General features: G+C 39.8%; 2 protein-coding genes and 1 long non-coding RNA gene across 8 annotated transcripts; 2 read left to right on the top strand and 1 right to left on the bottom strand.

Moving 5' to 3' along the window:
* Positions 1–15,657: 15,657 nt before the first annotated feature.
* On the bottom strand, positions 15,658–121,130 carry LOC132105561 (forkhead box protein P2-like). Of its 6 annotated transcripts, XM_059510766.1 has the most exons (19): positions 120,773–121,130; positions 112,745–112,809; positions 112,242–112,306; positions 74,129–74,306; positions 56,144–56,233; positions 47,447–47,584; positions 45,552–45,641; positions 43,136–43,316; positions 42,222–42,435; positions 40,560–40,664; positions 36,098–36,185; positions 31,617–31,700; positions 28,453–28,663; positions 27,891–27,967; positions 27,660–27,761; positions 25,653–25,774; positions 25,500–25,569; positions 24,629–24,840; positions 15,658–18,940 (listed from the first exon to the last, which is right to left on the bottom strand). In XM_059510766.1, the coding sequence occupies exons 4-19, from the start codon at positions 74,294–74,296 to the stop codon at positions 18,796–18,798; spliced, it is 2,097 nt and encodes a 698-aa protein (XP_059366749.1). In that variant the 5' UTR covers positions 74,297–74,306; positions 112,242–112,306; positions 112,745–112,809; positions 120,773–121,130; the 3' UTR covers positions 15,658–18,795. The 6 variants fall into 6 exon arrangements, with proteins under 6 accessions (XP_059366749.1, XP_059366752.1, XP_059366751.1 ...); XM_059510769.1 differs by lacking the exon at positions 74,129–74,306 and having other exon boundaries at positions 120,773–121,125; XM_059510768.1 differs by lacking the exons at positions 112,242–112,306; positions 112,745–112,809; positions 120,773–121,130 and adding an exon at positions 82,511–82,611.
* Positions 82,024–84,484, top strand: LOC132105562 (uncharacterized). The gene is made up of 4 exons (XR_009423960.1): positions 82,024–82,363; positions 83,047–83,123; positions 83,274–83,431; positions 84,047–84,484. It is a non-coding gene; the product is annotated as an uncharacterized LOC132105562 (long non-coding RNA).
* Positions 121,131–123,727: 2,597 nt separating the features above from the next.
* Positions 123,728–127,776, top strand: ppp1r3aa (protein phosphatase 1, regulatory subunit 3Aa). Its single transcript, XM_059510764.1, has 4 exons — positions 123,728–124,532; positions 125,369–125,421; positions 125,502–125,602; positions 125,863–127,776. The coding sequence occupies exons 1-4, from the start codon at positions 123,775–123,777 to the stop codon at positions 127,597–127,599; spliced, it is 2,649 nt and encodes an 882-aa protein (XP_059366747.1). The 5' UTR covers positions 123,728–123,774; the 3' UTR covers positions 127,600–127,776.
* The last annotated feature ends 7,296 nt before the right edge of the window (positions 127,777–135,072 follow it).

Below are 135,072 nucleotides of genomic sequence, written 5' to 3'. Positions count from 1 at the left end.
TTCATGCATTCCCTGGGAATCGAACCCATAACGTTGGTGTTAATAGTATAATGTGCTATTGCTTGAGCTACAGGACCCCTACTTCAAAAAAAATAAAAATAAAAATACACCTTCTCAAGCATGACACTGCGTTCTAAAAAACAATTGGTGCCTAAAATAAGTTTAACTTAAAAAAAAAAAAAAAATTCTAGTAGACCATCCTTTGTTTTTCATTCCACTTTCTTTGCATTCACCTTATACTTTTGTTACCTCTACCAACAAAAATATTTCCAAACAAAGCCACAAGCAGTTACATCTTGCAGCTCAATAAACAAAACAAAAAAACTTGCAACACACAATATGTGGTGTTTCATTTATGAATTAATCATGTTTTGAATGAATTGATTGAGTAACTCATTCAATGTGTTCCTCATAAAAGATTACTTTTTTCAATGGATTGATTCAAATGACTCACATATAAACACAGCCACCAACTGACATAACAAGTTGCATTTAAAGTGCAATATGACAAATTTTACCCACATATGAATTCAAACTTGTGTAGCTAGAAACATTTAACATAATTGCTTAGAGCATGTTTCTGGCCTCATTTAGCAGAAATCCTTACGTTTCCTATCAGTTTGTGGATTCCCTGAGAATCAGACCCATGACTTTACCATTGCTAATGTGATATGCTACTATTTGAGCCATGGAAATGCTAATGCTAATGCCTCAAATGTGCTCTGATTCACACTAATATCGCTGTACATTATTATCATAATCTCTAAGGAACTTGTTTATTGATCTGATAATATTGTCATTCTAATCTCAGTTGTTTATTGTGACTCACAGATGTGGATTTAAAATAAACATTAGTAGGTAACAAGGGTCACGCTCAGGCAGGGGGTGGGTGGCATTTTTTTCCAGGCATACGTGACGTCCCATATTCACACTGCCCTGCAGTAAGCCCCCTCACGCTGAGCATACATACCCCTGAGTCCTGTTAACCCACCCCCGGGTACCCATGGATCAGTCTGGACACACACACACACACACACACACTCCTGCGAGAAGCCTCCGTGCATTATTGAAATACGGGAGAGAACACTAGCATTTCCACCCACTCTGATTAATTTAATGCTCTCTCTAAGTCCAAGATTAGGCTCTGGCATAGGTTGTAATTAAATATTGAAAATAAGAAAGTGCAGGAATATTCAATTCTTTTTAAAAAAATCTGAGTTTTAATTTACCTCATGCGGTGGCGGCCTCGATCACCTGCAGAGAGAGAATCCACACAGCATCACCAGATGCATGAAGCCCGGCTTGGCAAGGCCGTGCTTTTAAATTGAGCCCCCGTTCCAATTTATAGAACAGGAGTCAAATATTTATCCAGTTGATGAGGCAAACGCAGCGTGCTGCACTGACAATAATTCAAATCCGGCCCAGACAAAGGTGAACACCTGATCATTTCTAATAGTCTGTATTCTCATGGTCAGGCCTGGCGCAGTTGATTTGTGTAGCTGCCTACTAGAAGTGTGAAGAAGTCTAAAGTGTATTTACACTATGGTAAACACAGCATGTTGGGCCCAACATTTGTCAGAGTGACAGTGTCCATGTGGTTTGTTGTTATTAAACTATTTAAAACACATCGTATTGGCTATTTAACAAACTCATCTATCTATCTATCTATCTATCTATCTATCTATCTATCTATCTATCTATCTATCTATCTATCTATCTATCTATCTATCTATCTATCTGTCTATCTGTCTGTCTGTCTGTCTGTCTGTCTGTCTGTCTGTCTGTCTGTCTATCTATCTATCTATCTATCTATCTATCTATCTATGTATCTATCTATCTATCTATCTATCTATCTATCTATCTATCTATCTATCTATCTATCTATCTATCTATCTATCTATCTATCCAAGTCACATTTGTATCTGCATATAATATACATAAAAATAGAAAATGAACATGTTAATACAATATTTATAGATACATGCCCAAATTCTTTTAACTGAATTTATTATTTTGGGTGTTTTATACACGTTTATTAATGTGAGATGTCATCTAATAATTCTTTGTTCTGTTTTTGTATAAGTGAGAGTGCTTTCTCTTCAAATAAACATTTGAAACATCCGACTGTATGTGTCTTAAATATATTTCTGAACTTTTTGGCAGCGTACAGTTAAACATGTCCTTCTAAATGTCATGTCTAAGCCAGGGACAAGCCGCATCATGGCATGGCACGAGAGATGCATGTTAAAACGAGGATTCCGCAAATCACAGATCAAAGTTGTCTAATTATGTAAATCATGAATTCTCCAAATGTCAGCATTAGGAAAGAGGATTAGGATTTGCCATGGTAAATGATAAATTACCTATCAAGCAGACGAATCAACAAAAATGCAGCTAATGTAACGCACATTTGGCCAGTTTGAGAGATGTGGGTATGTTATCAAATAAACAGTGAAATGGATTGAATTACAGTTTAATTGTGAAAAAGCAAATACTGCCAGTCAATTTAAAGTGGTTCTTCTGTTAGACTTTGAGAAACTAGTGAAATTTTATCTAAGACCACAAATGGCTCCCAGGAATAGATCCTGTACCACTAAACAGACACTACCCATGACCAAACAGCTGTTGAGATGATATTGGATTGTGTGTGTGTGTGCGCTATCTGGTATTTATCTCCTGGTCATGGTGACAGCAGAATGTAAATTTGGCAAAGCACACTCCACAGATGGCAACGGCAGCCAAGAATCTGACCCATTTTCTCAGTTTCTCTAAAAGTCAGGCCACCCTGCTGCAGACACGAAGCACTGGGCTTATGAGACCAGCATGTATGTTCATTGATTTCTTGTATTGATGTCCGGCCAACAACAAATAAAACACAAACTAATAACATAATCATGACTTTATTTACTAGCCTACATGATGACACCATACAAAATCCCGCCCATCAGTCCATAAATAAAGAACATATGGTCCAACAGCTCTACATAAGCCTGTACTTTAGTGTTAATAAGAAATTCAGGACTATGTGATTGCACCTGGTTTGTCTGTTCTAAAATTCCTGAAATCCACTGTAGCGTCATGAATAAAAAACCATGCCCTCTTGCCTGCAGGTCTGTGGTGTTACTCACCTCCACGCAAAACACACCAGAATAAACTTGAGAGAGAACAAAACATTCGATATTACACCCCATTTGCATATCATTAGCAGAGCAGGAATCACCACCCCATATGGGTTACTGGCTTATAAATATATTTAAATATATAAATATCATGAATACATTCATTGATATTGCCCTCGCATCCCCAAAAATGCATTGCTGCCATTGTATAGCTATTTCTCCTGGGAGTGAAATGACATATTTGCAGAATCTCAGTCAGACATGTACACATTCACACACACAAAAAGCAAGAAGCTGTTGGTGTGTTTTTACACTTTTATCATCCTCATGCTGGAATCTGACTTAAACCACTCTTCTCCTTGTTCTGTTTTTGCGGTTCACAAGACAGAGCGATTACATCAGTGTCTTCAAGCCTGAAGACGTGAGCATGGCTCGGGGCGAACACCTGGATGTGGTTACCGCAGTGGTTGAAGGGCAAAGTGTGTATGTGTGTGTAGCGGAGAGATACACAGCCACTCTGATCGGCTCCCTTGCAACCTCAGAGAAGCCCTCAGAAACTCTTATCACATGCGATTAATATTACAACCCTTCAGTCATGAGACAAGAGGCCACCCAAGTTTCCCATAAGGCCTTTAGTTTAGCGCTGCTGGCCTGTGTGTCGCTGTTTTGAAGAGCGAGAGTAAATGTGTCACCCTTCCTGTCTCAGACTCAACCGCTTGATGCGCAATATCCTGGAGATTTAATGTCTAGACAACAAACAATGACCTATTTTTAGCTATTTTGTTAGTACATGATTTATCAGTGCACATTATTATTGCAAAAAATGCTAATTGTTTTGAAAAACATACTAAATTAATGTTAAATTAATATTCTGATTAAATGTCAATAATTTTTCCATAAATAAAAAATGTATTGGACTTCTTTTTTGGAAACTTTTTTTTTTTTTTTTTTTTTTTACATTTTTGGAGATTGAATGGCCCTGGTCACTATACGCTTTCATTGTATGTAAAGAGCATTCTCACAATTCCACTGAAGAAAGTCATACAGAAGTAAATTATTTCATTTTTAAGTGAACTTCTCCTTTAAGGACAGCTTAGTAAGAACATTTTCTTGTTAGTGCGTGACCTTGCTATCTCAGCCTGTCATGTGACCATGATTCATCCAATCCTTTCATCGTTACTTGTTGCTAGCACATTGCTGCCGTACTCCACTTAGCCAATTAACAGTAAAATAAAACCAAACAGATTTGAGCTGATAAATCTTTAATGGTACGAGGGATTTAACACAAATGCACACTTGACAGTGCTAATTTAAAATAAATACTGAGCTTGATTAAAAATTCCCCCGGCTGATGGAAGATAAATGTTTAAATAGTTTATCAGATTTAATTGACATGACTGTGATGTTGTAAACAGAAATATTTTGATGTTCATAATGTATTTCGACACCATGGCTTCTTGGGCCTCATCCAAGAGAGAAAGGCAGCAAAAAAAGTGAGACGACCGCGAAAGTGGTAAAGGGATATGTGTGTATGTATGCATGCAGATTTGTGTGTGTGTGTGTGTGTGTGTGTAGCTGTCTGATTCATACACTAGCTATGCACTGTGTAAATGAACTTTTGCTCATCTGTATTTACACATTACAGAGTTTGAGTGTAAGCTGCACTGCCATTGGGCATTTTATAATGAGTAGTTATGGGGAAAAAGATGAAAGGATAGGGAGAAAAGGAAAAAGGGAAGGATGGTAAATTAGATGAAAAGTGACGAGAAGAGCAATGCAGTCCTGAAGCTCAAACAATAAAGCATGGTGCTAGCAACGTCAAGGTTATTGGTTCGATTCTCAGGGAATGTGTGTGAACTAATGTATACTTTTTAATGCAATACAGGTTGCTTTGGATAAAAGTGTCTTTTAAAGCATGAATGTAAAAAGAATAGGTGAGAATAGAGGAGAAACAGATTTGCATAAAGGAAATCTCTTTGAATATACATAACAACCCCAAGGTTATGGGTTTGATTCCCAGGGAATGTGTGAACTCATATAATTAATACAGTACTTTAAATGCAGTATAAGTCGCATTGGATAAAAGCACCTGCTTAGTTCATACAGTAAATAAAAGAAAAGTGAGGCGAGAATGAGAGGAGAAACAGACGAGCATAAAGGAATTATCTTTAAGCACAACTAATAACCTCTCATTCTTAAGGTTCAGGGTCCTAGGTTTTGGGTTCGATTCCCACGGAATACAAGAACTGATAAAAAGTATATACTGCAAACATGAATGCAATATAAGTTGCTTTGAAAATACTACTACTAATAATAATGAGGTGAGAATGAGAGGAGAAACAGATGAGCATAAAGGAATCTATTTAAACACAACTAGCAACACTGATGTTGTAGGTTTGATTCCCAGGGAATGCATGAATTGATTAAATGTTTACTTTAAATGTGATCATTTAATTTGGATAAAAGTGGATACTAAATGCATAAATGTTAAAAAGAAGAGAGGAGAAATAGATGAGCATAAAGTATTTATTATTAAAATACAACTAGCAACCACAAGGTTACGGGTTTGATTGCCAAAGAATGCATGAATTGTATGCAATAAATAAATGAATGTTTCTGTGGATTAATGTGTCTGCTAAATGCATGAATGTAAAAAATAAAAATAAAAATAGTGAAGTAGGAATAAGAGGAGGAATAGGTGAGCAAAAAGGAATTCAGCCTCACCCTGGAAAACTGACACTAAGAAAACATGTAAATACAGCAAGACATTCATTGTCAACATGTGCACATCTACTCTCCGTCATCCAGCAGGGCAGTCCGCGGGGGAGGATGTGACATGAAACTTCCTGAGACGCTGATCTCAAACCCACGAGTGGCATGTCAACCAGCTCCCATCCCAGATAAGACTCATCAGAATGCCGATAGAACGGCTTGAGAATGTCCGCCAAGCAAACATCTCATCTATAAACAAACACTCTCACTCACCACCCTAAATGAATACATCAAAATTTGATGGAGGGGCCATGTTGCAGATCCACGACCCACAGCAAGACATGCCATGATACAATGTATACCAGCATACATGAATAGCAAACAAGAGGTTGCGATTGCCAGATGCTGTTGACTGAATTTTTAAAGATGTTTTTGGGATTTGACACAGGCACGACAGGGAAACACAAAGGCATACATGCTAACCCAAGCATTCTGATCCAGTAAACAGAGAAGAATTGAGAGGTGGAGAACACAATCTCAGTTTCAAAGCTGTACAAATCACATCAAGTTTACTGAAAATGCAGTGTAACAAACAGCAACTACACGAAAGAGCATCTGCTTTGTGCTGACATTTCAGCGTAAGATAGTTTATTGTGCCCTGTTGCCCCGCACATCAAAGGTAGACGTCGCTTTTAAATGAAGTCGCCCAAGTGGCAGAGCTTTTTATTAACTTCCAATCAATAAACATGCAGTAGGGGCGAGAGGTAATCAGGAAACACTGCCAAATAAGCTGACAATGAATCAAAGCTGCTGCTCGGAGGCAACAGCTAAATCCTAACAAGCAGTTTATTAACGGTAGCTGTTACTGACATTAGTCAAAACCAAGAAAGATAAAATAGAATAAGGAATGTGATGCTGGGAAAGCGCCCACAGGCTGCGTGTTCCTCGCATGCTTTTGATAACTGCACGCCTCCTCTTTGATATGATAACAAAAATAAATTGTTTAAAAACATCAAATGCATGGGAAGTCAGGACCCACACTTCTATGGAACAGATGCAGCGGCGGACTAAAAACTCAAGGTGCTGAAAGTGTGTCTATATGGGACGATTAGCTGCTTTTCTGCAAAAGTTTCCTTTTTTTTAACAGAACCTCATCAGCTGGTCTAGAATTGCTTTCTCAAACCAATCGGCATTTGCTAAATGCATATATGTAAAAAATTATTTACATGAGAATGAGAGGAGAAACAGATGAACAAAAAGAAATACTCTTTAAACACAACTAATAACCCCAAGGTTATGGGTTCGATTCCCAGGGAATGCGTGCACTAATAAACTCTAAACTTTAAACGCAATAATTTCCTTTGGATAAAAGTGTCTACTAAATGCATAAATGTAGAAAAGATAAGGAAACAACAGATGAGCATAACAGAATTCTCTTTAAACATAACTAGCAACCAAGGTTATGTTTTCAATTCCCAGAGAGCATGTGAACTAATAAACTGTAAATGCTATCATTTGCATTGAATAAAAGTGCTTACTAAATGTAAAAAGATGAGAGGAGACACAGATGAGAATAAAGGAATTCTCTTTAAACACAACTACATTTACATTCACATATATATTTAGTCGTTTAGCAGACACTTTTATCCAAAGCGACTTACAAATTAGGAAAATAGAAGCAATCAAAAAAAAAGAGCAATGATACGCAAGTGCTATAACAAGTCTCAGTTAGCTTAATGTAGTACACATAGCAAGGTTTTTTTTAACTAATAACTAGCAACTGGGTTAGATTCCCAAGGAATACATGAACTAATAAACTTTGCAAATGCAATCATTTGCTTTGAATAAAAGCTCCTAGTAAATTTTAAAAAGATGAGAGGAGAAACAGATGAGCATAACGAAATTCTCTTTAAAAACAACTAGCAACCAAGTTATGGGCTCGATTCCCAGAGAACATGAGAACTAATAAACTATAAACGTTAAAAGCAATAATTTGCTTTGAATAAACGTGCCTGCTAAATGCATAAATGTAAAAAAGTTAATATGAGAAACAGATGAGTATGAACAACTAGCAACCCCAAGGTTATGGGTTCTATTTCCAGAGAACTAATTTAAAAAAAAAAAAGATGAAAGTTGAAGCAGATGCTAGGGTATTCTGGGCACTTGCTATAGCATTGCTAGTTGGCTTGTTCGGGTTTTAGGAATTTGTTCAAATCACTAAGCCTCAGTATCAACAATAATAATAGTGATGCATGTCTTAGCAAAAACAAATTAAATCATCAGCCATATACTGTAAAATTAAGTTGTTGAGTGGCCAGTTTGAGTCCCAAGTTCTCTATACATTCTGGCATTCTGTTGGTATGTCAGACAGTATGAAGAGCTTGTAAAACTTACTACAGGTTTAACATCAGGTGAAGGGGCAACTTGAAATCAAGCCTGCTTTTGTTCAGGAGTTTGTTGTTTAAATCCGGGGCTAAACTGAAGCAGGAGTTATTAAAGGGCTCTACAGCGGATAGTGTGTGACCCATATGCCTCTGGTATACTAAGAGGATGCTACTGAGGAAAAAAATCTCATCCAAATAATTTTCTTGCCCTACAGGCAGTTACATGCAAATAAGAGATCAAAAGCATGTTGGGTGAAAAAAAGCAGATTAGTGTGAATATCATCAAGCAGTGGACTACATGCACTGGAGAAAAATGATGCTGATGCTCACTGACCAGGTACAGAGAGAGAGAAAGAGAGGAAGAGAGAGACAGCAGAGCTCTTCACATGAAACTACAGCATCTTTGATCAGCACATACACGGACACCACTTTTCCTCAATGTAGGTTCAGCATCCCAAAGAAAAGATGTGAGGCTTTTGAAAATACACGCACACTCATATATAGGCTACACTAACCTAACTATCTAAATGAGCACATATTAAAGACTTCAGCTTTCATTTAAAGCTAATAGCTACTAAACAAGGCTGTAATATAAAAATATACAAATAACTATACAAAATAAGAACTTAACACCCATAAAAATAGAATTCCTGCTATTCATTACATTTACATACTAAATAAATGGCAAATATATCAAAAGTAAATATATCAAAATACATTTGTATTAAATAAAATTGTATTTCTACAGGGATAATTTGTTAAAAAGCATATTCACAATATAAATATAATAAAATAATACATATTATCTGATCATGGACAATATTTTTTTTTTTAGTTGAGAAAGAAAAAAAAAAGATTCAAGAGTTTGTAATTTCACTCTCAGTAGTTAAACGTGAAAAGCAGCCCTGGATGTTCTTAAAGAGAGCTTCTGACATATTTAGTGGTTTTAAGAGGACAATATTTTCTCTAAAGTATACTTAAAATATGTTAAGCTAAATCTGGTGATGACACCTATAGCTGCTGTTAACACACTCTTTTTCTCTCACACACCTGCAAGAAAAATGCATGCATTCAGATTATGTATAGACACATTTAAGGCGATTAAATCTTATCAAACATTTTGTACATTTTGAAACACAGACATATTATTATTATTATTATTTTAGCAATTTGATTTTGAATTTCTATTTAATGTATTACTATTTTTTTCTGTTTAGTGTTAGGTCTTCATCACATCAGATGAGAACTGGCCTCAAACACTGCATTGCTGTGACTATTGGTCCATGTTAATGGTCCATAAAACAGGGCCTTGACCAGAGGTCACTGTAAATTCCATTAAAGCATCTTTAAGGACTTTCTAATATTTGCATATTTAATATCCGTTAAATATTTACACATTTAAATAGCCAAATATATATGAAAACTACACCTGATAAAACGATTCAGCTCCAAAATCATGTGCTTAATTGTGCTCTGATAGTGTTTTTTAATTGAAAGATTTCTGCATGTATAATTTAATAAGATGTAGATTTGAAATCGTATTAATGTGATGTTCTAGGGCACAGCCAAAGCCAGTGTATGTATTCAGACCCCAAAAAGCGAGTTAATTTTACTGGAGAATAGATATTTGCTTTAATCTCTAAGGAGTCGTGCCATTTAAATCCTCCAGTCATGGCGTGTGAATGCCAGCTATCCAGAGCAGCGCGCGAGAGAGGCTTCATCCGGCTGGATTAGAGACACATCCAAACACACAGCTGCATTTTAAACACTGGTCAGCAGAAGCATTGAAAGAGAGAGAGAGAGAGAGAGAGAGAGAGAGAGAGAGAGAGAGAGGGAGAGAGAGAGAGAGAGAGAGAGGAAGGCTTCTCCATTGAACATGAAGCTTTAATCCATCCTCTCATATCTTTTTCACCCTCTCTTTCTCTCTCGCCGCACCTTTCCGTGCCTCATTATTGCCAATCATTTGAATGCGAGTGCCCACTGTCACCTGCTCTTTAATCTGATTACTTCATGCAAGAATTAGTATGTATATTTAATGCAGGATTTTCTTCTCTTTTTTATCCCTCTTTTCTCAATCTTGATGAATGCACGGGCGAGGAGCGCGGCTGCCAGCGTCATGCTAATAAATGACAGCTGATTTATGCATCTGTATTCTTTTATTTATAAAAAATAGCAAGCAGTCCGATATTAATAATACAAATGGATCCACTTTGATTAGGCCGGCGCGGCGAGCTGTGCATATTCAGCATTACAATTAAATCTTCTGATGTGAAATAGGAATGACACGCTAATGAAGCGAGCCAGCGAGCCTGAACCAAGACTGTCCAACATCATTATGGGATATCTCAGATGAAGAGTAATTACGCGCGGAACACTGAAATGTCATTAAAAATCTTCAGTAAGTGATTTAACCCACTATTCCTCACTAACGCCAGACTGTTTTTTATCCTCCACCCAAGACCGAGGCCGAGCAGAAAGTTCATCTTCAGAAGTTCTGGTTGAAGCGGGAAAAAATAATAATAATATACAGGGACTTAAGAGAGGGATACAATCGAGTGTCCTAATTTACTTTTAATTCGGTGCGTCGGTACTCTATACTGGTGGCACGTAATTGAAATCATTCTTTAATAAATTCTGATGATTTGGCAATTAGGTCGTGGTCTGTTTCCTGAGGTCGCCCTGAAATTGATAGCGATGGTCCGTGAGCGATATTACTCAGGACTCTTTTAAATATCAAATCTCATATGTGGCCTGTATGTTTAATAGATCTTCATGTATTTGATTAGACGCTTAATCTGATTTCTGAGCGTCTGAAATCCCCCTTGGACCATAAAAATGTAATATTATTATTATTAGTGTTATTTAAAGAACATGATTCAAGACAACTGTGCAAAAACTTCTGACCAGTATATGATTATAATTATGTGTCTGAGCAGTGTCAGCAAGTGTTTATGACTTTCATTATTTAATTTGTTTTCTTTACTTGGAAGCTTTTGTGTAAAAATAATACCAGTTCTCCTCACTTTTAATTATCTTTGTGGGTTTTCGTGCAATATAAATAAACTCTGCTTTCTTTTTTATGAGACATGTCTCTTAATTTCATCAATGCTTGTTGTTAACCCCTACGTGAAATTACATTTCATCATTACGCGAACGCCCATCATGCAAACAATTTTCTCCCATTTATTTTTAGCATGCACAATAATTCTCGCATATGAATCCAAATGGTGGTCCGCATCTTTAAGTGGCTCAGTGATCTGTGATATAATGTGTCAGGGGTTTTGTGGCGATGCAGAAAAGCAAATCAGTAATGGGGCCATCGTCAGCTGAGAGCAGGAGACGGGGTGAACACCAGCAACCCTGAGGAGGAGAGACAGATAGACAGAGAGGGAGCCGTCCAACCCAAACGTGCCTTGCAGCCATGCAATTATTTTCTGCAGTGTGTTCCAATATCAACTCGAGAGCAATGCAAATTATTTAAGACACACTTTTTTAGGAGCTGCAATTATAATAATGATGATCTCAATTAGCGTTGCCATTGCCTCGGACTATTTAGCAGGCGATTCTGCAGCCGCAGGCGAGTCCCCACTGGAGAGCAGGAACACAATGTCAGGGCTGAGCGGAGAGGGACGCTTTTGGCCTCTGAATCTCTAAACCTAATTTTGATATATATGTATATATTATTTTTTTTTCACTATAGCACATCATTTTTGACACTTTTTGCTAAGAGACAACTAAATTAGGCTGTTGTATATGCAGACTGTCATATTAAAGATGCAGTCGACTATTTTACCCAATCATTTAAATAGGACTCTTAGTTCATGGAAACAAATAAAATCACATATGGAGTAATGCACTGAATGTTAAAATACACTAGTGAAAATATAGCTGCAGGAACCACATTAAATTGTTAACATGACACTAATTTGATAAAATCACTTACCTTAGGATGTCTGTTTAAGTTTAAATCACATTTATCAACTTAGTTTGACCATTTTAAGTCGGTTCACACTATAACTTTGAGTGTATGATGTGCAATGAATGTTCATCCGCCTAGAAAAATAGTACTACTATAATAAACATATGATTTGTGCATATAATACGTAATATGCGTTAACAAAACTGGGAGCTCACTTCAAAGTAACACTCCACTTCCATTGCAAGTGCTTTACATTCTTAAATATAAAGGTTCCAAAAGAAGGTTTTCAGAGTAGAACAATTTTTAGTTCCCCAAAGAACATTTCAGTGAACAGTTCTTAAAATACCTTCTTCTTTTTTAGTAGTGTGAAGAACAGGATATGAAATAAGATCATTTAACACCCATGTGCATATTTGTCTTAAAGGTACAGTGCAATTTCTTTTTTCCAATGTAAAAGAATAGTTTAACCAAAAATGAAAACATGATGGAAATGTACAGAATTTCTTCATTTTAACAGATTTGGAGAAATTTAACATTACTTCAATTTTTTTTTCGTGCTATTTTTATTAGTTGACTAGGAAATTAGTAAATGTGACACCTCTACCTAAAGAACAAAATGTATGCTGACCTATTTCAGCTTTCTCAGTTCATGTGGAAAAGGCTTGCACTGCTATCCCATTCTTTTATTCATTGCTCTGTAAATAACTCCACTTTATGAAAAGCAGCAGAATGTGACTCACGAATACCTCTAACCACAAGTCATTATTATTTCATGGCCTTTGAAAGAGGGGTCTGTAATGTGGCTCACACTTTAATGTCTGCGCTCGCTCTGATGTTGTGTGGTACACAGCGGCCCTTGTTGCACGTCGTATACCATCCCTCACTTGAATTCACAAACACTTCCAAGTGCATAAAAAGCATGGAAGAATAGTGTCCTGAGAGGTAGAGTGCTGCGGAAACTGCTGGAGTAACTGCAGCAAACCGGGCGCAGGGGGGCGTTTGATTGGGCAAAACCTAAACAATCCAAATTCTTCTCAGTGACCAGTGGAGGAGCTGCTAAAAGACGGATTCTCAGGGGCCTGTTAGCTCTGTCTTTGTGGTAAAGTCGAATCCCTTCAGAGTAAAAGGCCACTGACGGAGCGGCCCATCAGTCGAGATAAAACTGTTATGCATGAAAATGAGAGCTGGGTCACACCAGGGACTTGGGTTCAATCACAGCCTGCCCATGCACCTGCTCATGACTTTGACAAGTTTGCTTTTACTATTTTACGCGCCTTTTACAATTTTCTTGCAAATTCGTGGTCAACGCATTTCAATTTCAAAGTCAGAAATGAGGTTAAATCACATCTGTCTGCACTGACCCGGAGTAAAACGTGCCGTTTCCTTGGGAAAAGGGTTCATTTGTTTGATCAGAATAAAACAAGGATAAGAAATAAGACCATTTAACACCCACATACATATTTGTCTTAAATATACAGCACTTTTTTTGTTTTGTTTCAATATTAAAGGAACAGTTCACCCAAAAATGAAAATTTTATGAAAATTTACTCACCCTTAGGCAATCCAAGTGTTTTTAATTCAGAACAGAATTTGGGAAAGGTAGCATTACATCACTTGCTCACCAATGAATTCTCTGCAGTGAATGGGTGCCGTCAGAATGAGAGTCCAAACAGTGGATAAAAACATCACAGTAATTCACAACAGTCTGAAACAGTTCTATATCAATATGTTAGTGGGTTTTGATATAAAGGGATGGACTTTTTCACTGGAGGAATTGTTATAACAGATTATAGACTTTTTTTTGCCAGAAGTGATGGTTTAAAGTTAAAACCAGTGTTGCCAAGTCTGTGGTTTTCCTGTCGAATTGGGCTACTTTAACACTGTTGACACAGGTTGTTTTTAATGTCTGCGGGTTTAAGCGACCCCAATAACATATTTATCCCCTAAAATGTGAATTTAACCAGTTGAACCCTGCCAATAAAACTTGTATTTTACCCCCCAGAACATGATTTTCCTGGGGACCCGCCTGGTTAAAATAATGATGGATGCAGCTTTTCGCTTCACAAGACATTAATTGATGGACAGCAGTTGCGTTATTGTTATGCTTTTATCAGCTGTCTAGACTCTCATTTTGACAACACCCCTGCAGAGAATCCACTGGTGAGCAAGTGATGTTATGTAATGTAGTCTAAATATCTCCAAATCTGTTACTAGATTGCAACAAATTCATGTAATCCTACATCTTGGATGGCCTGTAGCCATTTTTAGCAAAATTTCTCTTTTGTGTGAACTATTGCTTTAATTAACTGTCACTCATGTTTTTGAAGATAGACTTGAATGTGCATGATACAAACCTACATTTTTATAATTCATGACTGAAAACATTTTGTAACATGATATTGATGTACCATTTACATGGTAATGCAATGTTTGAATTTAAAATGGGTTTCAAAGGATGAATTTTGCGATTTTAAGTTTTCAGTTGATTTCTGATGATTTCTAAAATGTGAAAAAGGCAAACCTTTCCAACGATATAGTTTGTCAAAATTAGATTAGATTTAATTGTAATATAGTGAAGTAAATGTAGGTGTCCCGTATACGGGACAGGGTGACAGTTAAAGGGTTAAGAGTCCTTTCTCCTACACTAACTTAAAATGCACAGACCATTGAGAGTATGACATCAGTAGGTTTAAACGTTGAGTGGTTACAAAGTCACTAACAAAGGACTTAGCGACTCGGCTAGCATGCTATGCAGATGCCCAGACGCCATGCATTATTTCTGGGAAATAAACCGCTCCCTCACGCCCTGCTTTCAGCGTTTAAAAGTAAACACGCTGCAGCTCAGCAGGGGGCCAAAATCATAGCAAATACGCATGAAGATGTGCCGTTTCCCCCTCAGAGGACCCAACTGCATCCAAAATAGCCTTTTCAAGTAAGTTGCGCCAGGCCACGCTCTCCTCAGATCAAAGCCGAGGACAGAGAACAAGGGCCGCGTCCATTACGCACACCTCTGGCTGCCTGGGCGGCTCCTCTCTCCTCGTCTAAACAACACTCGAGGTGCCGAGAGCCGGAACAAAGCCGTGTAAGTCGGCTATTAAAGTTTTATTGTTTTTTTCCCGCCTCTCTTTTCCGAGCTGTTTTTGAGTTCCTGCGACGAATTCCTCCACGTTGCATAAAAGCATAATGCAGCCCCATTTCCACAGACTGCGTCTTTGTAGAATAAAAAATATATGTGTACAAAAAAAAAAAAAAAAAAAAAAAAACTCCCTGATGTTGGAGGTAGACAGTTGCTTTTCAAATCCTAGTTTTGGTCCTTTATTTTATTCAGCAGTGAAAAGCCATGAATACAGAAAATAATGACGGTCGTTACAGTTCTCAATCGTGACCTCTATCGCAGAAATCCGTAACATATGGACACAGTACACGGTAATGAAAAGTATCAAAAAGTTGTCTCGATTCGAAGGAACCGAATCCAAACGAAAAGTCAAAAACAACCAAAAGGTATTCACCAATTACATAAACATTTTTTTTTCTACAGTCTCAATTTACTGTATAGTACATAGGGGATCATATTCCCAGAGAATGATAGTTATTAAAAATGATACATGACTCAACTGCCAGACGTAATGCTTCAGAACGTATGCACAGAGGTACAAGCAATAAATACACACATTAGGAAAAGCCTTACAGCTACGCAACGCAGATGCAGGAAAAGCAGGTTTGCTATTCTTAGCAAGCAATGAGAGAACAGTAAAAATTCATGAAATTCAGGAGAAAAAAACACTGATCTTTTTAGCTTAGAAAAAAATGTCTGGTAAATTCATGGGTCCACCAACATTTTTTTTTTGTATCTTTTTACATAATATGCACAATTATCAAAATTACAGACAAAATCATCCCAGAAAAAAACCCAGACAATCCTAAAATCTATTGGAGGGGATTGCCGATCCGGAGGTTCTTCTGGTATTATGTGCAAGCAACTATTTTAGACATTTTTTTAAAATGTTTTTACAAAACCCATGCAAACTCTACAGGAAATATGCATTCTGTGGCTGAGTTTCTTTTGCCGATCATCATCATCATCATCATCATCTTCTCCCGGAAACAGTATAGCTGAGGTATGCACACTTTATGCACTTAGTCCATCAACATCATCATTATCATCCTAACGTTTTATTATACGTGTTTATTAATTCTTATTTCCAGTCCACCAAATGAATTTAGACATGCATTTTTTTAATAACACAATATCCCCTTACAGGTATTTTTACATATTCATTCTACAAATGTTCTGAGGACAAACTAGTTCAATGCAAACCTTCCACATCTGCCTTTGGGAATGTAAACTGGTGCTTTTGGTGACATCCTGTGTGAATCGGGCGGAAAAATATGTCAGTGGCGTTCTAACGATTCGTGCAATCTGCCATTTTTTCGCATTGTGAAGAGGTAGAAGCCTTTTTTGGATAAGTGGGAGAACCCTTTTTGTATCTTCTTATTCAAAGACGCTGCGTCCTTATATTTGGTGCCATAAAATTATTATGAATGTCATCTTCAAGTCAATTTGCTGACTCTAGCAAAGGATAAGGGATACGCTTTGTTCCTGGATCCAGCTTCGCTGTCTTATTAGTGTGTGTGACAGAGAGAGAGTGTGTGTTGGTGTGCTAAAACTAGCAGCCAACCCTTCGGTTTGGCACAAAACGAGAACAACTGCACAGTATGTTTCACACACACAGAGAGAGAGACAAACTTTGACATTATCGGTTACAACACAAAGCAGTTATCCGTTTCAATTGGGTTTTCTGCATTAGAGAACAATCAAGGAAAGAGAGAGAGAAGAAAAGGAAACAAGCTTTGCGTTATTTTCATCTCCATCCGCTGTATAAGAAGAGGCAGAAGTCTGTATAACTTTGGTTTGACTGAAAACAGAAGCAAACTTTAAAGCAACAACCGCTTTTCCTTGATGACATCAGCAACGTTCAAATCAAAGCGTTTCATCTCAAATAACCAGTTGCTACTTATACACCATACATGGTTTAACCACAAACCTTCCCATGATCCAACACGGGCTGTGTCTATATAGCCATGAATTATACAATGAGTCTGAATCAATGGAGCAAAGCAAACGTCAGCTGGAAAAGGATTCGTCCTCTTCCTGTCATGGCTCTGTTGTTTGCTTTTACAATATAACCAAGCCACATCATTTCATATCAACTTGAAATCATGACTTTTTTGGCTTCACTAGATATCTTAAAGTTTGGTTACTATATTTTCGGTTTCGGCTCTGAAGAAACTGACGGATATAAGACATGACACGTTGGACAGTCACAATGAACAGTACGTTTCACTAGTTAAAACGATAACAAGATGGCTTACGCAAATCATAATAATAATAAAAAAAGAAGGAATACAAAAAACGTTTTCTGCACTTCCACAAATGGTTGTTTTGGTGATGATCCATTTATAGCTGCTCTCTCGCTCTACCTCCGCGATGGTCGCTGAATCGAGGTCTTCTCGTTTTATATGGGGTCGACTGACATCACAAAGCCAGAGCGAGCGCTCCGTCAGTCGATCAAATTACATTAAAATCATTTTCTCTTTGTACAGGGCTAAAGGAGACGATCCCAGAGGTTATTCGAAGGTAGTTAGTGGAAAAAAATCTTCTCTTTGTACTAGTTAAAGTCACAGAAGACTGACCAAAGAGGCTGGCGGCTTCTGTCTAAGCTATCGGCCGTTGATAGTGTTGGCTTTGGTTTCTAGCTGTTGCCTGTGACTCTTTGCAGGTAGACAAAGCTTTAGAACAAGGAGGTAAAGAGACCAGAAGAATATGCAGAAACATCTTTTTCTTTTGTGTTTTTCCTCTCAGCGTGATACTCGCAGCACATTTCACGTTTTCAGCAGAAACGGAGCTAGTGAGACTCGAGACCTACTTTGTGAACTTTTTTTTTTTTTTTTGATGGCTGCAACAGTCTTGATACATTGGTTGTGTTACTGATGTGATGTGAAGAAATGCCATTTACAGTTGGTGGTGCCGCAAACATGACTCAAAATGAACGTAAGCTACATTACGGGCAAAACAAAACGACAATGATGGGGGGGGGGGGGCAAAAACAAATTAACAACAACAACAAAAAACTGCTTTTTTCCTTTTAAAAAATTTGTCAACATACAGGCAGTTACACTAATTTTTGATACTACTTGTGTGCAAAAAAATAACAGAGCAACAACTTGAATTGAACCAGCAATTGCATCTAACACCGACGACTACTGTGGCTTGGATATTCACAAACTTAAAATTTCTTTTTTTGGCAGTATATGTGGCCGTTGGCATTCTACAAAACGGACTCGCTCCCGTTTCACTTCTGTCTTTTTTCGGTCCGTGAGCCTCGTGTTCGTTGTGTGAGGTGACCAAGCTGATTCAAATGAAATCTTGTCCTTTTGTTCTTCCTTTTATGTTTTTAAACAGCAGACATCTCATGTCTGTCCATCTGTGGTCCCTAAAGATCTGCGCTATAGATTTTCTTCGGGCCAGTCTCCAGATGCATGCTAAATAAATACTCCCGCCTGCTGCTTCCAGTCTTTTTGGGTTTGCGGTGGTTGTGGATTAGTATAGGGGCAGGACCTGAAAGAGGCAGAGCCCTGGCGGAGGGGTGGGGCAAAATAGTCATTCCAGATCCTCCGATAGGTTGCCCTCCTCAAGCTCCCGGTCATCATCCAGCTCAGGACTGTGATTGGCTGTGGTCACCAATGACATCGGACAGTCCTCGTCATCCATGTTTAGTGGCTCCTCCTTGACGTGAATTGGAGGCCTGTGCAAGCGAAAAAAATGATCAAAAATTTAGAGGAAGGTCTGGTCAAAAGATTACACTAATACTTCATTTATTTAATAAAAAAAACAGTACTGATGATATGAATAATATGAAATATTATTACAACAAAGAAAACTTCAAATTTTTAAAATATTTTACTTATTTATTCCAGTGATCAAAGTTGAATTTTTTGCATCATTACTGCAGCCTTCAGAAATCATTCTGATATGCTGATTTGGTGCTCAAGACACATTACTTATTATCAATGCTGAAAACAGTTGTGCTTCTCAATATTTTTGTTAAAAAGAACAGCATTTAGATAAAATAGAATTTTTTTTGTAACGTAAAAGTCTTTGCTGTCACTTTTGATCAGTTTAATACGTATCTTCAGAATAAAAGTATTAATTTCTTTCAAAATCTTACTGCCCCTGAACTTCTGCATGGTAGTGTAATAATAATAATAATAATAATAATAATAATAATAGTCTTAATAACAACAACAAACAAACAAATAAATAAATAAACAGGATTTTCAGGACCTTATAAAACAAGAAAAAGATGTTTATTTTACCATAATGACCATATTATCCCACTTCTTACTTATTAAATAAATGGACATCAAATATGATTTAAGTTCAAATTATATTGTTAAATGAGAAGAAACAGACATGAAACTAGTACAGCTATACAGAAATGTGGTTGGCAGTATATCATTGAAAGCAAAAATGGAGCTACTGACCAATCAGAATCAAGCATCACAGTAAGCGGCCAAATAAAAGTACCTACAGGCATCGTAGTCTGTAGGAAAAGCAAATCTACTGTAAGATCTAATACCAAAACTGTAATGAAACACAAAACAGTGTAAAAAAAAAAGTACCGGTAACTCATCAAGCTTGCAAAAAAGATTACACATGCATTCAACACGGCACCCTTAACACAAGATGTGCGTGTTTTCAAAGTCACCAAAAAACAAACAAACAAAAAAACGTTAACAGCAATTAAACCCTGATTAATGAAGCGCATGTGGATACGTGAAACCGTTGACAGTAAAATATGCTCGCCGCTGAGAAGTTTACTGATGGCACCTGCTATTTAAAAGGGAAAAAAGGAGTAGCTGCAGCCCCATTATAAATAATGGAGAATTTCTCATCCTCTCGCCCCTGGAGCAAAGAGGGGGGGGGGTTTGTTGGGTGGGTGGGGTTAGAGTGGAGCTTTTTTTTTTTTATCTTGTTAATAGAAAGTGCAGGCCTTCGTTAATATGCAGTGGTCGTGATGGCACTTCTCAAGTGAGGAGACAACCTGCAGCTAGACTCCACCATTAATCAACTTCAGACTGCCAGTTGCCTCGGACACCATGATCCATGTTTTTAACTCCAAATGGATGAATATCTTTACCGACTGTCAATAAATGTAGGGAGGAGGGTAAAAAAATGGTGAAAATACATGGAGTGGTTTGGCGAGGAGCAGCGAGATGCTGAAACGAGGGCGGAAGTAGGGTTACTAACAAGAATAATAACTCTGTCATACACAAACAAGGCTTAACATGATCTCGGGCCCTTGGCAGGGAGAGAGGTTTGTGCTACCATGATAAATCTGACAAAACCTAATTATTTCTGACACGTCGGATGCATCAGGAAATCCCGCTGGACTGGAGAGAGAGAGAGAAATAGAGAGGAATCCTTATCAACTAGTCTCTGTATTAGGCCGTGTCTGGCTGCTCTCTCCTGGGTCGCGCTCATCAATGGCACGGGGAACTTTGAATATGAAAAGAATTTTAAAAGGTACAGATTACTTTAATATTTATAGCAAAATAGATTAATATTCAGATGTGGAAGCGCCGGGATGTTTCTGTCTCCTGTACTCGGCTACGTGCGCAGGAGAGAAAGGGGCCGATTACGCCGGACCGCCACAATGATATATTTCACACCCTCAAGAAATACCTGCGAATGCGAATTAAAAAGTTCTCCTTCCTTTATTAAAGCAATTAATTCAAGCACAATGGCATTTGGTCATCAGACAATGTAATCTTGAGTAAAGATACACCCTCGTTGGCATGTCCATTGACTATTACTAGTTATTTTTTCTTTTTATGTGAATTTGACATGGTTTCATATAATTTTCATAAGCTTATGGAATTGGTTATTGGAATTTCCATTAGTTCTTATCATTTAACAGGCATGTTAAACAAAAAAACATTTGCATAATGTTTGCAATCATTTATTTTGGTAATTGCAACAAAATGGATCTATTAAAGTCGTTTTTGATTGTCACTGCTCATTACTTACATCAGTTCTTTCTAGTAGTTTGTTGAAATTTTATACAATGGTGTAATTTTTGCAACTTTATCATTTGGATAAATTCACTCTCTGCCATTTTTACAATGATGATGCTAAAATGTTCATAGACATCTATTTTGCCATCAAAACATTTTGTAACTTTTCACCTGCCGCATTTATATACAAACGGATATACACTTAAGGATATTATGAAGCAACAAATAATCAAGCTTTAGTCTTCAAACAACATAATTCTGGGATTTAATGCAATCACCTGCGATTGCATATGTTTTTCTCATTTTAATTTGTCTTAATCTGCTCATTACTAAAGTTCTTTTACATAGCTTTTTTTTGCCAGAATTTTTTGAGTTTTCGTAACTGTATTTACGTAAATTGTTTATTCTCATCATTGCTCTGCAATCTTAACCATAATAATGATGCCACAATCTATTTTGGTATCAAAAAGTAGTACATAGAATGTTCACCTGTGGTTAAAAAGATATTTGTCATTGTAGTTCACCATGTTTTTATTAGGTCTTATCATTTTGCTGACACTAGAGCCATAAAATTGAATCTATAATGTTAGTAAACATCCATTTTATCATAATTATGTTTGATGGGGCTATAAAAGACCGTCTGACCGTCAACGCTCACCTAACGTTTTACAGGCCACATTTATCGTACAATAACAAACAGATATACTTAAAGATATTACGGCGAGACAAATGATCCCGGTCGGTCCGACGTTCCACTGGCCATTAAGCTCGACACAGGCCTTTACTTCTAATGTGAAGAAGCATGGCTTACAGCTTTCATTTGCATTAATTATAAATCAGCAGCATGCTTGTGAGGTCGGAGGAGGAAGGAGAGAGGAAGAGAGAAATGATTAGTCCTTGCCGTCCCTTCTCCACTGTATTAAGATGTCAGGATGAGTCATTTTGTGTTTAATGAGAGGCTGGCATGAGAAAATCTGGAGCCAGAGTCTGTGTGTATGTGTGTGTGTGTGTGTGTGTGTGTCTGTAGACACTGGCACAGTGCTTCAGCAAAGATGCTTCCCATTGCCAAAATGATCAGAGACAACTATGACTGCAAACACTACCAATTTCAAGTGTGTGGGTTTAATAGTGTTTACAATGTTTTATTGCATGGTTCTCTGGAATACTTGATTCTGATTGGTCAGTTGCAGCACAGTGATGAAATTCTGATGATGATATTCTTATATATATATATATATATATATATATATATATACATATATATATATATATATATATTCTTTTTTTTGGCACAAAATGCACATAATTCCTTAAACAAATTAAGGAAAATTGGAAATATTTATCAATTTTACTTTCATAAAGTGACATATTTCAGAGTAAGCAGTGGATAAATAGTAAGTAAAATTTAAATGTTCTCAATTTAATCCATTGAAAATTCACTTGATAAAAAGTGCATTTAAAAAAATAATGATTAGGTTTTATTTCATATTGATTTTTTAGATTATCTTTGTATTTTGCATGCATGAAAGCAAACAAAATAGAGAAAACAGAACATGCCAAAAATCATACGTGCTCATACGCACACATCTAGTCAGACAGAAGCCATTAATGCAACATGTTCAGGGAAAGGTTAGTCAAATTGTTCTGTTTCTCAGGAGACAAAATGTGAATATGTTGTCCTCTTTAGCCTCTTCATTATTAAATGCAGTCCTTGAAAAAGTCACCAGCAAAACATATTTCTTCCATTTTGAGCATGTAGAGGTCATGTAACAGTGACTTCACCTTTATTGAGCATTTATGTCTTAATGCTTCGGCCAGAAAGAAAGAAAATATGACAGACGGACCGGCAGAAAGAGAGAGAGGGGGTCTAAAAACACCAGACTTAACTGTCTGTTATTAAAAGTTAAATAACCTGAGGGAGTGAATACACAGGGATTCTGTCTGGATCTCAGATTTGGCCCAATTCACACTACTGTCCCACTTCTGAATCAAACACACTCCTATTAACACACATTTCCAGAGTGCGCAGTGTGTTTTTTAGCTAATAGGGTCTTTGAGTTAGCATTAGTAACTCTGTACATGGAAATGCATGAAATGTGTGCATGTGCAGGTCTGATGCGTGCGACACACTTCCCGCTGCCCTTAATGCTCGTGCTACTATCTTTGGCTCGGTAAACACAGCCATCCAGCATGAGTGACATCACTGATTAGGGCGAGCACATGTTCTATATCACCATTCCTCCGACCAGCACCGCATTAATCTTTCATCAGCCTGTGCTCTCTCTCTCTCTCTCTCTCTCTCTGTCTCCTTCTTTCTCTCTGTGAGCCATTAAAAAAGATGGAAAGGCAAAGATTTTTAAGTAATTAATGATATAGTTAGCTGCTAAATATTAATAGGAACAGTCTTGCATAAAATATAACATCTAAACCTCTGCGATGCGGACAGTGGGGTAATTACAAGGGAATCTATAATTATGGCAGCCTTCACTTCTTACCTATTTTTACTGTATGTAAGAGCTGTAATCCAAGAACCAAATGTACACTTAACCTTCAGGTCTAGTTTTTTTTGTGTGTGTATGCATATGTAATTTAAATGTAATTAAGGGACCTTGGGAATACTTATACCTCTGCTAGTTCAAAGTGATAAATAAATAAATAAATATATTTTTTATAATTAATAAATAATTATTTTATTACTGTGAAAGTACAATACTCAATTTTCTGGCACAAAAAACATCACAAAATTAACTATAATTTTTAACACCTTCCCTTAACATTTTATAATTTGTAAATAAATAACATCAACATTAACTTTATTTTATTATTGTTTAACTATAATGATTCTCTCAAAATTGAAGGTAAAGGAGCAGTTTACAACCCATTTTATTTCCATGAAATTATGCATCTTAAAATGAAACTGGATAAACAAAGAGTAAGTTTGGTGAATTTAGTTTTAAAGACAATTTAGGAATGAATTTAGAAATTAGTGGATTTAATTTAAACAATTTAGGAACTTTGTGAATACAGAATAATACAGTGCTACAAATCTGTAATAACTTAAATAATTGTGTATATATATATTTTTATAAATAATAATTATTTCCATTTAATTTTAATAATAATTCATTATTTCAGGATCTTAAATACAAAATAAAATCAAAATTGACCCCATATACTGTACCACATGTTGTTGTTCCTCATGATAAAAACATATTAATATATAAAATATTAATATTTATAGTATTATCAATATTAGCTAATAAAATAGGCCTTTTTCATGATCCAATAAAATCCTGTTAGATGAAATCAAGCCGTGATGAATATTTTGTATACCCATGACATTACAGACTTAATGTGCCATTTTATGTCTAAATGCATGTGTGTGTATGTGTGTGTGTGTGTGTGTGTGAACTCACATTTGGGTCTGTGGGGAGTATCCAGGACTGCTGTGTCCGTTAGTGTCAAGGTGATCTAGTGTGCCGTTGAGATCTTCATGCATGCTGCCCTGTAATAGGCCAGTCGGGCTGACGCTCATCAGTCCTGGAGGACTCGCCCCCATCATACCTGACGCGCTATTCATCAAGCCTGGATTACCCAGCAACGGCAAAGAGGTCTCCGCCAACGCAGCCTATGAGAGAAAGAGAGAGAGAGAGGGAATAGTTATACTCAAGCATTTTCAAGGCTTTTCAGCAGTCGGCATGTCACAGCACACAGCTTCCAGCTCGTTCCAGATTATCTCCTCTTTTCTATCGAGTTACTTCCAAATTATTGCTGAAGAATCAGTATGATAAAAACAGATGAGAACTGTCACAAAGTGGCAGGGAAAAAAACAACGGGAAAGTTTCGAAGTTGCAAAAACAATCTCTTCACCTTACAAGACAGGCCTCAAATGAACAGTGAATAAAGAAAGCCCGAGCATCCACATGATAATGAAACCATCCAAAACTTTACCTCAAAACAGTCAAAGAAAAAAAAAGACTCCTGACATTTTTGCCTCCTGCACATTAAAGTTATATACAGTAATTAAATTTTAAAGTTTTTGCCACAAGCACCTCGCTGGCCGACACTGCGAAGCCAAATCATTTATGACAGTTTGGATAAATATTAATGATTATGCCCTCGGATTCGCACAGGCTGCTATCACTGTGAGGCCAGGCTGACAGAGAAGGTACCTGCCTCTACCACACGGTGTCCTTCTAGACTCTCACTGCCTGTGCCAACCTCACACACACACACACACACACACACACACACACACACACACACACACACACACACACACACTACCTGTAAGCTGGCGTTGAGAGCCGCCCCATAACCCAGACTGGATGGCAGGTTCTTAACCAACGTTGGGCTCCTGAACAAAACACCACAAATGTTGAATTATATTTCTATTAATCTGACTGTAATAACATTTATAGTGTGTTTGTTTGTGTGTACCCTGTTATCTTCTGAGATCTGCGTTTCTGATATTCCATTTCGTCCACGGTCCACACGGCACCCTTTACGTTCTCCACCCGGACGAAACACTTGTGCAGGCTGAGGTTGTGTCGCACTGCATTCTGTTAAACACACATACATACAAAAAACATTTAATGAGTGCATTTACTTCAATACATTTATTTACAATGCAAGATTTATCGGTGCATTTTATTCTAAAAAAAGTATTCTTTTTTAAAGCTTTCTGCTGGTGTATCAAAAATGAAAAATATTAACCAATCATATCACTGACTATTATCTACTGCTAAACACTATTATTGTTGTAACATGCTATGACAGTTATTTAAAGATTAATGGCAGTAATAATTAGGAAATGTAGATGTTTCGGGTTTATAAAATAAAAGGTAAAAAGAATCAAGAAATCAAGAAGCATAAATAAAAAAATAAAGGAATAAGGCGAGTATTGTACGTTGCCATAAAATAATCTAATTAAAACATGTAGCAAAGAAGCCAAATAATAACCTTTGCTCATATTACATTTTTTTCATGTTTTATTTGAGGGGCGGGTGTTTTTTTGCTCTAAGAAAAGGGAGAGAGAGGAATAAAAAAAAAAACCCTCAGACGCAGATCTCGCATCTGACCTGAAAATCCCAGGATTTGATTGATCTTAATGCCCATGGCTGTGAATATGATAATTTTAATATTAATGAGCAAATGAGCAGTTTTATTATGCATGCTATATAGTTATAACTAATAAGCTGGCGGGGCTGAGAGCTCGATCCCCAAGCTGAGCTGATGAGACCAAGCACAGATATTAAATCACCTTTCATTCCTTTTTAAAAATTCTTTCTGTTAATAAAATGACAAGCCCATCACCAGCCGTCCGTGCCCGGGCCCTCACAAAAGAGCAGGGAGGCTCCGAATGGAAATTTCAGCTCCGCTATTGTAGAAGGAGGGACCCGAATATGCCGAAAGCCCCCTCTTTGTTCCAGTTGGGACCAGATTAAAATAGGGAGTTGATAAGGACAGAAGCGAAGAGAGCTGGAAACAGGGATGCATATGTGGCTACAAGGCCATAAAATGCCTAAAAACACTCTTCCTTGTATATCCAAACACACGCTCCAGCATAAATGAGTCGTGGCCCAGCATGCATCTGTACGGGGAGCTATTGCACATCCTTGTGGAGCTGTAATCATACACCAGCATCATTAGCAAGCCAAATCCAAATTAATTCACTTTGCTAAATCTAGTGCTGGGAAATGCTTCGCCTTCTGATGAGAGCCGGAAAAACCTTTGAGAGGACCTGCATCGAAGTTAAAATAGAAAGGGAAAATCGGCTGTGTATCTTATCGACACACACCGTGCTCTCCTGTCTAAAAATAGAGGATGGTTTTTATTGTATCATCCTTTTCTTTTCATCCCCGTCTGACAATGTATTTGTTGGGACAGAGATACAAATGAGGCCTTTTGTACTGGGAAATAAAGTGTGTTTCTTGGATGACAGGGACATTAGCGCTTTAGAGTCAAGCGGGTCTTAACCCCTCTCTCCATTTGTCTTGTTCTCTTTTACTTTTTGTCTTGCTGCATGAGTTATAGTGTGTATGAAGCCTCAGCCGACATCAACAACAACAAGAAAAGGGATATAGCAGAGTGCGTCTACAAGGCAAACAGCCATCTTTCAAACTAATTAAACAATAATATGCAGGGTGGGGAGGGAGAAAAAATGAAAAGGAGACACTGAGAAAGCAGTAATACGCCACGTCTAACAAAAGGTGCTGATGATTGAGTGGCTGGTTAGTAATTAGCGCATCAGAGCGCACACCTCCCCATCAAGACTCGGCTATTAATTGCACCAAATTAGAAAACGATATCAGAGGCTGAATTATTCTTTCACTTGTCACAGAGCGAGATAAAGAGAGAATTCGTCCTTTTCAGGATGCAGGTTAAAAAGAGGCGCGTTTGCCGCTGAACGGCCCACGTCCCTTGCAGGCCTGAATAGCATGTTACCTTCCAGGTGGCGGCGTTGCGTCTGAAGTAGGCGAAGGTGCGCGTGAACCAGCTGTAGATTTCGTTGAGTGTTAGCTGCATGTCACCTGACTCCATGATAGCCTGCGATGAGATGCCATTAAGCGGTGCGTTAGAAACTGGAGTGCATCAAAGGCGCTCTCACCCAGATTTAATTCAAGCAGCAATTAATTACAATCTAATCAGGCTCAAGCTAATTTATTTCCCACTCACCTGCCTGATGAGGGTTGCATAAGTAAACGGCGGCCTGACGTCGGCGTTCTTGTAAAACTCGTAGTTTGGGGCAATCTCTGTGGAGAAAAATAAAGAAAGCAAGCAGTAGATAAATAAATAAATAAAAAAATAAACCCAAATGTCGCCACCTGGGATAATTGCTAAACGTGTCTCCGCCAGGAATTCGTTCAGAATTTTATCAAATTAAAATGAGGGGCGAGTTGGAGGTGGGGGGAGACAATTCAAATCAGCATTTTACATGTCCAACTAAATACATTTTTAATTAATCTCTCTCTGGAGAAATCTTAAACATTAACACGCTCGTGAAATTAGAGCCTGCGTCGATATTTTGTATGTGTTTGAATAATTCATGCCTTCCCTGCTGCTCCAACACTTGCGGAAGACCAGTAAATATAAACAGCAGACAAGATGTTTTTACATGCATCGCCTTCTTAAATATTGCATCATTTTATATTTGGCTGTAATTAAAATGCATTGAATATTGATGATTTATTTTAGCCCCATTTGCATAAAGAGCGAACAAAAAAAAGCATCTACGAACCTGAGGACAAGGCCATGGAGTATTTGTCGGTGTGGCGTCTGCGCATTGCACCCATGCTGGGCACATTGGCAGGACTCAGGACGTTGGGCACCTGGGGCATCTGGGAAAGGGGTGTGACTGGAGTGGTGGGTGTGGTGGGTGTCTGAGGTAAGTTAGGGGGCGAGACAGATGGGAGGTTCTTTGACATGGTGACGCTGGAGACGAGATTCAGCTGTAAAAGAGAGAGAGAGGGGGATTGAAACCTGTGCTGGCTCATTCCTACAGCTGTGTTTCCCCTAATAAGCAAAGGAGGAATTACACTAATTATAGGATGAAATTGTATCATAAGAATTCTAATTAGAGCACGCTGTTAAAGATTATCTAATGATCAGGCTGTGAGTTATCCCGGCCCATCTCTATCCCATAAGAGCTCCCTGGATGCAAAACACACACGCGGTGAAAAGAACATCACCTGGCTTCCTTCCATAACCTGGTGCTTCGTTAGTGATCCATCTCGCTCTCTTCCTGTCTTACCACCCAAACACAAGAGTCAGGTTTTTTTTTATCAATATGCACATATCCTTTGCTTTTTTTTGTGTCCCAACTTCACCCGAGTGGAAAATTCCACCCTGACCTTTAGTCTCACTGTTAACTCCTTCAAATGGTAATGACATTACACATTCAAACCAAACTGCCTTAATTGCGAATTGGCAAGCAGAATTCCGGTGCTGTGAGAATTAAAAACGACCGTCAGTTGGACATCAACAATCGTTTGTGGCACGTGTTGATAAATACAATGAAATGTCAAGCCAGCTATTCTCAGGTGGCTGCTCTATAGACAATTACAGCTCCACTTAACGATAATGAGATAATGCCAACATTGAGAGTGGCATGCGCTATACCACTTCGCAAGAAATCAATGACTCCTCTAGGGGAATGTTGTATCCTGGCTAACGACTGGAACTAAGACCTTGAAAAGAAATTAATGACAGAAACGCGTTGTCTACCAGAGGGACATCTTAGCAAAAGGGTAAACGGTTATGTTGCTGACATTATATTACATGCTAAGTAAATACTTTTGTGTTAAAGTCAATAAGAAATCTAAATTTACCCCATAATTTCTAAATGTGTTCCTGGTCTTATTATGAACAATTCATTGTAGCACGTTATAAAAAATTAAATAAAAGATGACATTTTCTACAATAAATATTCTTTCATTTTGAATTTGATTCACGTTGAAAAAAAAATCTAAAAACATTTTGTCACTGTTACAAGCCCCCCCCCACTCTGAAACAAAAACTAGCTTTGTTATATAACAGACAATTTGTGCTAAATGTATTGCTATTTGTGTTCCCCTCTTTGTTCTTGCTTGCTAAAATGCAGTTTGATGCATATAATACATTGTATAATTTGTCAGGGGCCGGGTCACGGCACCAGATTTGAGTTACGTCTCTCGTAATATCTTTCTCATTGTGGCAAAACCACCACATCAGCCCATAATTACACACTACTCCTCTAAAAAGGTTCTGATACACTGTCAAACACTGCAAAAAAGCACTTCATAATAAATCCTATCAGTACTGAGCGAGCGGGGAAACAGATAGAGAGTGCGCTGCATGTATATTTAAAATGTTAAGACAAGATTTTCCTCCCCTCTCTTCACCTGGTTATGGCAACAAGCATAACATGTTTGCAGGCATACAATCTGGTGTTTGCAAAATGGAATTTATTAAAGCTTAACTGAGCAGGAGTGAATGAGACACAGGGATCAGCCCTTTACTACCGCTGCTCATCTGAATATATATTCAAGGTTGGCTGAGAGGATAGGAAGGGGTTGGGAAAAAAGAGCCCCTCATTATTCAGGACTAGCAGCCTTGGTAACTTTGATTTTCAGCCATCCATGGCATGGCCAAAAGGTAACATTTAATGAAGTGCCATTCAGATTTTAAATGGGGTCGTATAACAGTGTACCAGCACCTTGTGTTGGGCTACTGATAGCTGTTGAGGGTTTGGCGGTGCTCATTTTGTCGTACTAACAAATTTGCACTATTAATCTTTATCAAATGTGTGGGACGGTTCTCTGTCGGCCCTGTGTGTACGAGGGCATGAAAGTACTGCCATATTATCTGTAACATCCTTTTTTGTTAGGAGGACACATGTGTTCTCTTTTGTACCTGTGAAACAGATAACATTAAAGCATGTACATGAGCCCGACACTTGCACTAAGACAAAAAGGAATGAGCTGAAAGAAATCGCAAACCCTCGCTGATTATTTAAGAACTCGCCATAATTGCTCATCATCAAATGCAATTAGCAGTCCTTTCATGTGGGGTTTATGTAATGTAATACTTCATTAATATTATTCATTCATATGCGGTCTTGGATTATAGGCTGAACGTTTTTTTTATTAGAGTCAATTTCACCAAGTTGCTGGAGATCTGAGGATGAAAACGGGGGGAAAAAAACCTTGAATAATAAATCGACAGGTGAGCAGTCGATTCCTGATAGATTTACAGGATAATTATTCTGTCTTGTGATTATCTGCTTCATACGGTGAGAGGTGATGAGAAAAAATTATGCTGGTGAAATTAGCTACGTTTCCCCCCACAAAATACTGAATAGCTAATAAATAATTCCAATAAATACAATTTATCACAACCTACTCTCTTTTGTAAACACTTTAATTTCCAGCAAAATAAAACATGTCTTTTGTATTTTGCTTTTGATTAATGGTTAAGAACCTTTTTGGGTGAAATCGGATCCAGACAGATGGGCCGTTTTCATACATTGCTCCATTTTTCTCCAAATACACAGCTATATCTCTGAATGTTTACAGATTACAGGTTATTTCTTCACAGATAATCTTGCAGTTTCCATCTATCATTTCAAACTGTTTGTTTTCTGAAACGAAACGTCTTCCCCCTACTTTAAGTGTGCCTGCGGTCGTGGCACTAAACAGCTTTTACCGGCCAACAGGTTGTTTGCTGCGCTAAAGCCATCAGAGTGTAATGGCTTTGCGTTTTTGGCTGTGATCGGGTGTATGATTTAATGCTCTCTCAGTCCTGATAGGGTCCCAAGAAAGCAGGCATTACAAATCCCATTCTCCTCTCATCCTCCAGCCGTGTTTAGAGAGCTCATTTACCATCCGAGTCCTGTTTACTGTACGCGTACCAATATGCACTCACCGGTTTTGGTGATGGTTTGGGCTCTGAGGGCCTCATGTGCAAGTGTGCCATCATCGCCTGAAGACGCTCACGTTCTTTAGAAAGCTGTTAGCAGAAAGAGGGAGGGAGAGAGAGAAACAAGAAAACAGACCTGTTTTAGAAATGAGTGATTTTCCCCAGACTACCTCAGTAATACATCTTGTTATCAAGCTTGTCTGCTTGTAATAAATCCTGCATACGGCCGGCTTCCTTAAGCTCATCTCAAAGACATAAGACATAAAGCAGTGGTTCTTAACCGGCGGGTCATGACCCAAAAAACAGCCACAGGTCTTTTCCAGTGGGGTCATGGACAGCTGCAAAGCAACAATGCTAAATGCAAATAAAAAATGCAATTAACCATACACTTAAGTATAGTTAGGATAAAATAATAAACAGGCTTTTCTATATAGAGCTATAGAGCAAAACACATAATGTATCTTCTCAAACAACTATTTCAGAGCAAGTTCATCTGTCAGTTGGTAATATGCAACATTTGTCTGTTTTATGCATTTTAACAAAAGTTAGAATTTTGTCATGTGACAAAATTGTGGCCTATATAGGTCTTGGCAATATTTATAAATAATATTAATAAATGTTTCCCTATAGATCCTTGTTAAAATGGATAAGGCATAATGAACTATTAACTGTATTTCTTTACAGCATGTATTAATTAAGGTGAATATTAATTCTTAAAGTTTAAAATATATTAGTATGTGTGAAAATTTACATTAACCAAGAGTAATAAATGCTGTAAAGTGATTCCCTTTTATGTGTGATTTTTAGGACATCTTTGTTTCTTTTAGATAAGAAGCAGTTCTGTACAGTGGTGGACGCTTAATGTCCTTGGGTTCTGAAACAAAACCAGTTGAGAACCACTGAGAGTGAGAGAGAGGCAGATTAAAGCAAAGATAAGAGAACCATTCCTCGTGGTGTGGTGATGGAGAGCTGAAGGTGGTGCTCGGAGGTCACGGAAAACAAATAGCACTTCATCTTTTTGTCAATAGCAGAATTTAGGTCAGCAGAGCTCTGACAGTAACAAGCTACTCAGGCCATAAATTAGAGGGTCCTGGACGGCGATTCAAAGTCCTGTGGACACTGTTAGGGCTGGACTGGATCTAGCAGCTGCCGAGAGGTGAAGGGGTCCTGCAAACAGAGTGCCAGTCGGTCCCGCCTCCCTGCCTCCTCCCGGGTCCTCCGAGGTCCAGTTAGTGCCCCGGCAATCTGTTATCATCAATCTAACTCACAGAGAGTGACAAAGACCAGCCCGCACGGCGCACCGCCTTGAACTCTGCCGGTGAGCCAGCATTCAAGCTCTGAACCAGGCCTCATTACCACTGACGGGGGACAAAAAAAAAATGCCAAAAAGAGTGGAAAAAAGCCCAGAAGGACAGAAAACAGCGCGCTGCTGTAATTGGTCACAGTGTAAGCACGCCGGATTTGTGGTATCAGCGAACAAGAGAACGAGTCAAGGGAGAAATCGTGATGTCCGTCTGTTATTTTACATATAAACAAGAATTATTCATTGTTCTGTTTCAAGAGCCCAACAAATAAATAGGGATGGTTTTGCAGAGCGTAAAAACCTTTAAAGGTCTAGGGGAACGCTTGGCTTGCATTCAGATGGGCATCACGAAGGCTTAGAGGAGCCACGATCAGAAAGCAATCCGCACTACAAAGGCTAGGCAGCTCTTTGCGTGCACAAACGCAAGGGAACAGCTAGATTTACATAAAAAAATATGCACAGGCCGCAATTATTCTGGAAGTGAAACTGGTTATTTATTTGAAATTAACAGACGAAAGAAGGATTTTAACCCTGTGCACCGCATCCCATGATGCACAGGAAGGTGTGAGGCAAAGGACAAAGCGTTAACTGGCGGGAGAGATGGCCGCAGCGCTGAGTAATAGCATCCCTCAATCACAGCTCTCATTATCTCACCAGCGTGACACCTTAATAAGGTCACGCTCCAGCTACTGAAAATAGTGGCTCTCTTTAGAGGTTCCTTCAGGTGCAAAGTGTATTTAATTAACACAGTCCAGCCCAGATGCACGCATATTAATTGGACGGGATAGAAAATAAGCACAAACCATGATTCAATTATAAAGGCTTGTGATGGCTTTCACCTTTGTTGGGACGGATTTGCTCAAGGTGTCCCTTGTGAATTTTTTCACTTTATGTGCTTCAAGATTTTTATGGCAACAAGCTAATTAACAAAATGTTATGTTGTGTACAAAATGTTATGTGTTATTCTGCAAAAAAGCAGTTATAGTTGAACAAGTGTGTGTTAAAGACAACATGAAATCAAAATCAAGCAAAACATGTTGGTACTGAACATCCACTATTCCATCAAAGCCTGATGCATAAAATCCAGTCTTGGACTAACATATAAATAATGATTCTTTTCAAACATGTTTGCTGAACACTTCCACTGTCTGTCACTGGATAACAGGGCTCTGAGCCAGTTCAAGGAATGAGAATGAAAATTAAAACCTGAAACTAACGAAATTTGACAACAGAACCAGAAACAAATTTTTTTTAATAGTTCAGAACAGAATAAACATTTTTTATATGGCCATTAACCAGTTAATAACGTTATTTTATTGTTCAATTTAATATTTGAAATTTGCTGTCAACCAATCATGAATTCAGACATGCAAATGTGACGCTGACGACTCCAACACGTGAAATCCCCTTGCTCAGGTGAAAATACGGTAAGTCGCAATGGCAATGCATTAGAATTTATCAGATGGATTCAACAGATACGCGCACATGCAGCTCTTGTAAACAGAGAAAACTGAATAAAACTATAGACTTACATAAAAAGGAATAGCCTATATTGGCCAAAACGAAATGTATTTCACTTAAATCACTGACCTATGAACAAACAAACAAAAAAATGTGCTGAGTTTCGGTTTACTGTGACGCGATCCAATGTTCGCGGAATGAAAACAAGACAGCAGAAAATAGTTTTGGTTATTTTGCAAATCTTGACAGTTTTGATCTGTATAACCAACCAGTGTTGGTATGACCATATGGCGCCGGTGCATCACACGCACACAGACACAACATATTTTGTGACATTGCAGCCAGTTCATTATCAAGATAAAATACAGTTAAAGAAACATAAAAAAGTTGCACTGCTCCGTTGTACAATCTTTTGCGTTCAGCGTGATCACCGCCTCACTGTGCTGATATAGCCGATGTGAAGGATGATGTCAATGTGAATGAAGTACAAAGCCTATTACATGAATAATATTTTAGCATCCAGATATGTCGCAAATATGGAAACATTTGGATTTGTACCAATCGAGGTAGGCATCAGTTTAACCTTAAATAATTTTTTTTTTTTCATAGCCAAAATGCACAGCCTTAACCTTAGAGGATTTGTTGTGGAGAGAAGGAAACTAATCACTGTGTTTATCATAGATAGCCTTTGTGTGTGTGTTTATACTTATATATATAATGTTTGTAAACATTTACCGGCATTTAAGCACATTATTCCTGAATGTAGCCTAACATAAAATGTGACGTGAGCCTACACGACTCTCTTTCCATCTCAAAAAGCAATTTTATATGGGTAGCATTTTTTAACAATGCAGCAAACATTTTTATCTTAAAAATTATTCTAATGTCTTTAAAGCATAAACAGATGTTTTTCTTTTGTTTAGAACCCTATAATTTGGGCAAAATCTAGAAAAGATGATGCTGTATTGGCTGTGACTATGCGCATCAGGTTAAGATACCAGATATCTTCCTGTTTTTTTTGTTTTGTTTTTTTGTGTAGAAAATGCTGTACTTTATTATTATTATTATTATTATTATAGGCAAAGAAAAAGTGTAAAAATAACGTTATTAATCTGTATTTTTTCTAGGCAAACCGGAACGCAGGAACAGAAACGTTAAAATATCGATTCTGCTCAGAGTGAACAGATTGGATTTATTTTTTTGTTTTCAAGCCCTTCTGGATAAGCAGTAAGCAGAGGGTCCCACACGCAACCTGCCAATGCTTCCATTAATTCATTTATCAGATGTTTTTATCCAAATGACCTATACAATACCTAGTTTGTATACTAACGTATGCTTCAAACTTTACAAAGCTAAGCTGAGTCAGGCTGATTTAAAGTTTTGAAAATGCAACAAAATTTATTGTAGAGAAATCAGCTTACAAATCACACATGCATTGTCAATGTCATTTCATAGTAATAGTTCGCCCAAAAAAGAGAATTGTCATTTACTTACCTTCATATTATTCTAAACAAACACTATACGACACTAAACCAAATTAACTTTCATTGTATGGACACCAAAACACCAATATATTTTTCAAAACACATGCTTTTGTGTTCCATAGAGCAATGTCAGTCATACTGGACGACATGAAGGTGTCATAATAATGCTAGACTTGTCATTTTTTTGGTGAACTGTTTCTGTAAATATGTATATGCTTATATTCATGTGTCTACTGTACCTGTATCTCTAGCTGTTGTACCACTTGCATCTGTACTCGGCACTGGGCTGTACTCCTGTCGTCCAGAGCGTGTTCATTGTTAAGGTGCCTGTAGGCGAACAGGAGAAACGGATGAGAAACCAAACCTTCATACACACATACGCAGGCTGAACTAATAATAGATGGTTGCTGTTGATCAACTACCACTGTTGTTGATGAATATGATTTCTGGATTACAGGACATCCATCCCATTAGCTTTTAACAAACCGCCGCCGTCTAACAAGTGTGTCCCGTGCTTGCTTAAAGCTGGTGTTTAACATCACAATAGCATGACTGTCATGCGAATGTGAGGCAGTGTTCAGAAGACAACGGCTTATGAGGGATGTTGGCATACAAAAGGCCTCGCGCAGAGGTTTTGTCTTCGACATTTATCAAGAAATAAATACAATAAATGCAATTTAACTCGAGTAACGTTTAAAAAGCGCCTCCTACGAAGAGTGCATTATTCTGCCGACATATTAAATGTATCTACTCATCCTTTCATTAGAATATTACGCAGAAGAAAAAAAACACTTCAGACTGCAGAAGCAGTCAATGGCGGTTTTCCTTGATTGGATTTTGTCTGCAGGACACAAAAGAAGCCTGCCATTAAAAGAGACCTTTATTCCCGGCGAACGCACGGAGGCGAAAAGGTTTTTAAAAGTGTTGTGATGTTCAGTAATGAGCCTCTATCTAAATTATCATCGGTGACAAACCCACAAAGCGCTCTTTTAGAAGACATGCTTGTGAAATGCCAATGCTGCCACTCTCTTTCCTGTAATTATAGGTTAGCTTGCAGACCCTTCAATGATCATTTACAGTACAACCTCCAGTGCATTAGTGTGAGCTTAAATTGCACATACACACTCGCACGCAAACACACACCCACCCACACCGAGCTAGTTTTAACACTACTAAGCATTTTCTCTATTCATTCTCTATTCATAGCACAAGCTATTGTTTATGTGCAAAACGCAAAATAACAACGTATTCATAATCCTCCTCAAACATGCCAATCAAAGCAGAGGACATTTGAGAACACAATGGCCACTGCTACCTTTCAATTATGCCTGTGCCCATTTAAAATTATTTCATTCCATCACGCCCGCTTTTGCTATTGTAATCGTTTCAGGTCTAATGCTCAGATATTCTCCATTATAAATCAAGAGTGAGATAGCATTGAACAAAAAAAACAAACAAAAAAAAAAAAACACCTAGGATGACTGGAGAGTCGGTGCCTTTCTCCGGCCCCATGCCTAATTGCGGTTTCAGAATGCGCATGGAAAGGAGCAATTCATTAATCATGTAATCAGTTTCCGCGTAGGGAACTAATGCTGCAAATACCCTTTTCATTTCAATGCTCATAATGCTATCTTATGCACTTGATGTATGGTGGATGTCATAAATTACAGCTGCTTCAAAAGCCTCGACTGGCTAGTTCTGCAGTCCCGACAGGTAGCTCGCTAAATAACACATCTTATCTTGCACTCCCCGTTTCTCATTAGCGCCCATCTAGATCTTAATCTCATTTCCTTGTTTCTTTTAGGAATGTGAGGTTTTCTTATCTAATGGAAGCAAGTTTCCTTCTCCAAGAGTAAATAAAATAAATGTAATTGTCAGGAAATGTAAAGAGTCACAATCATCAAAAATAGTCATAATTTTTAGATATATAAAAGCATAGATATGAGAATGTCACAAGTCTGAGACATGAAGTCACGACTGTGAGATACAAAGTCAAAAACAAAAAGTAAATGGGAAAATATAAAGTCACAATTGTAAGATAGTCACAATTATTATAAGAAAGAAATTGTTATAAATGTAGCACCAATAGTAAAATATAGTAAAAGATTTAAGCTATAAAGTGACATTTGTGAGTTACTAAATAGCAATTCTGAGGAATTAAGTCGTAATTACCTTTATTAATAGCCAGCAGAATGAAATACAGCACAACAGTCTTAAGCGAGTGCTGACGTTAGCAAGAGCTAGTTAGTGTTGGTGATTACATTCAGATTACTACATGGCTATGAAATATTCAGGCAGTAGGTGTTTGACTATGCATTGATAAAAGCAGGGGGCTAGAGGGGGGTTAGATGCAGTCACCAATATCTCTTAATGAGCCTGTGGCGCTGGGTTTAGTTCAAACAGAGAGGTGAGAGGAGAATGAGATGGGGCCGCCAGCTCGCTCTGAGCAAACATCTCTGGAGCCGCCTGTAATTTATGGGTCACTTTACAGGCATATTGATTTTTGTTTTGAGATGGGGAATGAGGGCTCTGATGGTCTAAGAAACAGACGGACAGGTACGCAACGGACTGAGAAGTGCTTCGAAAACCACAGACAGAATGAAATCATCGGAGCTAAAGCACAAATTACTTGGGCCTTTCCAGAAAGCATGGACCAATCAAATAATTTCGGTAATTCGCAAATGACTCGCAATTTCTAAAGGACTCATGACCTTCAACTGGACATGGGCTTGATTAATGTAACCTGGGACTTCCTGTTGGCTTTCATTAGCGCCCAGTTTAAGACTCAGCACTCTAAGTGGCGGAAGCTCTGCAGGTTGCTTTACTGGTATTAAATGTTAAATAGGTGAAAAAAACAATTAATTTCCCAGCATTAGAATGGGCAAGAGTTTGTTTACTGAGATACATAATCTCATATTGTGTCCAGATGGGAAAAGACGCTACAGCAAATGGCAAGCCTACATTGACAGCATGTCAATCTTTATTACAGGCCAGCAGGTATGTCTGTATTTTTCTCTCCCTACTCATCCTTACTTTTCTTAAACATGTGAGAGGAAATCAATAAGGGAACTAGGGCAGCAATCTGGATCTTAAACAATAACAAAATTGCCTGCATGGCAGAACAACATTAGAACGCTATGAATTCATTAGCCCCCTCTTTTAGCTGCACATAACCCCCAAATAAGTTGCCCCGAATCAGACCCACAAGACATGTGCTTTGTTGCATTAATACACACGTCTCGAGGTGTACCCACGTGCTTGCATGCACATTCACGCACGTCTATTTGAACTTCAGAGCTAATATAACGTTCCAGGCACCTCTTGGCTACCCCTCTCCAGGTGCACCGCGCATGAAAGAGCACAGAGCTGCACTTAAATGCTGATCTTGACAACTTTCTAAGCAACACAACAAAGATTACAAAACCGTAGCTGGTTACTTCTCCTCAAGCTACAAGCCTGCGCAGGTTGGGTGAATCCCTCCGCCCCCTGCTCCCCCATCAAAGGTGCCATTTGAATCTGACACCCATTTTATGTAAACCATTTTAAGCGTGTGTACCTGGATGATACGCAGCAGTGACTGGCATCTCCGAACAACATTAAAAGCTTCTTTCTGACACAACGATTGCTCCTCCAAGGCACAGCGCCACCCGACATCTCAGATCACACTGTCTTTTGTGGGAGAATTTTCATGTACGAGTTACAGTACGGGCGTCTTCAACTCTGGGTGTCTCACCCCCTTTTCTACGAAGATTTGGAGGATGACTGCTGTAATGGCATCCTACTGCACAGGCTGTCAGACAACGAGCGTTTTTATTTAGTTCTCTTCAATCATTGATTTGCATACCAGCTGAATTTGGCGGGAAATTGTCACATGATTTTTGATGTTAGCTGTGCCAAAATAAACATACATCAATGGGGTAGAGGGGGATAATTAACCCTGTACTTTGAGGTACATGCAGTCTTTTGGTTGACAGTCATGACTAACTAGTTAAATGGTAACGCACTCAAAGGCGCTAAATTCTTGACTTGTTTGGAGTGGACTCTTTAAGACTAGCTGGTTTATAAAAGAATAGAACCACGTCGCCACTCTCAAAAGCCGTTTACAAGAACTGACGTGGACATTAACACCCACCAAACGCACCAGATTATTATTTCACAGTTAATTACCATCTAATTAGAATATTCAAATTAACCCTTTTCTACATTCTTTAATAGTGAGGCTCTTTCCTTGGAGTGGCAACGTGATAACCTGCAATCTCCAGCACTGTAAACACCTTCTCTTTTAATGTCCCCCCACTCGTGTCGCGGCAACAAAGCTGACCAATTACAAATGAGTTAATGAACTAAATTGTTGATGGAGCATGAAGAGTTCATTTCACTCTGTTAGCTGCGCCATGACAACACCGCATGGCTATGAGGGTTGCCATTAGTTTCTGCTGCTCAACACAAGCCCATCATCCACTCACATAGCCGTGGAGATGCATGGTCATTTCTGAGCACCGCCTATCTGAGAAATCTGATTCACCATCCGTTTTGTGGATTTACAGCCAAGTGTGTGAACTGAGGTATGAAAACTTCTTAAATTGAAAAAGTAACAACTAAGCATCCAATAAGCATTAAAATAAAGACATAAAGGGAAAACAGATAAATTACTGCTTTAGGCCAACTGATATTTTTTATGGATTCTTGATGATCACTTACTTCAAAAACTGTCCGAAGTCGTCACAAATACTTTCACATCCTGGCCACTTGCACACTCCATGACCATAGAGAGAGTGTGATGCTCCGGTCTCTTCATGCAACGAACTGAAAAGAGAAATAATGAGCATTACGTGGGGGAAAACATGGTGGTGGTACCTGTCAGGATACTATGACCAAAAGTTGGGTCAAACTGGCTCAATTTGGTGGACTTGATGCTCAGAAAAGCTGAAAAAACACACATGCTCTCCCTCGACATCACACCACCTTGTGATTATTGATCCAGAGTATTACGGAGGAGACACGAGTGTGTTAAAAAACACATGGCCCGGCCAAGTAAAATCGCCCATCAACATTTTTTCCACAGACTTTCACCTTGTAAAGCCATTACGGACAACTTGTGTAAACATCAGAAAACCGGCCCCTGCACTTTAATTTTCACCAGGAGATTCATTTGCGGTGGAATGGGCATTTTTAAGGACACAGCCTGTTGTGAAAGAAGACATTGCGGTAAGTTACAACAGCCACTTCTAATGGTGCTGAGGGGCTAATGTTCGAAAGTGAGGCTAAGCAGACCAGCACGGCATGTGTTTATGTGCAGCATACACTCACACACACACAAACCTCACCGGCTGTTTTACCTTGCCGTTATCGATCAAGCACATCTTAGAAAGCAGCTAGCTTTGACAACACAACACACTCCATGATTACGAACGGCCGGGGACCCGTGAGACTCCGCCAACACACAAGAAAAGAGTCTAACCTATTTCTTAAATTATTTCCCTGTCTCTCTCTCTCTCAGTTTTTTTCCTTTTTTCTTCTCTGCCTCTAAAGATATCTCTCTCAAGAAAGGGCTTTCTGTGAAGACGCTACATTCTTGAAACCAATTACACAACACATCCACCCCCAGTGAAGTCAGCGACTGTTGCTATGTACTAACATATGACCGCTACAGACTGAATAATACATGGAGAAATATGCGAATCTGTCTTACAGCAGCCGTGGAGCGTATAAAAGGGCCATTGCGTGTATAAACGCTCAGGAAATGCCACACTGGCACAGTGTATTCTATTTACATGACAAGCCGCGCCAGTAAAGCAATTTCAAAAGAAAAGCGAGGTATTAAATACTTAATGTACAGTGAGCTGTGTGTTCCTGCCACTGAAAGATGCACCTCCATGCGTTTGATATACCGGAAGGCACTGCGTTCAATAGCGCACTGTCTCATGGGAGGTTTTGTCTCATTTCAACTGTTATCCAGATATTAATAAACTATTGATGAGCAAACAAACAAAAACAAACAGCCCTCTCCCTGCAGGAATGATCATATTCCTTTTGCAAATGGGGACAAACACATCAACTGTTCTTTTCTTTTTTTTGTGTTGCACATGAAAAGCAGTTTAAACGGCTGTTTGGTTTGTGTTTGTTAACATGCCTTTGTGTTCATGTGCACACAAGACCCTTTATCAGGAGTTTTGTGATCACATATGTATGAAAAGGGATTTGGAGTTAGTGTCGAGTGAAACAGAGAAGACGCTTTTATCCAAAGTGACTTTACATGGCTAATCCAGCTGGATCTCAAGGAGTCAATGGTGATCGGGTAAGCGGAAGGATAAACCAGTGTCCTTCCGATTAGCTTTGGCATGCATGTGTGTGTTAGAGTACCTCTCTCTTCGGTTGTTGAGGGCCGGGGACTGGCCGTTGGAGATGCCATGATGGGTGATTGGAGGAGAAGCTTTGGGGTTGCTGGTGGAGGTAGAGGACGAGTTGTTGGTGGTGCTCAGGTCCAGACCGCTGTGTTTTAGTCCATTGTCCTCCATGGTGTGGCTACTGGTGACGTCTTTCCAAAGTTGCTGGAGTTCAGCGGGGCTTAGACCAGCTGCAAGAGAGTCACAAACAGGTTTACAGACACAATCATTGACGAAACGGTCATCATGAGCTCCCATATGCCCTTTTCTAACAAGGTAGGTAAACCTTTTCTGCTGTGCTGTGAAACTTGAGCATCACACTTAAGCATCTGCAGGTAAACCGGTGCAAGATCGACCTGGACGCTCATCCCTCGCTTCGTTTCCGTGGTATCCGAAAGTGCAAAGCAACCAGGAACTCATCTGCACATGATTATGCATTCATAAACAAGCCTCTGTGTGCAGCATCAAATCATCATATAATCCCTTGGATGATAAAATTACTATTCCGCTTCGTGTCAACCCGGCTATACTCCAATTAAGAGACATTTTTAAAATATTGTCATCCAGCGCCATTTCGATAAACACAGTAGCACCAGGTGTTTGTTCCAGGAAAAAAGCAAATGGCAACAGCTCGTCTTCCTCAGAGCTCTGAGCCCGTACTGCGAGTCCGTAAACAACAACAACAGGCAAGGAGGGGAGGGAGGGAGAGAGTGAGAGAGAGAGAGGGGGAGAGAGGAAAACAACAAGCACACAGACACAGTCAGGAGAGAAAGAGAAGTAGGGGAAAATCATGAAATGGCAAGGAAAATGCAGCAAGAAACAAAAAAGGGGAGTTTAAAAGAGGACGCAAACACACACGCATGCTCTCAGATGATCACGTGAGGATGTTACCTGGTGGCAGAGTCTGTCCGGGGAGGGTGGGCTGTCCTGGGCCGGGGGGCAGAGAGAGGAGGCCCTGCCTCTGCATGTTGAGCAGATGCTGCTGCTGCTGCAGTTGCTGCATTTGCAAGAGCTGCTGCTGAAACACCAGCTGCTGTGCTGCCAACTGCTGCTGCTGCTGTTGTTGCTGTTGCTATAGTGAGAGAGAGAGAGAGAGAGAGAGAGAGAGAGAGAGTGAGCATATACACGCAAAACACTAATCACACACATGAACGAGAAAGTGTGTTTGATTATACATGTGGCCAAAGTGAAACCGAGCAGTCTCGTTCTCTTCGCCTGTTTGCGTGGACTGAAATCTTGTGTGTGAGATGTGGGTGGGAGGGTGTGTGGCGCCCCCTCTTTCCGCCATTGATGGTTAACTGTCTTGCATTTCTAATGGTCCATTACAGCTTATGGGGACACAGGGAGGGGTTGACGGAGGGAGAGAAGCTGAGAGAGATTTACAGCACACCCCCCCGCCATCCCCTACAAAGCCCTGTTTATTGCCAGTCGAGCCTCTTGCATAAGCTGGCGAAGACAACAACAAAAACAACAACAACAGCAGCAGCGGTGGCAGAAACCACAGAAAAACAATGCAGCGCTTCAGTGATCAAAGCACAGCAACTGTGCTTGAAATCTTTTCATAGATAAAAATAAATCTGTAAAATCAGGTAAAGGCTGATGTTTAAATGCGAACAAAAAGGATTAGCAAAACTCACAGTGAACAGAACACTGTTTGTGACAAAAAAAAACACTCAAAACAAAGCATTTTATTAAGTGAAATGAAACCGAAAATCATAGTATATACAGTAAACATTTTCGTACATTGGATCTCATTTATAAAACATCAGCTATGAAAATTTATCAAAAACTGTCACATAATATGGACATAAACTTGTAAAATAGATATACATTAATGTTACAAAATAATTAGTATTAAGTGAAATTAAACAATAATTAGCTAGATCCAATCACTAAAGAGCAAACATTTGGGCCTCATTTATGAAACAACTGCAGATAAAAAGACATTATGCCCAACATATAATTTTATGTTGTACTAGTTTATAATAGCATTTTTATGTAAATTGTCATATATGCAAATTCATTCTGTTGGTAAGTGAGGCTCAGTGTTTGTATAATTTTGTATGTGATGAAATGACAAGACACCATTCTTTAGTCTTGGCTGTTCGGAAATGTAAAGTGATGTAGTAGTTGCATTTCCATGTTGTACAGACTCAATTTATTAGCAGTTTTTTAGGAGGACTGGCTTAAAAATGACTGAAGTTTGCTTCTGTGGACAAAGTCTCCAGAGGTCCATTAGCAAACTGAGAGCTAGTTTCTGCTGAGACCCTGTTAGCTCTCTCTCTCTCTTTCTCTCCCATCAGCTTTCCCCTTCCTCTTCTCCTGTCAGAATACATTACAACCTACTCAGTGACAAGAAAGCAAAGACCCCCATTACAGGAGGAAAGTTAAACTTACAATTTTCGCTTGGAATTACACTAGCGGTAGGACTGAGCAGACTCCAGAGGAAGACCTTCAGTCAAGACCGGTGAGGAAGACCTCACTCCTTTAGTTTAGGGATGAGAGAGCAAGAGAATGAGAGGCAAAACTTGTGATGCGCTCACTGGAAAACAGACTGCATAATGGAGTGAGCCTTGCGGATTGGCCCCGCCGTCTCGTGAGAAATAAGGGAGCAATTTCTATTCCATATTTGATGGCTGGGGCCTGAAAAAAATCTATTCGCAAATCCAAACAGAAACAAAGCCTTCGGGAGGTCAGTCCTGCTTTCTGTAGGCCCTGCATAATGGCTTGCTTGAAGAGAGACAATGGTAGAAGATGCTAGTTGAAGAGACTGGTGGGGGCGGGGGACATTTCCCATTCACAATACCTAGGTGTTCAATTTAACTGCTTCTGCACGTTTTGTTTGGATTGCCCCCCCCCCTCCCTTTTTTTTTTGAGCACTTCGCTTTTTGATGCTTGCTCCTGCGTGTCAGGAACCCTCAGTCTCCTTCTGTCTGTCTGTTAGATGGATCTACGGTCTGACTGTCAGTTTGATTTATGAGCTCGCTGCGGTCAAACTTTTTTGCTCATCGGCCCAAACCTGCTGTGGTGGTTCATTAGCGAATGGACCCTGCGCAGTACGCTAAAACCCACATTTTACCGTCAACTTTACTCTGAACTGCCGACAAGAACGGAGTTGAGACACCTGACAATGTTGTCTGCCTAATTTTAGCTCTCTGCATCATTTGGTAGCATTCAGAAGAAGTTTCCTCTGTGGTACTGTGAGCATAATGACAGCTCAGACTGATTTACAAGTCGCTTGTGGTTGGCGAACGCAAGGAAAACCATCACTTTGCTTCTTACATATGTGTATTGGTGTTTATTGTACCTCTTTCACTTGTTTTCCTGGGTGCTGTTGCTGCAAAAGCTGTAGATGGAGTTGTTCCTGTTGTTTCTTATAATACTCTTGCAGGTGTTGCTGTGGAAAGACATGGACATTCTCTATTACAATGTGTGGAATTCAACAGACCATACAAAAAGTGTAAATGCTTAGAACAAATGGGCTAACCGCTAGGCTAATTTAAACCCCAAAAAATGATTGTTTAGGGGTTTAAAATATTTCATTGTGATTGTTTCTCTTTTCCCATTAAGTTTGTTATAAGAACATTTGCATTCACCACTATGAGCAGATATGTTTAATGTAAACACTCTCAGAGAAAATGTGCTAAATGCTAGGCTAAAGCTGTGACAAAATAATCAGTTGATGTATATGGCTTGAAAATGTATGTAAATATCAATGTATTTCCCTTGTTCTATAAAGTTAAAGTGTTTTCACTAACTGCTTGGAGCAAATACAGCTTCTAGAACAAATACGCCAACTGCTAGGCTACATCTGTAACAAAACTAAGCAGCTGTTGTATATGGCTTTTTTATAATTTATATTTTACTTATTTCCCTTTTCCCACAGAAGTGTGGCCGTACCTCAAAGCAGAGCTACAACAGAACAAACAGATTCACAGCCGACTCTGGGCTCCTGAGGCCACACGACATGCCTGGATGTGCTTCTGCATGTCACATCATAAATAACATCTCTCTCCGGTCGAGACAAAGAGACCAGCACTTCCCCTCATCATGCGTCTCCATATGGACTTTTATGCGGCTGCACATTACCGCTAGAGGAACAATTAATCTTATTGCCTATATATTTTTTCCTCTCTGATGCCTTGACAGGCAGTGAAATTCTGAAATGAATGTGAAGCACTCAAAGGAGAGGATTCATCATTGTGAATTAATGCATTTAGCACACTTCTCCTCTTCTTCTCAGAGTGCTGTCCTCAGGAGCTCATCGTCAGAATACAGGAGCCAAGCTCTCCCGTCTCGTTCAGCAGGAGACGTCTTCAGCACAAGACGCTCGTCACCGTTTATACAGATCTAATTATAATCAAGGCTGAGTTAATGGAGATGTTTTTAATGAAGAGCTCACTTGGAGAGATTTTAAAATCACATTTCAAGATGTAATCTACTCTTGTCAGAGACGCGGTCTAGTTGTTAACTTGCATGCTTCGATATGATGTGGTGCTCATGCGGACAATCAAAGTTTTAGCTATTTTTCCTAATCATTTCATGTCCTTACAGTACAACACCTGCTGAAAAATCAGCTTAAACCTGGTTAGCTGGTCTTAACTGGTTAAAAATAGTCTCCAGTCTGGGCAAGCTAGGTTTTAGCTGGTGGGCTAGCTGGTATCCCAGTCTGACAAACTGCACATTAACTGCCTGGTAAGCAAAGGAGACCAGCTGAGACCAGCTAAGACCAGAAAACAGTTTAGGCTGGTTAACAGTCACAAAATACCAAAAAAAACAAACATAGTATCTACAAATGTCATATATCTACTATAGCTACTTCAGCTAACATGTTGATAGTTTAACTAACTTTAACGAACTTGCTCTTGATCTTTAAGTGAGCATGAATTCTAATGTTCGCTTTATCAGCCATTACTGCAACAATAAAAACACGATGCGTCTTGCAATGTGGATACATTAATGAACCAAACAACACGTGAAAGCAAGTTTGAGTTCACGTACAGCTAACTCTGTTGGACTTTCTTTTTTCTGTGCTCCATTTGTCCCCAAAAGACGTCCCCACTGAAAACAACTAATTACAAGCCTGTCCATATTTGTTTCTCTGATCTAAGTATGTCAGGGATAGAGAGGATCTGTATGCTACCATTTCAAAACACGACTGCATTTGGGACAGTGAGTAAGAGGTTGTTTATGTGTGTTAACCTGCTGAAGCATGACTGCTTGTTGTTGTTGTAGGAGGGCTTGGAGCTGTTGGGGGGAAAGGACCTGCTGTTGAAGGATCTGCTGCATCTGTTGGGGTGTGATCACCTGTGGACTCATCATTGCCACAGACACTGGCACCTAAGAGAGACGGAGATGGAGAAAACACATTAGCCATGTCTTGTGAAAACTCTTCAACTGTAAAGCCATGCACTTCTCGAACTCTCTGGAAATGTGTGCAGTATATGTAGTCATTTGGCAGTGCATGTGTACTTTCTTACTCTATATATTTTCTGTCAGCTACTCCCAATGGGTTGCGCTTTAAATAGAGGAGGACCTTAATTAGCTGAACCCTTCAACTCCCTCAGGCAATTTCTAGTGGTACAACACACAAGGCAGGCAGGAAGACGCACATCTCCAGAGCCAGCTGTGGGTCGTAAGCGGACACATGGCCTGTTGAGGAGCAGCTAAGCTAAGTAGCATGGATTTAGGCTGGCAAGGGTTTGAAGCTTTGAAAATTCTTTCAGAAACTCCTGATTGAAGCCGAACTGCTATGAAGTATTCTGTTTTACAGAGGTGAGGGGAATTACCAGCTGCCTCTCGCTGCGCATTGAAGTTTCCAAGTTGCACACTTGGAAGAAAGCAGCCAGAGGCACAAGTCTTCCACGAGATGTCATTTTTAAAAATTCATGTCATTTTTTAAATGATAAGAATCATTAAAATACCAGCTGTCAAACTGTGCGAGAGAACTTTTGCAGCTAAAAAAAACAAAACAAAAGAAAATATTTTCGCAAGCCAGCATTGAAATATAGCAAGCGAGATTTCTGGAAACATGTAAGATTTACATTAATTTGGCTAGATTCTTCGCTCATGTCTAAAACTGTACGAGGAACAGAATAAAAATAATTGCCAGACAAATGCTATTTGAGAAAGACAGAAAAAATGTTCCCCTTCTTTTTTTCCTGGACGCTGCACCTGTCTACAGCTGACTCTTCAGGGCATTCTTTGTACTTTATGAAGCAACAGAGCAGCTTCGACAGATGCTGTCTATCATCAAGACAGCCGAGCCTTTGGCGTCATGACAGGTAAACATCTCTATTGTTGTGGTTTCTGAGTTTGAGAAAAAGACGCCTGGCTCCATTAGACGTTGTGAGGGGTCTGAGCGACTCCTCGCGCCAGCTAATCAAGACTGCTTGATTGCTTTCCGTACGTCTGAGCTCTCAGGGCCTTGACACGTCCTTGTTTTAGTCTCCTGGCTCGGCCCAGCTCAGGTTCCCCTCTTTGATTAGCAGAGACATTTGCATGGTCACTACACATTTTTCATTTTAGAAGTCATTATGCATTAGCGCTCCTGAGCGCCGAGCTTGACTAATCCTGATGAACTGAGTAGCAGAGCTGAAGGTCACACTCCATCCCCACTCATATTCATATTCAAACAAATCCAAGCACCATTCTTCATTATACTGGCCCCAAAACTCAATGAGCATCACCACCATGGAGGGAAGCACATACACAAATACACTTTCTTTCTGTCTGTCTGTCTTTGGGGAGAAAAGGTGTGACAAGGGAGGAGGTAATAAAAAAAGAAAAAAAAAGAAAAAAGGAACAAAGCAAAAAAGTCACAAATTAAACAGCTGCATGTAATTATGCAAATGTATGCTTACACCTTCAATGTTATTAAACCTTAAGACACATTTGTGATGTGTAATTACCCCCAGGTTCAGCAAGGGTTCTGTGCCGGCCTAAATGACAATATAAAGACCAAAGCATGAAAAAACAAGAGGAGATGTTCTCATTACGCTCATTATTTGTTGATTTAAATGAGCTACAGACTGAATAACAAACGATCACCTCGCCTGCACTGTGGCTCAGCGAGTACAATAAACATGTAAATTTCAGAACAATTCGTTAAGTTTATTTTTACCAAAGCTGACTGTGTGTTGTATTTTCGCCTCGAACTTGCCAAAGAGAGACTCGAAATACAGAGGCGACTCGAAATAAAATGGAATTAGGATATGCCCCTCAGCCTCTCATTAGCTTTTTAGCAGATCGACGGATGATACGCATCATCATTTCATCGCTTTTCCAAACAAAAAAAGAAGAGACAAAGTTGAAGTTTCGGCCCACTCACTTCCGAGTCGCGCACAATGCTAATTCCAGCATTTAACGCCAGCATTTTCTGCATGTTATATCAGAGCTTGAAAGATGAAAGCAGATAAGTAATTGCTCTCCTGGTTCTTATTCTTCACTGACAACCCATAAATTTAATTTTACACACACGTTCATTTACATTTTCGAGTATATGACATGATAATTGGCGGAATATAACACCTCCATTCCGCTGGATACTGTGGGGGCTGATGATTGACAAGCTGGGTGAATTGAAAGGAACAGAGGCTGAATTGCTTCTCCCCGAAATGATTTCACCAAGACGGGGCATAATTAATGAGCATTTGTTGAAGGGTCGAGCCATAAACAGTCACAGACAATGGGTCTTTTCCCTTGCAGGATGCCAGATGAAGAATATGACTGTGAGAGGCAATGATGCAACCCAACGAGTGCTAGAAAACCTAGCAGATAATGGCATTCTTCATGAATCAAAGCATCAACTTCAGTTGCATGCACTTGAAGCACTTGTACTGTGAGAAAATTTACTTACAGACCATCAAATGACATCAGTTTCTCACTCTCCTTTTAAACTACATGCACGTCCAAAAATTGCATTCCATGAAGCTTTGATTTCTATTGGAAAACTACAAATACAAGCTGATCTCCATTGACCTGCTCTTTAGAGCCATGAGGCTCAGCATCTATGAGAGAGCAGAACAAATAGCTTTAAACTGGTCAGTGATGAGAAAACATCAGTGGCCCTCCTGAAGAACAAGCAAATCATTACAGGGCTTTGGCTATGCCAAAATGGGTCTCGACGGTCAACTCCATAAAATAAGAATGAAAAGCACAAGACTTGAGCCTACCTGAAAACACATAAATTGTCCCATTGGTGTATTTCCAACAACAATGGCTGAGAGAGCCATGTTAAATAACTATAATTAAAATAAATGCAAACTAGCTTAATGAAAGAAGTTTCTGAATTAGATGATTCAGGCTGAACGTGTTGAATCTTGGGGGCACGCTACTTTAGAAAACCACTAGCCAGAAATACTTATGTTCACCAATTTCTCTCGTTCTCAAGGAATGGGGCTTTTCTTGGACTTCAGAAAAGATCCTGACCTTTCCACTTTGGTAAAGCTAGGATTGCTAATTCAGTCAGTAATAAATGGTTTCACAGTCAAGGGTTTATTGATGGAGTTGCTTTATTTTGGCACATCCAATACGCACACTCACTGATTTGTAAGTCATTGACACTATAAACACATACTTACGCTAATCTAAACCTGAAACACGCTAACATACATACACAGTGATCGTTTGGATTAAAAGATCAATGTGGATGTTCTCTGGGATCGGAGTTAAGTAGATTACAGGAATGTTTTCCTAAATCAATTTATTTTACAGTTCAGCTAAACAGTATGGGAAGTGTAATGCACTTCAAATGATGATAGAGTGGATGTGGCCTGCATTAGAGCTAACAGGGATACAATGGATCTTTCACACAGAATTAGATAACCACACTTTCATTTTTGTCACTGTAGGGAGGGATCAAATGCATACTACAGGAAGTTAAGCCTAATGTGCTTTCTAAAGGGAACTACGAGCGGAAGAGGAGAGCTTGTGCCATAAAACCGCTCAAATAAAATAAACCAAATGTGATCTTCAAGAGTTTGTAAGATGAGAACGAAGTCTACTACATGAGTCTGAAAGTTGTCTTCCTTTGTTTTCCTCAAATATGTTTCTTACCATATCTGAAACGAAGCATTGTGTGGCATTTAGAGGGAAATCTGTCTCTCTCACTCACTCCGGATCGTCCCCCTCCTCTTCCCTCTCTTGAAAGCTTTGCGATGTTGCAGGTAATAGGGAAGCTGTTGGATCGCTCTCCTCGTCAAGTGACACGAAGTAAATTACACAAGCTTCAAGCAGCTCGCTGAATTATAGTTCATCACTTGGAAAGACTTCCCACCATCGGGCTACACGTATCAGATCTGCCAGTTAGGATCCAATTAACACCCTGGCCAGAGTAATCAGACTGCATGTGTAAGGGCTGCTGGAACTGGTTTATTACTCCCATGCATCTTCTGTCAGAAGGTACAGTTGTTGCTTCTACATCAAAGCGGTGCAATGGCACTATTTTTTTTCCTCTCTCCCACCATTCCACTGGTTCTTGCCTAAGGGTTGTGCTTCAGTTTCCTTTGCATTGCAATGTGAGCCCCTGCAAACCAAATCCCTTGCAATTTACAGATGCTGCCCACTAGTTCAGGTATCCGGGGTAAAGAAGGATGCTTTCCTGGTTACTAAAGATCACAAATCTGCAAATACAGTTTCTTCCCCCTCCTCCTTCGTTTTGGAGTGGCTGAACTTTGATAAACTTGGAATTTGAACTTTATTGGTCATACCTCACAGAAAGCTGAAATGGAATTTTAACTGGAATGCTCAGAAAGTGCTTTCTAGGCAAACCCTCAACCCAATGAGGCCTATAAACTTCCGAATTCAGTGCTTTTTAAACTTTTACCAAAACTTTCCATCACTTTTAAGTTGTAATTCTGTTCTGTTTCCTGTGCCAGTTTTGTAGTTCCTTTGTTCATTGGTTCCCCTTGATTGTCTCCCCAGTTATATTTTGTCTTCTTGTTACCCTCATTAACCCAGCCTGTATAAATATCCCTTGTGTTTCCTATGTCTCGATGTTAGTTGCTGGATGTACATAATATGGTTCCCTCCCTCCTTTCTTTCCTTCCTGTCTTTTGATTTAAAGTCTTGAATTTAGATTCACATTTTACCTGCCATCCATTGCTTGCCACGTTACACTATTTAAGTTACAGTGTTATTAACTTCTTTGAATGTCAATGTTTTTTTTTTTTTTTTTTTTTTTTTTACAATTCTTTCTTACATTCTTACATTCTTTCATACTTTCTTACATTCAAATTGCAATTCTGCACTGTTTTTCGACCTCAATTCAAATTCACTTCCAATCAACTGAATTATAAGGCCTTCCAAATTCTCGTCTGAAAGGTGCACAACCCTACTGTTGGGTGAATACTGTTAATAATCAATGTTAATATAAGGGCACGAGTCTCCTTTTATAAATTCCGCCGGCTTTGTGCACGGTTCCAGTTGGTGGTCTGAGTAGATGAATTTTAAGGAACATGGCGCAGGAGTCTGATGCTCAGATGAGCTGTGTGTTGGTGACCTTTAAATCGGTGACACTCCGAGGATGGCTCACTGCTCAGGAAGTGATTGGGTTGAGCTATCTGCTACTTCTATCTCGACTTGGAATACATGCAAGCAACGAGCCGGTCAGCCATCCTTCCCAAACGCAGGAACGAGGAAGCCTCTGGAAGGATGTTTGGTTGTGAAAAAGTTACATTAGCAAAGCTGGTTGGGTTTAAAACAAACTGTATGTTTCTGGCGTGGACGCAAATGCTGTAAAGTGTACCGTAATTGCATGCTAGTGAGCTGAAATTGCATTGTTTGGTTATTTAACCTTGTAAATGCTGAGATATTGCTCTCTGAGCCTACACCGTCAACAGGTCAGAGGTCAACTCTTCCTCTTTAAACACCTTCCTGACACCTATACAGCTGTATTATATCACCACAACAGCCTGTTGTAACACACCCACATGCCTCTGATCTGTTCAGCATCCTCCTGTTATCTAATAACTGCTGTTTCGTCAGTATTCAGTATTGCTAACATGTGTTTTCACACAGTAAAATGCCCATCCTTCCATCAGGACGAGATGCCTGGGTGGCACACAGAGCCAAACAAACAAACCCGCATGTAGCTTATAGTTGGAGAATGGCAGCTGGGCTGATTGGGAGGGCAGGAGACACAATTGCCAGTCGCGCAAGCTTTCTGTAATCCCCCTTCCCTTTCGTCCTCTCGCTTTTTATTTGTGTTTTAAATGTCAGTGTATAAAATGCACACTCGGAGGGAGAGGCGGTACGACGCGAGAGGACTGTTGTGTGCCTTGGGAAATCCTTGTAAGCAGCATGAAGAAGGCACAAGGATTTACGAGGAAGAAATAGGTGTTTATTGACTTCTCCTCTGGGCTTACGGGGTAATAATAGACCTGTCACATTACGCAAATGTGGAAAAGCAGCTTCTGAATGCGTCAAAAGCGCGAGATGAAGCACTGGATAGAATTAGTCAGCCGACAGGCTTTAGACACTAATACAAGTAATTAAAACTGTGAGCTGCAGCACTTAGATGCTCGTGTAGTAAATAATTTATACACCATGATCTATGGATCACTTTCCCTGCCTTTCCTGGACAGGGAAAGAGGCGGATTCATCAGTGTCAGGGAACAAGCAGGCGTTTACTTTTTTATCTAAATAAGTCATTTTTCAAAATGCTTGTTACTTGGCATGTCTAAGTACACGCACATGATCTGAATTGAGTTTTTGTTAGCATTTACAAGCATAGCTATCAAAGAGAAAAGATATATAAAGGAATATTCCATTGGAGGTGAATGGAACCACTGTAAATGGTTTCAATATTACAGCTCCAAAGACGATAACAAGATGTGTGTTAACATTATTTTTGTGTTAAAAACTGCTTTCTAACCCGTGTAAAGTTATATCCATGTTATCCAACTGTCGCTATGACAATGTACCTCCATAAACCCTAAAACAACTGAAAAAACTAAGATTTAAAACAACTTTAGAGCTCAAATAAAAAGTTTTAAGAGAAGAATTGCTTTTATAAAAATTACAAGCTTCAAATTTCTGCTCCAGAAATTGGCCCCATACACTTCCATTGTACGTACATCACCATAATCTTGATTTTTTTTTTTTTTAGAAAAAGTAGGGATGAGTCAAAATAATTTTCGGGTAATCAATAAATTGTTGATTGAGCTTAATGGGGTAAATGAGCATGAAATATTTCTTTAAACAGTTTTTGTGAAATAAAGGTTAACTAGATATTTAGATATTTAAAAGAGCACTGAATAAAAAAAAAAAAAGACTCAACATCATTGATTAACTACACCTGAAGACAGCACTCAACAAGCCCTGATTCATATTGATTCATATGGCTAACACGAGGCAAGGATGGTATAAGCAAATGTAAATATTAAATATTTACCATCCTCTGGTGTTATTAGAGTCAGGGGCTCGGTCATGGGCCACCAGTTATCACAGACCTTCCTCATCCAATATCACTCGGCTTCCTCAGGAAGTATCGCACTGCAATTTGCAGTCACGCTGTGTGCCGGGAATCCATTCTCTGAGTATACAGAAGGCTGCGAAACTACAATAGATACATGAAAGTGCACCCACCCAGGCTTTGCTTTACAACTAATATCTTTGCACAGAAGGCAAAAAATAATCAAACAAAAGGAAAAACTTTCTCAAATACAAAAGCCATATTTGCCCAAACAGGCCTGAATATATTAAAAGCAAAAGGGACTGAATCTTTAACTTCCGCATAATTAGATACACAAGGGTGTGACTCTTGGAGAAGGTGTTGCCATTGTTATACTCTGTGAAAATATTATCGACGAGGGTTAGCGGCAATTTTCCCTTCCTTTAATTAAATGCACGGGGTATTAATGAGGTAAACCACCGCTAGCTGATAGCACTTATTAGCAGGGAGGAGGGCGCGCTCTCTCTCACACTTAATTTAAACCTAAAAATATGTAGCCTGGCAGATGTCAAGCACTTACATAATTTGAGACGACACGTTTGTATTGTGGGGATGTGAGAGAAATAACACATTGGCACTCAGTGGGTAAGTAAACAGGTTGGTAATAGGGGATGCGATGTGCGCAATGCCGTGACCTTTACCAAATCACCGACAACAGCAATGCGGCGCAGCTGGAATCAATAATGGCAAATTATCTTGGAGAGGTACAAATGACAGCTAGTTAGGATACACAATGCTACAGGAAGCCAGGAAAAGCTGCTATTTGGTTTCTGTGGAATTGTATTGTAAATAATCCAATAGAAAGTTTCCAAAAGCTTTTTTTTCTTCATTTAGTCTGTTTAATTTTGATTTTGTAAAATCTACAGTGAGGCTCTTACAGATGAAGCGAATGGGGCAAAATCTATAAATGTTAAAACTCACTTTTAGACCACAAAACATTAACAATGTGAGTTATCTTGATTTCAGAGTGAGAAACTGATTACTAACAGCTTCTATGTAAAGTTATATCTAATTTTCCTTTGTTGCCATGTTAATGTAACTCATAAATCTCTCAAATGACTTGGAAAAATGATGGTTTAGACAGCTTTATAATACAAATAATACACTTCAACAGAAAAATTATAAGCTACACATCACACATGAAACAAATGCTATCAGTTGAGCATGGAATATTCCTTTAATATATCAATATCTTTTGACAGCAGAGATTTCAAGGTTGCCTGACAGTGAGCTGAGGTAATGTAGCTGTAAACAACAGAAAGGTTTCAGGTGTGAGGTATTATGTTTAGTTTCTTTTGGAGAAGGGCAGGCCTGACAGGTTGAAATATTTTACTGACATCTCCAGAATTACATTGCCAAATCAAACAGAGTAGCTGGAACAGAGGAAATCTTTTCCAGAGCACCATGTATTATGGATGGACTTAAGAGATTAGCGAGGAACTCACCTGCAACGGACGCTGTTTGTCGTTGTTCTTTGGAGATTTCAGGCCACTGCCTGGTTGCTGTAGGAGTAATTGCCTTGCTGCTTGTAGGGCCTGCAAAGAAAAGAAAAGAGAAAAAAGGGACGCAAAATTAGTTTTTTTTCCATCCTTCTTCCTCCCCTTCAACTCCAGCACACTCAAATATCAAACACTGTGAAAGGTGACATCAACCCGGCGCATTCCATCCACTACACTATTCATTGTTGTTGATGAGCCATGAAGCATCTCTCAGATATACATTTTTCATGATAATCCATGAAGCCGTGATGAAAGATAAATACAGTTTGTCTAGCACCTCTGAAGAGCAAGAGGGGAAAAAACACACAGAGAGTGTCAGTGGTATTGACCTGTCTAGTGTGTGCTCAGCTGAAATACCCACTTCTCTGCAAATTACCGGCCCATTTGCATATTCATAATATCAATTTGAAGTAGAGGCAGGCGATGTGAAGTGTTCCTAGAAGCTGTAATTAAAGTTGACAAAATCAACATCAGATTACCTCAGGAGTGAATTAACAAGGAGCTGAGCATTAGCCGGGCCTCTGAGCACATGGGTGATGCTGGCCCTTCTCTACCAAATCACTCCAGATACCTACTTATCCAATGTCATACAACAATACAAGAATATTTGGTTGCTAAGGCAAGTGTTCCTATTGCTCATACTTAATGTTAAGGGTTTGTTCAAATCTTTAACCCTAATTATTAAACTTAATAACTCATTAAACTAATGAGTAAAGAATGTAACTCTACTTGTTTATGCTAGGGGGTCGACCGATATGTGTTTTTCAGGGCTAATGCTGATACCGATTATTACAGATCAAGTAGACCAATAACCGATATTCTGAACCGATATGTACTGTATGTCTGGTTTAAAAATAAGACGTATAAAAAAAAGAATAACAAGGGCTGTGAAAAAAAAAAGTTCCTTAAAAGCTTTCAAATAATTTTATTAGAAAATCGGTTTTGAAAGTAACCGATATGATAACTACAATATTCTTAATATCGGACTCCTTGTGCTACTGACATGATTGATACCCATTACTTTTTTGTTTATAGGGGATCAAACTGAAGATTTACAGCATGTTGATGGAAAAATGTGTGAAAAAAAACATACATTTACATTGCATGAGTGAATACTCTAGGCTCTTTTAAATTTGACCAATAAGCAACAACCAAGGACGCCCTATCAAAACCACTTAGAAATGTCCTAGCCCAGCCACATGACCACATCAATGCTCAAATAACACCTCAGAACACCTTAGTAACCACCACATTCCCAAAGCAATAACAATCGCCCTTAACATCCTACTAACTTTTGCATAAGGAAACATCCACTCCTTTTTCTTCATGTTACAGTATATTTGTGTAAGCCTGATGGCAGGTTGTTGAAATTATGTACCTTACAGTGCTCCTCATGTATCTACAGTAATACTAATACACACCTTCAAAGGACAGCAACTCTTTCCAGACTTCCAGGAGTTGTATATCGACTGTAGACAGAAGTGAACAACGACTCTGTGAACACTGCCACAGACGGCCTCAGCACCCCGACACAAGAAGAAAGCAACAAAATAAATAAAGCAATATAAACAACACAATAACTTCACAGGTGTTTCATCTGTCGGGGAAGAGGAGAGCGAAGGTCGAGGGGTGCGAAAAAAAAAAACTCCTTCAGATAAAGAGTGACACTTCTTCCAGCAGAATCAAGGGCTTGTTTTATTTCCTGGTGCTTGCCAGTATCCATGACAACAGCTGCCCTGACAGGATGTGCATATGGCACTGCTCTGCCAGCTGGTGAGAACAATGTTTGAACTAGTATATTGAGATGCTGAGTAAACAGGGGGAGAGAAGGAGAGAGAGACAGAGAGAGAGAGATAGGAGAAAAGTTGCCACGTCTTAACCCGCTGGGAAGGCAGCCATCCCCCTGATCAATTATGAAGAGACAGGGTGAGGAGCTGCCACTGTCTGTCTGGCTGTGCGGTGAGGAGCCAGGCTCTCCAAGATCCTGGTAAACAAACACAACACAGTGGCGCTGGGTCCTAACAGCATCGATCTGTCTCCTCTGATGCACACACACACACAGAGCCGTTGTCTGATACTTCAGGGGACACCAGGATGTGGAGGAGAGCTGGACTACTTCAAATCAGTTCCCTGTCCTGTCCTGTCTTTGAACAAACCAAACAGACATCAACCTGATTCTTGTGCTTTGAATGTTGCATACTTATCTAACTGGATAAGTTTTGGGAAAAAAACAAGATTTCACATTTTGCAAACTAATAGTTTTAGTCAATTTTAATCAAACTTTGTTGTCACTTATTGTTGCAACGTGACAATAAATGTTCCAGAATCAGATAAATTTGATTTGAATTAATCATTTACACTAGTTTTGTGAACAGATTCAATGAATCTGGTTAATTTGTTCATGAATTAGCTGTCTGTTCAGTCTATTCTGTACAGAACAATATAAAGTTGATTAGACTTCTTTTATGCATTTATGATGCTTTTGGTCTTCTGAACCCAGTTTTATGCAAAGAATGGATTGAAACACAAAATTATGAAGAATATTATTCCGGGTCACTTTTTTAATATAACAAAGGTGAATGGGAACTGGCAAGCTGCAAAGTGACAAGTTACAGAAACATAAGTCGGATTTTAATTAATCATTTAGACAAATTTTGTGAGCAGGTTCATGAATCTACTTAAAAAGTACTTGCAGTTTGAATGGGGCATAGGCCCTACTTGTAAGTTTTGGGGGGAAAAAAAACAAGGGTTTATGTTTTGCGAACTAATCAAGTAGTATACTAAGAAAGTTTCTGCAAATCACCCTGCCTTATTTTTCCGTTCTAAATGATGCATTTATCGATTAGTGATGGTCCTCATGGTACTTTAGGATGCATGAGTGAGTTATAAGTTCCTTCGCAAAGTCATTATTGGCAGGACTGCGTGGATGAGATTGTAAATTGCGGGAGATTTCACGCCCATCCAAGCGGTGATTGTGATCATGTGGCTTTAGTGGTCGGCTAATGGCTTTGGCACAACAATTAACAGGAGGAAATGTTTATCCGCGCACCGATCGATACAGACTCGCTGTACTCTGATTAATAAAAGGACAAAGTCAAAGAAGTCATTCAATACAATGTAGAGGTCAGGAGAGTGCCGCTTCCCACAGCACACTGGAAGAGACGTTTAATGACTTTTCCATTACGAATGTAAACTCTGGGAAGGGGGGGAATGTAATCAACTCCACTTTGCATATTAGAAAAAAAACATTTGTTTAGAACAGTTAAAGGGATAGTTCTCCAGAAATCATGGGATTTTTACTTCCTCATCCTCATTCCAAACTCATTCAGTTTTTAGTGAAACACAAATTGTATTCTGAAAGACTATTCTGGGCCACTTTTCAATATAACAAATGTGAATGAAATCTGGGAAGCTGCAAAGTAACAATAAAAGTTCAATCAGATAAGCAGAATCAGATAAGTCTCATTTGAATGAATCATTCAGACTAGTTTTGTGAACAGGTTCAATGAATCTAAATATTTTTTTAATGAATCGGGTTAAATTTCTATATTTTTTGCCCATCTAAAGTCTCAGTTCTTCTTCATGTTCATTATATGGAAGAGTGACCAGAAAAGGTGTTTTTTTCTATGAATGAAAAAGTCAAAGGATTGGAATAGAGGGCTGAGGGTGAGTAAAAGATGACAGAACTTCCACTTTTTGGCTGAAATATTCCTTTAAATGTTTCCAACAGAATTCTACACCTGTCCTTGTCCAGTAATGCTGCAAAAACATTCCTTATTAGTGACAACACTGCATTATACAGCTGATATTCACCCTTGTGTGAAAATACCCAGAATGCAACACAAAGGCATATTGGGTGCTTTCCAGATTCAACAAAAGCAAAACAACCACTGAAGTTTTGCTGGACGGCTGAAAGCTGCTTGCTTTGCTTTGCTTTTCTTTACCCTATAAGTTTTGTTGCTGTGTGGAAGAAATGCGTTCTGCCATCCATTAATGCACACATTGTATAAACAGCACAATGCATCACATTCCTCAGAGCTAGGAGCTCAAGGAGAACCCGGGCTGGAGCGTAAATAACAAGGCACTCAGGAACATATTTGATGTTGATATCTATCTCTAAGGACTGGGAGGGGGAGAAAAAAAAAAGAACAGAAAGAAACAAACTTGCACATTCAGTACAATGAAGAGCACATGGAAGACACGCACACAAACACATGATTGTAAGGGCTTGGCAATCCTTATGAAAATATAATTCTGCCCAAATGGATCAGCTGTAATTGGTTTCAGAAAGCGAGGTGGGGGGTGGGGGGGCGATACTGGTCACTATTATTCAAAACTGGGGGAAAAACACGAATGTTTACACAGGCGTTTCTCAGCTACGTTAATAGCCGAGCGGAGCTCACCGGAGAGAAAAAGAGACAGGCGAAAGAAACAATATGTCAACTCTCTCACCCCTTTCACCAGGCAGTCTGTGTTAAGACTTAACACAGGGGTAATGAGGAATACATCTCAATGTTCCCGGCGCTAAAACAAGCATGAAAAATATTAGCAGCCAGTCGCAGCTTAGCACATCATTAAAATCGCATCCTCGTTCCCAAGGATCAGCACTTGAACAGAGCTTTTACCGTCGCAACTGTGACCAAATGTATTACGAGACAAACAAGTGTTACAGTGAAAACTAGCTAAGATAATCAGGTTTGTTTGAGAATGGAAACGTGGTGAATTAATCTGGATTTTTGGGCTGTTTTGTCAAATGTTTTTAATTCAATCATAATGTTTTTTTTTTTTTGTGACGCAAGGCTTATCTGAACAACTCTAGATTAGAATGCTACACATGTTTCGTTGGAAGTTTTGTGCTTCAGAAAATCTCCATGCCTGCAGTCGCAGAGGGCACATCAACCCTCGGCTTATGGAAAAGACGCACAACAAGACAGAGATAGAGTGAGAGAGCATAGCCCTTATCAAGCCAACAGGAGTCGGCTGCCACGAAAAACAAAGGACAAACAGTTTAAGCTGAACAAACAAACAGAGCTGATTGGCCGGTGGTCTGTGCGGCCTGTACAAAGATAGGGCCCCACTCTTGACAGCAAAATATTGACACCATATCTGTTATGTAAGTGTGTTTAGGACATAGGGGTCTGATGAGGGGCCAGGCCACTCATGAATAGAAAACATCACTCCAGGCACGGATTTCAGAAACAAGACGTGCACGGAGGACATAACAGCCCTGCAGTGGTCCTACAGTGGACACCACATGCACGTCAGTATGAATGACAGCTGAACACGTTAAAGGTCCGTTTGGACACACAACGGCAGTAGGTCAGTCTGTGGACAATGTCCCAACCTCTGTTGTGAGGAGGCTGACTGACAAGGGCGGAACAGACTGCCTTTTATCAAAGGTCATCCATAGCTGTGATCTGTGTTAGCACTCCAGTCGACGGTGAACCAGGACTTATCAGGGAGGCTGGCCGGGCTTGTTGAGCTCCAAAGACTGAAGCTGCACCTAGCTCTATGGAGACAAACAAAGTTCAAACTAGCAACCTGGAAATGTTCAATTTGGAATGAATTTAGTTTTTATGTGAAAGCTCTGAATACCATCAAACATTTTCAAGTAATTAACAAGCTCCATTTAATATTACAACACTTATAGTAATAATATTTGAATGTATTTTTGATCATGAAAATTACTTTTAATAATAATAACCTAAAATTGTATTATTATTTAATGCATTCTTGATACAAATTAATAACAATAATAATGTAATAATAAAACAAAATAATACTAAGTAAACTCAATTTATTATTAGAACAAAATATAAGAAAGAAAGATCGACATGATGAAAACTGATGATGACAATTACATTTAATAACAACAACATAAAACAAATATTTTAATGTATTTTTAATGATGAAATTATTGTTGTTTCTAATAACAATAATAATAATAACAAAAATAATAAAAGTAAAATCCTTCCAAGTAAATTGAATTAAATTAATAAAATATATTTAAAAACTCAATTTATTAAAACAACAAGATGGAAGAGAGAGAAAGAAAGAAAGAATATACCATTAGTAAAAAAAAAACCTGCAGAGGGAATTCATCTATTTTTTACTTATAAATAACATACATCACCCTTCAACTTTCTTCTTCCTATTCTGGCTTTAGATAAAGGAAAATTCTGTCTATCCGCCATGGGCATATGTAACAAATAAATGACTTTGACTTGTGAGGTCTGAGTTTAGTTCTTTAAAAAGGACTCAATTGGGAAAACAGCAATATGTCCAGTAAGGATGAGCCGTGTGCTCACAGCATCCATTCTAGCAGCTGACACAAATAAAAAACGAGGAGAGGGGAGTGAGCGAGATGGAGAAAGTGAGCGAGATCTCACTTATTGTGGATACAGACACAGAGTGTTTTTCCTCAGCCAAAAGCCATACTTCTCAGACAAGAGAAAAGGATGTGGGAATAATGAGTGTTTTTATGTATGACTCAATAAATCAGCGGTGTGTGCAGCTCACGGGCCGGTCCGTGGAGACGCTCCTCAGCTGCAGGGCCAAGCACGAGCTAACCGGCAGAACAATGGGCTTCTGTGAGCTGCGCTCTCTCTTTTTCTCCTTTCATTCCTTCTCCAGCTTTTTCCTCTCAATCGCTCGTAAGCAGTTCCCGTCTTTCCTCGCTCCACACCTCATATCTCCGTCTCCCTCGCTCGCTTCTTGTTTATTGATTTTCTAGATTAAGGATCCCATGGAGAGGGATTGTAACACACAACCATAAAATTATTTTGGGGTGTGCTTATTTGCCTTCCCATTGCATCTATTTGGCCTGTGTCTGTAGACAATTATGCTTCCCCAGCCCAGTCTCAGGTGCTAATAATGAAGGACAAATAGAATCATATGTGTAAACTTCCCCATCTGATGAAAATTTATATTAACTTTCTGCCACTGTAAACACAGAGGCATAGCTCAGCCCTCCCTGGTGAATTCGAGATGAATTCGCTCATTTCTACCCCAGAAAGCCAGGCATTTACGGGAGGGAGAGAGAGAAAACAGAGATCTGCTTCATTGTGTAACCTCACACTTATTTTTTCAAGTGCAAGGAGACAAAACACGAGTCTGTCCAGCCCATCAGGGTGAGTGTGTATGCGTAGACAACAGAAATGTGTGCCTGTGTGTGTGTGAGTGCATGGCCCTCATTGGGGAAACAGTGCCAGCAATAACAGGCCAAACAGAGTCGGCTTCCTCCGTTCACTGCAACCACAAACATTCATATGCTTCCCGCCTCCTGCAGACACCGTTATGGATGTTTCTCGCAAATCCGCGCCGCACTTTTGCACTGGACCAAGTTTAATAGTTTACAGTATCGCCAGCAACCTGTGGAGGGAATTAGACGGCAGGGGCCCCATACTGAAAACAACATCTGTATCCCATTGAAATCCAGAAACGTACTGAAAAGAGCAAGAGAAAAACCATTTCTACTTTAATTTGATGCTTTTGCTTAGATGAGCATCACTATTACTTTTGCTTAGAGTGATTTTTGAAAGATTCCTAAGCCTAGTTTTAAACTATGTTATGCTACAAACATAAATGGTACTGCACTTTTATTCATGAAGCTTGTTTAGAAAAGGTGTGCTGTTCAACAATAAGGATTTTTATGCTTGCTCAGTTAGGCCAGCTAAGATTTCAAATTGCACTGCCAACATTTCACTTGCCTACTGTAAATTAATTTCACTTGCTTATCGTAATTAAATGTATAAATGTTAAAAGTATTTTGATGTAAATACTAAAATAATAAATATTTAAAAAATATTAATTTAAATATATATTTACACATCTAAATGTACTATTTTCAAATGAAAAGCTTTATTTTGATGAGAAGCTTACAATAATAGTTGAGAAGCAAATAATGTAAGATATGTACATTCACTTATTGAGTAACACTATTTCTTTTGGATTCTAAAAGTTTTTACTGGTGGACAAAACATCTGTGACAAAAAATAAAAACAAAACCAGTACAATTTGCACAGTAACAACTTACAATTTGGTATCATATAATACCAAATATTATATGGACATATTGCCTCTCCTCCTTTGTATCTCTCTGGGAGCTGAGACATTGTTTCTTCACATCTCTGTCTGGCTCCTTTACTTATGAAATTCGATCTCTCCCTGCTTCTCAACGGCAGGCTTTGGTAAAAACCTTGCTTTCAACTGCTGTATATCATCTGAGTTTAGATAAGGTGACTCTACTGGGCCTTTTATCTGCCTTCCTTACAGAGGCACGATCAAGAATGGAGACTGCTTTTCACTTATACCATCAACACGTGCCAGCAAGTGCAGGTCAGGGAAGGAAATAAAGGAAGAGCGAAGCGGTGACCGAGTCCCCACTTCCTAACATGTGCTCGATGCACTTGGCTTCTTTTTCAAGTGATTATGATCCATCTCTTTTTCACAGTTCCACGCCACTGAGCATCACACGGTCGGAGGAATACCTCTTTATAAATGTTGCATTGAGGGGCGAGAGAGAGCAGATGCCACACTTCATTTAGAGTGAGGCCGGAGGAAAAAGAAGGAAAAGAATAGCACAGAGCCTTTGTCAGGCTGAGCGAATGAATTTGTTTGCATAGTGTTCGTTGACAAGAAATTATTGAGAGGCACATACAGCAGAGTACAAAGCTAGAGGCAAAGAGAATAGCACAGAGCCTTTCTCTCAGTCTCAATTTCTCAGTCCCATTGACAAAAGAAGTGTTTGTGCAGGGTCTCAACAGCAATACACACAACCATGATGAAAAAACAAACGCACATAAGTACTCCAGGTAGGAAAGTAAAAAAAATGCAAATCCATTTTCTTTTAGCCATATATTAGGGTTAGTATGTATAGTAGCTTCAACTAAAAGTATGAGATATATCCTCATTTAGGTAATTGTATATATTGCCTGATCATCCTCCTGGCAGCACTCTAAAAGTCAATAGTGTGTCTGAGTGTGCATGTGTGGTCCACGGCGAGCTCTTACACTGTTACCCACAAGGTCGATTGGCCCCTTTGTGACCTTTAATGTAAAGCACAAACCCTTGATTACGGTGCAACTAACCACAGACAGCACGTTGTGAAACAATATGCGGTTTCTACTCCAGCTGGAAAATACGTGCTGAAGGAAGCTAAAAAATGGTGCCCTGACATTATCGCTTTTCAATAGCGCAGGAAAAATGATCACCACAAAATGGAATCGGGTTACAAGAGCACGAGCCACTCCAGGTGAAGACAAACTATTGTTTTCAGTCCATTTACCTGAGTGTTCAACTGTCATTAGTTTGCGGTGGGCCTCTAGTCCATTCAGCCTGGGTGATGGATCTTCCCAGCCCATCTCAATGAGCGTCGGGCTGTGCTGCAGATCAGCAGAGTTAATAGTGTTACATCTAGCTGGTGGTGGGCCAATGCATCTCCGTCAATCCTCCTCGGTGATGGAGCGCTGGGGCCCCGGGCCCTCCCGGCTACATGTGCCAGTGATCTGTGGCGTTTGTCTTGTGAATATTCCAATTACAGTGCGTTCCTGACCTTTTGAGTGAGCTGAGCTGGGGTTGAGTTATCTTCCCTCCTGACACACGGCACCTATCAGTCAATGTTTCAGTGAAAGAGACAGATCTGTTCTAAGGGTTTCAGGCTGATTACAAAGAGCTATGGATTGTTACACATACCCCTAGACATGCGGCGATTAAGATGCATTCAATGAGCAGATACACATACGTGTTCACTCAAACACATCGGCTCTGTGTATTCACATGCCATGTATCTGCTATAATCAGCCGGCTAACTGCCTGACTACACTCGCTCCCGTAAACAAACCCTTTGACGGGCCTATATGGCTTTTATGAGGTTTATTTCGCAAACCTAGCGTGAACAACAAAGTAATACTTTTGTAGCTCCCTCCCCCTCCCAACAGCTAATCTACATCTTTCATTGAATCAAGAATGGAAATGGCCAAGAAATGCTTCTTTTTCAATTTCATGCTGAGGTAGCTCAACTTAGTGGATGTAATTTGTCCTAACTAGAAAATTCATCACAATGTCGTTGACTTATTTCGACCATGAGACAAATCCCCCCAGTCTCATTCTTTTTTCCCTTTTCTATGCTTTGATGAACATCCCTAAAGCATCATCACTCCCTTCATAACATGTCTGATCATAACTAGACAATTACATTGGCTGTTAAAAAGAAGTGACTACGATCTACATCAAAAGAAATGACAGAGGTCACCATCTAAGAACATGCATGCCTGGCATTGTAAACCACAACTTGTATATAAAACATGAAGTATATCACATATAATTATAAAAAAAGAGATATAAAATAAGACTGGATGAGCCACATATCAAAACAGACAACATTTGCACAACCGAAATCAAGCAGTTTAACTACAATACTTGACTGTGAATATTGGTTTACAGTATCTGATCATATTGCTGCTGCCAATGTTTTATAAAAACTCCTCAAAACCTCTTAATCATGGTAAAAATCACAGCTAATCGCTTTAGTAGCAACTTCTTTTAAGCCAAACCGAAACAAGCAACCATGTCGCCACACAACTGAGAAAATACCCAGCGGGCAAATTCATGCATCAAATAACTCCTGGTAAATACCTCTAGCAATAACAATCACATTTCAATTGAAATGGAGTAGCATTGGAAGATTTAAGCGTGAAAGCAATATCAGCTTAGCATCAAATCAAGCATGAAGCCTCACACACAACCTTAATTCATGTTTTGCATACGACGACAGCATTTCCTTATCGCCAATCCCTCTCACACACAATGTGGCTGGCGTATGCTGCTAGTTCTTGTTTTTTTGTGCATGCTAACCCTCTCTGTGGTTTCCTGGCTCATGATGGAGATGATTGGGCTGAAATGACAGCGACGGAGAGGGGATATAGCATCGATCCTACACTTTAAAGATAAAAAATGTCCCGGACGAGCCCCCAGAAATAACACCCACTGAGAAAGCCTACAAGCCTGGGCTAAGTGACATGTGCGTGCATTTGAAAAGCCTCTTGTGTATTTGCGAGCTGAGGCTGGGCTTATTTACAACATTTGTTGAAAAGCCCTGAAGAGCTGCAAGCTGAGAGGGTCTCTTACATTTGTATTCAGTGTCTGGGGGCAGTGAGCTATGAGCCAGGCCAGACGCCACTCATAGGATCCCTCTCCCACTCACTCTCTACCAGCATTATGGAATTCAAATATTCAAGTGGAAGAGTGGCAACATCTGACTACCTTGTGCATAGTAAATAGAAAGAGGGAAAGAGGGAGGAACAGAGGGAACGGGGGGAGAGAACAGCTTTTGCAATCGTAGCCCTCAACTCCTTAACCAGATTTACATCATTTTAATATTTGTTCCGGAAAACCTTCACATACAAACATCCCCAGGCAGGCGTTTCACAGGCTGATTTGTTACTATTCATGGATAAACCGGAGAGAAACTGTAATACTAGACATGCTTGTTAAATTCACAAGGCTCCAAAGCTGCCTTCTAGAAAATCCTGCCTCTTGGTTGTCAGCTTAAGACGCCGGGCATCTGCATATGTGAGCTTTTTAAGCTCTGTTAAATGGTTTGTGGTGTCATAGGCTGTCAGAGATACTGGGAGGATGAGGTTCAGGATGCTCTAGTTTCCTCACCATGTTTTTATTGTGTCTGAGTTCAAGGCGACTCTAAAAGACTCCCCACTCTCAGGAGCCTTGCTCTGAATCACCTGCTTCGAGGAATAAAGCTTTTGGTTCAGTTGATCAAGGTTTGGGGAAAGAACGACATTACCCATAAGCACCTGCTCCAAAGTCTTAAAACGCAAAAGTATGTCACTTTGGTCTCCAGTGGAGGCTTCTGCCCTGAGGGCCGTTTCTGCAGGCAGGGCTGTTGGAAAACATCAAAACAGCAGGAAATGAGATGTGAAGTGGTCATTGATCTTGACTGGCTGACTGCTGGAGTTTTATTTACACACTGAGGTTAAATGCAATTGCTAAACACAAGCGGCTGGTCAGAGTCATGGCCTAATGGTTAACCCATACGCTAACACATTGAGCCATGGACAAGGAGAGTCTAATATTGAGTCATAACATTTGCCAATATCCCACTTGCTCCCAGCCTTCTCAATCAGCCTTCTTCAATCAATAAAGTGGTATCAAATTAAATAAAACACAAAATACACAAGTATAAATTAAAAGGGGTATTTATAAGAGTATAGAATAACAAATAAAAAGAACAAATACATAAAACTGTAAAATATTGTATTAATACTTAATACAAAAAAAACAAGATGGACTACATAAGCACTGGTAAGGTAATAAGTCACCTTTGCAATATATAAATAATTCTGTTCCACAAAAAAAAAAAAAAAAAAAAAAAAAAAAAAAATTGTCCTTGTTACCTAAATGTGCAAACGTGTCTCATTTCATTCATAACTCTAAGACTGAAGGTGTGTGTGTCTCACCTGCACGTCTTTGACCTGTGTTTCCCCCCATGACGCTACTAGTGCCGCCCAAGCATGAGCAATGTTCATGAGTGTTTGTTTCCAGCAGATTTCACTCTGTTCCTTTTTCTCTAAATCCCCCCTCCTCTTCTTGTCCCTCGCTCAATCTCTCTTTCAAAGCCACGGCTTGACATTTCACTCGGTCTCTGGAGAGGCCGATGGGAAATGGAGTTACTACTGCAGGCGCACTGTAAATTCCATACAGCCACATGTTATGTGGCCTAAACACAAATGACCACTCCAGGATCTGAGCTCAATGGTGATAACAGAATAATACCTGCTGTTGTCTAGGGAGGAACGAAGCATGCACATCTGTCACGGAGAGCCTTATATCTTGCAGTGTCATCGCGAGAAGCATCATGCCTCTATATGTCAAAACGATGTCTGCTGATAGTGAAATAGTAACCATGAAATACAACGGAAAGTCATTGAGACACGTTTTATTTTGTTTCTAGCATCAACCTTTGTGAAAGCTTTATGAAATATGGCTCTGATGAAACTGTATGTGTGTGTGTGTTATTTACACACTGTAGTGGAGGAGTCTTGGGCCGGTGTGATAAAGCTAATGAGCTTCTTTGTGCTGGAGTGTAAATGAGACAGTCACCTCGCTTTCACTATCTGCACGGTAGAGACTCCAGGGGTGATTACTGCTTTAAATTATGCTCAAGGGCAAAGCGCTATTTGCATCAGAGGGGCTTTTATTTGGCTGATGAGTGGCGAAAGCCGTCATCACCCTGCCTGAAGATGTTGCACTCGCAGCTCCCGGTGGACAGCGGGGGAGATGGAAGCGAGACTGGCTGTTTGTGTGGCGTCTCTGCGTTACTTTGTTACTTTCCACTCCTGAATGACAGTCAATGGACCCCTAGAGACGTTCCCTCCCACCTCTTCTGAATGCATGCATGTGTGTTAATGTGTTTGTGGGGTGATGATGGAGTAAGACTCATTGAATATCAATTAGCACTGTGGTTTTTCTCGGTTATGCTTCTGTTTATGGATATTTTCCAGGGAAATCGTTGTGGAAAATGAAGTAAATAAGAGCAAAATAAGTACTATTTAGATCATTCGTTTTCCATGGACACCTCCTCCCTCCTCCCCAAGTGGCTCCCTCAACTGCGATACTACCTCCAATTTCATTTGCTCTTACACCTGGAGAAGACGGGGAAAATATGGCTGACACTGGCTGTCAGGCGTCTCATCTTAAATTCTCCTCAAGCTAAAATGTCGGGTTAATTGCTGTCATTTTTACACTGGGCCAGTGACTTCCTGCAACAATCACTGTTAGCAGGGGAGAAAAATATTACATGAACAATGTCCTGTGCATCTGGACACGACATTCATAAATACACGTGGAAGAGTGGCTAATAAAAAGAAAGAGGCTGATTTAAAAATAAATAAATAAAAACAGAAATATTCCAAGAGCCAATGGCATGTTTATATAGTATAAAATACTGCAGAATCTATAACTGAATTTTAATGAATGAAGACAAAATGCATGGCATGTGGATTTTATAATGGCACTCTTTTTACTAATATACCACAGAGAACTTCCTCTAAGGACAGGAAGTTAAATTGCAGAGTACAGCTAGCTCAGTGGTGTGTGGTGGTGTTTTAAAATGAGGCAGAAGTTGCACACAGACACACACACACACACATATATATGTATAGATATATAGGCCTATATATATGTCCCTGTTTCGCTTAATGTTGTCACATTTTCCTGGTTAAATATGCTATTACATAAAAAGAGAACAAATATAATTCTATTTTGCATTTTGTTTACTATTTTTAATACTAATTATACATTTCATAGTGTTTATGCATTTTTATATTTATTTCAAAATAATAACTAAAGGCATTATTATGATGTGACAGAAAGTAGTGGTATCTAAGCAGGAGAACTGTTTACATACTTTATAGTTAGTCGATTATGCCATAATTTAATTCAGTCCAGGAGCTCGCAGAAAACAAGAGGTGGGATTTACTGCATGAACCAATCACATTCAATCATAACCGATCATATCTAATTTTAGAGCGATGGACGCATTGCCTTCTCTCACGTGACTTTATCCAATTCATTCTCAATTACAACCCAGAAAAGTTGCGGCCTATGGACTGAAGGGAGACAAGCCTCCGCTGTAACTTTACCTGCTGGTGTCGCTGTTGGACAGTGTTACTTTATAAAATTGTAATGTCGTATTTAGCAATATTTGCGATATAGGTTTGTAATATCGATTATTTTGTCATCCAATTTTTTGAGGAGACACTGACTCCCTTACCTACTCGGAGGGAACGCCCCTGGGCTAACTATACACTATACATCCATATGATCACAGATTATTATACTAGAACAATCATCTAGAGGTTCCATTATATCACACCACATTATCCACAGATCAATGCAAACATTCTTGTATGCACACATCATTATAAATATTACAACATTAAAAGCTCATTTAACAACAGCCTACAGATCAATGACGTCCAGGTCCTTTACCACCATTCTTGCAGAAACATGAAAAAAAAACTTCCAGTGCTTCTTTCATAAGAAGATTATTATGGAAATATAATGTATAGCAAATGTAAAACTGTCTCTAAAAATGTTGACAGAAATATAGCCACAACACACTGTAAAACTGAATGTAAAATGTTAATTTTTTTAATAAATAATAATAATAATGAAATAAAAAAAGATCAGAAGGCAATTTGAAATTTCTGAATGTTTTTTTCTGAGTAAGAAAGTTTGGCAATGGACAAAAATATTCAATAGTTCAATTACTAACGGCCATTTTTAACTAGACTGTTTCATCTCTCTCTCTCTTCCACACACACACACACACAGCACCAAAACTCAGAGATCTAGGTGGTTATTAAGCGGATGTGTAGGAATTCTCTGACTGTGGCGTGTGTGAGAGGGAATTGTGCAGGAAGTGTGTGAAGTTAACAGCACCTGGCCTCCGTTTAAAAAGCCTCCCGAGGCCTGTTAGCTGGCCCACTCATTTCAATGCGTCTGTCTGCGCTCTCCCGCTCGCTCTCTGGAAGTCAAACATTGTCACTCTCTCCACTGTCTCTATGGCACTTATCTCTCCTCTCTTCACTCTTTCTGCTTACACTGCCCTTTTCTTCCACTGTTAGTGTGGATTATCTACAGACAGATAACACAAAATCTATTCAAGTAATACAGGAATAATAACACTGTAATAATATAATATAATGATAAATAAAAGGAATAGAATAAAATATGTATAAAATGAAACTTTTACAATTGAATAAAGCAAAATCAATGTTATTTGTTATTGTTATCTATTGTTAACTTATGTTAAACTAACATGTACAACAACAACAACATTTTTTGTATTATTAATATTAATAATTGCAGTAATATTATCACTTTTAATTCTATTTGTGTGTACAGTAATAGTAAAACAATAAAAACAACAATATTAACTTTCTACCAACAAGAAACAACAATAACAGTGATTATTATATAATAATGAATATAATAACAGTAATCATCATCATCGATATAATAATAATATTAATAATGTGTCTGGTTTGATGATTCTGTGGCTAGCTGTTTTATTGGCTTTTACTGTATTCTGTTTAATAATTACACTGAATATACAATTTATTGTATATAAAAAAGATTGTTTAAATTTTATTATTTATTTTACATTAAATGCATATTTATATACAGTACATTCATATTTAGAATATCAATATTTAATTTTAATTTTTATAATTATGTGTGCTTACTGTAACAAAAAATATTTTATATAAAACATCTATCTCTAATTTTAAATTACAATAATTCATTAGAATTCATAATATTTAACACTATTATTTCAGTCGGTTTATAATATATTGATCATAATAAATACAAACCAAATATATAATATATATTGACATTTGCATAATTAATATAAACCTATAGTTAAGATGTTCATTATTTAATATTTCAATAGGTTTATAATAATTATAAAACATCATCGATCAACTACTAACAATTCACAAATATGAACCATTATCAATAATGGTTTTGATACAAGTTTACAAAAACACTTTTGTAGAACCCAGCATTAACCACCAAACACTGATCTCACACACGCTGAAGTGTGCAGGTTAAAACAGAAGTCAGTAATGAGAAAGCGGGGGGGTTGACCCCAATCAGACGCGTGTGTGAGACACAGAGAGAGCGAGAGAGACGGCCGGTGTGATGATGAATGGGAGGAGAGGCCGTGAGATGGGGGTGCCGTTGTAATCACCAGCTGGAGAGGGTGGCTAAGAAGGGGGGGCGCTCGGAGGGATCCACAAAGAGCCGCAGGACACACTTCACTCTGCTACACTGATCCTGTCTTACCCACAGGCCCATGGGCTGCTTTCAGCTGCTGTCACCAGGACGGAGCCATTCACTCACTCACTCACTCACACACACTCACACACACACACACACACACACATGAAAACAACTGCTGTTTAATAGCTATAAACTTAAAATGCCAGAAAAAAAACACTATTAGGTATTATAAAAAAAAAAAAAAATCGAAATATACATTAAAAAATATAAAATCAATAATTTTGCAATTATTAACAAAAAACATGGAAAAAGTATTGAAAGTCTTACTTAAATCCTTGAAAACACAACAAACAGTGCCCGAGGAATTACAAATTCTGTTTTCAGACACATACTCACAGCCAATGACACACTTGCGAGTGAATAAGTGAACACACACTCCACACCGCCAGCAGACTAACCCTGAGCTCAGCCTGACCTCTCATGCTGCTCTTTTGGTGAGCTGTCAAACCCATCATTCACTGCACCGAGACACATACATACATGCATACAGTACACAACTGTGCTGTTTTTGAAGTCAAAATAATTATGCAAACATCCCCTACACATATATATTTTGAAACAAATACAACATGCACTGGTCAGTTGGTTTCTGGAGTGAACGAGCTGTAAAGGTGTTGTGAAGTCAAATAAGGAGGCCCTCTAGTGGCCACAAACAAAGAAACACGAGCAAGGCTCCGTACTTCACACACAAACACACATGCTTGGCAAACTCAACCAGTACGCTTCTTGCACAGAAGCACCAAAACACCTACAAAACAAGTCAAAAACAGCCCAAATTCAACCAGATTTCTGCACTAAACTCTTGAAATCCTTAATACACTAAACTTAAATGTAAACCGCCACTAAATAAGCACTAAAATACAGTAAAAACAAGAATAAAACAAAACAGTCCAGTTCCTGTCTAAATGTGTACAACTGAAGGGTGTCAGTCAAATAGCTGCCTGCTGAGCCCTATGTGAAAGCCAGCGAGAGAGAGAGAGAGAGAGAAAGAGAGGGAGGGAGAGAGAGAAAGAGACAGAGCGCGGCGGATGACAACGGACGAGGGGGGAGAGAGACGCAACTTACCTGCTGTTGTTGCAGATGCAGCAGCTCGACTGCGCTTACTTCACTGCTCGTCTCCCCACTTGATCTTCCATCTCTACTGCCAGCATCTAATTGGCTGCTTAGGATGCTCATTCCATTTTGACTCATTGAACTGTTGCTTATTGTCTCATTGGCCGACTCCTGCATCATGACTTAATACCTAGAAGTGATTAAGAGGCACCGGTTAAGGCTCTTGTTACAATCCCCTTTAGTTGCCTCCTAAAAAAAAGGGGGGGGGGGGGATAAAAAAGTAAAAAGGAAAAATGGGGGGAAGAAAGAAAAAAAAGCTTTCCATTATCAACCCCTGCTCCCTTTGCATATTAAAGCATTTAACGGGGGGAGGGGGTGGAATTATGCATTCACTGTGTAAATGAAGCAATACAAAGAGATGCACGTTTCTTCCTGCCTTCTATTTATTTATTTTTGTAATTTTGCTTAATGCATGCTTTTAAAAAAAATTATATTTCCTTTTTTTGCATATCGACCATCACACACACAGATAAACATCACATGGTGTGTTTAAAAATACATTTAGTGAATTTAATGTGGTGTGAATAATTTCCAAAGGAGCATATTTGAAATATAACACGTATGAAGCCTTTTTTCCCCCTGTTCAAACGTCTTAAAATATCCCCGTTGCGTCTCGACTGAACGGAGTTGCTTAATGACGCACAGCTAATCATGCAAAATTAAAATTTGGTACAGGAGGTGAGGGGAGAAGAGGGGGAATTACAAATCACATGCTTCTGTATGGTGATGAACGATATAATGGTCTTTTCTTTTAGCTGAAGCTAAACAAAATTCACCTGCTAGTCAAATGATGAGAGCAAAAAGCTTGTCACATATAGACTTGTTCCCTTCCTCCTTTTTCTTTTAATCACATATTCAAATATTCATTATTTCCGTATATTTAGTGCCGTCCGCCGAACACAATTAAAATTTAAACACCAAATTCAAACAGAGCAAAAAAAAAAAAACACGTCAATTTTTACTCTGTCAAATAAATCAAAAGATATTAAATTAATTTTCACTCCGATCTATTAGATATGAAAACAGGGGAGAGTGGTAGCTCAAAAAAAAAAAAAAATTCTTTCACGAATATCACTAATGATTGTGCTAAAAACAGCATAAATTATGCATATTACCTCTTCTCTGGTAATAAATGTTTTATCATTTTCCTTGCATAAATGTTGTGTATGTTCACAGGAACCCTGCTAAGATCTGTGGAGATCTTTGCAATAAATAAAAGAATCGTCTGACCCAACAAATGCAATTCAAGGTGTGTTCTGCATAGCTAATACACCCACAAGAGTCTTAATACACACTCCGACATTCACATATTCATCGAACCCCCTCCTCTCTTCCCATCACACATTTTGTTTTTTCTCACAAAATAATGACGGGCTGTCTCATATTTCAGCGCATTCAAACATAAACAATATTAATTACACTTATGGCGAGCACGCACAATGAAATAGCCCTAATCTCATGTAATGTTTAGAAGGGATTCGTTTTTCCAGCAACACTTTCATTTATTTCCCTGACAGCTCTGCCATCCTTCTTTCCACAGATTAAACACATCAATTTTGTCACCTGCTACGTATGGACAATTAGCAGCGATCCTTGAATGAGAGCGTACAGTAACTCGACAGCCGAGCCATAAAAAAGAAAAAAAGAGGAACGGCACTAATCAAACACACGACACAACAAAGACTTAGTCTTCTAATCCACGGCTGCTTTTCAGATCAGCAAATGACATTTTAACAGCACGGCTTGCGTCTTATGAGAAACACTAGAAGCAAGAGTTTTTTAATTTATTTAAAAAGAACAACACCTAACCAGTATTCACTGGTCAACTTGGGAACAAACAAGTGCAGAAGATTAGCAGACCAGGAGAAAGAGAGAGAGAGAGAGAGAGAGAGCACAGTGTGAGGGCTGACGAATCTCTCCTGAAGAAACACAAAGCTGCCGTAGAGATTAGGCGACTAATAAGTATTCAAATTAGGCATAAATTTTACATGCCCCATGTTTAAAATATTCAGAGAAAGGCTGCTTGATTGCCTTTACATGAATTTTATGAACAACGTAATGGAGTGTTTTTTAATGCCACAATGAAGGAGACTAAAAAGTGAGGGACGAGTTTAGGACACTGTTCTTACTCAAACCTGAAAAAAAGAAAAAGAGATTTCTACAAACTCATTATTCCACACATGTTTTAAAATAACTAAAGAATGGATGACATTTTGATATAATATTGGGAAGGAGGAGAAAAAAAGACTTTTTCCCCCCCTTCAAATTTGGTTTTGGGTTTAATGACGCGGAATACTGATCCTGTCATTATAGAAACACACATTATTAACACTGTATCCTCTAAATCCACATGATCCACAACTGGCATGTAGGTGTCTCACCAAAGTAATGCTCATGCAGATGTATGCAAAGTGTATTCAGAGAGATCAGGTGCTGCTTTAACCTTAATGACAGCGGTGAGATAAATTAATTAGCCATCTGAAGGCAGCATCCAAATCTGCCAATTACAATGTCAATTAGAAACACATCCTCGCTCACGATCGTTTCCAAGCAATGAGGCGGACGCGAGGAGGATGGCGGTGGGGGGGTTATGTGTCTGAATGACACTGAGTGAAGGAGAGAGTCTAGTACAGTACTGTACCGCCTGAGAGAGATAGACGAAGAGAAGGTGCGCAAGTGAATAAGAGAGAGAAAGAGAGAGAGAAAGAGAGAGAGAGGGAGGAAAGCCAGCACCCAAAGTCTGTCTTTGTTCATGTCTAGTGTAGGACCCCCATTTCTCTGTCTTTGACCCTTGGGGCCACCTGCCTGTCATTATAACACACTGTCTTTTCCTAAAAACCCACTGGGGTCAAGCGTTCGTGCTACTGGAACATATTTACAGCCCTGGCTAGTCTTTTAGTGTGGACAATCTCCAGCCCATTTGACACTGGCAAAATCTTGCAATAAACACTGAGCTATTACCCATATCATCATGATAACAGTAGTCATCTAAAAGAAAGTCAGTATGTATTCAAGAAGGTTGATAAAAAACAAATTGCTGCATTTCTGGAATAAAATATGTTATTTGGATCCGTTTCTTTTCTCACTTGTGTGTTTTTTGTGCTTTAAACGCTGTAACAGTACCACGCTTGCAATTCTTTTCTGGCTGTGTAAATGTTTGCCCTCGAATCGTAGGCTGTGCAAATCTGTCCTTTCCATCAGACAGGATCCTGACAATGCATTCAAGGGCTACGCCTGTGATTTTGGGTGAGTGGGTTTGCAAAGAAAGGTGTGGGGAGGGAAAGCCACAAATATAGCCCAGATGTTTCTCATACACACACACACACACACACACACACACACTCCTTCCTCATCATGGAGGAGTAAAGTTACTCATGCTGGTTTGAGCTGATCTGATTTTACAATCACAAATGTTGCCTCTTTATCAAATATGGCACCCTTCTTATCGGAGCTTGGATATCATGATTCTAAGTTCTCCATCATCTAAAGCGCTCGGAAACCGCGGGACATGTTTTATACAAGTCACTGAAAAGGGGCACCAGAGGCTGCGATTCTGACATTAACACCTTCTTTCACACACACACTAACAGAAATCATCCACTTTCGCAGAGACGCACTTCATTTTTCCCCTCCCGTGGAAACCGGCTGCCCTCTCCCCTGATAGGACACGCAGAACAGACCTGAAAAATAGCTTGATGATTATTTCAGGGAGGCATCGGAAAGGGAGACTCTGTGATCCAAGAAGCCTAGTCATTATCAGTGCATTGCTCAGGTGCCCGAAATCCTAACATTGCAAGGAAGGGTGAAAAAAGATGGAAAAAAAACAAAAAATTACATTTCACAGTCTGCTAGCTTCACCCACTCTGATTCAGTTAAGATATGGGTACCATTTAAAATAATCAAAAATTCTGTGCTCCACTGAAATTAATTCATCATTGCCATAAGTTACAATGCATACAAAATAAAGCAGTGCTCTGCTATTCTCCAATATTTAACAGCCGGGAATGCTTAATAAATCAAAATGCCAGATTTTGAAAATGATGATGCAAAGTTTGTATTTCATCCAGTGTATCTGTACTACATGTGAAATTGAGAATATGCTAATTAAAAAATGCCACTGAACAGCTAAAAATGCTCTTTAAAAGTTCAACTGTGCATGCCAGCAGTCTTTTTTGGCTCTTAGAGGTTGCCATACACCGTTAATGACTCCCCTCTAAACTGGAATGTACTGTAATATTACAGGCCCACTCTTCTCAGATAGAGGGATTTCAAAGTGATTCACAATGGACGAGATTATAGAGTAAAAAGAGCATGTGGGAAATCATATTTATACCACGAGTTCAAAAATGAAAAGGGAGGATGAATACATCGCTTTTCAGGATTAATAGTATGCAAAGTAACTGAATCAAGTGTTGTTATCAGTGGTAAAATGAGAACACATTCAAGAAAAAAAAAAATCAATTCACGATAAATAGACCATCTGTGATTCGATTCATTCAGTGCTGAATGTTCAGAACTTAATTCTGGGCTATTTACATTAAAAGAAGGAGAAAAGGAGAGGGAGATGAAAAGAAAGAGAGAGAGAGTGAGAGAGAGAGAGAGAGAGAGAGAGAGAGAGAGAGAGAGAGAGAGAGAGAGAGAGAAAAGCACAGACTAAGGGGATAAAGAAAACTGCGATAAATCCTGAAGAAGCCCTGAAACAAAACCAAATCCTTGAGAAATAAAAACACACATAATTCATAAATGCTAAACAACGTGACCTACAAAACCGGATTTTCGTTCAGATTTTCCAGCACTTCCGAAAAACAAATAAAAAAAAACTTAGTGTTTCAAGTCTTTCCATTCCATTCAAATTCTACCCAGCAAGCACCTCCCTCTCGGACGAAAGCAGCTCCAAAAGTGGGTGACTAGACAGTCAGTCATCAAGCAGTCCCTGCGCTTGCATTTTGGGTAATTTCTTTAATTAACTCAGCCCACCTAATCACCAGTAATTGACCTATAAAAGTAGGAGGCCCCATTGTCTGCTCCAATCATCTCTAGCAGGAAGAGAAAGTCTTTCCCTCGCTCTCTTTCCCACTATTTATCCATCGTCTAAGTCTTACACTATTTACCTGCCTCAAACGCATATTTCATTTCATTTCATGCTGCATTTATCCTTTGTGACACTGGCTTCGTGTGGGGCGAGATTAAAAGCCTTGGGGTGGAGGGGGCAAGCACACTCGCCCCTGCCTGGGACACGCTGCCGCGTTAACGACCGGGACGGCCCTGGTGCCGCCACACAGACACGAAGCCGTGGAGAGACATAGCTCATGGTGACGTTTCCACTTATTTGAGGCTGATTAGGGTCATTATGTCGCACTGCTCTGATTTATGTTGTCATTCTTTCGGCCCGGTCCTGCATCGATAGATCTTAATGAATTGGTAAATAAGGGTGAAGATTACACTTGACAACACCCCAACATTTCTCATTCATACCCGACAAGATTTATGTAACCAATTAGGGCGGTAACAGGCGAGATTGGTCAAGAGAAAAATAATCTTTCCCGAGGAAAATTACCCTGAGTCTAAAACCTCAACAAAATAGATAATGGGCAGTCTTTAAGGGAGACTTAGTCACAGAGCAAGAGCCCGGGCTGAAGGGTTCTCAGAAGTGCATTTAAGGAGGGAAGCGGCTCTTGCAGGACTTTCAAATTGATTTTTTTTCTTAAAAATTCAACCACACGACTGCAGGAACTCGAGCAAACGCATGCCAGCCACACACACACACTAACTAACCAGTCACCATCTGCATGTCCAAACCAGAGGCCATGAAATCAATGGATTAAAAATTAACCTCTCGCCAACAAAGAAGCACTTTGATGTGCAAATGTGAACTCAAGGAGGTAGATTGCAAACTAGTACAATGCACACATGCGCACAAAAAAAAAATTAAAACACAAATCAATCGTTTCTCCATGACTTCACTGTGTGATGATGCCTCGACTGAAGAAATCCATTTGCATTTTTTAATAGTGTGGTATTTCAATTATTTAATTTACATCTGTGCAGCAAGAGTAACCAGTCGACTCATTTCGCATTAAAATATCAGATAAAAAAGGCTGATCATCAATGAGCACAGACAGGTCGAGGAGGACCCGGAGGGACGTGGGAGAACAGAGGGAGGAAAATGAGAGTGATGCTGGCGTCGTCTCATCCAGCTTCCCCCTTCAAGCACATGCAAATAAGGCTGTGATGCTTAACTGCATCATTTATGGGGATAATAGCGGCATCATCATTACGGGACTCAAATTAAATTACATCACAATTAGCATAACAAAGTGATTAGTTAAACTTTCAAAACAAATACCCGCCTTAGCTAATGAGCGGTGTTAATTAGCACATACAAAACGTAGGTAAACATGTGTTTTGATTAAACAATTTTTGAAATTCATATTTACTTTTTTGGTTTGTTCGTGGTTTTCTTTTTATTTATTTTTAGAGAGAGTGTACAATGAGGCATGGAAAAAGCTCATAGAGGGGATTTGCATAATAATAAAAAAACTCCAAATATGCAGCATTTAATTTTATGGCACTAAACAAGATATTACACAGACTCATGAGAAAAATGTAAATGATCCATCTGATTCTCTATATAGTATGTACTAATCATGTAGCTCATTATGCATCAGGGTATTAAATTATAAAGAAGACCACATCCACATTCCAGCTAAATGCCATATAAAACGTAATAATATGCTCACAATAGCCCAATAGCGAGCGTTGCTTGCCCTTATGAATATTTAAGTAAACAAATCATCTGCTCGCCTTTGAGAGGGATAATTAGTACTTGAGGGCTAATCATTTTACTGACCCCACCTCCTAAATGGGACAGGCTCGTTTAAGTTTTAGGTGACTATGTAATCTTAACTCTTTAAAAAAAAAATTAAATCATAAAAAATAAATAAAAACACACACATGTACATGTAATTAAAATTGTAAAATTATTACCCTACAAAAATGACAACAGCTGCTCAAAAATGATTCATCTCTTAATATACAGCTGACAAAAAAAACCTATAAAATTAGTCAAATGATTTAATATCCTACCAACATGCTAACTCCACAAACACTTCGCTTCAAATAAAATCACCAACTAGGCAAAGTCAAAGCACACTGTTCTTCAGCACACACTCACACACACTTAACGGCACACGCGCACACACCCGCACAAAACCACATTCATTATCGTCATTGCCATAATCACCAGCAATTAACCCACAGATGAAAGCAGCCCACAAACCAAGCCGGAGCATGGCACAAGCCTTGAGGAATGACAGCGAGAGTGAAAAGACCCGATGGAGGGATGAAAGCAGGAAAGCATGGATGGATGGAGGAAAAGGTGTTTTTATTACCTGCAGGTGAGCGGTGTGGGACACCAGGCTGGAGAGGGTGTTTCGCGGAGAGTCGGGCGACACGGGGAAGAGCATGCGATTATCAGTGTCATCACTCCAACTGTGTTTATACAGACTCGCATCATAAACAAGCGCCTCTTTGGCCCCGTCCCTCACGCGTCGCTCATGCATACTTAAATCGGCAGTGCACCCATTAAAAAAAAAAAGAGAAAAAAAACGACCCCTATCTCCTGACAATTATTCCTTCATCTCCACTTGTCACCGAGCAATTACGACAGCGTGCAGACAGGGCCCAATAGGAGACGCGGGGCTTTGGGAAGCCGTGCGACCGGCCGGGAACGAGGGGTGGTGTTGAAAAAAAGTGCCTAAAATGGAAATGTGTCACCCTGACCTGGAGCTTTTCTGCCTTTGTGACGCATTGGAAATACTGGCATCATTAGCATTAAAAGTCTCTCTCCCTCTTCTTTAATTTAAAAAAAGAAAAGAAAAAAGGAAGTCTTTCGTCTTGCTGACCGAGTTGCTGACTGAAAGAAGCGAGTGTGTGAGAGTGTGTGTGTGTGTGAGTGACTGTGCGCACCAGCGTCTCTCACAGCCTGCGCACGGAGCAGAGGACTCGGATCGCACTCCGCCAGCAGCCTCTCACTGCTCTCATTTGAGAGCGCGGCTTGCGGCACACGCACACAAGCTTTCTCTCTCTCCTTCTCCTATTTTTCTCCTGCATTCGGACTCCAATTGAGAGGGGACTTAACACACACGACCAGCTGCGGATGACATCCCGAGCCCCTAAAAACGTGAGGTACGTCTTCCTGCCTGCTTTTTTTTGTATTCATTGAGATTAGCCTGCATGCGACCTTCTTGCAAGTCAAAACTAGTGAGCTTTGCGTTTTCCTAAATAAAAACCAAAACATGCAACAATCTCAGCCGGGAAGAAAAAGTAACCTACCTTTTGAGGAACGACACACAATCTCACTCCCTGAAGGTAGAGGCATTTGAAGATATTCTCAGAAGCCTTGAAGCATTAACTTGCATCAAAAATGAGGAATAGGATGCCACTGGTAGGCAACAGCATCAGAGCACGAAAAAAAAATAGGAGGGGGGGAGAGAGGTGGGGGGTACAAAGAATGAAAGAAAGAAAAAACTAGCTGACATTCACTGTCAAAGCCATCATCAGTGAACTATTTACAGCGGTATTTACACGAGTGCCTCTTGCCCGATCCAGTCAGAGAAACCCGTGGCATTTTTACGCCTGCAATTAAAACAAATCAAGCAGACCTCTGATTGTTTTGGCACCCGAGGACTAATCGTACACAAAAATCAGCGGTTTGATTGTCAGGGTGGGGAGGTGGAGGGGTGGCACTTCTTTTTCCTGTGTTTCCTTTTTTTCCACTTTTGAGATGGATGGAGGGCTACTTTAGCAAGTTGAGTGATAGTATTGTGGAAATAATAAATAAATACGCCTGCTGCTGCTTTCCTTATTAGGTCAAACTATCCCAAAAAAGTCCTACGAGAGAAGTATTTGAGTAAGGAAGGACTAAAAAAGCTTGGAAATCAGATGGGTTTGCAAATTTGTTTTTACACATGCATATTTGTTAATTTACTGCATGTAATTAAACTTTCAAAATCTTTAGCTTTCATATCTGCAGTAATTGTAAACTACTGGTGTTTGTCAACCCTTTTTTCTCATTCTCTCGCCCCGCATGCCACAGATGTTTCTCCTAGCTGCTCCTGCAGACAGGAATCCACTCGCAAAGACGAAAGCCACGCTCTCCCCCAGGAGAGGAGTACAAAGGCCAGTCTGCACGCGGCAGATGCAAAACCAAGTCCATCTGCTGCAGGCTTCCCATCGCCACATGGAGATTGAAAAGTGAGGGGAGCATTTGCGTAGACGCCGCTGGAACGAGAGCGAGGAACCAGCTGTTATTAAATGGGGGAGATGTGAACGAGCAGGTTTTAAATACAAAAGACTGACGTAAAAGCAAGATTATATGGAAATGGACAACTAAGCAATTCCATATTCAAGCTCTAATAAAATCAATTACTTCATATACAACTGTAGAAGTTCTTTCAAATATGCACACATGATGGTGAGCAAGAACTTTCATGTTGTTTAACGGTCACATATTTTAACTGTACGATATCATTAGAAAGTGCTGAGCTCAAGTCAACGCTGTTTTTTTGGGCCTCCACCCCTCCAGACTAGGGCAAAGGCTCAATGAGGAAGTGTAAATGTTTGCACTGGCAGGCATGGAAGGCCTCTAGGTTTCAAGCGTCACTGCAGGAATTGTGTCTAATGCGTCATATTTACATTCTGACCCAAATGCTATAAGGCTACATTGCGCACTAAACTTCACTTCACGAGACAAACAGGCCGCTTTAGCTTTTAGCGCTTGTTAGCTACTCTCAGTTCTCACTCATATCTGGTTTTATTCCGTCTGTCTATCACTTAACTCCCTCTCTTTTTTTCCTCCTCATTTCACAGGGCTTTAGACCGCAAGGTCAATGAGGACTAACAATTCCAGCAGCGGCTCTCGAGTGCATGCAGAAGAAAGTGTCGGGTGATGGGGGATGGACTCGTGTGATGGCAGAGCTGGTGTCTCTGAGCACTGGCATAATTTCCATGGCAACCCCCTTAACTATTAATTTTCAATTAAAGCAGACACAAAATGCCCTGACCCGAGTCTATGGAAGGTGTCCAGAGTGGGAAACTGGGCCTTTTTGGAGCCATGACATCAATAGGCTCCTTCATAGTGGCAAAAATCACACCCCTAAACAACACTGAGCATCTAAATCCTATTTTTATTTCACAATCACACGAGTGAGAACATCAAAACCACAATTTAAACTCATGCAAGGTAAATATTAATGTTTAATGGGATGATATTTGAATTATGTCCCTTGGTCGATTACCAGAGGTGTTACCTCCCCCTTGTGTCAGTTTTGATATCTGACAGGATTGTCAATTGCTAATAAAAATCTATTTTTACAATTTTGGGGTGAATTTTAGTACCCCTGCGTGAAATAAGGTGTACAAATAATTTTTTTTTTTTGGATTCTATAAATTGTACTAATGTATAAAATTAGACAGAAATCATTAGGAAAAATATGAATTACTTTTTCATTACAAATCACACTATTTAAAAACTGTTCAAAATGAACGAAGTTGGGGGAAAAAATTATGTGCACAAACTAGTATAATACTTTATCACATTCTCCTGTGTGATTTTAGATGATCCAAAGTAGCCTTGAAAATCTGACCATTTGTACATGATAACTGGAAAAAAAGAGGTCATCTAGAAATACTGCAGAATCTGAGATTTCTAATTCTTTTTTCCATTTTTTAAAACACCAAGTCATTGTTTACACCTAATTAGATTCACTTTTTAATTCCACATTTTCAATTAAACCAAGTATGCTGGTGTTATATCTGCTCTATAGACATTGGTATCAACCCTTGAAAAACTCCTACCGGTCGACCACCACTAAAGATTGAGCTAACAGCAGATTAAGCTGAGCTAGTGTGCACTCACTGAGAGTCTGATGTGTGTTTCAGGCCTCACAGAAACGCCGGCAGCATTAAAGCTGTTCTCTGGCTGGAGAGTTATCCACTTGAGCTCATCTCCGCCTCCGATCCATTTGGCTGATGACTGAGCTTTGTGGAACGCACTCCGTGCTTGTAAACAGCCCTAATAAACTCTCAGCCGAGGGTCTGCCTGTATCCTCAGTGTACACTTATTTGCACATGTACGAGTTTGAAACAAAATGTGACACTCAAACACTGCAAATTTAAAAGTATCTTAGTCCCTAATCACAGTCAATTTAAATCAAGCACCTTCAGCCTTCATTAAGAGTTACACATCCCAGACTGATCAGCTGCTGTTTACCCAATTTAAGATCGCTGAGTAAGTCAATAACCATTGGCTTGGTTGACTAACAGGAGGTTTAGTTCCCCCTTGTGTCAAAATCTACAAACAGCATTACCAATAATAACAACAATAATAATCTGCATTATAAACAAATGCATATATAATTATTATTTTTGATTATTAATTTATTATTGTTATTACACACACACACACATTTAATTACATATTAATCTATATTAATAATAATACATTTATCTCATTCCTTATAATAACATTTTAAAATTGTATTTTAAGCAAATTGTTTATGCATATGTTGGTAATACATCGCCATTTACCGCCTTGCTATCTAAAAACAAAACCACAAATCCAAAAATTATTTGTCCTTGTCAAAAATCAGTTATTAATCAAATTAATCTTCTCTTAATTTTTAAGCTCAAGATTGTGGCATCTGTAGTGATGAGGATGTTCTAGACATTTCACAAGGCAAGAGAATCTTAGTCCGATTACCATGGTTTGATCTATCAATATACCCCATTCTCTTTTTGAGTTCAAAAACATAAAGTAAAACGTACTCGGTTACTAAACGTAACCTCGGTTCTCTCTAGAAGAGCGAACGAGTACTGCGTCTTAGCTAAGACGCTACGGGAAAAGTCTCTTTTCACGAAATACTGAAGCAAAAAATTATCCTTAATTTTGTATTTTTGTAAAGCGCATTTGCAGCAGTACACAGCCATAGGCGAGACGGCTCGTTCGCTCATTGGCTTGTTCTGCGGCAACTGCACAGCCTATCGAGCGCGGGCTGATGCAACATCAGACCAATAAGGGCGCTTCGCGCCCTTCTTGCCACTTCCCGCCAAAACGGGTGTGGCCCAACCTATAAAAGGAGCTCGAAAAGGCTGACTCACCTGATTTATTTCATCGCCGAAGCGAACCAGAGTGAATCGTGCGCACGGCAGAGAACGCAGTACTCGTTCGCTCTTCTAGAGAGAACCGAGGTTACGTTTAGTAACCGAGTACGTTCTCTTACGAGAGCTCTCTCGTACTGCGTCTTAGCTAAGACGCTACGGGAACCCAATGTAAAACGCCGTGCGCGCAGGGATCACACACCAATAAACCTGAAGCAACGCCCAGGATTTACAGTGCACAGTCACCTGAGGGACTCACAGAGAGTCCAGGACAGAAAAGGGAAAAAGCCCTCCGTCCCATATCTAGCAGCATCCGTAGATGCGGCAATATGACGTCACACAGCCGAGGCAAGGCCTGACCAATGTGGCAATGCGGGTCTTACGCAATACTGCCCATATAACAGTCGGCAGCGCATAGCGCTCGTGAACTCAGAATTCCCCTCAGGGCCCTGATTCGCCTATACAGACAGCAGCCTTGCTTGCAAGGCGGGATCCTCCAGGTTATAGAACCTGATAAATGTAGACGGCGAGGCCCAACCTGCCGCCATACATATATCCTGCAAGGAGATCCCAGTAGACCACGCCCACGACGAGGCGATGCCTCTTGTGGAGTGTGCTCTGACGCCCAACGGGCACTGAAGGCCCCTGGAAGCGTAAGCTAACGCTATGGCGTCAACTATCCATCTGGATAGAGTCTGTCTCGAAACAGCCATTCCCTTGGAACGCCCACCGAACGAGACAAATAGCTGCTCCGTCTGCCGAAAGGCAGCAGAGCGAGACACATAAGCTCTTAAAACCCTGACAGGGCAAAGAAGACTCGAGTCTCCATCCTCCCCTGACACCGGCAGGGCAGACAGGGCAATAACCTGAGCCCGAAACGGTGTGTTGAGGGATTTCGGCACATAACCGTGCCTAGGTTTGAGTATGACTCTTGAGTCATTGGGCCCAAACTCCAAGCACGACTGGCTCACCGAGAGCGCGTGCAAATCACCCACACACTTCACAGAAGCGAGAGCCAACAAGAATACTGTCTTGAACGACAGATGCTGAAGGCTAATCGATTGGATAGGCTTGAAAGGGGGACCTTTCAAGGCCTCCAAAACCGCCGCGAGGTCCCACATAGGGACTGACGGAGGTCTGGGAGGATTCAGCCTCCTAGCTCCTCTGAGGAACCGGATGACTAAATCATTCCTTCCTATTGACTGACCGGACGCCGTTTCAGAAAACGCCGCGATGGCAGCCACATAAACTTTGAGCGTGGATGGGGCTCTGCCCTTATCCAACAGCTCCTGAAGGAAGGAGAGGACCTCCGTCACCTCACAACTAAGGGGTGAATAACCTCGAGCTGTGCACCAGCTGGAGAACACCGACCACTTCGAGGCATACAGACGTCGTGTCGACGGAGCTCTAGCCTGAGTGATGGTATTTAGCACTCTCACTGCGAGATCAGCGGGTAACCATTGAGTGCCCATACATAGAGGGACCACAACTCCGGTTGAGGGTGCCAAATCGAGCCCCTGGCCTGCGAGAGGAGGTCTCTCCTCAATGGTACCGGCCACGGGGCGACATCTGCTAACTGCATCAAATCTGGGAACCATGGTTGGTTCTTCCAAAGAGGTGCTACAAGCAGTATTGAACATCTCGTTTCTCTCACCCGTTCTATCACCTCTGGAAGGAGGGAGACGGGAGGGAACGCATAAAGCGGGCAGCACGGCCATCTCCGTGACAGCGCGCTTTCGTTCTTGGAAAAGAACGCGGGGCAGTGAGCGTCTTCGTGGGACGCAAAGAGGTCCACCTCCGCCATGCCAAATCTCTGCCACAACAGCCGGACTGTTTGCGGGTGTAGAGACCATTCGCCCGTAGGAACATTGCCTCTGGACAGCCTGTCTGGACCCAGATTCTGCAGTCCAGGCACATGCACTGCTCTCAGCGAGCACACGTTGCGCTGAGCCCAAATCAGGAGGCGTTCCGTCAGCCTGCACAGGTTTCGGGACCCGAGACCGACCTGGCGATTTATGTAGGACACCACGGACATGTTGTCCGAACGGACTATGACGTGGTGATCCTTGATATGGGGACAAAAGCGCGTCAGCGCGTTCTCCACTGCCAGCATTTCCAGGCAGTTGATATGATGGAGCTTTTCCCATTCTGACCATAGGCCAAAGGACGGTCTGCCTTCGAGCAGCGCTCCCCATCCCGAAGTGGAGGCGTCCGTCGACACCATTTTCACACTCGGGGAAGTCCCCAGGCTTACACCTGATCGGTACCAGCCGTTCACTGTCCAAGGTGCTAGAGCCGCAACACAGCTCTGATCGACCTTGAAATGCAGCCGGCCAGACGCCCACGCTCTGCGCGGCACCCGAGCCTTCAGCCAGAACTGCAGGGGGCGCATGCGGAGCAGGCCCAGCCGCAGAACCGGAGATGCTGAGGCCATGAAACCCAGCATCTTTTGACAGTGTATGAGCGACACAGTCGCGCCACAGCGGAAAGAACTCGCTGCACGCTGAATGCCCATCGCGCGCTGTGGTGACAGCCGCGCCGTCATGGAACACGAGTTCAGAACTATACCCAGAAACAGGATCGTCTGACTGGGGTTCAGCGAACTCTTCACCCAATTGACACTGAGGCCGAGCTTCTCGAGGTGATCGAGTAAAACGGCTCTGTGGTCCATGAGCTCCGCTCATGATCGGGCCAGAACCAGCCAGTCGTCCAAATAATTCAGCACTCGTGTGCCTCTGAGTCTAAGAGGAGCGAGCGCTGGATCCATGCACCTCATAAACGTACGAGGAGCTACGGACAAGCCGAATGGCAGGACTGCAAACTGGTATGCCTGGCCCTCGAAGGCGAATCTCAAATATCGCCTGTGGTTTGACGCTATCTGTATTTGAAAATACGCCTCCTTCAGATCTATTGACATGAACCAGTCCCCTCTGCGAATCTGCGCGAGGAGCTTCCTGGTCGTGAGCATTTTGAAACTGCGTTTCATCAATGCCTGTTCAGCTGTCTTAGATCCAGTATGGGCCGGAGACCCCCGTCTCTCTTGGGCACCAGAAAGTATCTGCTGTACAGCCCCCCCTCGCTTTGAGACACAGGCTCTACAGCCCCTTTGCTCAACAGTTTTGATATTTCGGCCCGAAGTATGTGTGCTACTTCTGTTTTGACCGTAGTTTCGACGCGCGCTGAAAAGCACGGTGGGCGTCGAGAAAACTGTAGCGTGTAGCCTCTCTTTATAATGCCTAGCACCCAATTCGAAACCCCTGGAAGCACTGACCATGCATTTGCATGAATGGCTAAGGGCTGGATGCGAAACGCGCTCTGTTGACTGGGCAACGGCGGCGCTCGAGTGTGCTGCGCATCTGAGGCGGGGAGCGCGCTGATCACAGCGGGCAGATCGCTCTTCCTCGACCCCGTTCCGGCGCTTAACCGACTGGAGGGAGGCTGAGCGGGTCCCGTGGGACTCGATATATCTGCGAGTAACCGTGGGCTGCATGTGTGCACTTTTACCACTTTAAACTCGCTGTCTGCCTGTGCAGAATGTACATGCACGGGCCTCGTTTTTACAGAAGCCCCGCGCCGTATGTGACATAGTGTATGTGGGCACTGGGAAGTGGGCACGTTTACTATGCGGCGCGCTCGACCGATCTGTGTCGATCTTATGTGCGCTAGCCCTGTGTGCAGGGCTGTGCTTATATGTGGAGATGGGCACTGGGTAGTGGGCATCGTCACTGCATTTATAGCACCATCGGCCGTGGCCGGACGAGCATGCACGGTTTTCGTTTTTACAGAAACCACATGACGCGTGTGACATAGTAATTGTGGGCACTGAGGGGTGGGCACGTTTACTATGCAGTGTGCGCGACCGACTTGAGTCGACATTATGGGCGCAGGCCCTGTGTGCAGGGCTGTGCTTACATGTGGAGATGGGCACTGAGGAGTGGGCATCGTCACTACATTTATAGCACCATCGGCCGTGGCCGGACGAACGTGCACGGGTTTCGTTTTTACAGAAACCACATGACGCGTGTGACATAGTGATTGTGGGCACTGAGGAGTGGGCACGTCTACTATGTAGTGCGCGTGATCGACTTGAGTCGCTTTTATAGGCGCGAGCCCTGTGTGAAGGGCTGTGCTTATATGCGGAGATGGGCACTGAGCAGTGGGCATCGTCACTACATTTATAGCACCATCGGCCGTGGCCGGGACACCAGAAATTACACCTTTTTCGGGAAATATCTGGGTAGCCGTGATAACGGTTTTTGTGTGCAGGCAAGCGGGCAACCGTACAGGCTTGCGCATTGCAAACAACGCTGAAATAGTCACAATCTCTGGAAACTGAAACAGCGGCGCGCTTAGGTGAGAGCCCGGCCGCAGCGGAACTCGTACACCGGCGCTTCGATGAAGCAGCCATCGTGTGTAGTGCCGACGCAGCGTCATGCAGCATGCGTAGATGGCTTTCCCAGGATGGCTTCGGGGCTCCCGGCCTCACCGTAATCCTCTGCCGCGGTCCCCGCGGCGCGGGGCGACGGCCAGTAGAGCGAGAACGGGGGTTTCGAGCTGCGTTGCTGAAGCTGTTGTGATAACGGCTTTTGTGTGCAGGCAAGCGGGCAACTGTGCAGGCTTGCGCATTGCAGAAAACGCTGAGACAGTCACAATTCCTGGAACTGAAACAGCGGCGCGCTTGGGTGAGAGCTCGGCCACAGCGGAACTCGTACACCTGCGCTTCGATGAAGCAGCCATCGTTAGTAGCGCCGACGCAGCGTCACACAGGAGGCTTTAGATGGCAACACCGCTTTTGCCGCCGTCCAGCAGAGGGCGGACAAAGGTGCGTCGCTATCGCCTGTTCCACCGGCGGAAGTGAGTGGTAGTTCCTGTTTTTAGCATCATCAGTGTGGAGAATGCTAGTGAGACAGACGAACGAGTTCGTGCTGAATATGGAGCGTTCCAAGCCTTCGCCACCTCTTCGTGAAGCTCAGGAAGAAATGAGGCGGGCTTTGAGAAGTACGCTCATCCGAAAGGGAAATACCATCCAGCCGGGAACGAGAGGGGGGGGGCGCTGGTGCAAACCACTCGCGGCCGAGACTCATCGCGGCCAACACGATCATTCGCCCCGGCTCCTTCTCGATGTCAGCTCGTCTGCTGGGCTTCTGAGCAGAAGGTGCGAGATCCTCGGAGCTCGCCCAGCCCTCACTGCCCGAAGCTAGCAGAGAGCGCGTGTCCTCTTCCCCCGACGCGGCCCTGAGATCGACTTCCTCGGACGACGCGCCGGCAAACAGCGGGCGCTGCCCACCGGGAAGCGATGCAGGGGGGGCCGGTGAAGCAGGGCGAACCGGCGAGCTCGGTTGAGCTGAAGACGGTTCCGGAATCCGCTGGAAGCGATGCTTTTACGGCGCCTCAGCGCAGCGGAGAATGCAGGCTCAGAGAAAAAGGCCAGGCGAGTCCTCAGAGTCACCATGGCAACAGCTCGCAGTGGGGGCATCCGCCGTCAGCGAGCGAGCGCTGCATGATCTTCACCCAGGCAGGAGACACAGATGACGTACCGGTCTCCCTCGCTGAGTGGGGCTCTGACGAGCCGCAGGAAGGCATCTTAAAAAAGACGCGAGCTCTTTTACGAGTGTGTGTCGCAGGGCGAACACACACACACACATAAAGAACAGCTTGTATATAACAGGATTGAAAGGATATAGGCGCCGGATAGCGCAGCAGGAACGGCAATGGAAGGCGGCGATGCCAGCAGCTTCAGAATGGCTCGTCCTGCTGATGTGCTTTCTCAGACGGCGCTTGCTTCCTCCGTGATCCAGCGATGCGTGAGCTTCGCTGAAGAGATGAAAAATCAGGTGAGTCAGCCTTTTCGAGCTCCTTTTATAGGTTGGGCCACACCCGTTTTGGCGGGAAGTGGCAAGAAGGGCGCGAAGCGCCCTTATTGGTCTGATGTTGCATCAGCCCGCGCTCGATAGGCTGTGCAGTTGCCGCAGAACAAGCCAATGAGCGAACGAGCCGTCTCGCCTATGGCTGTGTACTGCTGCAAATGCGCTTTACAAAAATACAAAATTAAGGATAATTTTTTGCTTCAGTATTTCGTGAAAAGAGACTTTTCCCGTAGCGTCTTAGCTAAGACGCAGTACGAGAGAGCTCTCGTAAGAGAACTGCGATTAATGGCCAACTCATAAAAATGGCCTCTCTTCATCTTAATGATGTTCTTCATCACCGATCGATATGACCTGAAATGGACCATTAGAGCACAATGATTATATAACAGGGAGCTAAACATTATAATATACTGTACTTAAGCGCTGCTGTACCCATGGCAACCTTCTTTTGCCTTGCATGGCAGAACCTTAATGAAGTCCTGTTAAGTAGCCTATAATGATAGTGTCCAAATGTATTTGCATATATACTTCGGCAGGCGAGGGAGGGGGACGGAGGAAAGCTCAACAATCACAACAGTGCAAGATAAGATGCGTGTTTAATCCACAGCATTACTCTGAAAATAACAACCCCGAGCCTCAAAGAGCTCTGAGACGCAACGCACATCAAAATAAGCCGCTATCTGTGCCGGTAAATAAGCTACGTTTGGTGGCACCTCCATTAAAAAGCTAATTAAGCTCAGGGGCCGGGAGCTAGACGGGGGCCGGCTTCAGCTCAGAGGTTCCCCACGCAGGATTCCTCACATGTGACTTTCATTTGCGACCCTGGCCGGACGCCCGACAGGACATCCCAGAGAGAGTGTTTGCTCGACTCAATATCAACAGGCACAGCGAGCGGCCCCAGGAAAAGGGCCCTGCCTTCAGTTCCAATTGAAAACAAACCAACCCCGGCAGCCGCGACGACATTCTCGTGCTTTCTCGTTCTCATTTTCTCAGTTTAATGATACCTGCTCCACTCTAGCATCTGTAGGGAGGATTGAAGTATACATTTCAGTGGCGAAATAAAAGAGATAGAAATGACAGAAGTCAGACAGTTCAAGCTGACCGGCCACTTCAAACAGAAAGCCCCTCAGAACGAGACAGACACTCCAGGTTAAATTGGCTCTTCTGTGTCTACCCTTAAAATGTGTGCTCCTTCAAAAGCGCATTTGAATTAGATGAGTTGATGAAATCAAAGACTTGACTGTGTGGGTAAATTTATACAAGCAAGTGCAGCTCACAGCAGTTTACCTGTTATGCGGCAGATTGGCGGCAGATGAAAGCAAACTGAATGGCAGCCGACTTCCTCTCTCGCTCAAGAGATATCATATTGTAAAGGCTGTAATTTGTATTAGCGTCGCATTGTTGGAGAAATGCAGGTAATGGGTATTTGATGCGCTTGGAGCTGCCAAATTTGTAATAAGATAAAAGGCAACATGACAAGTACTCAGTGATGACCACTCAACACGTTTGTCAACATGACAAAAAAAAATTCGAAAAATACAGTGATGTTTAGTATTTTGAACTCAAAAGATAAAAGACATGATGAAAAAAAAAAACATTGATTATTGTAACACAAAACAAAGAAATAGATTTTTTTTGGCAACATTTAATGTTTATCAACATGACCAAAAAAATAATAATTTATTTTGTTTTTAGACTAATTTGTTTGTTTTAATCTTAAAAGATAAAGGACAGAAAACAAAACATAAAACATTTTTGGTAATACATTTAACTCAACACCTGTCAATAACTAAAAATTATGCTGACATCAATATGCTGAATAAAAGTATTAATTTTATTTTAAAAAAAGAAAGAAAAAAAAATTACTGACCCCAAATTACTGACCAGTAGTGTATATCGTTATTACAAAATATTTTAAAAACATAGCTTCTTTTTTTTTTTTTTACTTTTTATTCATCAAAGTATCCTAAAAATGTATCAAATGTTCTGAAAAAATATTAAGCAGCAGAACTGTTTCCAACTTTGATAATGAATCATCATATTAGAATGATTTCTAAAGGATCATGTGATAATGATCCTAAAAATTCAGCTTTGCATCACAGAAATAAATGATAATTTAAAGTATAATAAATTTAAAAACAATTATTTTAAATTGTAATAATATATCACAATATTACATTTTTTTCTGTATTTTTGATCAAATAAATCATATCATATATATATATATATATATATATTATAATTATAATATCAATTTCATATATATATATGTTTGAAAATCTTTCTGCCCAAATCTTCATTCTTCAAATTAAAATACCAAGCTAATTCTGAATTTACCAACAAAATAGTAAGACAAGTTTCATACCTATCAAAATGAATCACAAAAATCACACATAACTCTGCTCGATAAGATTGCTATAAGAACAAATGCTTTCCTTAGGTATGAGAATAAACCGGGCTTAGTTTATTTTACATTTGATTTACACAATCTGATCACAAATACTCCAAACATTTCAAATATTTTTTATTTATTTTTTTATCACAAAGACTGGAAGAAAAAGAAAACAGAGAAACATATAAGGATAATAAGCAGCAGGAAAGTTGGACACGTCTTAGCTCGTTTCACATTACACATCAACCCCAAAAGTACCATGAGCTACATCCAATCCAGAGGTTTGATTCTATTCAATCAGACAGCAATTACTCAAAAAAAAAAAAAAAAGAAAAAAAAGAAGAGAGAATTAATTCAGGAAAATGGCATCCCACCAAAGAATAATAAACTCATTATAAGGAAATTTCAAACTTAACCATTCTCCATGCCGCAGCTAATTTAAACCTAATTTTTACTAGCCACTAATTCAGTAGGGGGGCGGGGATAGGAATTACATCTGGAGGTAATTCGCTGTATGGAGGCTAGCCAAATAAAAAGAGGGGCAGGGATGGCTGAGGGGGGTTTCTGGTCTCTGAAAACTGCTGAATGTTTTCATAGTGCTGTCATCAGACAGGTCAGAGAGGTGTGATTAGCAGGAGAATCCAACAGAGACACTGAAGTCCTGATGAAGTCCCAGATGATCAGACTCTAGCGAGGAGGCAGCCTTGTTTGGACTAGACGGTCTCACCTCACCACCGACATTTAAAACATCTCGTGCTGGATCACACGTCTGAACATCTGTGTCAACACATGACAAAATATGAAGCAAGGAAAAGTTGTTTGGGTGCATCAGACAGCCTGAGAATGCACGGAGAAGAGCAATTCCCAACCCCAATCGTGACCCAAATGGGTCTTTCTTTAACTACGAGCAGTTTTATGGCTGAAGGTTTGATCTTTATTAAAACTAACAGAGATCTTTCTGTTTTATGAATGTCACATTAAAACCGTCTTGGAAACTTTTTATAGTATAGGCCAGATTTTATTGCTTTATCCTTGTTCTAGACCCAACATTAAACTATGAAAATCTAATATGACAATATAAACAAATATACATGTTACAATTAATATTAAAATAATATTATTGTGAATTTTTTTTAGGCAAGTTGCAAGTCACTGTGTCATTATTTCCAATCACATTATTAAATATTATTAAAAGTATTAAGAAAACTAAGTGATACTGTGCAAAAAGTTTGAAAAATGTTATTTAATTGTGTGCATTTAGGATACATACCCTTAGCACAACACGTTTTACACTTAAAGGAGGAAATTACATTTGTTGCTGCAGAAAAATTGAGAGTTGAGAGAGTGCAAGAAGTGTTTGCCATCACTGAAGAATCCCAAGAAATTGAACATTAACAACCTGTGAACAAGCAGACAGGCTCCTTGAATAGTTGAAACCCTACAAAGACTCGAAGTGAAAGACTAAGACTCGATGTCTCGTTTGTAGGCATTGCAGATACACGTCGGATCTGCTCCAGGTGGGAGAAAATGAAAAGTTTGGACTCCAGTAATCTACAGTGAAAAGTGACTTAAAGAAGACATTTACATTCGACACAGAGCCTGACAGCCCCCACCTCAATCCCAACTACCCCCGTGTCCTCTTGAACAGAAAATGTGTTTTCCAAATGAAAATAAACTGAGGCCGGCCAGTTTGAGGCAGTTAAATTCAGGAATATGAGATCAAATAAAGACTCCTGTGGCGGCTGAAAAGAGAAATGAAATGGCTTCTAAGGAGAGATGTACTGGGTAATAAAATCACTTCTTTATATCTTCCTAAATGGCACATGTTCCCATGGAGTGGTTAAGCTTTGGCGCGGTCGGTCAAAGACAGTATGCAAGTGGCAATTTTTACTTCCTGAAGATCTCCCTACCGATATCCTTCTTAAGTCTTGCGCTCTGCAATTTGGCAGAAATGGCGAACTCTTTAAGCGTCGAGTTTGAGGAAAACTTTTGGCCCGAATTGCTTTAACAACACGCGGTGAACGAGAACTCCATATTCCATTAGCCGAACATAACTGGAGGTCGTAATCTGGTGCCTCCGACGACCTGTTTCCATTATGGCTGGAACGGAGGATGAATACTTGCTCTTGATTGGACGCAGTCAATAGTGCAGAGCGCAAACAAAAAACATCACAGGAACAACCGCTCTACTCTGAATCGCTTCAATTCATCCGTTCGTCCATTGACAGCGGAATTATGGTGCATTACCGAAAACATGTAATTGATTTGCCTTTGAAAAGGTAGCCACAATAACTTTCAGACCACATTTTAGATGGCTATATTGAAGGGCATTAGCAAACGGAGGAATACATTATAATTTATAATACAGTGGTTATTAAAGTCCCAATAAAAAAGGTTTAGAGAGTGGAATGATTCACTTATCAGTTTGCTTGCGCAGTACTTAAAAGCAGCCCTCTTCTGTCATTTTAGCCGCAAAAAAATAGCCTGTGATGACATTGAAAACAGCACTGCATGTACAAATTTCCCCCCGATGCAAATGGTTTCCATAAATTCTTGGAATGGAACAAAAATGGTAATTGTTTATGCAAAAGGAAGGGAAAAAATATTAAATAACAGAATAAGAGTTCAAAATGGAAGCATTTGCTATTGAACACGCACCAGTCCCCATTTGATTTTCACGTACAGGCCAATCAAAAACACTGAAACAAACTATTCAAAGCACAAATTGCTCTGTACCGTAAAAAGCTTAGACTATTTGTACCAGAAGCTAAAGCACAGGAAAAGGGCCTTTCAAACCACAATAAGTGATTTTAAATAAGCCAAATTAAATGTTCCCATAGAAGTCAGGAATTTGAAAAAGTACAGTTGTACAGAAAGAATGTGACGTGGGTTTCAAAACATACATATACATTGTACACTATCAGAAAAAAAGGTACAAAAGTTCACAATGGGGTTGATACCTTTTCAAAAGGTACAAATATGTACCATTTAGGTACACTGTAAAAATCCAACTTTTGAAAAGTTATACTAACCAATGTAAAAGAGTAGCCAGAACAAATAATTTTTAGTAGAAGTCAGTTAATTTTTTGTGTGTGAACTGAACAAAAATACTCTAAACATGTCGCTAGTTTTGTTTTACCTTACTTGGATACTCAAGTATTTGTTCACAACATATCCAAATGTTCTCCCAGCTTTTCAAATTGAGTCATCTGAACAAACTGTTTTACACTGAACAATCTTGCACAAGTTTCTAGCATGCATTGCAGCTTGAAAACATTTTATGTTAATAATTATTAAAATATAATATATATATATATATATATTTTTAATTTTACTGGCTTAATTTATGCTGCTGCTGTTGTCACAGTCAGTTAGCTGTGATGTGGATCAGAGTTTTTTTTTTTTTTGATTTACTGATTTAAATCAGATTTTTTACTGATTTAAAATTTGTTGATCCTGGTTGAGAATCATGTGCTGAGGTACTAAGTGCATCTCATTGCAACTTGTTTAATTCATTTGTCTTTGCATAAATGTTTGCCTTTAGTTTTAAGAGGCAAATAATATACCCATAATATGTAGAAGTGCGACTGCTGTGGCTGTTGACATATAATGCAGCTGACATGTTTTCTGGTGCGCCCAATAAGAAAGATAACACCTCAGCAGTGTCACTGCAGTCTTGTGAACGCACTCACAACAGACCCGGAAGAGAAGACAATGCTGAATAAAGTCGTAATCTTTGTTATTTTTGGACCAAAATGTATTTTTGAATCTTCAACAAATTCTAACTGACCATCTGATGTCACATGGACTACTTTGATGATGCTTTTATTACCTTTCTGAGCATGGACAGAAAGCTCTCGGACTAAATCTAAAATATCTTAAACTGTGTTCCGAAGATGAATGCAGGTCTTACTTTTGGCTGAACTAACCCTTTAAGTTGAGTTGCCTTATTCTTTTGAGTTAAGTCAACAAATCATTGTCTAAGTTTTGATAAATGTCTCCCATCAATACAACCTGAATTACATTTGAATCAAATTGCATTTTTCACATGCTATTACAATGTTTTCAACAGTTGATGCTGCTCTGTTGCTGTTTAATTCACTTCTCGGCTGATAGTGTTATCATTGTGAGCGATAATTGATTAATTAATAGATTAATTGCTGTGCAACTCTTAATGAACATCTTCAACACATCCTTGTATCTGAAGAATCACACTCAAAACAGAAGAAACTGTGAATGCTACAACCACGACACATTTGAATACACACATCCGAACCAAAGCCGACAGCATACTTCAAACATTTTTCCCCTCATCAGGACTTCGGCACGTACAAGACTCTCTGTCTTTTACTGGATTGAAAGCAGAAGGGAAGGAGGAAAAAGGAATGGAAGGATGTTCTGACAGTTTAAAAGTGCCCAACAGCTGCTGCCGGGTCATCTAAACGCACATCCACCTCCCCAAACAAACTCAGACACGACTTCAAATACATAGCTGGACTCTTAGCTAATCCTTCCATTGTTCAGGCTCACCGAGTTTTGGCCCCCATCGCCCTTTCTGCTCAAACTACACCCCTAGACTAACAACTGAAACCTCTCTGCCAACGACCAAACTTAACTACGACACGGTAATAAATACCTACAAAAACTACCGAAACATGCATGACATGAATTTTTCGGCTTGCATCATGAAAGAACCCCATCAGAGGAAGAGCCCAACAGCAGGAGACAGGCACTAAACAGGGGTCTTTTTGTTTGGCCTGGACAAATCCAAGCTTCCCCAGAGGACATTTAATACTGTGCAGAAGTAGCAAACTCGTGTCTACAGTAGTCCAATGTGCACAAGTACGAGAAGTGCTTCGGGGTTGAGTTACGAAGTGCTCTGTATTGAACACCAGTCAATTAAAGACGAATTTGAATGTGTCCTCCTGACAAATGAATGGATCGGGGTGGATGGTTGCCACCATGCTATGAGCCAGAAAGAACGTAAATGTCTTTTAATTACTTCAAAAGTGAGAGGAAAGTAGCTTCAAAGCATTATGCTGGCACACGGAAAAGGGTCGGCGTCCAAATTCGCCTGACAAGTTGCCACAGAATCAAAGACAAATGTTTCATTAGCAGGTAACCTTTTTTTTTACTAGTCTCCGGCAGTTCCGATTTAACACAGACCTTGCACAAAAATAAATTTACACACGCAAATTATAAATGCAAGGCTCTTGCAACGGGACTTGAACTTTTCACACCTTTCAAAGCCACAGAATTGGCTGCGTTCAGCCTCTCTGCAGCTGCTGCTTTGCACTAATGCAAGACGGTGTCATATGAAAACTATTCCTCTACCCAAACCACAGAGCTGGTCATTAATGAAACACAGCCTGCACAGTGAGGTCATGAAAAGTCTACATTTCAGCAGCCACATATACAGTGAAAAAAAACATAATTCCAAAAGAATAGAGTAACAAAAAAAAATCAAAATCAAATTCCAGTCCCAAGGACAGGGAAAAATAAATAAATGGCAGGGAACGGTGGCCTCTCACATTTTCCCCCCGCGCTTTGCAAACAACCGTCAACTGCTGCTCAGAAAAAGCGCTGCTTCACAATGAGAGCAGACTAAACAATCCGATCCCGGCCAAGGCAAACGCTCTGCAACTCTGCACACAGTCGCATTTCAGGATGTCTCGGCTTAATTGCCAACTATCAAATCTCACAGTGGAATCTGTCCATTTGGCAGGGACCCCGTCGGCGGACCTGATAAAATGTTGTTTAAAAAGTGTCAGCTTTGTCCCATGATGAGAAGAAAATCGTTTTGACGGGATTCGAGTTTCGGTTGGCTCTTTTTTCTTTTGTCAAAAAAGGGAGACCAACTCTGCATAGTTACATTTGCAAAATCATAACGCGTGGAGCAAGTTAAAGACCTTGAAATCAAGTTTTATGGCTCTTAGTCCAAGTCTATCAGCTTTGAGGTCTACAAAGAGTACTCTACTATTGTACTCTAAAAGCTGACTAATATGTGTGTATGTGTATATGTGTTTATATATGGTCTATGTACTTCTATATGAACATTATATGCATTCTAAAGAGCAATTTTTTAGACAAAACAAACTATGCAGTGCAGCATGAGTTATTCATATTTTTTCTGTTTCAGTTTTTTTCGTAAATAATAATTCTGAGACTAAATATAAATAAATAATACATCAATTTCATATGGGACTTTAAAAAAAAACACAGCTCAATGTGTGTCTGCACAGCAGAAATGCTTTGAGCTACTGCTGCATGAAGTCCTGGGATACTGAGGCTAACAATGCAAACCGTTTGAAGCCGCAGAGGGGACAAGCGCTATCAGGACTACGAGGGCAGCAGGATATTCGGTTTGTCACATGCGTCTTGTTGCATTCTGTTTTTCTAAGTCTGACTTTCAAACTCCCAGATCCCCAAAACTTCAAACAACCAAAATACCAGCACATTCATAAAACAGAACAGAACCGCTGGGAATTTAAGACGGAGGGAGAGAGTGCACGCACACACATACTCACACTCGTTCGCACAAAGGTAGCAGGCCTCGACAGCAGATGGTAAAATTAACATTTCAACAGTTCTCTTCTTTCATGTAGGTCTCGGCAGAACCGCCTTTTTTCTGGAAAAATGTAAAGGCTAGGGTTTGGAAAGATGCAAGGCTAGAGAAAGCATCTGGAAAAAGGAAAGGAGAATATTGGCTTATTGCTCCTGATGGTCCTCCTCTATGAAAAATTAAATAGGTCTGTTTTGCAGGTTTGGCTCTCTGGAGTGCCCTCCGCTCTGTTATGGAAACATCATCTCAGTAATTTATATGTGCTAGAACACCTGGTGATGAAGGAAAATAAACTTTTTGGGGGCTTCTTTAAATCTAGTCGGCTGACTTTTTCACCCTTGTCTAATCTCATCCGGTTTCCCTCGTTATCGTCCAGGCGATGCTGGCATATGCATTCAGAAGAAATAACCTGGAATTAACAGTGCTTTTCACAAATCGACGCGCCCTCCAAACAGTCACGCGCAGCTTCGCTGAGATATATTCAGTAGCTGTCTAATGCATTTCAAATAAATACAAATCCAAGTGGGCGGAAAAAAAATAAAAGATCAAAACACCAAAGTGACAGACTCATTTGTGTCCATTGAATGGAACGCCTGAGTAGAGGCCATTAATTTGGACACAGTTATGGCTAAATTACATGTGTTTCACCTCTGTGACATTTTAAATGCAATTAAAAGCTGGTTATGAAAGAGTGCAGACTTCCTCGTGATGAGGGAAATCGCTGCGGTGATTAACATGCAAACGAGCTCACGCTGGCGGAGTAGATTGAGGTTTGAAAACCCCATTTACTTTTGTGTGATTATCTATTTACCAGTACACAGCCTTCAATCTCTCGCCGTTCCCCTGGCGCACATCACTCAATTACACCCCCACCTTTATTTATGACTGTACGATGGGCTCGAAGCATCCATTCTGCCGAGTAAGCTTTTGTCTAAAAATCACGAGTTGGATCAGCAGTGGCCCTCCTCAGAGGGAGCGCACAGCTGGAGCATGTCAAATATCAGCCCTACCATTTGGCTACGACGATTCTGTAAACGCTTCATTAACAAAACGTCTCCAACCGCAGTTTTACAAGTTGGCCCCTGATAAATTGTTAAGTTGGAGGAGATGTTCCAGATGAAGATGAGGGGTCTTCTGAACACACGGCCTCGCCAGAGGAGCTCTGGATTTAGATTGAAATGAACTGCTCTGGAAACACTCAGAGCGCTATTATGTTTCGGGGTGTTGATGCAATTATCAGCTGAACGCCTGGCAGCATCAGAAGAATCTAATTTAATTAATTTAAACGGATGAATAACCACAAAATTCCTGTTGCAAAAATGTGCACACCGATAAATACTGGAAATTCAAAAAATAAGTCATATCTTGATTTTAAAATCCAGAAAAACAAACAAATACCCATTTTTATCATGCATAACATTTTTTACAAAATTAAGATTTAAATTTGAAAATCCACATATATAAGAAAAAGTGTAGATAGCACAACTAGTTATATTTTTGCCTTCACTGCTTCATTTTAAATGGACTTGCAGTGTGCTACATTATTTTTAAAATGCACAAATGTTTAAAGCGGTCACTTAATTAATATAAGCTCATAAAAGCTGTGCAAAATAATAAAAAATAATTAGCAAATGCTGTTTATTATAGTGCAGATCACACCACAGGATGCAAGCGTCCCTATTTACTACTTAATTTATTGTCACTGCATTTATTAAACATGCTAAACTAGATAATAAAATATCATTCTAATCAAATATTGATATTCTCTTAAACAGACCTATTTAGAATGTTTCAATAAACATTCTTCTTGACTATAATATCCCATCACTAGCAGAGCACAGGTTTTGCCACTCACTGCAGACAGAGGAGTCTGGTCTATATGATCATTTTCCCCAGGATTCATGTTTCCGCGCTGGGACAGAGTTTAGAGAAGCCCTCGGCTCTCTTAAAGCTCCTGCCTTTTCAAGTGCTCTCAGCCTGCACAAAACAAACCCTGTTGATCCAGCCGAAGGGGTTCAGGAGAGCAAAAAATGGAAACAGTGCCATCCAGTGATGTGTCTGGGCATTCCTCAAGTGCTGACCTCAAGGCATGATCTCCAGGAAGCCCACAGACTGATATGTACTCTGGCAAAAGCCTGTAATCTGTCATTTTTTCTTTGTGGTGACTAAAGACAAAGAAACGTCTCGACGGAGCATTGGGCAAAACACATCAGAATGAATAACGGTAAGACCCTGCATGTGTGCGAGCTGATTCTCAAGTAACTGTGAAGAGTTACATCAGAAAAACCAGATCAAAACTCACCTGTCGTAATGTGATCTGTGGCACTGTAGGGGAAAATAAGCAGATCGTTTCTGTCCTGAACACTTGACAAAAAGCATCCGGGGGTAAACGTTGGCTGCTATTAACTACTACTGATAAACTTGTATTCATTTATAGTTTGAAAATATATACATCTTGTGATGCAGACAACAAGGATTGTCCATCTAAACCTCATAACACTTCACATTATGTAATCATCAAACACTTCAGAGTTAAAACTATCAAAATTAGGGTTAGTATGAAATCAAAACTGACCTGTTTACTTATTGTGCACAAAATATTATGATTTCTGAAACAATTTATTTTTGCCTACTATCATTAGTATTTACCTTCCCCTCAAATAATGCAAAAAAAAATCATATATATATATATATATATATATATATATATATATATATATATATATATATATATATATATATATATATAAATTATCCTGTATCACTTGAAAAATACACTAGATTTAAAATTATATTTTGAACATTTTTAATGGTGATTTTTAGGTTTAACCTTTTAAATACTTAACTGCATGCTGCTCTATTTTCAGAAATTTGCATATAAATGCTGTTTTAAACATGTATTTATTGCTTTTTGTGCACTTATACATTATAATAAATATTTCATGCTGTATAAAGCAAATAGTGTAGTAGCTAGAATTATTAAATTTGCATTTAATTAAACATATATGAAAGCTAATTATATAAATAAATGATAGATTGGTCTGTTAAAGAAACATCAGAGGAATATTTTGTCCAATCATCCCCCTTATTCCAGCTATAAATCTATTGATCTGTGAAACACAGGACTCAAGGGAGGAGATTCACTTAATATTATACAACTAATCATGAGATGAATAATGATTATACCATTTTGTAATTAAACGTCTTACAAACCATTTAACTCACTGTACGTTGGAAAGGGCCACTGGAGGTCGAAGCCATTGTTTCTCATTTTTAGTTGCGAATCTAGTGAAAGGGAGGGGGGTACAAAAAAAAAGTGACAACGGTAAAAACACGTTGATGGTTGTTAGCAGTTATGCTGCTAATCCTCTATGCTGTCAAGGCAATGAAAGGAAACAATTTGAGCAGGAAAAAAAGCCACACAAACACCTCTTTCTCATTGTGAAGTGGGTAAATTATATATTTAGAAAGCTCATTAGTAGACATATGCACGGTTTCATATAAAGAGAGAAAAAAAACAGCAAATATATGCACAAACTCGTAAGTGTGTGTATATGTTGTGAGAGAGTATTCTTGGCTCTGTGTATCACAGACTCTGATCAACACGCATGTGCACAAGACGCATGCTAAAAGCCAATTTGCTGTCAACAATTCCTTTCTTATCCCTGCTTAAAGGTAATAATTACCCTGCATTAGCGCTGTCAGTTTGTTGTCGTGCACGAAGGGCGGTCTTGCGAACATAAAGTGTGTTTGTACACGCAGGGTCCAAAATTAACACTCCCTAAGCGCCAAACTCAACAAAAAATTGGCTTTGCTTGCCAATTGGCTGAAAAATTTAAGAAATGCAACATTATTTGGTTTTAATCCAACTGTGAGAATGAATCGTGTTGATTTATTGGTGCGTTCAAATCAGGTTGGAAAGATCACACTTGCGAGTCAAATGAACATCACCACAATCTCATAACTGCAAGTGGGAGAACTTTTTTTAATCCTACTTTGGGGGCGTTATTAAGAAAATACAGGCGATGCAATAAATTAATCGTTTGTAATAATGGTAAATTAGTTGAATTGCTTATTCTTTTCATTAACAATAGAACTAGCTAATTTACAATTACATCAGTACCTTAATGAAGTGAATAAAAACAAAGCAAAAACAGATTCATTTTTTATTCATCCCCTTTTGAAAGTAGAGTTCAAATTTTTAGATTTCTTTTTTTTTTTTTTTACAGGTACAGCGCCATATTTTTTTCTAAACACAAATTTGTAACAAATTTAAGTTTATCTAACACGCTTGATGCTTTTTGTTTCTCCAAAACTCAATATTGTGACATTTCTTCCATTAAGTCCCCATAAATGGTACCATGAGGAATAAAATCACAATACCTCTAAGTTTATTTAACAGGTAGCATTTCAGGCTACATCTTTGTTTTTTGTTTTTTTCAAAATAATGCAAATTGCATTTTCACAGCCAGTAAGAAATAACGAGTAGTAATATTTATTTTACTATATATTAGTAAAAAGTGAAAAAAAACCTGTTTTACTTTTCCCCCAATTTCACTCATAAATACACTAGATAATGGAAGTTAGATACGTTTTGAACAGCCGGTGTAAAAGAATGTGCTGTAAACTTTCTGAATTCATCTGCTATCCAGTAAATTTTTGGACCCTGTGTGTGAGCGCATTAGTGCATTATACAACGCGAGCACACGCAGACACACTCAAAATCACTCTTATGTTCTTGTATCATTGATAATACTTCATGCTCACCAGTCAAAGGAAACATTGAGGTACTTGAGATTTTATTGAACGATGGCTTGTAAACGTTGTTGCGAGGAAAGGCGTGTATATTAAAATCCTCTAAAAGGCACTGAGCCAGGCTGAAACGGGGCTAGAAATCCCAACAATGGTTTCCAGGAGGGCAGTATCACGGAATGCAAAAGTCTGCTGTGATGAGCGTGCGAGAGATTAGAGACGAAAATCCCCCCTCCCCCCTCCACCATTTACATAATGTAAAAACTCTTTTCTTTCATTCTCTCTTTTTTTTCCTCTCCAACTATTCACTAAATAAATGAGGAAACTATCAAAGCGTTGGGATGTTTGATAAAAGACAGAAAGAGTGGATTCAGAACGGCCCAGCGCTTTCCACAATACACACGGTGAGTGGCAGCATTCAGAGGCAGCCGACTGAGGAAGGGCTGGCAGAATATTTATAACGGAGGACAATGCTAATGTATTAGGGTGACACCTATACCTCCTCTAAGCCAAAGGGAATCACATTCTAACACTGGCTTTATCTTCCGAGGGAGAATGCTGCGCTGGGAGGAGGTTTTTATAGATATTTGGACAAATGTAAATGTATAGAGAACGTGGATGATTCTTCATGAGGTTGAAAGGGAACAAGGATTTTATTGAATGTGACTCATTTTGTTCGGTTTCGGTGTTTAAACCTGCTGTTCATTCAGATCAAGATGCAGTCAAAAGACTGACAAACCTGTTCGGATCAGGTTAAAGACCAGGCCTGTTGGTCTCTGTTTAAGCAAAATGCTGTTAGGATGTCTTAAACTACAGTAACAGGTTTAAAAGACAATTGACTACATATATATTACTTAAATATTTTTAAAGTTGCTTCAGAAGTGAAGAAAGATATTGAATTTTCCAAATTAATTTATACTTTTTTTTTTTCATTTTACTTTCACAGTGTGATATATTTGTTGTCTCATTTTATCTATCAGGAATTGACTGGATTATGAAAAGCGGATGCATCATAATAGATTGAAGATGGTAAAAAGTGTAATTTTATGATATTGTACAGTATTAAACTACACTATGTGGAGAAAATCCTTCTGTTGACAGCCTAAAACAACAAAAACGTCTCAGCACCTTTCATTAAATAATTTGCGTAGTACCATCAAGCTGTAAAGTACCTCAAAACTACTTAAAACGAAGTAAAAAGAAACACTGGATTACATAACCTGGCAGCATGGACTGAGCACTGTGGTATAACTTTTATAAAAGTCATTCATTAGAAAGAGATTTAAATTGAGCCGTTTGCTTTCTCTCAGGCCTCTCAAAAAACATTAAACTTGTGAAATTCCTAGCTTTCCCATACCTTTAGAAAACAGCTCATCCCAGTCATTCGTCTGGAATCTATGAACCAATCACAGGACCGTCTGCTCACCGTGTGTGAGAGTGTGTTTTCTAGATCATTCTGGTCTATTTCAGTGAATTCTCATAAGGCAACCTATTTTATTTACTTTATCTTCAATAAAATGGTTCAGTGAGCATTAGCAACTTTGAGACACGAGTTTCAATCAGTCCTGTGGCAGCACTGTCAGTCTGCATCCAGCTCTCTGTGCCTGTGTGTGTATGCGTGTGCGTGTGTGTGTGTGTGGTGAAAGTGTGTGTGGTGCAACATGCCGCAGACAGGCAAGACAGAGAGCGAGAGAAAGTCATCTAATAACAAGAGGAGCAAAGCTATGAATGAAAGCGAGAGAATTAAGTGATGAAAATAGATTAGGAGAAAGAAAGAGAAATATTAAGAGAAAACAAATGGAAAAGCAGCGAAATGGGCCAAGAAAGAAGTGAGTCTAAACAAAACTCATTTTACTTACATGAAACTTAAATATTCGATCAACAACATCTATTGTTCATTTTGATTTAAACAAAAATTCAATTCAAATTGTCCCCCAGTTCATAAAAACAAACCAAAATCACTGTTACAACAATGCATCTGTCTGTCCATCCATCCAGCCCATCCTTCAAACTTCAAGGCTTTTTTACACTAACTTTAAAAAAAAAAACAACAACATTCAATAGTTTTGTCTTGGCTTTTTTACTTAAATAAATAAATAAATAAATAAAAACCTTTCGAAAAAGTGTGTTTTGATGTTGATTGCACTACATTCAAGATTTTTACATTAAGATTTTTAGACAAAAAATGTTTTGTAATCGACATTAGGCCACAAATGCTGTCGTTAGAGCTTATCTTAATTCCTCCTCACCAGCCGGAATGATGGAAAAAGAATCTGCTCTCTGAGAGTTTCATTTAACGGGATTTAAAGAAAACAGCTGGAGAAGTAAAAGAGGAAAAGAAAAGGGAGACAGACAGGAAAGGAGAGTGAAAGAGATTTGAAAAGCCTTCACAGGTGAGGTGGGCTAAGGGACGCCCTGTCTGTTTGGTCTCTCTTGTAGAAGAAGAAGGGCATGTTTATGCAGACGGAATCTCTCTCACATGACTCCCTCTGGCTTCAGCACTCAACATCACTCCACGAGCCTCAGAATCAGGTAGTGTGACCGCAGAATTGGCCCAGAGGCACGGCTTTCATGAGAGAGGGTTACAAAAGTGAAACGTGCACCATGGAGGGAAATCAGAGACTCTTGGATTTGGCAGCACAGTCGCTCCGACACATACATTCCAGTCTGAGACGGACATGTGACCCGAATCAGGTTGCTCTCGTCCCAACAACAAACAGTTTCACCATCTATCAAATCAGGTAACCGTGACACAGTTTGATTGTACAGGCTTGCGGTTTGTGGTGGGGAAGCCAAATTCCAGGCTCTACCAATCCTTCCACAAGATCACTTTTCAAGCCACGATCAAATTATCATGAAGAACAAAGTGGTGGGCTTGTATCTTTTGTAGTAAAGCTTTTCTTGTGAATGAAGCCAGACAAAGCGTTCAAATGGAGAAAGCATTTCAAAACATCGCTATCAAAGCATTGAAGGGGAGAACTCTTAACATATAAGATTTCTTTCTTCCTACGAAAATAACATTAGCTGTTTATATTAAATATCAAATGCGAGAAATGCATTGAAATCCTACAATTCTTGTGAGAATAATCACATTTTATAAACACACACACAATAAATAAGACTAAGCTAATTTAATCTAATTTACATTTAAATTAATCCTTTTTGTGGCCAATTATTCACATAATCTAGTAGTCTTACAACTCCACAGGAGGCCGAAATCCTTCATACTCAGTTGGTTCAAAGCCTCTAAATAAATTGGCTGCAAGAAACCAATAGCAGCTTCCATCGCATGTTTCATGTCATAATCCCCGTTTAGTCAACTCAATTGGAGTTGATGTGACAATTGTCCGAACATAAGTTTCTAATCTGAGTCGTGGTTGTTTAATACACATTCTTAACAATGAAATTGGCAGAAATTGGTAATTGGACTCAAATGCTCGTATATTCAATCTGCGCCCATTCATTTCTAATCCACCCATGACTATTCTACACCGCGATCCATTTCATGACGACATGGGGAGTTTAAAATATACTCCAGGCAACACACAGGGGGGACGAGACAGCGTGAGACCAATGCACTGGACATGATCACCTGCAAGCAAACGTCTGACTAATTCCCACCACCTGGACCGTCAGGGTCAGACTTGTGTCAGAGCGCTCTGATGTCAAAAAGAGGGTCTTGTTTCACAATTCTCCCGCCACTTGGAAACATTCCAGCGCTTATAGCTTCTTCACAATAAAATGCATAGAGTTCTGCATATCAGAATTGCTGGGCATGTATTAGAAGGCTAAAAAGACCAGTGGACCAAGCAGAAGTCGCAGAGAAGGACACTGACTCTCGGCCCATTCAGACGGCTGATTAGCATAACAGTCCTGCCGGATCGATAACCTCATTGACTCGGTCTGTCTCCTCTATCAGGAATGATGGCAGACTCTCTTTTGTAACTCTATTCTCAAGGCAACTGTCCATTCTCTACAAACTCTGGCTCTATTTTTCAAACTGGCCTCGATTTGTTTCCTTCTGTCTCGCTGTCTTTTGGGATGTGAGTAAATAAAGCTGTATAGATGCCACTAAGAAAGATTAGCATGTAGCTCTTTGCTTTATCTGGACCTGAATGCCTGGAAGTGAGGGAATGAAGGCGCCACCGTTATTGCCAGAGTTTACTTTGCAAACCTCTTATTATCACTTTTAAGAAAAAAGATGTGTCTATGGGCAAGACAAGGAGCTACTCAAGCTCCAATTTGCTCACAGCATGGCTTTATGAGTCCTTTCCAAAACCAAGCTTAATGGGAATATGGAACGTTGGGCAGAATCCAAAAAAAATCCTTCTTTCTTATACGGAGACAAAACAATGAAGCGAAGAGAGTTTTTAGAAGAAGAGAAAGACCAGAGCCATGAAGTGAACCTCACATGGCCTTAACTTTTTTTTTTCCATCCATCATAAAAAGTCTTAAGTTTAAAATATTCGATCAAAATGGGGGGATTGACCAGTGACCTGATCCCAGGAGCTGCTCGGGTTCTGGGGGTTAATGGGGGATAAAGATTAGGAGGAACCGGGTTTCGCTTCATCTCCATCCCCAACCACCTTCCCTTTCCAATCCCAAATCAGCCACATAATGAGAGATGGAGCCCGGTTTGCTTTGATATTCTTCCGAGCTCTCGGCTCTGAGTGTCCAGAGCAAAGCCCCATGGAGGTTACTCTCAACTCCAGGGAGAGGAAAAGCTCTCTCTGAGCCATTTTAGATGGAAATGACAGGCACTCTACTAGAACAAGAAATACATTTTCAAAGTGAGGAACACACTAGTCTGTCCAACCGAAGAGTGAGCAAGGCCATCCCTCATCTTTAAATTCGGGTGAGATATGCTTAATTGCTGTAGATTTTGTAATGTGTGTGCATTGGCGGTGTGAAGTTGGGCAGCAATTATACTTTTTTTTATGCACTGATCAGAGAACTTCTGTTCCAGAACAGATATGCTTTAAGAGTTCATCTTTGAAGATTTAAGTGGATACTCGTCAAATTAAAAACTAATATTCAAATCTCTTTAAGGTGGGGAGAGAGGAGCCGGGCTTTGGTTAGCCTTGTGAGGCAGTGACTTCTGGGGATTTCAGCCCCTGCCTGAAGCCAAGCCACCCAACCTCTTCAGCAAATGCAAACTTTAATCAGAGCCGCACCTCAAAGGGAGAGTAATGGCTCGGAATAGCCTTACTGATGGACGCTTCTCTACAGAGCCGAGTTGAGCGCTGGACTCCACTGAGTTTAGCAAATCGGCAGCAAATCATGGGCTGTTATTGCTAGCGTAATGTGAAATTCTCAAATTTTATTCTCAATCATTATTTGTAGACTAATTATTAAAGGGAAATTTTTACCCAAAAAGTGGCCAAAATAATTAGTCATCATTTACGCAAGTTGTTCCAAACCCGTATTACTTACTTTCTTCCTTGGAACTCAAATGGAGAAATGTTCCAAAATGTACTTACAACTCTTTTCCATATAAATGAATGAGGATACAGGTTGCACCATTAAAGTTTCAGGGGACCCTTCAAAAAATGTGTTTCATTTGTACTTCTACATATTTAAACAAACTTCCTTTTTTCCCTCCATTCATTAAATGTATAAGATTGGCCAGTACATCCTTCAGCATTTCTCCTACTGTGTTCCACAGTTTTTAATTTCTGATTCCATTCATTATCACTTTAGAACAAAAATGATTATAGCAACGGAGTACCTACAGTAGCTAAGATCAGGACCCTTAAAGTGTCAACAAGTCTCTTACTCAAATTATCAAACATGACATGAACTTGCCCTCTGCATGATCTGCCTTGAATAGATGCAGGTTTCTCTCATTTACCCTTCGCAACTGTAGCCGCCTGTCTGGCAATGTCTACATCGCTAATGACGGTGACCACAACCTCCACATAATCAGCGGTCACATTCTCAAAGACGGTGGGATTCCATATGCGTATTTTTCACTTACTTGGTGACAAAACCATCATCAGGGCTTCAATGAAGGTCCGGAGGGAGCTGGATAAAATGCTTCAAATCTTTACCTGCTGGGTTATGCACCACAATACATTTATCTTGACTTCTACTGCCTTTAACGTGAAACCTCACAACCTTCGAGGCCGTCAGAAACTAAGTGGACTCGCTCGACTATAATGATGCATCAAGAATCTTTAAGAGGTCCCCGGACTCCTCATTATTAACGCTCCTCTCAGGATGTGGTTGATGGAATATATAATGGAAGTGATTTTTGAGAGGACATATCAATTATGGTCCGAGACAGACAGACTGAACATGCAAATTAGCACTTTAAAGATTGCTTTTACTCACCGCTTTCTCCTTGGTTTCAGAGTACTCCTGCTGCGCTATGAGCAACGGCCATACCAGGTTTCATCCTGAACGACACAGAATGGGAAACGTTTGTAAACATACAGTACATATTTTTTCCTTGAGGCATGCATTATTATTATTATTATTATTTTTTTTTTTGCATATTACCTTTTTAAATGCTATAAACGTGGTAAAATAGCAAAAAATTAGTGTAACCATGTCGTCAGTGATATTTAAGGAGACTGCAATGACAGACAAGGTTTACCATTTGTGTCACGTGATAATTTTTCATCTCCACTGCAAAATAATTACAACAAAGTCTGTCACACTCCATCAATACAACAGGTCAATCAAATAACTGGATGTGGGCTCGTTTCACAACAACGTGCCGCAGTTGTGTACGATCACACTCTAGTTTTTTATCTCGTTTTCAAAGAGTGCATCTGCCAAAAAGATGAAAGTGTTGACAGAAGTACAAGAGAAGCTGTGTTTTTCGATCTTACCCTGAGGGGAAACTTTCAGTTGATGTCCGTTTGTTTGGAAGAGCCGAGTCCAAGTATAAAAGAATCTGTCAAAAAAACAAACACAAAAAAATATATTATAACATAATCAGATAGCAAAATTTTCAATGGTACATTTTTAAACGCACTCCGATACCTTCGTCTGAATTTCATACTGACACACATCACACCCGGAATAATAATATGCGTCAGAAATGAGGGAAAATATTTTGCCCTCGAAACAGCTTGCCATGCCTGGCAGGTTAAAACTAAGATAACATAAATCAAACTTTACATCGAGGCTTCTGCCGTTTTTTTTGCTGACACTCACAGATATGTTCAACTAAATGAGCGTGTGCAGCTCAGTTCACCTCATTTAAAAAAAAAAAACTGCAAGTTGGAACATATTACTTCTTTTTTTGAAGAGTACAGTTCACTTGTGAAGCTACAGTATGGGACACACACACACACACACACAAACCAGCCGAATGGCTTCGGATTCTCTCTGTCCCAGAATTCCAAAGACCCCTGTAGGCAACTAACAACTTCAGGATCCCGTGGAATGTGCTCCCTGAACTGCACAAAAAAGAGGAGGGGGTTTGCATAGGAGAGCGTTTCTGCAAACACAAACTGCCGCTACTTTAACTGCCTGTGTTTGAGGAGGTGTTACAAACTGAGACTGAGTGTTTAGAGGAAATAGCACAAACTGTCTATTAGCCCGAGTATTAAGATACACATCTTGCGCACTCAATTACACGTGCACGTATATGGTGTTCGTTATTCTGGAAGTACACTCGGTTCAGGAGCACAAATAGAGTATATTTAAGCTCACTTGCTCAGTCAACATTTGAATGAGAGATTTACCATAAAAATTAGATTACACTGTGCTTTTTGCGCGTGCACACAAACTCTGGAAATGAAATGTGATATAAAAAGCTTGTTAATGTTCCGTTCTTTCCCAACTTATTTCCAGTTTGTGTTAATACCGCGATGTCTTTGGACTGTGAAAACTGACCTTTTGAATTGACTTTTCCGATGCTATTAGTTCACATGACCTCGTGGTGACGGGTTTACACAATCTTGGACCTGTTTCATTTCGAGATCTCTAAATACGATCAAATAATATACACACATACTACATTAGCAGAGGCTGTCGTAATGCCACTGTCTGATATTTTCATGAATCCCAGCATTAAAAGTCATGATAAACTATTTCAAATCAAGGGCAGGAATACCTCTTCGGACCCTCTGAGGGGTGTGTGAATGAAAGAAGACATTATGCGAACAAGTCAGATTACAGTACACAATCTTTTTTACCTTTTCAAGTAAATACCATTCCCATGTTAGGAGGTGGAAGCCATCGTAATATATTTTGACTCAGGGCCGAACGGCCCTTATCAGTGCTAGTCAAGCAATTCAGGCCCACCGAACAAAGATGAGTCTTCAAACTCCCTCCATTCATCAGTGGACGTGTAATTACCCCCGGTTCACAGTCTAGACGTTACCGCTTTCAGGGTATTTAAGATCCCCTTTGCAACATGCAGCATGCTCGCGCCCGGCCCAACGTTAAATCTGCGGCAGATAAATTAATGAAGAATACAAGTAAAAAAAAAAAAAAAAGAAGCACGACCACAATGAAAAGAACTTTATCCTCCCTGCTGCTAAATGAGATTTCTTTGAAATGCAGATCAGTGGCGCTAGATTAGTGAATTTTAGCTGCTGTCAACATCATAACAAAATACAAAAGTGATTGTTCGTCTAGGCCTTATCTCCTTGCTTCCATCTGCTTCTTCCCGTATTTACTCGGGTTGATTTACTATGCAGATCTAAATAAGACGCGCTTGCGGCACAATGGCTTCTTAAGCTTCTACATCAAGGTATTTGAGAGCGCAGTCACATGAAAAGCTGCCCCATCAAAGGCACATCCCTAATGAACTTCCCTATCACAGAGGGATGGCGCGACGCTCCGGAGAGGCTTGCAGAGAGGCGCTAAATCACAGGAAGGATACCTCAGCGGCCCGGGGAGATTAGCACACGACGGGGACCCTCAAACAGGAGGCTGTCCGAGCCAAACCCAGGGTAGCTCGCGGATCAACGGCCAAATTAAAACACCCAGGTAGTGGAATAACAATGTGTACCTCAAGGTAAGATGGAAGCTTGTAACAGTGGAGCACACAAAGCTGTGTTTGCCACAACGATGACAGTAATCTTCAAAGCAGAGGAATAACCTCTAATTTCACGCCATATTTGTTGCATCCTGCATACACAGATGGGATTACAACTCAAATCCCACAATTTACCCCAGAAATGGGTGAAAAAAGTGTGGTGGACGAGAGAGAGGGAATGTATATGAGGGTTCAAAGATGCATTTTGGGTTCAACTCAGCATGCACCAGCAGTTTACAAAGAGGGGCCAGCACAATTAGCCCCAGAGGCAGCACACACACGGGACCGGCACATGTGGCTCGGAGTAGGGCTCTGACATCATGGCATGATGAGAGAGCAATGGGAATATGGCGGAGGAGGTTGAATGGGAGCGTGTGCCAGCCACGCGTGTGCCAGGTTTCAACTTCCGGAGAATGAAAAAGACCAAGGGGAGGGGGTGGGGTGGGAGACTGTATTCTCCACTGGGGCCCTTTCGGAATACATCCTCACACGGAAGCATCCAACAGCCCTGCGGTCTTGTGACACAAACAGCAGTTGTCTTTTACGTGTCTTTCCCTCCTCCCCTCGCTGTCTTCACCCTGCCAAGTGGGCTCGATGCCAGTCGCATTTGCAACCACAAGGGACTGTTGCCTTTTTTTTCTTGTTTAATGAAATGACAAAACAACAGATCTACATATGCAGAAACAGGTGTTGTAACAGGTTTGACTCCTCTTGACCTAAAACGTGTTGCGTTGGGGAAAACAGGGAAAAAACAATGGAGAAAAAAAGTTTATTAGCAACAGCTGCCTGGAGGGTGTTTAGGCTCTGATGGGCATTCAAATCTACACCATCTGCCCTGGTGGTTGCCAGAAGTGACAATCTAAATTAAAAACCACTCATCAAATATCATAAAAATAAACTATTGTACTGCTGCGGCCATATGCTGTAAGTGGCCCTATCAAAGACAAAGAGGGAGTCAGTGGGAGTATAATTAACCCTCCACAGTCTAAAAGACTGTGAGCACCAAACACAACAACAGCACACACATTCCCACAGGCCCCTGAACACACACTCAGAGTCATAGCTACGGTTCAGAAAGGATGCTTGTGTTTCATAATTCAAAATACGATTGTGCTATAGATTCATATTGGTGGACATTATTAAAATGTGCTATATATATATATGAGTGTCAAAAAAATTTAGAGGCTAGAATATAAATATAAAATCTGATTATTCAACACAAACATCTTACAATAAACTATTGTGGAAATACCTTGATATAGTGAAGAAATACCGTGGTATTTTGATACAAACTATACAATGCACATTCATGATTTATGACATGTATGTAAAAGAAAATAATATAAATTTTAATAATAAAATCTGATTATTCTACATTTACCCTTACAAAAAAAGCTACTCTAGTGGTACCGTGGTATAATGATGGTATTACACTATAATATTTACCATGGTACTTCCTTGTTACCACACTCATGATGAATCTAATAAAATAAAAATCTGAAACTGATAATATCAATAATATGTGGCAACATGGTAAATTATGGTAAACAAATATTGTTTTTTTTTATATCTACCATGGTAATGAATGATTAACACAACCATAATCCATATACAGTACATTCTAAATTTGTAAGATCACTAATAAAATAAATAATGCACTAATTCTTACAAAAAACATGGTTTTACAAACTACTCAAAGTTATTTTGAAAAATACAACAGTACAGGTCCAAAAAACTAAAACAAACAAAAAACATTGTATTACTGTTATCACATCCAAAAATATGGCAAAACCAGAGTAGTGTTGTAAGCATTAAATATATTTTGCTACACAAATTAAATGTCAAGCACAGCAATCAGGCATTCCTTTAAAACAATAGAGAAACATGAAGGTCAAACACATTAACTAATAACGTCAGCTCAGTGATTCAACAACAACATCATGAAGCAAAACCAAGAAAACAACAATTCGGGCCAAAGAGTCAAACTAAAAATATTCACTCTGCCCTTGTCAAAGACAAAGGGAGCATTAATTTGCCCTGTTATTATTTAGAGAGGGCAGGAGGAACAAACCTGAGCCCGTTGTGACCCTGCCACAGTGTTGCAACTTGTTCTAGAGGGATGCCAGCAGAAGGCAGCACCATATGCCTTCAGCCTCGGGCCCGATGCTCTTTCTGCAGCCTAATACGCCTGTCAGGAGACGTTACTGTCACAAATCCTCTGTTTTTCCACAACGTGTTTCAAATAAACACTTTTTTTTGTTCTCTCTTGCTAACAGAATTGTCCTCAGAGATTCCACTTAGAAGGTCAGAATTTGGTTCTACTGTACTGACAGCATCAATATTTTAAATTATTTTTAAATTATTTTTAAAAGTAGAATCTTTATGTGTGAGTATGTGTGTACACACACACACACACATATACATATATACATTATATATATATATATATATATATATTATATATACACACACACATACATATATACATGCATACATATATATATAGGGATGGGATGGTATGAAAATTTAATATCACGATTATAGTGACTAAAATTATCACGATTATCAATATTATCACGGTTTTGTTGAAACGAGATGAAAGTGTTCAAAAATAGTTGATACTCACACTGAAAACATTTCAGCAAGTTTTATATTTAATAATCAACAAACAACTAATAAAACAAGCAACTCTATGCACTTAATTTAAAGAAAGATTAAATTCTGTGGCATTTCCTTCCTTACAATGAAAAGTGTAGAAGCATAGAAAAGTCACTGACTTTCACCATTCCTTCTCGAAAAAAAACAAAAAAACATTGTGCGCTGCGCTTGTGTCAGACTGTTGCTGGCTGGACATGATTTAATAGCGAGTTATTAAAACCGCGATAATCAAACACGGTTTTAATGATAATTCATATTTAAACGATATTACTAACCTTCAGCACATTTTATCACGGTTATCGATAAAACCGGTTATCGTCCCATCCCTACATATATACATATATATATATATACACATACACACAATTTTAAATAAAGAGTCTGCTTCAGCTAAGCCTGGCATAAACAGCATCACGCAAACTAGCATCAAGTCAACTTCCTCTCGTCACAGGCCACAGGCAAGTTTGGTCAGAGTGGGGCTGACCTTGCCGTTTACTACAAATGACACCCCGCTTCATCCACAACGACTAGGGTTTAAACTCAACCAGAGACTAAAACGCTCAATAAATCAGTGCTTTCAGCCAACAACATCCTGTCATGCCTTTAAATTGAAAAAAGGGTGAAAAAACATATCAGCAATGATAATATCAGCTAAGCATACAATTAATAATTTCAAGGGCATTTGTACTGAGATAAGATGCTTATGGGTGATTTTAATACCTCTCCATAAAGGTCATGTGATATCGTTCGTGTGAAAGAGCACCGTCACAGTCAAAAGACTAGAGTTGGGGATTATATTCCATGTTCAAGAAGAAAAAAATGCACAAATAAAAAAAAAAACATCAAACAAAAGGTCTAGACTGAACATTGTAACCTCAGACTGAAAAGAAACATTCCATTAGTCAAAACATTACACATTTAAATTCATCAAATAAGCATAAAAAATACATCTACAGGCAAACAAATGCTTTAAAACAACAAAAAAGCATTTCTTATTTCTAATAGGTGACCTCAGAGGAAACACTCAGTGTCTTAGTTACTGAAGCACACCAAACGTCATTAGGATGATGTGGATAATTACAGCACATAAGACCTCTTATGCATGTAATACAGTCTTTTATCCGGAGAAGTCAATCTCTGCGAGGCTGACAGCTAGCAGCATATGATCCCGGTAAACAAATACTTTCACGCGGCACAAAAGTGCCATTAAAGGCCAGAACTGTCAACACAAATTCCACTCTTGTGAGAGGAAAGGAAAGGGAGGGGGAAAAACGAAAACCAAAAAAAAAAAAAAAAAAAAGACTTGATCACCTCTGGTTGCCTTAACATGCATGGAGGTTGTCATGGAAACATTTCTGTGAAGTTAGCATGGATACAAACAGAAGGCTTTCCGGCTTAATTGCCATTAGAGTTTTATGACCCTGTTTAGAGATGTATATTAAAATACACACAGGGTAATATGCCGCTTATTGTGATAACGTGAATGAGAACTAACAAAAAACCCTCAAAACACCTTAACTTTAAGTTCAGGTGTGCATTTTATTTCATTTTTTTTGTTAGACTCTATATGAAAGAATTAAACTCATGATTTCAAACAATGAAAGAGTCCCACCCACATGATTCTCGATACGAATAAAGGCACAACCAGCTCGCAGTGGCATCTTAACTCAGACAAATGATTTTATTTTACTCAATGCACACACATTAATCTTAAAAGGATGTGTCTTTTTCCTTTTAACGCGAAGCAGTGCATTGCACACACCCCAGTCGATGATGAATGCCGTAATCAGGCTGTGACTACAAAAACATCGGGATCATTCGAATTTAGGCCCCTCTTTCCTGTCGTGGGTCAGCCGTGCCTCCCTCCCTCCATGTGTCGTACGTGAAACATCACGCTCGTTGAAACACTGCTAATTAAAATCACCTGGGAAGAACTGCGTGGGGCTAACAAAGGGCCGGGCTTCACGTTACAGAGCACGTCTGGAGCTGCCGAGGTGTGTATATGTGTGTGCTTGAAATTTTACTACTGCTATTACGGCCTCTTTGAAGCGACACAGCATTGAGTGACGAAGCGGCGTGATGCACACCTGCACAGCTGCCAGAGTGAAACGGAGGTGCTTCTGCAACCAAAACTCTCAGAGCTAATCACAGCCATGATAGGAGCTGTAATACTATACACCTTGTGTATAGTTTAAAAAAAAAAAAAAAAAAAAAAAAAAGTGTCATGTACCCTATTGATTTAGTCCCAGATCCCTTGAACCCACTGAAACTGTTCTGGCAGTAGATGTAGAGTCTTAAGAGGAGTGCTGTCCATTAACACTCCAATACATCAACCTTACCGTCCTGACACTCACCTCTCCTGTGAGCAGCTCCAAAGCAAGGAAGATTTCACTCTGGATTATGGAAATGGAGCAAGCAACCATGGTAAGATTAATGTTAACCTTGATAAGAATATAATAATAATAATAATAAAATCTACTATACATTATGTATGATCTTTATTATGTTTGAGTGTGTTACTTCTTAAATACTACATATATAATAATAAATATAACTTTCTATACAGTATTTTTTACACTTCGTGACAATCTGACAATACTAAATTTTATGCGAAAGCACAAACCTCAAAAACATACCAAAACTAAATTATTGAACAAACTACTGCAGGAGTGCATTACAATTAATAAATTATCTTATTTCATTTGAATTTTTTAGAAACTTACAAAAAATTAAAAACTATAAACCTATAAAGCACTCATGTTGATAACAACTGTACAAACAGTAAATATATTGAAATCAATTATAGATCATGTAACGTTACATTTCTCCAGATGTTTACAATTGATGCCGTAATGCATGAACTCAAACCGTTTACTGTTAAATAGATAGAAATTGTGTTGCTATTTTCAATAACAAACTAATGCATGTTAACGTTTCACACTGGTTGTTTTAAAACCAAAATTCACAAATACAAGAAAAGTTGCTTAGCAGAAAAAGACGTGCAATAATCAAATAGCTATGCCAAAACTGTCATTGGAGGTTTATTGTTTATAAAGACAGAATCACAGTACTAACTTCTCCCGAACTCTCTAACAACACAAACACTGTCAAAACAACGAATAAACCATCCGACAAGCACTAAACAAGCCGCCCGCAACTTCTCAGTGAAGTCAAACTCGTATGAAAGGCATAAACGTCAAAAACTCACCAAAACAAGCGAATGCACCTTCTTCGCGGTTGCAAAGTTTGGCGTGTTTACGAGACAGTGGTTTAAAAAAGCGCTAAAAAACAAACGCACAACACGCGCTGTTGATATTCCTCCGCTCGGAGTTGCGAGACGCTGCTGTCTTCAGTCAGTGTGCTGCTGTTATTACCGATGCAACAGTAAAAAAACGCCCGAGTAACACCGACTCCTGTTTGAATGCGCTCGCATGACGCGCGACGCGAAGCGGCGGCTTGTTTTTTTGTATCTCGATTCAATACATCGCAATGTATCGGTCGAGTTTGGTGGGGGGGACTAGCTTATTAGAATGCAGGGAGGCACTAACGCGGACGAGCTTGTTGTTATTTTTTGGCGTACTGCGACCCCACGTGACGTCATGTCCACCTGCTGGGTAAACAATACAGTCATTAGAAGTTAAAGGAGTTTGTTTTGTTTGTCGAGTCTTTTGAATACACTAATAAGTAGAATGCAATATCAGTTGTTTCATCTGATGAAGAGAGCAGTAGAGATAAGGAAGAGGAATGTGGCGTGCTATCATTTATTTTCTCCTTCTTTTGTTTTTTACTCACTTTTTTATTTTTTTATTAAATTGTAATTCCTATTCATCTGTGTTTGTGATCAATACATATTTATATATTATGTTGTTTATTATGAATAAATAAAATGAAACCAGAAATAAATAAAGTCATTAAAAGTGTAATTTCTAGAGGTTGAGCATAGAATCTGAAGATGTGTGCTGGAAACAAAGGAACAACTGAGAATTATTTTGCTTAGTTGAAAAATGCTTTGTGTGCTTTCTTTCTTTTCTATTTCCTTAATTGTTTAACATAAATTCAGGCTTTATTTTATGTTATTCTAATATAACTTAAAAAAAATTTTGAGCATGAAATGTATTAACACTTGCTTCAGTTCACACACCCCAGATTCATTTAAATGCACCTCAAGCTGAACATCTTTAGATCATCAGCAGTCTTTTTTTATTTGTATTTTCATTGTGATGAAATATTATTTGAGTGATCAACTGATGTTGTGAAATGATGTTTGCTTTTGAGCATTTATGTGTTTGAATTACGTAGTTCTTTGGTTGATACACATACTGTAATGGTGAGTTATGCATCGTATGTGAACTGTAACTGTGTGCTACTGCCTTGAAATTTTCAAATGAATAAAATGGGAAAAATTATATTTGGATCAAAGATTGATAAAATCACAAGTCTCCCTTTGTGAATTAATTATTCTTGTTTCTGTATGAATTTACTATCTTCATTACCTATTGTGGTATCAAAAACTACCTGTATTAAATATGAAATTTGTAGAAAGGATGGATAGTCATGTAAAAAAAAAAAAAAATATATATATATATATATATATATATATATATATATTTGAATATCATCAAAATATTGTTCATGCATATTTATATAAATGCACTGTATAGCAGATTTTCACTTAGTTTTATTATAAGATTTTAACACTTCTATAATCTGATAACAAATATCTGCCAGATGTCTGCAGAGGTGTTAGGAATTTTGTGTTAATTGATCAGAAATAGAATATTTGATGCTCTCGTTTCACCACATGCATGCCATTTAAATAAAATATTTAATTAAGAAAATGCACCATTTCATGGGTTTTATAACAAAGAAATCAAAAACGTGCATTTTCTATAAGGATTTTAGGGGAGGAAAATCGTTTTGAGAAGACTGCTTGAAACATAAGGGTTTGCTGCCACCTACTGGAATGTTTTGGAATTCACTTTTGAGTCTTGAAACAGAGTGCACACATCATTGGTTAGATACTCCCACCTAGTGGTCAGTTGTGAAAGTGCACAAAAACACTGAAAGCAAACCCAGTTTTCTGGAATTTACAACTCACAAAGATCTATATTGATTAAATAAATATACAATAAAGGGCAAAAGCACATATAAATAAAATAAAAAGTTTACATTTTTATAAATTAACGAAGTAAAAAAATAATTTCAGTCCTTCATCTCTTGGCTATATAAAACATACAGTTTATTGGACACACACTGATCTTGTGTGACACTATGTGCAATGGCAGAGCAGGTTGTCAAAACGGGGTAAGTTGTCACAATGGGAACCTACTGATCACTGACAATTATTTGATAAAATACTTTAGTTTTGAAATATGAGATAATATCTGAATGTAATAAAAGTCTAATCTTAATGTGCATTTAAAATATATTACAGACCGAAAGTCTTTTCAACTAAATTTAAACAGTATAACTAATAAGATAAAAATAAAAAACACAGTCAAAACATAAACAATAAAATAAAAATTTTGGCCAGAAGAAATAATCATTTAATGATTTATATAAACTGTAAAAAAAAAAAAAAAAAAAAAAAAAAAAAAAAAAAAACTCAACCTGACATATTATCATTATATCATTTGAATGTAATGGCAGTGTGGTTATTATTGTGCTCACTTGCCAGCAGACATAAAAAAAAAAACACTGCAAAACTTAGTTTGAAGAACAGAATTCACAAAAATCTGTCTTTATTCTGTAAGACAGTTTCATCTAGGTGTTTGAAACCAATATGCAGGTAAAAAACCAGAAGCATTTAAAACTTATTGTTACTTTGATATCGCCCCTTAAGTCAATTTCCCATGTGACAACTCTCTTCTACATTTCCAAACAGAAGCATTGTGTTGTTTCAGGACAGATACACATATATAATTCAAAAGCATTTAATCGAAGCTATCAGGTTCAGCAGAGTTCAGCAGATGACATGAACACATCACAGTGTCCCACGTCGACCAGACACTAGTGACCAGGAAGACCAGCATAGTTGGGTAGCACCCGCAGCTATTTTTAAGCCTGGCAACTACACAATGTTCAGCTGCAACCTGACGCTATCTGCCTAGTCACGTTGTGAGTGACGGTTTCAGGCAGTTGGTGTTGTACTCTCAGACTTTACCCATCCAGCATTACCCAGGCTTGACTGGGGAAGAGCTTGTACTCTCCATGGTCTCCTGCAACCTAGAGCCTCCAATATATAGTCACTGGACAATGAAAAACAACAAGACAAATGTAAAATTGGAGAAAACGGTGGACAGGGCATTAGAAGGATGCTCTGGAGATGAATCTGAGGAGGTGGAACCCGAGCCCCCACTGGTACCCATACGAAGAAAGGTGTCATTTGCGGATGCCTTCGGTCTGGACCTGGTTTCTGTGAAGGAGTACAACAATCGGGATTCATCAAGGCTGGATGCAGATGGTAGAGAGGGTGGGGAATATTACATCTCATGCCTCTTCAATGTCCCAGCGTTGCACCAGGACATGGAGGTGAGGCTTCAGCAGCAGAAGCTGGAACTGGAGCGCATCGAACTGCTCCCTGGATCCACCACGATCCGGGGCATCGTTCGCGTGCTTAACCTCTGCTTCTACAAGGCCGTCTACGTCCACGTCACTCTGGACGGCTGGCAGAGCCACTTTGACCTGCTGGCAGAGTACATGCCCGGGTCCAGCGATGGTGAGACCGACTGTTTCTCATTCCACCTCGTGTTGATCCCTCCGTTCCAGGTCGAAGGGTTGCGGGTGGAGTTCTGTCTGAGGTACGAAAGTGCTGTTGGTACGTTCTGGGCCAACAATGGAGGGACGAACTACATTGTCTTCTGCCACCAAAGACGAAGAAGTGATCTGAAAGATAAAGAGAGTGAAAAGGAGAAGTTGGTAGAGGAGAGTAACCAAAAAGGTATCAGGAGCTGCCTTAAAACAATCAGGTGGGGAACACTGCAAAAACACAGACTAGAATCATCTCTATTACTCATACTAAGTGTTTGAACTTTGGGATTTGAACTTTGGTGTATAACTCAGATGTGTTGAAGCTGAAGACGTGTGTTGCTACTTTTACCAAGTAATCACACTTACAATTCTACTCTTAAAAGAATAGTTCCCCCAAAAATGAAAATTCTGTCATTAATTACTTGCCTTTGTTCATCTTCAGAACACAAATTAAGATATTTTTTATGAAATCGGAGAGCTTTCTGACCCTCCAGAGACAGCAATGTAACTAGCATGTTCAAGGCCCAGAAAGATAGTAAGGACATCGATAAAACAGTCCATGTGACATCAGTGGTTCAACCGTACGAGAAAACAAAAATAGTGACTTTATTCAACCATTTCTTCTCTTCCGTGTCAGTCGATGCACGTTCACGAGAGTGAACGACATATGAGTGTTTTTCTTATCACACAGCCGGTCTGATGTAGAACCCAGATGTGCTTGTTTGCAAGCAGAGGAATGCACACGGATAAACGTAAAATGGAAGAGAAGAAATTGCTGAAAAAAGTCATTATTTTTGTTTTCTTTGAGCAGAAAAAATATAATCATAGCTTCATAATGTTACGGTCAAACCACTGCTGTCAAATGTACTATTGTAATGATACCCTTACTATCTTTCTGGGCTAAAATATGTTTCAGCTAAATGTATACTTCATTTCCCAATAAAACTAGATGTATTTCTCTGGTTGTCCAATCAAGCACTCTGTTTTGACTGGAGATGGTATGTTTGAACATATGGTCGGTGAGTGTAATTGAAAGCCTGCCTTATATTTACAGTAAAAAGACCTACTCGGAGGCGACACCTGCAGAGGAGAGTGGTGAGATCTCAGGTGGGTTTCTTATGTGGAGATCTGGGAAGGGGGAACTTTGATTCTGAAGACCAGTCTGAGGTTTGTTTGTTTTTTTACAGAACAAGTCACACCCAGGACCGGGCATACTAGGGAGAACAAAACAGAGAAAGAAGCAGGAATCAATTCCTGCAAATCCCTTAAGGACTGCTGCAAATCTCTGGTAGGGTCAGAGGTGCAGAGAAAACAACATTTAGAGAGGTAGTTCGCCCATAAAATGGCTAGTTTGCCAGTTTGTGGTTTACTGATAAATATTCAACGTTATTGGGGGAACAATCTCTTTAAATGCAAAGCAGTAACTTACAAGTAAGGAGAAATTCATGCTTTTTATAAAATTATATTCCACTGAATAAGTGACTCTTGTTACAAACATGGCATAATTAAGTCTGTTGAAAGCTACCTTTTTTCGCTCTTTTTTGACAGGTGGATCGTCGTAGGAAACGTCAAGCTGCTCGTTTGGCTCGCGTGAAGGACTACTTTGCTCAGGAAGCAATGGAAACCCAGTTGGGATGTAATTCCAACACAGATGAAAGTACAACATCCATCCCAAAGCCGTCTATACCAAACAAAACTGACATGCCAGTTGTCCACAGCCAACAAGGATGCAGTATGGACACACCACCAATACTAATGTACCACCAGGTCCCTTTGCCTTCCCTGGATTGGAGCAGTACCACAACAACACTCCCCCAAGCAAACCCTCCAGATGTCTGTAGTAAAACAAGATATCAGGTTGAAGATCACCTAGCCATATCTGCTTCTGAGGCCCGGGAATCTTTTCTTAACAGCACTGATATGCAGCACCAAGTATGTGTTCCTCCAAAGTCAGAAGTTTTAGTCCCAACGGAGGACAAGGGAGTTGAGGAAGACCACAGTCAAGAGTCTACTGACAGGATAGTAATGGAAACTATCAAATCTGTTCCCATAGAGCAATCAAAGGATCTCATCACGAGTCCTTCTAGAGATCAGGTTGTGGATTACCAACCAGTGAAAGAGCCAAGGGCTACTACCCTACCATGTTCTACCCAGGGATCGGAGCCAGAGAGGACGGGAAGCGAGTCAGAGGCAACTCGTGACCGCCAAGCCCCACATCAAGAGCCCACAAGCGGTTCTTTGAGTCAAGACACGACCAAAGCTAACCCTAGGGACGAAAATCAAACCGCACATGACACCGAGACTCAGAATTCAGAAGCCGGAGATGTAATCTCACCTGAAGAATGCACAGGCAGCTCCGACATCTCAAAGGTTAAAGAAAACACACAGAGAGCGGTCAAAGGCACCCTGACATTTACGGGGATCATGGACGTGCCACTCGCAAATAGACAGGCCGAGGGATCTTCTTCAGAAAGGAAGGATATAAATAAAGATGCTGGTGAGGAGCAGGTGGAAATGAGGGCGTTCTGTAGAGAACTACATGAAGAGGACACGGAAAGCTGTAGAAAAGGACAAGATGAGACAACTACGGATCACAGCGCAGAAATACAAGGCAAGGCAATTAATGAGAACGAATTATGCACGTCGAGCAAGAGTTTTAACAAAGACAATACAAAGCTACTGAAAAACGAAAAGAGCCATTTTGAGGCAAACGAAGGACTTGAAATGAAGGAGCGACTGAATGAGACGACTATAGAAGCTGCTAGTGTTGAAGAGAATGAAATGCATTCAGAAGAGCTTATAGAGGACTCACGAGCAGTGGGTGACAATTGCACAGATGGAGAAAAGAAAGAGTTTGAGATTCATGCTACTAAATTGGCACCCACCCACATACCTACCTATCCAACAGTTAGCACTGACCCATCCAGGCACCTCCTTCGGTCAGCATCTGCAAAGGAATCTTCTGCAGAAGAGGACGTTGAGCTTGGGAAGACCCTCAGAAACTTTCAAGAACCCCAGAAATTGGACGGAGAGGATGAACTTTCCACGCCGTTACCCAGCATTCACCTGTCCTGGGTGGGCGGCAACAGCAGTAGGCTGTTGAGAGAATTCTGCTCACTGGGTCACATGGCCAAGGGTCTTGTGTATGCTCTTCTGTTTGTGATCTTCATAATGGCGTTTCTCTACAACCTGCCAGCCTGCATGGCCCTCTATCTGTTTTCTCTGTGCTGGTGGTGCAGCCAGGGTATGAAGCAGCGTCTGGATGGGGCTGTTGATGTGGACTGACACCACACATTATGTTCTTGAAAGGTTCTGAGGACGTTATTGGCAAATTATGTGTGGCGCTGAAATGAAAAGTGATTCTATGGGCCCAAAATCACTTGATAAAATGAGATTTAGTAGGGCATTTTTTTTTTGTTTCTTTATTGTCACTTGTGTTTCCATTAAAAGTCCCATTTGAAACAGGAGTCTTTTAATATAATACTAAACTCAAACTAGACTAGTGGATACATGCTAATCCAATTTTGTTATATAATTAAATGACAAAACATTCTTATAATGTCAAAGGCAACAACTGCTTTCACAGATATATCTCAAAGATACAGTATACAGTGCTATATATATATATATATATATATACACACTCACCCAAAGGATTATTAGGAACACCATACTAATACTGTGTTTGACCCCCTTTGCCTTCAGAGCTGCCTTAATTCTACATGGCATTGATCCAACAAGGTGCTGAAAGCATTCTTTAGAAATGTTGGCCCATATTGATAGGATAGCATCTTGCAGTTAATGGAGATTTGTGGGATGTACATCCAGGGCACGAAGCTCCCATTCCACCACATCCCAAAGATGCTCTATTGGGTTGAGATCTGGTGACTGTGGGGGGCCATTTTAGTACAGTGAACTCATTGTGATGTTCAAGAAGCCAATTTGAAATGATTCGAGCTTTGTGACATGGTGCATTATCGTGCTGGAAGTAGCCATCAGAGGATGGGTACATGGTGGTCATAAAGGGATGGACATGGTCAGAAACAATGCTCAGGTAGGCCGTGGCATTTAAACGATGCCCAATTGGCACTAAGGGGTCTAAAGTGTGCCAAGAAAACATCCCCCACACCATAACACCACCACCACCAGCCTGCACAGTGGTAACAAGGCCTGATGGATCCATGTTCTCATTCTGTTTACGCCAAATTCTGACTTTACCATCTGAATGTCTCAACAGAAATCGAGACTCATCAGACCAGGCAACATTTTTTCAGTCTTCAACTGTCCAATTTTGGTGAGCTCGTGCAAATTGTAGCCTGTTTTTCCTATTTGTAGTGGAGATGAGTGGTACCCGGTGGGGTCTTCTGCTGTAGTAGCCCATCCGCCTCAAGGTTGTGCGTGTTGTGGCTTCACAAATGCTTTGCTGCATACCTCGGTTGTAACGAGTGGTTATTTCAGTCAAAGTTGCTCTTCTATCAGCTTTAATCAGTCGGCCCATTCTCCTCTGACCTCTAGCATCAACAAGGCATTGTCGCCCACAGGACTGCCCCATACTGGATGTTCTTCCCTTTTCACACCATTCTTTGTGAAGAAATGGTTGTGCGTGAAAATCCCAGTAACTGAGCAGATTGTGAAATACTCAGACCGGCCCGTCTGGCACCAACAACTATGCCACACTCAAAATTGCTTAAATCACCTTGGTTCCCATTCTGACATTCAGTTTGGAGTTCAGGAGATTGTCTTGACCAGGACCACATCCTTAAATGCATTGAAGCAACTGCCATGTGATTGGTTGATTAGATAATTGCATTAATGAGAAATTGAACAGGTGTTCCTAATGATCCTTTAGGTGAGTGTATATATATATATATATATATATATATATATATATATAAACAGTCTTAATGTCATGCATTGTTTCTTCTTAAGAAAACTTATCTTGTTTTAAAGATTTTTAGATATTTAAACTGGAAAATTACACAAAATATATTTTGTTGTAACACTTTAGTTCAGGGACCAATTCTCAATATTAACTAGTTGCTAATTAGCAAGCCTATTATTAACATATTGGCTGTTTATTAGTACTTATAAAGCACATATTCTGCATGAGCATATTCTACATTACATCCCTAATCCTACCCAATACCTAAACTTGACTACCTTACTAACTATATTAATAAGCAGCAAATTAGGAGTTTATTGAGATGAAACAAAAAGTGATATGAAGTCACTTGACAAAATTAGGTTTTAAAAGGCATTTTTCTTTTTTCAGTTGTGTTCCCATTAAAAGTCCCATTTAAAACAGGAGTCTTTTAATGTAATACTAAATCAAGCGAGAACTGGACCTTAAAATAAAGTGTGACATTTTTTGCAAACAAATGCATACACCTAAGCACAGTTTAATTGTGACCGTATAATTTCTTCATGAGCCTTAGTATTAAAAAGTGTCACAATGAACAATATTCGGTCCAAACCTTTGACTGGTGCTGTACCTTTATGTAATGTTTTACTGGGTTCATACAAAAGCACATTGAATGCACTGAGGACACAGCTGCATTTCATGTCTCTTTGGGGATGTGTGTGACTGACGTGACATTTCCTGACAATCCCATCATATCTCTGTTCCCAGAAGAGAGAGAGAGAGAGGGAGAGAGAAAGAGATACAAGGGCTGGAGAAAGGACAGGGCTTCTCGACCTTCCGATCTGTGAACATAACTCTAAGTAATTTATACTTAAAAGCCTTAAAAACAGTTTATGCACAAGTGAAAATCCCCTCATTTACTCACAATCATGTGTGGTGAAACTCAAAATGAGTTTGCATGCTCTTTTCCATGCAATTACAACAAATGGAGACTTAAGCTTTAAAATGCCATTAAAACATCATAAAAAATCATAAAAGTAGCCCATATGTGAATCTATAATGAGCCTAATTTACATAGATACATGGTGTGCTTGGGCTCAAAAGAATGGCACGATTTTAATGCCTCGTTGAACTAGATTATGGGTATTTAGTGAGACATCATTTTGAGCTGAAATATGACACTGTTTATTGAATTTGCCAGTGTGTTGGTCTTTGCATGTGCTTGTTTTAGTTGTGGGCAAATGCATGATCTCTGTTTATATGTGAGTGTGTAATAGAGATGTTGTGTGTATGTGTGTGTGTTGCTGCAGTCATATGATCCAGTCTACTATGACTCTGACCTTTCGATGTTTGGCTGCTGACCTCACGTCCAGCTTGAGCTGCTTATCTGTACAGAAAGCGCAGACATTCATAGTTTTACTGTTCTTAATGCCTCTGTTCAAAATGTTTGTAACTATTCTTAGGAGCACTAAAATCCCTATAAGGACGAAGCTAAGAATTATATACGTATTTATTCACACATAAGATATAAGACTGAATAGGGGTAAAATACTACAGTGAACTCAATGAATACTTGTCTTATTATATATGCTTACATTGCTGAAAAAAAAATGCAATAAAATTTAAAATGCAGTTTGCACTGATCAACTTCAAAACAAACAGGATCATTGAGTCTTTCCTGTATGTTTCCATTGAGCTCAGCACAGTTTGTTATGAAAGTGACTCAGGAGGAACATGATATTCCCAAACCCCACTCACAGATGAAAGACACGTAGGCCACGCGATAAATGTTGCTGCGATCACATGAGGGATTTTTTTCCGAGGCGTGAATACTTTAGATGTTTCATGCATGCCTGCTTTGCAGTTAATTATGTCTTACGTGTTGGCACCCTTTCCTTTTTCTCTTTCGTTCTTTCTGAAAGTACAGGCATCTTAAAGCTGAGTCTAAAAGTTGGTGAGCTATACCAATCTGCATATAATGTCAAATTTTGTGCCAACTTCACGAACAAACATACCCTTATCAAAATTAAAATTAATTTCAGTCTAAATCACTGAAAGCCATATTATATTATTATTAAGATTTTAACTTTTTAAAATTGTTTTTTATTATTTTTATTTTTGTATTATATTTTTTTATTTTAGCTGAAGCACCTTTAATTTTTTATAATTTTCTCATTTATTTTACTTTCATTTTTTTTTATTAGTATTTTAATTTTGTACTTTCATTTTTTTTTATAATTTGTTTGTATTTTATTTGTACTTTCTTTTTTGTATATAATTTGTACCTTTTTTTTCAAATTTATTTGCACTTTATTTTATTTTTTGCATTTTATTATATATACATATAAACTTATTTTATTGACAAAGTAGAGTTGCAGCCACTAGATGGAGCAACAACAGCACTTTTACTCCTGACAGCTCAAACTGGAATAAAGCATTCATTGTGACAGATTGTGCTGGGCCAAACACTGAAGTGAGTGGAAGCCAATGAAATGTGTAGCTGCCACGTAGAAAATCGTAATATAAACAAATACTGATTTAATATGTTTGTTTTGGGGACAGAAAGGCTAGCATTAGCTCACTGGTAAAACAGAGCAGGCTACCTGACACATGATGGCAGCACATACCACTGAGACCTGTCTTGCTTTCTCATATAAACACACGCACACACACACACATACACACATAAAACATATAAAGCACACAACATAGTCATCTGTCTTCTCGCACGTCCAAGCACAGAATCTGGGTTACATCCTGGGTATCCCAGGAGGCCAAGTGCTCATACATCATTATTGAAACATCCCAAGCTCCTGAGGACGAATCACACATAGCTCCTAACGCTCTCTAATCTTTCTCTCTCCCTCTCTGGGTTACGTGTGAGCTTGCCAAGTAACCTCATCCCTCCCTGTAAACATTTATATAGTGTTATGTATGTTATCAAGAGGATGTAGAGCGGCGTTCTGCAGACTCTGCAGAAACTGGAAACTGCAGAAGCAATCAAGTTACACTACTGTCCATGCTATTCACAATAACACAACTTTTGATAAATAACCACAGTTGCTGCATGCAGTCTAACGATTCATTAATTATTTGACTAATACTGCAATCAGAATAAAAAGCCATAATGTGGCTTAACCTATAAAACCACTTAACCAGACCAGTTAAGACCAGCAAAACATCTTAGTCAGTTTAAGAAAGTTTAGGATCTGACTAATTTGATTCAACTGAGCAAAATCTCTTTGCAATTGCAATCTGACTGACAAAGGTGCTGCAGATCTCAACATAACACGGCAAAAAACATCTTAAACCTGCCTAAATTGGTTCGCTGGTCTTAGCTGGTCTCCATGTTTTAGAGAGGTTCGGGGCATTTTTCAGCCAGATCAGATTGGGAAACTAGATGGGAGACCATCTAAAATCATTATAAACTAACTAAGACCAGTAGGACCATCTTAGGCTGGTTCAAGATGTCCTTGTCAGCAGTTTAAATCTTAAAATATATCTTAAAATTTTAAGATTCAGGATTAAAGTCTGATTAAATTGACAGAGGAGTTATAACATGGAAAGAAAACATTAAACTGGATTGCTGGTTTAAGCTGGACTTGTTGGCAGGTTTTAGAGAAGTTATGGGGGCTTTCCAGCTAATCAGACTGGGAGACCTGATAGACAACCAGCTAAAACCATTATAGACCAGGGGTGCATTTCCCAAAAGCATTGTTGGCTAACTTTGGTCGTTAGTTCCACTGAGCTCTATTGGTAACCACGGAACTTGTGACCATAGTTGATTTTGGGAAACGCACCCCTGACTGGTTTAAGATGACCTTAGCAGCAGGGTAAATCTTAAAAGCTTATCATCTCTAGATTCAGGATTGCAGTCTGATGAAACGTTTTTTTTTTTTTTTTTTTTTTTTTTTACTTTTTTAGCAGGCGAAATATTAGGATATATCCTAAAATCTCTAGATTTGGAATGGCTGTTGGATTAAAGTAAGTATCTTACATTACCTGGAACAAAAACATCTTAAACCAGCCTTAACTGGTTTGCTGGTCTTAGCCGGTCTTCTGGGTTTCAGAAAAGTTTGGTGCATTTTTTAGCTTGTCAGACTTGGAGAACAGACTAATGACTATCATAAAAGTAGGGTAAACATTAGTATATATCTTAAAACCTCTAGAATTAAAGTTGGATTTAACTGACAGAGGTGTTGCACACTTTAATACAGCTAAATACAACTCTTAGCTGGTCTCCGACTAATCTATTTGCAGGTTTTTAGAGAGGTTTAGAGCACTTCTCTACTAATCAGACTTGCAGGACAGATGGACAACCACCTTAGACCATCATAAAACAGAAAAGACCAGCAGTTTAAGATGACATTTTCACCAAGGAAAACTTTAAATTCAAGGCCCTACAGCGGTTTCTGGGGTTCGCCAATTTCTATCGACGTTTCATTCGTAATTTCAGCCAACTAGTCTCACCTCTGACGGCCTTGACCTCCCCCAGTACTCCGTTCAGGTGGTCGGATGCAGCCGAAACTGCATTTACCAACCTCAAGAGCCGCTTCGTTTCGGCTCCCATCCTTGTAGCCCCTGACCCACACGGCAGTTCGTGGTGGAGGTCGACGCATCAGAGGTGGGGGTAGGAGCAGTTCTTTCCCAATGTGCTGCCTCGGACGATAAGATGCATCCCTGCGCGTTTTTCTCTCATCGGTTATCTCCTGCTGAACGCAATTATGACATTGGTAACAGAGAATTGTTGGCCGTCAAATTAGCTTTAGAGGAGTGGCGTCACTGGTTGGAAGGTTCAGGGGTACCTTTCATTGTTTGGACCGATCACAAGAATTTAGAGTACATAAGAACTGCCAAAAGACTCAATTCCAGGCAGGCTCGGTGGGCACTTTTTTTCGGTCATTTTGATTTTACTCTGTCCTACCGCCCGGGTTCCAAAAATGTCAAACCCGATTCTTTGTCACGTCTTTTTGATCCCTCCGCCCGCCCGGTGACTCCCGAGTGTATTTTACCTGAGAAAATAGTCGTCTCAGCACTCGTATGGGAGGTCGAATCGAAGGTCAAGACGGCCTTAGAAGGGGTAACGCCTCCACCCGGTTGCCCACCGAATCGTTTATTTGTGCCGGAAGAGTTACGGTCCGAAGTTATTCAGTGGGGTCACTGCTCTAACGTTGCTTGTCATCCAGGGATAAGCCGAACCAAGGGGTTAATTAAACAACGATTCTGGTGGCCACTTATGGCTCGTGATGTCCACGATTAAGTTTTGGCTTGCTCAGTTTGCACCAGTGGTAAGTCATCTAACCGGCCTCCTGATGGGCTTCTTCAACCGCTGTCTGTCCCTTCGAGACCCTGGTAACATATCGCACTAGATTTTGTTACCGCCCTCCCGCCCTCTAATGGAATGATGGTAGTTTTGACCGTAGTGGACCGGTTCTCAAAGGCGGCACATTTCATTCCCTTGCCCAAATTACCGACAGCCAAGGAGACAGCGGTCACTGTCCTAGATCTAAGTCTCTATTCGCTTTGTACTATCAGTCATTCAACTGAAGCTTGTCTGTCACACAGATCCAAAACCATCTGAACTCCTTGAGGTCAGAGCTAAGAATGAATAAAAGACGAAAAAAGAGAGATAGTGAAGGAGGAGAAATATTGTGGAGAAGTGTGTCCATGGACACCTAGGGGCTTTTGTGGTGCCCTGGTGGCGCTGGCTCCAGTGGATGAATCACGATGAGGTGTCGTTTTGTGCTCAATGCGAGAAGACAGGAGCTGACCTGCGTTGCTCTATCTCTCTCTCTCTCACTCATTCTTTTTCCTCCTGCGGTTTGTCAAAGGGCCAGTCTGGACAGCCACTCATCCTGAGCCAATCACTTCAGCTTCTTTTTATGGTAATTAGTCAT

This window comes from Carassius carassius, chromosome 26 (assembly GCF_963082965.1).
Source record: "Carassius carassius chromosome 26, fCarCar2.1, whole genome shotgun sequence".
In the NCBI taxonomy this organism is placed as follows: domain Eukaryota; kingdom Metazoa; phylum Chordata; class Actinopteri; order Cypriniformes; family Cyprinidae; genus Carassius; species Carassius carassius.
This window is presented reverse-complemented; position numbering and strand designations above follow the sequence as displayed.

Coding starts and splice junctions, on each gene's coding strand:
- ppp1r3aa (XM_059510764.1), top strand. CDS start 123,775: ATGGTCTCCTGCAACCTAGAGCCTCCAATATATAGTCACTGGACAATG. Junction 124,533..125,368: donor AGCTGCCTTAAAACAATCAG/GTGGGGAACACT, acceptor TTATATTTACAG/TAAAAAGACCTACTCGGAGG. Junction 125,422..125,501: donor GGAGAGTGGTGAGATCTCAG/GTGGGTTTCTTA, acceptor GTTTTTTTACAG/AACAAGTCACACCCAGGACC.
- LOC132105561 (XM_059510765.1), bottom strand. CDS start 81,738: ATGCATGAGCGACGCGTGAGGGACGGGGCCAAAGAGGCGCTTGTTTAT. Junction 43,317..45,551: donor CAGGAAAACAAGTGAAAGAG/GTACAATAAACA, acceptor CTCTCACTATAG/CAACAGCAACAACAGCAGCA. Junction 25,570..25,652: donor AGATCTCAGAAGATAACAGG/GTACACACAAAC, acceptor TGTTTTGTTCAG/GAGCCCAACGTTGGTTAAGA.